This window comes from Labrus bergylta, chromosome 17 (genome assembly GCF_963930695.1).
Source record: "Labrus bergylta chromosome 17, fLabBer1.1, whole genome shotgun sequence".
NCBI classification, from domain to species: domain Eukaryota; kingdom Metazoa; phylum Chordata; class Actinopteri; order Labriformes; family Labridae; genus Labrus; species Labrus bergylta.
This window is the reverse complement of record NC_089211.1, coordinates 13137923-13282101: the sequence shown is the minus strand read 5'-3', so window position 1 is coordinate 13282101 and position 144179 is coordinate 13137923. Positions and strand designations below refer to the sequence as shown.

The 144179-nt window shown below is 39.0% G+C and overlaps 6 protein-coding genes and 1 pseudogene across 8 annotated transcripts; 4 read left to right on the top strand and 3 right to left on the bottom strand.

Moving 5' to 3' along the window:
• The first annotated feature begins 24882 nt into the window (after nt 1–24882).
• On the top strand, nt 24883–25956 carry LOC136183209 (uncharacterized; annotated as a pseudogene).
• Nucleotides 25957–35643: 9687 nt separating this feature from the next.
• Nucleotides 35644–72014, bottom strand: nnt (nicotinamide nucleotide transhydrogenase). The gene is made up of 22 exons (XM_020629790.3): nt 71921–72014; nt 69377–69592; nt 64205–64434; nt 63277–63494; nt 62989–63076; nt 62760–62848; nt 61091–61278; nt 60152–60285; nt 59852–60043; nt 57394–57547; nt 55804–55965; nt 51832–51942; nt 49401–49546; nt 48946–49141; nt 48018–48251; nt 46751–46911; nt 45204–45383; nt 44737–44896; nt 42099–42180; nt 40419–40537; nt 38941–39056; nt 35644–38211 (listed from the first exon to the last, which is right to left on the bottom strand). The coding sequence occupies exons 2-22, from the start codon at nt 69528–69530 to the stop codon at nt 38062–38064; spliced, it is 3264 nt and encodes a 1087-aa protein (XP_020485446.2). The 5' UTR covers nt 69531–69592; nt 71921–72014; the 3' UTR covers nt 35644–38061.
• Nucleotides 72015–76311: 4297 nt separating this feature from the next.
• ccdc80l2 (coiled-coil domain containing 80 like 2) lies at nt 76312–83486 on the top strand. The gene is made up of 12 exons (XM_020629917.3): nt 76312–77008; nt 77092–77180; nt 77274–77447; nt 77550–77701; nt 78909–79223; nt 79360–79600; nt 79729–79885; nt 80483–80619; nt 80731–80879; nt 81629–81732; nt 82510–82590; nt 82766–83486. The coding sequence occupies exons 1-12, from the start codon at nt 76726–76728 to the stop codon at nt 83095–83097; spliced, it is 2214 nt and encodes a 737-aa protein (XP_020485573.2). The 5' UTR covers nt 76312–76725; the 3' UTR covers nt 83098–83486.
• A 1250-nt stretch (nt 83487–84736) lies between these two features.
• fyb1b (FYN binding protein 1 b) lies at nt 84737–99817 on the top strand. Of its 2 annotated transcripts, XM_020629936.3 has the most exons (19): nt 84737–84895; nt 89181–90180; nt 93055–93181; nt 93299–93375; nt 93774–93796; nt 93947–93999; nt 94611–94743; nt 95256–95415; nt 95604–95724; nt 96037–96056; nt 96189–96261; nt 96406–96492; nt 96962–97002; nt 97593–97674; nt 97786–97885; nt 98163–98325; nt 98430–98463; nt 98563–98594; nt 99155–99817. In XM_020629936.3, exons 1-19 carry the CDS (start codon nt 84893–84895, stop codon nt 99175–99177), a joined length of 2352 nt encoding a protein of 783 aa, XP_020485592.2. In that variant the 5' UTR covers nt 84737–84892; the 3' UTR covers nt 99178–99817. The 2 variants fall into 2 exon arrangements, with proteins under 2 accessions (XP_020485592.2, XP_020485593.2); XM_020629937.3 differs by lacking the exon at nt 96406–96492.
• A 4879-nt stretch (nt 99818–104696) lies between these two features.
• pde6b (phosphodiesterase 6B, cGMP-specific, rod, beta) lies at nt 104697–115131 on the bottom strand. Its single transcript, XM_020629848.2, has 23 exons — nt 114676–115131; nt 114284–114595; nt 112679–112831; nt 111326–111415; nt 111109–111249; nt 110936–111010; nt 110758–110822; nt 110609–110675; nt 110459–110506; nt 110189–110338; nt 109644–109787; nt 109356–109421; nt 109058–109207; nt 108869–108976; nt 108641–108750; nt 107025–107112; nt 106809–106909; nt 106584–106691; nt 106450–106513; nt 106286–106360; nt 105600–105683; nt 105180–105324; nt 104697–105053 (listed from the first exon to the last, which is right to left on the bottom strand). The coding sequence occupies exons 1-23, from the start codon at nt 114832–114834 to the stop codon at nt 104995–104997; spliced, it is 2562 nt and encodes an 853-aa protein (XP_020485504.1). The 5' UTR covers nt 114835–115131; the 3' UTR covers nt 104697–104994.
• Nucleotides 115132–124693: 9562 nt separating this feature from the next.
• On the top strand, nt 124694–129548 carry LOC109981222 (purpurin). Its single transcript, XM_020629919.2, has 5 exons — nt 124694–124783; nt 125179–125296; nt 125483–125619; nt 126640–126752; nt 126841–129548. The coding sequence occupies exons 1-5, from the start codon at nt 124704–124706 to the stop codon at nt 127062–127064; spliced, it is 672 nt and encodes a 223-aa protein (XP_020485575.2). The 5' UTR covers nt 124694–124703; the 3' UTR covers nt 127065–129548.
• Nucleotides 129549–134560: 5012 nt separating this feature from the next.
• si:ch211-243g18.2 (uncharacterized protein LOC559906 homolog) lies at nt 134561–143907 on the bottom strand. 2 transcript variants are annotated; one of them, XM_020629911.3, is made up of 10 exons: nt 143828–143907; nt 141903–142177; nt 141653–141778; nt 141176–141258; nt 140276–140432; nt 138834–138998; nt 138161–138286; nt 137036–137253; nt 136097–136125; nt 134561–135234 (listed from the first exon to the last, which is right to left on the bottom strand). In XM_020629911.3, the coding sequence occupies exons 2-10, from the start codon at nt 142164–142166 to the stop codon at nt 135119–135121; spliced, it is 1284 nt and encodes a 427-aa protein (XP_020485567.2). In that variant the 5' UTR covers nt 142167–142177; nt 143828–143907; the 3' UTR covers nt 134561–135118. The 2 variants fall into 2 exon arrangements, with proteins under 2 accessions (XP_020485567.2, XP_065822015.1); XM_065965943.1 differs by lacking the exon at nt 143828–143907 and adding an exon at nt 143327–143447.
• Nucleotides 143908–144179: the final 272 nt, after the last annotated feature.

The window sequence follows — 144179 nt, the reverse complement described above, 5'->3', positions numbered from 1 at the left end:
CACCCCCCCCCCCCCCCCCCTCTGTTTCTTTATTTTATACAGACACAACATGAGAACCACCTCAATAAAAGTGACAGTGTGTAGATTGCATGTACGTGTTCAGGCGTAGACTAGAGTGAGTCAAGGTTGGAATAATTGGAGGTTGTTTGTAAGTCTGAGAGAATGTGTAAATGATGGAGGCAAGAAGAAAATGAAAGAAAGGAAGGGAGCAGGTGGCCTTCATCATCTGGACCCCAGCTGGAAGGAGCATGACTCACACACTCCTACCTTGACCAAAAGATACACACACGTATGCATGTACAGCACAACAAGGCATTCAAAACACACATTTTTGACAGCACACTAAAAACCCTTGAGACATCTTGAATCACATTGAAAGGAACCCTACGTCACCCACTGATGCATGCTTTCATGTTCAACAAAACACTTTTATTCTTATCTGAAAGTTGCTCTTATAGCTCTTATTTTTCTACGTGGGTCATTTTGTCTGATTCACATTTTCAGACAGGCAGCTTTTTTCTCTCCTGGTTCAGCGATAAAGCTGTGGACTACAACTTGGAAAAGTACATAAAGAGGGAGCATCGGGGGGGGGGGCTTGTCCTTCAGGGCGTAGTTAAGATCCTCTGGAGCTCTAAATATTTACCCTCTTGTTTCACCTTGATTCCTGAAACACTTGCAGATGAGAACACACACATACACACACAAGGCTTGTTGTCACACCCTTTTCTGACAACAAGTTGGGCAACAGTGTGTTCAAATTAATTTGCAAGTGATACACGTCACCCTCCATCTCCCTCTGAATCATTGGAAATATTGTTTTGGTGTTCAACAAACTTGAGGCATGATACAATAATATAAAATATTAACTTTTTAATTACATAATGAAAAAAATGCTTCTTTTTTTTTTCAGTCAGTAAACTGATGATTTAGAATTGTTACCCAAGTGTGTTCATTTAAACTGTGAGCATGCAAGCACTAGTCAGGACTAGAGCATCAGTTATTTGGTATCTTGAGGGCTGTTGTGTTTCAGTTCATGTCATTGTACCACCAGATATGCTTATTTTTACACTCATGTGTTACAATTATTTTTGTAGTTTTGAACACGAAAGGCCTGTGTCCATTGACGGCGCTGTTAGTGTTGGCAGCGCCCGCGCACTCAGTTTCAGTTTCAATGGCTCTTATTGTTGCTAGGTTACAACAACAACTACTCAATTTATTTAACCCTGTCCTGGCATTAGCACATTACCTGGAAATGTTACCCTCAAGAACACAAGTCACATCAGTTTCTCCTTTGCCATTGTTGTTGACAAAGCTGATATCAGTAGTCCCACCCCTTCTTGATTTTGATTGGACGGTGAGAGGGAAGGGACATTGACGAGTACAGCGGTGTTCTAAAAGTTGAACTGTTTTGTGCTCTGAGTGCAGTGACAAAAAAACAGCTGAAGCCAAGGGAGTTTTGCATCAAGGAGGCTGAACACTGAAAAGCATTGATTTTTAATAGAAAATAAGTACTGGCAGTGCAAAGAGCACCATCAATGGACTCTGGCCCTTATCAACATGGTCAGCTGTTGCTGGAGCTGTTTAAAAAAGCTCAATAACCCAATAAGGTACTTTAACTCTTAGCTTCTGATTGTTGCAATTTGATTCTAAAATCATCCACTATTTTAAAACTCAATGTTATTTCACTTGATTAAGATTTGCAGGATCCAGGGATATTTCCTGAATATCCATGTATCCTTATCCAGTATAACATGCAATGACAATAAAGATCTATCTATCTATAGTTTCTCTTTCTTCTCCTTTTAGATGTTTTTTTTTTTTTTTTTTTTTTTTTTTTTTTTTTACAGTTTTAGTTTTCTACATTCTTTAAGGCTTTCTGAAATTCCATGTCTTGGATTGTGGTTTCCCTTTGGCATCATGGTTATTTCACTGAACCTTGGCATTGATCATATTCTGAATTCCGAGCATTCCTGTTTTCTGGTTGAAGCACTTGAGAAATATTTATTTATTGTTACAGTGAGCCAATGAAAGCTTGTTTGAACTACAAACTTAAAAAAATTGATTTTTATCTATCCAAGAAATTGAGCTTTTTATATTTTATGTGGTAATAACTTCTGCACCATTAATTATATGATTGATGACTGTTACAATATTGAAGACATAAATATCTGTCTTAAGAGAAAAAGATTGTACAACAAAAGTAAAAAAAATAAAAATAAAAAAATCATCATTCGGCTGCCGCTCTACAGTTCTGATTTTGAAACTCTTGAAACAGCGATGCAGCATCTTGTCGTTGGTTGGAGGATGGATGAAAAGGATGGTATGTTGACTTATTTTTACAGTCTATGTGTTCAACCAAGAACATTTCAAAACAAACAAATGGACGTGAAGAAGCATGACGACACATGTTTAGAATGATATAATAGACTTGGCAGCCAAGCATTTGATCCAGGTCTGGATATAGTCAAGCTATAATTAAGAAACACAAACAGGCCAGCACAGAAACAGCAACATAAGGAATATATGGATGCAGAACAGAGGGCCATGATCCCCCAACATGTAAAGCATAGTAGTTTGGATTAAAGAGGATGCTGCTTTGCATATATGTTTTCATCTTTTAATTGAAAAGACTGACTCTAGATTTTCTGCCTGGTACACCGGATTATAGCTCAGCTTGGCTGCTTGGCCTTGCAGAAGTCTTAAAAACATCTTAAGAGCTACGTCGACAACGTTCAACAGAATCTAGTAAGTTTAAAGCTGCTTGAATCAGCAAACTCCGGGAAATGCTTTTAATGAACAGGTTGAATCACGCTTATGACAAAACCATTCAAAGTAACCCTTACTAGCTAACTGTAAATGGGAAAGTGATCGTGACTCAGCATCTGCTCAGCGAGACATCTTTTTTCAGTTTGGAAAATGGAAGCAGCTTCATCTTAGTCATTAAATGTTTCCATTCTCAAGCTTATTCCACTGAAGAGACAGATACTGCAGCAGAATTAATTTCTGTGTGGACCAATGAGGAGACTTAAGTGCTCCTGAAATGAACATGACACAAGCACACATACACGTATTGCCATGACGCCATCATGTTATCCATATGGTTCCCCATAGTTTAAGGTCCAACACTCTTGGACTCTGAGTGGAGGTTCATCGATACCAACAACTGTTTCTGTACTAAAGCTCCAAAGACTCCTAAAACAAAGGGATGCAGCGTGAATCAATCTGTGAGGAAAGATTAGGAGCAGGTGTTTTCACATATCAAGGAGATTCTAGAAATTATATTTAGTGGTCTGTATCAGTAGTTGATACCTTTAAGGCCACAAATAATTCTAAACAGACTACAAATAATACCGATGGCTCTGTATTTACCTATGAAGGCCAATAAAACCATCAGCTTAAAAGTGACTACTTTTATATCAGGGCTGGGTATTTGCCACAACCTCACAAAATAGTTCTTGCGATACAGAGGCCATGATACACTACATATCTCGATACACATTGATTTTGGATAATGACCATGTTCTACACAAATTCACAACAACAGCTGTTCTTTATTGTTGAGTATAAAGGCAGAGACATAGTCTTATGGATTAGAGTTGCTCAAGAGTGTTTGTGAAAATGGGCCCAGAGGTGGGATGGAAAGTTTTCCCCTTACAGCGTCTTTCTATCTTTTTTTACCTCTTCCATGCCTCTCATCCAAATTAATCTTGATGAGGGAAATTAAGTGGCAAACAATAAAGTTGATTAAGTAAAAAGATCAATCGAAGATCATTTTTATTGGACAAATTAAAGCCTTTTAATCATTACGTATCTTAACACATATTTTTCATATAATGGGCTGACTAAGTCTGACTAAGTAAAGTTGTTTATTTAGTTCATTGATTTACAAAGGGCAGGACTGAGTGTTTTTTTTTTTATTCTTTTGGTTTCCAGCTTTGTTTATCTATCCTTCCTCTGCCTTATCACATCTTTTTCCCAAACCGTTCTGTTATTCCTGACTTTCATCTCAGTAATGTCACTCCTCTCCTCTCCCAGCCACATGTCCCACTCCTCTTTAATTCTCCACTGCTCCCTTCCAATATCACTCCCACCTACTATTTCTCCGGCGCTCCCACAGACCCATCAGTGCTTTTCTGAGTCCAGGCTTGTATAATCCATTAGTCAGTGTTATCTTCATGTCAACAGTTCCTCTTAAATATTTACAAAAGTTCCCGGTGGAGAGACATTCAGCCAGGGGTGGGATGATTCACCCTTTGTTAACACAATCACCCCAAAGTAACTCTGAACCATTCATTGAGTAATGGGCTCATCGTGTCCCACAACATGTTTGGTACACTGAGGAACTTGACCTTTGAGAATATGTTTTAGAAGGTACATCAAAACAGGAGGGACTGAGGGGTTAGGTAGAGAAGTGGAGGTCACCTGTGACCAAATCATGAACCTATTTATTTTCAATTGGCAGAACTAACGAGCTACAGACGAAGACTGGAGGCTTTAATATACTGTACTGTATATATACCTATCCATCATTCATAATAACACTTGCTTATAAATTTGCATTTCTCCCAACTTACTGCCTGTGTCGTCTCTGAGAGGTTTAGACCACAGGGATCTGGACACGCAAAAAATGGTTTTGCTTTTCCTGCTGCCTGATCCAAAAGGAAAACTGGCAGGTTGTCATTTTCCATTACTCATAGAAGAGGAGGGTTTTTTTTTGGTATTACATTTAAATGTCCATGTATAACCTGCCTGAATTTTACAACATCAGTTTTGTTTACCACTTTGTTAAATTGTTTAACTCCTTTGAGCAAAATTGGGTTTTACCCACAATGCATCAGTAACATATTCCATTTAATCCAGAAGTCAGTCAAGCAACAGTAGCTAAGTAAAGACAACAAAACCAAACATACACTCTGAAATATATAGCTGCAGTGGCAGATAGGCCACCCCGGGTTAACCACAGAGATGTTTCGAGTGTTCAAATCACAACATTTGGATTTGGGTCCTCCCTCTGACAACATACACAAAAGGTGCGAAAATAACCCTATGTTGTGAATGTATGCATACAAAACTCCACGTGTCACACAAGCAAACGAGAGCTTGTGCTTAACAAATCTCACTGTAGCAAACACATCTTCGTACGAGCACCCTCAAATATATTCAGAGTGAGTCACCAGTAAACTCAGATGGATAAACACAGTTGTTGGAGGCAGTGAGTTTATTTGACATTTTTCGGTCTCTCCTTCATTTCGTGGTGTCTCTCTTGGCCCATCTTTAACTGTGACCTCCTGCTGTATTTGTTTTGAGTTGAGTCGAGTCGGGACTCTGTAAGGCTGTTCAGGGAATCACGCACACATTCAGTACGCGCACACACAACGACACAGCACTTGCTAAATGGAAGGAGGAAGTGTAGTAACTCGGTCTGACGTTAGTAAAACAGTCAAACGTTTCCTCATGGAGGGATTTTTGCCTTTCGGACTCTCTACAGTCAGATTTCAGATATTAAAACGGGGGTCAGCTGGTGCTTGAACTTGAGGGGATTGTTTTCTCTGAAACAGTATATTCTGTCAGTTCAGATTTTCTGGATTTTGATCTAAGAAAGAATTACCAAGACAAATGTGACCAGAAGTGCGATACTTCTGCTTTCTTTATTTTACAGCTGAAACTATCCTCTAATTGTTTTTTTTTCTTTGGCTTTGGTAATTGGTTAATAGTCAAATATAATACTATGTTGACCAAGACATTTTTAAACATGATGACGAGACAAAAAGGAGTTTCTAGAGTCTCACAGAACCATAAGAGACTCAGAGAAATTAAAAAGGCAAGGCAAGTTTACTTATAGAGCACCATTCATACATTCAAAGTGCTTCAGAGTAAAAATACGACTTTAGAAAATAAAATATGTTTACATATAAGATCCTGAAGAAATAAATAACTATTTAAGAAATTATATACAAACTAAAAGATCCTCAAATTGTGCTTTTAATGATAAGATAGCTAGATGGACACAGGTTGACCTACTGGTCTTACCTTATTAGAATTAAGGTCATTTAATTCCACACAAATCCACCACAGGGACCCTCAAGTTTGTCAAACTTATTTGAAAGGAAGATGAAGGCAGACCTTTGGATTCTGATAAATGATTACAAAATATAGTTTAGACCAGACTTTCCCAACTTTGTAGTCCCATCCTAATGTGGGGTCACATTGAATTAAAAAGGGGGAAAATTTGTATAATAATAATAAAAAAAAATATATATATATATATATATATATATATATATACACACACACACATACATACATACATAACACGCTGCTACGTCTCCAGCAGCTAGAATTGCCAATATGAAACCTTTTGGTATGCAAGTGCTATTAAAGGGGCTGTATGTAACTTTAAAAAATACTGCCTTTGTAGCGACACTGCATGGCTGTTAGGCTTACTGCACCAGTAACCTGTTGCTCGCTCTCCATCGCGTGCTCGTCATACGTGCTCGTACGTACACAAACGAGCATCATCATTGGCCGAACACAGGATATTTATTGGCATAATGTTTACAGAGGAGGTAAGAGGTCATACACATGTGAAAGTCTGTGAAGGAGTCTGTGTGTCTGTATTCATTCTCCATCCTACAAATGACATTCTCGGAGTGTGTGATGAGTTTGTACTGTTGATCTCTGTAAGCGGAGCGGAGTGAGGAGGACGTTGAGAACGCACATAAAATGTCACTTCCTGGAGATTTTGTGGAAAATACGACCCGGGGAAAAATTTTATACAGGCAACACAGATAGACAGTGAACATGTACTTTTTCACATCAGTTAACCGTTCGCTTATTAATGGGCGATAAAAAACTATTTATACATGTAAAAAGTTACATATAGCCCTTTTAAAGTCCCTGTAAAGCAAAAAAAAAAAAAAAAGTATTTTAAGTTTATAATACAACCAAGGAATGTGTTATTAACCCACCACGGCAAATTTGAATTATGAAAAATAATTCTAAATTTATAAAATGAAGCTTCAAAATCATGCTTCTCTACTCTGGAATGTTGTGGGCGTGTCCGTTGGATGCCTAGTATTTCCCTCAGGGATAAATAAAGTATAGAAAATGTAAAAAAAAAAAGAAAAATGTAAAAAAAGAAACATCAAGAGAGCAATGCGAGAAAAAATACATATTTATGACGGCATTGAAAGAAAAAACGTTTTAGAACATCAAATTAAGGACATGGAGGAGATCAGAGATACAGATGAAAATTGAGGAGAGTAAAGAGTCAGTGTTTTATCATCACTTTCGTTTTGATGATGATGATCATGCAGCTATCGTGTAGTCTTTCAGCTCATGTTGCACCGGTAGTTAACCTTATACCTCCATAGTCTACATTGTAATCAAGGAATACACACACATAAGCACGCGCACACACACACACACACACACACACACACACACACACACACACACACCCACCCACCCACCCACCTGGTGATGAGCCATGTGCTTGCTGGGGTAAAAGAGGGGTAACGTTTCCAAAGACGCTGCCAATTCTGCTCAGACACAAAGATGTAGTACACTTATACAGGGCCACACACACACACACACACACACAGGGAAAAAAAAGCCACATTAATATTCCAGGTGTGTGGAAAATTTGGAATAAACATCCTGTACTCATTTGAACAGAGCATGAAAAAACTAATTTGCCAGAGAATTTGAAACATGGGTCTTACCTATTAGTTATAAGACTTTCTGATAGTTCTCAAGAGTAAGAAAATATTTTTATTAATTCTGCAATTCTTCTACAAGTACACAAGTTTGTCAAAGTTAATACATGTAATGCAACATGTGAGCGTATGCACAAAGACATGTCATGTTTTATTCTTAATAAAAAAAAAATAAGTTGTGGTTTCCAGGAGCTTGGACTTTGTATGATCTCAATATTAGTCTTGTCCTCTTCCTTTGATACAGTAAATCAATTACCTACATTGTATACAGTCATACAGATTGAAATCAGTTTCCTGTTTGTCAAACAGGTTCAGGACCTGTCTCTTAAGAATATTCTCAGAAGAATCATGCCTATCATGTTTCTAGCTTTTGGCGAGACTTGCTCGTGTGACATCGACTCAACTGTCCACATCCATAGCAGTAACACAGATTGATTATGTTTGGGGGATTTTCCTGTTTATATACTCCTAACCCTCAGCTTGAGTCATCTCCAGTGTTGTGGCTTTTCGAGTCTGACACTGAGTGAATTTAAATTGCTATACAGTATGTACATACTTGGCCTTAAAATGTCTGTCTGCCTTCACCAGTCCAATTGTGTCTTTATACATTCCCCCTTACTTTTTGTGTCTTTGTTTGACTTCCTATGTGCATTGTGGGTGGTTTTAGTACAGACTGTGTTGAATGTGAGCTTGACCACTTCCTTATCTGGTTTTTAAACATCCAATAGCAATTTCTTTTCGATCTGATTTTCTAAACCTCTAAAAAGTCACATTGAAAAGACGAACTCTGGTTACAAGAATTATCTCAAGACCAACAAGAATTGATTGTGGTCTCTGGGTTCAGTTTATCATCAGAAAAGACACTGCAGAGAATTCCTTGATATACTGCATATTTTATCAGGCGCTGAGACAGACCACAGTCAAAATCCAAGTCAAATGCATAACCATTGTGCTAGAACTGTTCAAACACCAGGAACGACTCCAAAAAGGCTGGAATGTAAGAAAGAGACTCACTGGTGGCTTGGGGAAGGCGCAGATTCAAATGCTTAAGTGTTCGGTTTTCTATCAATACACTATTGCTACAGTTCTTATTGATTAGATTGTTATAGAGTCATGGCACAGACTTCAAAGCTGGACCCCTTGTAGCTCACAGAGCACATGAAAAGGACAGTCCATTACATGTTCTGAACGGACTCTAACCAGCTCAGAGCTGAAATAATCAGTTATTTAACAACTCTTCACATATAGTGAACTGAAACTATTTATTTATTAGCATGACTACAGGGTTTTGACCTGCATGCTAACTTTGACATGCTGAAATGCTCACCGTCACAAGGCTAACACTAAACATGTCCACCATATTAGTTTAGTGTAAGCACGCCAAATGGCACAATTACTTCTGAACAAATAAAATGTCCATCTAAAATATGGGTAAGAAACTCAGCCAAGATTCATACCCAGACGCTGTGTCTGTGATGAACCATAAAGGATGTGAAACCCGGTCATCTGCTTGTTCCACTCTGACTTTTAGAGCAGAGCCAGGAAGTCCTATAAGTGCACTGACCACAGGCCGCCTCCTCCTCCTCCTCCTCCTCCTCCTCGTCCTCCTCCTCGTGTCAGTGTTTACAATGACGGGCTGTGGGCTGAAATGGCTCACTGAAGCACTGGGCAGCACAGATTCGCATTTCCATTACAACTGGTCTAACTGCTGAAGGTGTGTTTAAACTTATTTGTCACTGTCTTAAAACCAAGATGATTAAAAGAAGCAGGCTGTGGCGATGACCGTGGTCTAAAGAGGACCACCTAACTGTTTGACTAACTATCAGTAACTGAGCCAACGTTATTAGAAATTTAACAGAACCCAGTGTTTCCCCTACCATACCAATCAAAAAACTTTTTTTTTTTTTTTTTTGTCTTTATTGTAGGGATAGGATAGTGGATACAGTTGTAAATCAGGGAAAGAAGTCATTCAAGGATACCTTTCCGATAGAAAAGGACATCTGTCATTAAAAGTAACACATGAACACCAAGATTCCTTCAACTGTTTGTGTCGTTGTGTCGGCATGTCGGCTTGGCCCCACCCCCCAACGCTGTAAACCTAGGGGAAACACTGGAACCCATTTCTTTGTATGGGGGGTGGCAGGTGGAGTATGTATAATTGAACACTGCTTTAAAAGGCAGCTCAGAGCTCAGGAATGGTGAACATAGTGTTCTCTGCTAACAATCACACGAAGCAAAACAAGCCTTCTTAACTAAAGCTCTTAAAAATGTCCAGACATACTTGATAATTTTTTCTGGGACCCTGCTGGACTAAATCAAAAGTTAAATTTACTATTAAACAGACCCATGATAGGGAAAAAGGTCTACAAAAAAAGGTTTTCTCCGGTGTTGTTGACACAAGTCAAAGCACAACATTTCACAGATGTGGATATTATTAATACATCCTTATCTCCTCTTTGTACAACAAGTCAACAAGCTGTGCTGAATGACAAAAGCGAGTGTCAGTGCCTCGTAGAGCCCCCTCCTTCCTTGTTAGGCGAGCCTAAAGCTTGAAGCTGGGACCCTTATACCCTTACAGAAAATGTTAAAAGAATTGTATTGTGACTGCAGCTTCGCGAATCAAATTGATGTATGAATGTCTTCATGTATTGTTACTAGGGGTGCACACAAGGACTCGGGTACCCAAGGACTCGTTCATTAAATAATAATCGGTTACAAAAAAAATGTAATCGATAATCGTTTTGTCTACTACATTTTTGTAAATGTTTCTTGTTGCATTGTGTTTTCTAGGATAGGCCTAATTCAAAAAAGAAAAAAAGGATCACACTCAAACAGAAATAAAACTTCAGGTGCACGAGCGCAAAAAAAAAAAATAGATGACAAACAAAGCGCTGATAAAGGCTCTGTGCTGAAACGCGTCCGTTGATGATCCTTACGCTGCTACCCTAACAAAACTACCCCTTTAATTTACCCCTTTATGAATTCACAATGTTCAAAAAGTCCCAAACAATCGAAATATGCAATATGATCTACAAAAGTTCAGTTCAAATTGTCTTTTTAGTCCACAGAAAAAGAAGGACTTTCACTCTGCGATTACCGCTTTACCCCGCTAAACCAATGACGTTTGATCATCCAGGACAGAGCAGCATAACTAGATGTTTTCCTTTATTTTGGAATTTGAGATGATTACCGGTATTCTTTTAATAACTACAAAACAGAACAACCTTCACCCCTAATCGTTACAAGGGGTGTAACGGTACACAAAAAATTTGGTTTGGCACGGTTCTCACTTTTGATGCTTCAGTTCGGTACAGTAAAGGGACCTGATACAACACTTTCTTTTCCTTTATTAGGAACACTTAGAATTTCCCTTTTACACATTGGGCTAAGTGCAGCATCAACAGTTCAGACTTGTACACCTGCTCAGGTTACTTTTTAATAACATTTTAAATTAAACATTGTAAAAATAATGAACTTATGCTGCAACCTTCAACCAAAAGAGTCTCCAATAAATAAAAGATATGAATGAAATATGAAATGAAAGTATTTTCGAATAAAATGAAGTAATTAATATAGCCTATATGAAAAATTATTTCTTTTAAATTACAGTGACACCTTTTAGTTTAGGAAGGCAACACTTTTTTGAATGCCCTTTGAGCACATAATAAACCTAATCACATCTGGGACAGTATAGTTTCATTGCAGAACTATTAATATTTCTCTCTGTCGATATAAGAACTCAGGGTCCGTGCCCTGTACCGAAACGGTCTGGTTCGAGTACCTTTACACCCCTAATCGTTACTTCCCTACTAGTGGAACTGTGTGCTGAAGTGTGTTGCCCGACTGTACAAACACACAAGAGTTTCAGTAAAAACTCTCAAAATCAAAGTTTAATTTCCAAACCAAGCGGTGACTCATCAGACTGCTAATCGGGGTTCCCCTTGTTCTATCCATTTTTCCCCTCTGTCTTTGTTTATTTCTGTATGCTGGTGTGTATCTGTGAGCTGTCCTTTCTCTTAGTCATCATCCTCCTCTTCACCTTCTTGAATTCTTTCAGCACAACACAATGTAACAATTTATTTTTGATTCACAAACAAAGTGAAACTGTCTTCACCAGGAAACAGCAGCATCGGAACTTGTTGAAATGCCCCATCAACTCCAGGCTTGCCGTTTGATGTCATGTGACTTGCTGAGAACAGAGCAACAGAGCTGTCCTCTCAGTAATCAAGTGGAAGTGGCATAAAAATAAACAACGCAAAATATCTTAGGGAAGAGGTCCGAGTTAGAACAATAGAGGCAGGTCTTCGGCCATGATTCAAGCCTGGAAGACATTATGCAGGAAGTCAATAAGGTAACGTATTCCCTGTAACATTACAAGTGTAACAGTCACACCTTGTCTTTAGATTATTTGCATGTGGTGGGCTTAACGTTTTAGCCATGCTAGGGAGGTGTAAATGTCATTGTTGATCCGTTAAAAGTACAATAAAATAAGAGCTGAGTGGATGCTCAGGCAGAGGGCATCAGCAAAAATAATAGGGGCCTATCCCAAGACAGCAATGTCCACTGCTTGTACAAGCACAAGCTCATACTTGAAGTAATATTTTTGTGCCTGCCTGAGCAGATTTTGTTATTGATATAATGGTCTTCTGCTTGTTCCACTCTGACTTTATGAGCAGAGCCGGAAAGGTACTGCACACTGTCAGAGCAAGTGTCAGTGTTTATCATGATGGGCTATATGTGCTCAAAAGGTTTTGCTCGAGGGTTTTAGAGATGTAACAGACATTTCATATACCGTGCTATAAGACTATCCACCTTTGTGGCACCAGTGCTATGGGCAAAAAAAAGTTCACGTACAGCCCTGTATGTGAAGTCCAAGCATCTTCTTTACACATCCTGCTTCTGCAATGATGAGAGCTTTGTTATGGCACTGTTGTGAAATCGCAATCCGAAAAAGGGAAAAAAATAAGGTCACTTCAGGCTCTAGAAAAACTATCCTGGCGGGAGCACAGACGCCTAACTTTAAAGTAAACAAACCAATGGGTGATTTGATGTGCCCAAAGGGCTGCTTGCAGTATTTACACAGTCTATGGTGAGAACTTACAATATACCAGAGCAGAAATGCGACTTGTTCAAGGATTTTTTTTAATTGATCAAACAACAACAATTCATGAAAGAGTCTGGTTTGTATCTGCTACCAGGCCCTCTTGCAAACAATAACTATCAACATTTGCAGGGCACAGCATCTTTCTTGTCTAAAATGATTGATTGGAAATTAGTTGCTCTCTTGGCACCCATGTAACCACTGTTATTCTTCTCTGCCTGTAATCTGTTCATTGTGTCAAAGTCTGTCGTATATTATTCATGTCTGTTCAGTTGGCAGGGCAGTGATGCTCTCTGTCATTACTGTCTGGTGGCAGTCAGTCTTAGCTGTCAGAGGATTTTATTTATACACTGACTAAATCAGCCCTTGTCTGTTTGATAATTAATGTGGGGCAATGTCATGTGAAATGAAGTCTGCCAACCTAATTAAAGCACTGTGCTGTGGTTTAGCTGGTGTTCTGTCTATATGAGTGAAGCTGTCAAAAGTCTTTTAGTCTTTGTTGCTGCTGCAGCCTATACAACCTCACAGCGAGAAATGCAGTTCAAAATGGAGCCATGATGCCAAAATTAAATCTCTTCAATCTGTACGGACTGGAGCTCATAGTGGCATATTTGCTGTCAGCAATTTCTAATACTCCCATTCAATAAATCCCAGATGGTTACGATGTTTTTGCCGATAACGGGTGTGAGACATGGATAAAATGGAAACAAAAGAGACTCAGATAGATTCAAGCACTGACTGTCTTGATATTACCTTGACAATGTGATTATTGTACTTATCACAGTATGTGGAAGATTTTCATCAGTTAGCATAATGGTGGATGTGTTGTGTGATTCCCCAATCCAAGCAAGGACAGGACAACCATCTTCTGTCTCTGTTCTATCCATCACTCTTCTTCTGTAGCAGCAGTGAATATTAGATTTAGACTTTCTTTATTGTCATTCAAACTTGTACTTTACAGTGCAGATAAGAACGAAATTTCGTTGCATTTGGCCCGTTGTAGTGCAGGATAAAAACAGCAGCAAGTATTCACATAGAAAAAATAAAAATAAGGTGCAGATATAAATAGATATAAAAAGAAAAACTATGAGTAAAAATACTATACAGATAAATATATTGCACGTTATATTGTGTTTTACAGTGAGGTAGTCCTGTGTGGGGGTTTGAGGGGGAATGGAGGGATTATTTTTTCCTGTTCAAAAGTCTTATGGCCTGTGGGAAGAAGCTGTTACAGAACCTGGAAGTTCTGCTTCGGAGGCTGTGGAACCTCTTTCCAGAGTCCAGCAGCGAAAACAGTCCTTGGTGGGGGTGGGAGGTGTCTCTGCTGATTTTCTGAGCCCTGGTCAGACAGCGGATCTTTGCGATCTCCTGAATGGGAGGAAGTGGAGTCCCAATGATCTTTTCCGCCGTCCTCACCACTCTCTGCAGGGACTTCCAGTCGGAGGCACTGCAGGCTCTGGACCAGACAGAGATGCTGTTTGTTATGATGCTCTCTATAGTGCCTCTGTAAAAGGTGGTGAGAATAGGAGGGGGGAGGTGTGCTCTCTTCATCCGACGCGGAAAGTGCATGCGCTGCTGCGCTTTTTTTTTTTTACAAGAGCTCCAGTGTGGAGGGACCAGGTCTGAGTGTCTGTTATCTGCACCCCCAGGAACTTTTACTCTCTCCACTGCTGTGCCGTTGATGAGGAGTGGTGTGTGGCGGGGCTGGCGCCTCCTGAAGTCGACGATGATCTCTCTCGACGTTCAGGGCCAGGTTGTTGTTTCTGCACCAGTCAACTAGATATTTCATCTCCTCTCTGTAGTCCATGTCGTTGTTATCACGGATGAGGCCCACTACTGTTGTGTCGTCTGCGAACTTCACGATGTGGTTAGCAGTGGTCCTGGCACAGCAGTCATGGGTCATCAGGGTGAACAGCAGCGGACTCAGGACACCGCCCTGAGGGGGGCCCGTGCTCAGAGAGATGACACTGGAGGTGTTGTTGCCCACCCGCACAGACTGGGGTCTTTTGTTTGTGATGAAGTCAAGCAGCCAGTTACATAGGGGGGGTGCTGAAACCAAGGGGGGCCAGTTTGCTCAGCAGATGCTGCGGGATGATCGTATTGAACCTCGAGCTGAAGTCCAGAAACAACATCCGCACATGTGTGTCCTTCTCTTCCAGATGTTGTAAGCCCAGGTGGAGTGCAGAGGAGATGGCATCCTCTGTGGAGTGGTTAGGGCGGTAAGCAAACTGGTACTGGTTCGAATGTCGAAGAGACAATGTGGTCCTTTACCAGCCTCTCAAAGCACTTCATCATAATGGAGGTTAGTGCTACGGGGCGGTAGTCATTGAGTGAGGAGATTGTGGATTTTTTTAAGCACTGGTATAATTGTGGCAGTCTTTAAACATGATTGTACCACAGAGCCTGGATCAGCGAGGTGTTCTATTTAATATCTATTTACATCCCTCACAGGGACATGAAACAGCCACTAACACAGCCAGTGCTTTTAAAAAAAAACATCTGCATGATACAACAATGATGTGGGTTTCATTAGAGTTCAACAGTTTAACCAATGACCCCATTCAACACATCTGACAGAGAACAAGAAGAAGAGTTAGCATGTCAGAGCATGCATATCTATTTCTGCACCTCATTGAAAAATGTCCTTGGTACCCCGTACACCAAATATTCTATGACATATAACTCATAATGGTCCTTTTTCACAGAAGACAATTGGTCCCGCAGTAGAAAAAGCAACAGAGTTCTTAAAAAATGATTAACAATAAACCTTTATAATATTGTTCCTAAGTAGGGGTGTGGCAAGATCTCCTGTGACAGGAGGTGAAAAGGTGAAAACTGTCTTGCGATGTCAGTGCAAATATGCATAGCAGAAGCCATGTATAAAAGTCTGATGTTGAACTGGAAGATGCCCTTGCCACTATTAAAATGTCTAAGTGGCTACTAGTGGAAAAACAGAGTCTCAGTGAAAATAATACAGCGTTTTAATTATTGTGTGGACGCCATGGATATCCACTTCAAAAGTATGAAAGAGAGAATAAATTGTTGATATTTAAATGTGTATGGTCACTTTGTTCTAACGCTGCTTCGCCTGTTCTCCGTTCAATATTTACCACGTCTGTATCATGCATGGTTCAGCTGCTGGTCGCATATATCATCAATCGGAAACTTAACGTTAGTAACAGTAGTAACAGCCTGTTACATTGGCAAAACAAACTCTGTTCCAGAGCTCTGTGTACGCTCCGAAAACTTATAATTCCGAACAAACGGCAATCATTTGTTTTGATTGACAAACCTTCTGATGTGCAGTTGACATTTCAAAATGGACCTGCATTGTTTTGCATTTTGTGACTTCAATTTTCAAAAGATTGTAAAAGATAAAAGAAAAAAGAAGTTGAAAAAGAAAAAAAAAAACAGGATTTTTTAACCAATGTGCCACAATGTTGAGCACATGTCCTGTTTGACAGTATGAAACACCACACACATACAATACATGCTTAGTGATTCAAACCATACTGATGTAGAATTACTATATCAAAGTATTTGGTTCGACAGAATTAGGAGCTAGTGTTGCATGTGTGTTGAAACAGATCAGATACCCACTCAGACTTTGTGATCAAACACTTTATGGAGAGTCACTGATCGCTGAATGGGCCACCATACAGCTGGGGAGTGTTCAAAGGCTCTCAGGTAGGTAGGCAAGTGAGGTATGCTGGCTCCGGCTGTTTCCCTCTCATCCTTAGAATCTAAACAGACACGCACACACAACCTCACACAAGTGGCACATTCCTTCTGTGACACAGTGCTGCCCAAACTAGGGGCTCAGGTGTTTCTCCCTTTGTAGTTTTACAAACACCCAAAAGTGAGACAGCAAGAAAGAGAGGGGAGAGAATGATGTTTTCTTTTATCTGCCCCAGCTCTGAAACCCCATCCCTCTTTCATTCTCTTTTTCTTTGTGACAGTTGCGCTTTTGTGTGCTGCTGATGAGGCCCCCTTAAGAGGTTATGCAGCTGATACTTGACTCCCATTGAAGGGCCTTTTTTCTCTCAAACACACTCACACACATTAACATGCACACATCCACTATCCTCTTTCTTTTCGTCTTCTTGCACACAAGCCTCTGTCGCCTTCTTCCTTTCGTCTTTGTTCCCTGAGTCATCTCTCTGCCATCCTAACACAGATACACACATCAGTCCACAAAAGATACCTAAGGAGAAGTGTCAGGAAACACTGACATCAGTGTCAACAGGGGGAAAGGGAGGGAAACAAGAGTGGTAGAATGGAGGGACAGATATCCTTCTTGTCTTGTCCCATCCACCTCCATCTGTATGTACCCCCCCTTCCCCAACCCCCACTCATTCCTGCCACTTTTTTTCATCATTTCTCCTGTTCACCCTTTCACTGAAATGCTTTAGCACCCGTAGGCCAGGCAGGCTTAAGCCTCTGCACGTGAGAGACATGGTGTTAGGGGATGTTCCAGGTTGAATTTGTAACCAAGGTTAGTCAAAGAAAAAGCTGACGTTATGAGCACCATGTGTTCAATTTTGCAGAGGAAATAAACCTCTTGTTCTAGGATAGTATCTCTGTACTGGAGTTTATGACGGCTCGTTAAGAGCCAGACTGACCAGCTGAACTTAGAACCGATACCCCTGAGATACCCCCAGATTATCAAATATTGTAGCAACATTGTAGCAAGCTCTGTCACTGTACTCCCAGCGCTCCCAGTAGAGAGACAGCTGATCTTGCTATGAGCAGATAACAGACAAGAAAAAACTTTAAAAGGCGAAACCCCACTGACAAGTGAGTTTGCAGCCCCTAAGGCCGTGTTCACACTTGACTTCTTTTTTCAGAAAAAAGCGCTGCCTTCAGCGCCTTTTGAGAACTTCTGTGCGAGTGTTCTGTAACCTTAACAACGGGATAAAGCCTGCGGCGCAACTGTGCCGGAGCAAGCACAGAAAAGAACCAGCGGGACGGGAAGTCAGACACCGATACTTTAAAACAGGGGTTCTCAAACTTTTTTAGACCTTAGACCCCTTTCAGGTGAGAAATTTTTCCAAGGACCCCCTCATTATCGTAACGTTGATAAGCATATATTATTACTATGTAATAAATGTACTATGCAGTACTTTGCAACGATAGAATTAGGCTACATTCATACTTTCCAAGTAATTCATTTTATAAACTTGGAGAAAATGTTGGCTCCGGGTGTGTTTTCTATCGTTGCGCACTATGAAGTGACAGACATGTCACTTCATATCATAGTTGATCTATTGGCACAAAACTAAAGTGGGCGGGTGTATTGGACAAAATAGCTGATGTTATTGGTGCAAGAGGTCCCAGTTTGTAGATATGCTTTTTCAATGATATAGCACACTTTTACAATTGTTTGTAAATTATTCCGCGGACCCCCAAGCTATGGTTCGCGGACCCCTAGGGGTCCTGGGACCCCACTTTGAGAATCACTGCTTTAAAACATCCGGTTCATTTTCAGAATAAAACATCCCGTTTTGACGGTTCAGAAAAACGACCGTTTGTGTGTTTGTTTGTGTTTAATATGGTTTATATATAGTTTTTTACCACGTACATCAGATTATCTCAAGTTGTCGCTAGTGAATCTGTAAACTGTCAGCTGTCAGAAAGGCTTTTGACGTCACACGCCACTTTTCTGAAAAGTTAAAACAATTCAACTGAAAAAGGCGTCGGGCGCAGCGCTTTTTAAAAAGGCATCCGCTTTTTAAAAAGGCGTCATCCCTTTTCCTTTTCCCATAGGAAGTGTTAACTCGGCCTAATGGAAGCTTTTTCAGTCATAATTATTTAAAAGTCTAATATTGATCTGAGGTGTAGCAGTGAAAATGAAAGTATCAGACTTACTGGCTCAGAAAAGGAAGAGAGAGAATTGCAATTGGACACAAAAAACTTAACTGAGTAGATCAAAGTTCTGGCTACAGTGAGCAACTTTTTTGGCGACCCCTGCAAACGAAACAGTACATCGAATCTTTTTCAAATGACGCTGATCCTTTGCAAGTGATGAAAAGCATAACCAATAATCTCCTGATGGTCTTGATAGCTTTTGTGGGTAACGCAAGGGCATCAGCATTATTTTCTGTTGAATCTCCTTTATGTTTCATAATCTGATTTTCAAGAATTTACAGGGGACCTTGTACTGTGACTCCACTCTCAATTGGCATAGGTTGGGTTTCCCAGTGTAAATACCGTTCGTTTTCTTTTTCAGTTCTTTATGCCTGTATCAGTCTTTACTACCCGCGAGACAATAACAGACTGATGCTAAGTGCAATTAGATGTTTCAATAAACATATTGTGTTTCTGAGCTTTTAATGGCACAAAAGCACAAACACACACAGAAAAATGCCTTCCTTACTTCAGAGAACATCGAACTGTGCTTACTGCTACATTAACCATCCCCTCACCTCTTTCACCCCTACCTTATTCCCTTCCTCTCCCATCCTTCCTTCCTAACCCCCTCAACAGCTGGACAATAAAAGCTGCTTAAAAGGACACATACCCACAATGTTTATGTTACCTAACCTTAAGCAGCAATGAAACTGAACAGTTAAGAGGCTGGTTTTGTGCTTGCTGTCCAGGTTAGTGTGTCCACATTTATCTCCTGGCTGTCACATTCAAAACGACTTTGTGTATGTTTGTGTGTGTCCATGGGACGATGTATCCAAGAAGCCTCTGTCCCAGGGCTTTCAAGACAGCGCTCAATAACACAGTCTCCCCAAACAAGCTGTTAGGACAATCAGATTAGACATTAAAAGAGGGAACATGCTGAAGATCAAGGATAAAAGAGATTCCTCTGCACGAGAGGATTCTTACCCCAGACTGACAAACCATCATTACTCTATGTGTAGCTCTAACAAGATCAGTGCTGAAGTGATCTTCAGCATCACCCACAGGAAATTTGCTGTGGGTGGGTGGGTGGGGGACTACTAAGCATGTGTATTTACATATTGTGTAATTATGTGAAAGCCCACTAAAAAGTTACACACATCACAAGCAGGCTGAATCATGGGCAGTGATCCAAATGCAACATCAAACAGCACCCAGAGTTGCTGTTGGATCTCACGCAAAGAGACAGGAAGTTTTTAAACCATTTGTTTTTGTTTTCTACTATGGTAGTTAAGGCGGAGGGTGTTAGTTGTTAAGCGGCCACTATAGGGCCACCTGAGAGAGTCTCTGCAATCCCATTTATGCCCCTATGCCCTACTAATAAGTTACAAGAGATGGGACCGATCCCGTCCAATATCGGCATCGGCTCCGATATTGACGTATTTTTTTTCCTCGGACAATGGTGTGACAGCACCGATTCCACGTCACCGATGAATTTTCCAGAGTTTCCGCTGGGCCGTGAATTCAATGCACGGTAACATGAGACAGTCTGAGTGAGCTGATGGCACAAGGGTAGATTAGCAGTTAGCTAGGAGCGTTAACAGTTGGCTAACTCAACATGTCTTTAGTTCGGAGATATTTTACTCTCGACACATGAACCAGCAAGACGGCAACTTGCAATGTGTGTAATGCCAGATATGGAGACATGAAGTTTGCAAGGAGTGCCGAATGAAAATAAAGTACTAGGGGAAAACGACAAACTTGCAGTCTCATCTCAATCGCCACCAAAGCCAGTGTTAATAATAGTAATAATCTTTATTTATGGAGCAGTTTTCAAAAACAAGTTACAAAGTGCTTTACAAGGACAGCAAATATAAAAACAGGCAGGTCATAGCATAATAAACAAGGCAAGATTAAGGAATAACAATCACTTTAAGATATAAAATCCCTTTTAAAAGAACTGTAAAATACATACAATAATTTTAAAGGAATTCTAAAAAGTGAAAATAGTAACAATTTAAAATCAACAAAAATCAGGAAAGGCTCGCCAGAAAAAGTGTGTCTTAAAAGAGATGACTGATTCTGCCGATCTGATCTCCTCGGGCAGGTCGTTCAGTCTTGGAGCCCTCACGGAGAATGTTTTTTTGTTTTTAATTTTGCATTTGGAACCACCAGGAGACCTCTGCCCTAGGATCTAAATGTGCGTGTGAGTTTGTAAGGTAGTAAAAGGTCTGATAAATAGCTGGGGGAAAGGCAATGGAGAGCTTCAAAAGTAATCAGTTAAATCTTAAAATCAATTCTAAAACACATGGGAGCCAGTGTAGAGATGCTAAAACAGGAGGGATGTGGTCATGCTTTCTGGTTCTAGTTAAAAGCCTGGCAGCTGAGTTCTGTACCAACTGCAGTGGATCGATAGATTTTTTGTTCAGGCAAGTACAAAGGCTGTTACAATAGTCAAGACGTGATGAGATAAAAGCATGTAAAATCGAGATTTTTTGCAGCAGGTTTGATGTGGTTAACTAGGGTACCAGCATGTGCTGTGGTCCAATTAAAATGATCTCAGTCTTGCTGGAATTTAATTACAAAAAGTTACTTGACATCCTCCTCTTAATCTCAGAAAGGCAGTTTTTCACAGAACTGAGCATACCTTGCTCTAACGATTTAATGGGCAGGTACAACTGCGTATCATCAGCATAAAAATGAAATAACACACCCGTGTTTATTTATGATATGCCCTGAGGGGAACATGTATAGGCAGAATAAAATGGGCCCCAAGACCGACCCCTGCGGCACACCATATTTCACACAAGAGAAGGCTGAGGTAAAGTTATCAACAGACACACAGCACCTTCTATTGGACAGATACAATTTAAACCAGTCTAAGGCTGTACCAGAAACCCCGACCCAGTGCCTTAGTCTGTTTAACAGGATGTTGTGAATAATTGTGTCGAAGGCTGCGCTAAGATCAAGGAGTACCAGGACTGAGCGAATACCTTGATCAGCGGCAATTAAAAGGTAATTTGTTACCTTAAGCAAGGCAGTCTCAGTGCTGTGAAACATTTTAAAACCTGATTGATTTTCAATCAGAAAATATACTATTATTTTCCAGTACAGCCAGAAGTTGTTTTGACACAATCTTTTCTAAAATCTTGGAAATTGGCCTGCAGTTCTGAGGCAGGGAGGGGTCTAGTCCAGGTTTTTTCAGCCGTGGATGTAAACAGGCAGTTTTAAAATAGTCAGGGACACAACCCTTGGACAATGAACTGTTAAAAATTGAAAGCAGCCAGGGCCCGATAGAGTCCATTACTTTGAATAAGAACTTGGTTGGAATCACATTGAGAGGACTAGAAGACATTCTCATATGTGATACTATTTCTAAAAGTTCAGCTAAAGTAACTACATAAAACTGGTTAAATTGATTAAAGTGAATAAAACTGAAACTATCTTGAGGGTGAAGGGAGTCAGAGCAGCTAAAATTTGGGGTAATTGAGGCTCTGATTGACTCCACTTTATCAGTAAAATAAGATAAACTTTTCACAGTCCGAGTTACGGTAAACTGAAGCACTTGGAGGATTTGGATTTACCAGTTGGTTGATTGTCTTGAATAAGATTCTTGGGTTGTGTTGATTGGAAGAGATTAGTTCAGAAAAATATTGTGTTCTTGCACTCTTAACCATTCTGTTGTATTGTGTTAAAAAGTCCTTCATGATATTGTTGTGTATTTGTAGACCACATTTTTTTTCCACTTGCGTTCTGCTTTCCTACAGTCCTTTTTACAGCTGCGAATATTTTCATTAATCCAAGGCTGCTTTACTTTTGACGTTTTTAGACCTCACTTTAGCAGGTGCAATAACATTCAGTGAGGACAGACACACAGAGTAAAAGTGGTCAGTTAGATCATTAGTATTGGAATATTCAGGTAGTTGCTGACTTTGGCATTCAAACACTTGACAGAACTTTGAGGTACTTTGCTCATTAAAGATGTGAGTGCACAGGGGTCTGGGAGGGACAGTATCCATGACTGGTGATTCACAGTCAAAAATTATACATTTGTGATCAGATATAGTAAAATCACATAATTCAACAAAAGATATTTCCACACCAAGGGTAAAAACAAGGTCCAAGGTATGACCACGCTTATGTGTTTGTCCATACACGTACTGTTTAAAATAGAAAGAGGTGGTGATGGTTAAAAAGTCTGCTGCTTGAATACTATTTAGGTCATCATCATGGATATTAAAATCACCGCATAAAACAATTCTGTCGTTGTTTAAAACTAAGGTGGATAGAAATTCAGGGAGTTATGCTAAAACCTGCCTGTTGGTTTTGGAGGACGATAGATAACAAATAGAATTGGGTGAGGACCACACAGTTTAAAAGGTGAGAACTTCAAAAGAAGAGAGTTCAGTACAAGTGATTTGCTGGCATATAAAACTCTTTATATACGCTATACCATCACCACGACCACTGACCCTGGGTTGGTTGAAACAGTCATAGTGTTCGGGGCACAATTCAATAAGCTGGCTGTAGTCATTAGGTTGTAGCCAAGTTTCCGTTAGAAACATGAAATCTAAGTTATCAGAAGAAAAAAAATCATTTAAAATAAATGTTTTGCTAGACAGAGATCTCACGTTGAAAAGTGCTGTGGTGCTTGGACACCATCGAGAAGAGTAGCTGCGGGGACACGAGCTCATCAGAGTTCGGGGAAGATTGTGGTGTGCAGTGGACGGCAAGAGGGGGAAAATCCTCCTCGTCCAGAATGAAAAACTTGTTGGACAGCTGGAGAGCCACAGGTTGGGCAGCCGGGGGCTTCCTACTTTGTTTACCTTTAAGGGCAGTAGTCCATGGCTCCTTCTTGCTTGGCGTGGAGCTGACAGGGGCATTTGGCTAAGCTCCTAGCCTTGACCAGTAGCCCATAGCATGAGCCGCAGTGATGTCCACACACTGAACAGTAGTGTCAAGTTCTCCAGAGGAGGAGGCAATTGGGCCCAATGTAACCAAGGAGTCGATGATCTTTTCTTCATCTTTCAACTGGTACAAAATGGATATTCTTCCTTCCAGCTCTGAGATTTTCTGGCTTAGGCAGAGACAGCTGACACATTCAGAAGGTGAGGTGAGTGGCGGCATGGCCGGTGTCAAATTTATCCAGTCCCAAGCTCTTTTTGTACTTGGATACCACTTCTTCCCTCGTTTGTGTCAGCTTGGTTGTCCTTGGAGTGAAATGTTTGAGTGGAAAAATGTCCAGATAAGGCAGTAATTCTGCCCCCAACTCTATGACCGTGATCATATCGATACCCTCTCAGCGTTGTGTTTACGTGTCCCTACTGCCCTCAGCGTTTTAAACCCACCATCCTCTGATCAGACGCATTATTTTTAGGCTGCACTCTCTGAGGAGACGATCTGGGCTGAGAATAAGAAGTAGAGCTGTCCTGCTCAATGTTGTTGTTTTTTTTACTCTCAGCGCTACTAAATCAGCGCTACTAAAAAACCAGCCGACACCGGACTCACTGAGCCAGACAAAGCTGCCTCCCAATTCAGAGTGTGAAAAGAAAACAACACAATCCATTACATTCTTCATGTGCAAATACTTGAGGCCACACAACATTGTGGAAAATTAGGATTTTAGCTACATGCTAAAAACACTGGAACCAAGGTATGTGACTCCATGGCGACGTCATTTCACGGACACAGCCGTACTGAAGCAATAAAGAGCAGTGAAGCTTAAAGTTGAGGAGAGTTTAAGAACAGCAGAAAGGGTTGCGTTAACTCGTGATATGTGGACTTCGCAGGCAGTGGATTCATATGTGACTATAACGCCTCATTTTCTGACAGATAACAGGAAGCTGCTGTCTCAGGTTCTCCAGACTAGAGCTGTACATGAAAGTCACAAACATTGCACACCTTCTGCAAAATGCAGAACAAGAATGGGGATTGCAGACAAAAATCTGGTGGTCGTTACTGACAACGCTGCTAATATGAATATTGCCATTCAATTAGGTTACATGCATGTCAAGTGTTTTGCGCACACGCTTAATCAGGCAGGTGTTAAATCTGCCTGCAGTAGGCAGGCTCATGGGGAGAGAGCGGCGTAGTACTTGCTTTTTTAACAGAAGCACGGTGGCAAACCACGCTTTGGAGACAAAACAGAAACTGTTACAGCTCCCAACCCACAAACTCAAGACTGATGTCAACACGAGATGGAATAGTGCTTATGACATGGCCAGACAGAGACAGCAGCCATGTACTACGGGTGAGCGTATTGCATCATTTCCCGTTCTGTGTTCCGCTGCACTGTGTTGTTCAGTGCTGATCGTTAAAGCTAAAAGCTTAATTGTTAATTTTGCCTAGTTTCCTACGACTTCTTTTTCTGTCTCTCCCTCTCCTGCTCTCTCTTACTCTACGTGTCAGATGTTAAGTTACTTTTTACGTTTACGTTATTTTTAGCTTTGGAGGCGAGGGTGTCTGAGTTAGAGAGACGGCTCCGCACCACTGAGTCAGAGCCATCGTATGCAGAAGTAGTTAGCCAGCCAACTGTAGCCAGTGCGGGCCGACATAGCTTTGCTTCCCCCCTGGTAGCTCCTGAGCAGCCGGGAGGCGGTGGCTGGGTTACTCTCCAAGGGAAGCATAGTCAAAAATCGAAGCACACGGTTCCCCACCAACCAATTCACATTTCAAACTAATTTTCCCCACTCAGCGACACACCCAAAGAATAAAACTCTGATTATTGGAGACTCCATAGTCAGAAACGTGAAGCTAGCGAAGTCAGCGGGCATAGTCAGGTGTATATCCGGGGCCAGAGTGGGCGACATCACATCTAATTTAAAGTTGCTGACAAAGACTAAAGGTAGATTTGACACAATCGTAATTCATGTCGGCACTAATGACTCCCGACTACGCCAGTCCGAAGTCACGAAGGTTAATGTGGACTCGGTGTGTACTTTTGCTAAGACGATGTCGGACTCCGTAGTGTTCTCTGGACCCCTCCCAAATCAGACCAGTGATGACATGTATAGCCGCATGTCATCACTCAACCGCTGGCCGTCGAGGTGGTGTCCAGCAAACAATGTGGGCTTCATAGATAACTGGCAGTCTCATTGGGGAAAACCTGGTCTGCTAGCTAGAGACGGCATACATCCAACTTTGGACGGTGCAGCTATATTATCTAGAAAACATAGCAGAGGTTATTTGTCAAAAACCTGGACAACAACACAGAGTTCAGACCAGGAGGCAGAGATGCAGTCTTTCACGCTTCTCTGTGCCTCCCTTAGATCTGTCTCCCAGTCACTATAGCTGTAACTCTAAATCTAAATGTAAAATTACACTATAGGTACTGTGTCTGTCCCCCGGCCCAGATCCGTTTTTATAAGTCATCCAAACGTAGAAAAAAAATGGCATAAATCGTCAAAATCTCATTAGAATTAAAACTACGAATACAATTTTGCAAAAAAATCAGAAAATTCATTGCAGACTCTTAAACATTAGGTCCTTAGCATCCAAATCTCTTTTAGTGAATGATCTGATATCAGATCAGCATGTTGATTACTTTGTTTGACTGAAACCTGGCTGTGTCAAGATGACTATGTTAGCTTTTAGAATCCACTCCTCATTTTAATACTCATACCTTGAGACACTGGACGAGGTGGTGGAGTAGCAGCTATTTTTAACTCTAGTCTTCTAGTTAACCCTCGACCAAAGCTGTATTTTTCTTCTTTTGAAAGCCTTAGTCTTTCACATCCAGTCTCAAGAACCTTTCAGCCAGTTCTAGTTGTTGTAGTTTACCGCCCTCCTGGCCCATATTCTAAATTTCTATCTGAATTTGCTGAATTTTTATCAAATGTAGTCCTTAGCAGTGATAGAATAATTGTTGTAGGTGACTTCAATATCCATGTGGATGTTGATAATGATAGCCTTAGCACAGCTTTCATGTCATTATAAGACTCTATTGGTTTCACCCAGGGTGTAAACAAACCTACTCATCATTTTAACCACACCCTGGATCTTGTTTTAGCTTATGGCATCGAAATCCATAACCTTACAGTTTTCCTAAAAAATCCTCTTCTATCAGACCATTTCCTTAGTACTTTTGACTTTGTCTTACCAGAATTATCTCTGCTTAATAAAAATGTGCTCTATAGAAGTTTATCTGATAGTGCTGTAGCTAAATTTAAGGAAGCTATTTCAGCTGCTTTTGATTCAGAACCGTCTATTAATCCAGTTGGAAAGTCTTATAATAGCTTAAATCCCTCTCAGCTGGATCAGTTTATTGATAGTGCAGTGGATTTGCTGAAAGTTGGATCAGTTTGTTGATAGTGCAGTGGATTTGCTGAAAGTTACTCTTGATTCGATTGCTCCCCTAAAACAGAAGGTTATCAAATGGCAGAGACTAGCTCTATAGTTCAAATCAGAAACTCTAAAACAAATGTTGCAAAATTTTGAAAGAATATGGCACTCTACCAAAACAGTAGAATCTCGTTTATTCTGGCAGGATAGTCATAATAAATATGTGAAGGCTCTACGTCACGCTCGAGCTGCCTACTACTCCTCTCTAATCGAGGAAAACAAAAGCAATCCTAGATACCTTTTCAGCACTGTAGCCAGGCTGACAGAGAGTCATAGCTCCATTGAGCCTTGTATTCCTTTAGCCCTCAGCAGTAATGATTTCATGAGCTTTTTTAACAACAAAAATCTAGACATCAGAGACAAAATTGGTAACCTCCTGCCATTACCTGGTGCAGATACCTCTGATATGGCAGAAACAGTTCCAGGACCTGATATTAACCTCGACTGTTTTTCTCCAATCGACCTTTCAGAACTAAATTCAATTATTTCTGCGTTGAAACCGTCAACCTGTCTTTTAGACCCAATCCCAACCAAGCTGTTAAAGGAAGTCTTTCCCTTAGTTAGCAACTCTATATTAGATATGAGCAATATGTCTTTACTGGCAGGCTATGTACCACAGTCATTTAAAGTAGCGGTAATCAAACCTCTATTTAAAAAGCCTACTCTAGATTCAGCAACTTTAGCCAACTATAGGCCTGTATCCAACCTTCCTTATAAAGATCGTGGAGAAAGTGGTAGCTAATCAGCTGTGTGACTTTCTCCATGACAACAGTTTATTTGAGGAGTTTCAGTCAGGATTTAGAGTCCACCATTGCACTGAGACTGCACTAGTTAAAGTTACAAACGACCTACTTCTAGCTTCAGACAGGGAACTTCTCTCTGTGCTCGTCTTGTTGGAGCTTCGTGCTGCTTTTGTCACTATTGATCATCAAATCCTATTACACAGACTAGAACAATTACTTGGAATTACAGGGACTGCTTTAAGTTGGTTTGAATCCTACATATCAGATCGATCTCAGTTTGTACATGTTAATGATAAGTCCTCTATGCACACCAAAGTTAGCCATGGAGTGCCACAAGGTTCAGTGCTTGGACCGATTCTCTTTACATTATATATGCTTCCTCTGGGAAATATTATGAGGAAACACTTCATACGTTTTCATTGTTATGAAGATGATACTCAGCTTTACGTGTCAATGAAGCCCGATGGCACCAGTCAGTTACGTAAGCTAGAAACATGCCTTAAGGACCTGGATGACCAGAAATGTTTTGCTACTTAACTCAAACGACACTGAAGTTATTGTGCTAGGCCCTAAAAACCTCAGATAGACTTTTTCTAATGATATGACTGTCCTTAATGACATCAGCCTGGCATCTAGCACCACTGTTAGGAATCTAGGGGTTCTATTTGATCAAGATTTGTCCTTTACCTCTCACATCCAAGAAAATTTCAAGGACAGCCTATTTTCACCTTTGTAATATATCTAAGATCAGGCATATCCTGTTGCAAAATGATGCAGAAAAACTAGTTCATGCATTTGTTAGCTCCAGGTTGGATTATTGTAATTCTCTTTTGTCAGGGTGCTCTGGCAAGTCTCTAAAGACTCTTCAACTAGTCCAGAACGCTGCAGCTCGTGTACTGACTAGAACTAGGACAAGGGACCACATTGCTCCTGTCTTGGCTTCTCTGCACTGGCTCCCTATACAGTCTAGAATAGAATTCAAGATCCTTCTTCTCACTTACAAAGCTCTAAATGGCCAGGCACCATCTTATCTTAAGGAGCTACTAGTGCCGTACTACGCTTCGAGAACATTACGGTCCCAGAATGCGGGCCTGCTCGTGGTACCTACAGTCTCTAAATGTACTATGGGAGGTAAAGCCTTCAGTTATCAGGCTCCTCTCATCTGGAATCATCTTCCAGCCGGAGTCCGGGAGGCAGACACAGTCCGTCTTTTTAAGAATAGACTTAAAACTTCTCTCTCTCTCTCTCGTTGGTTGACGGCCTGCCAGAACAACGACCCCCCCTCGCCACGGGAACGTTGATGGACGGCCTGCCTGAACAACACCCCCCACCCCCCCCTTGCTCCCTATCCCTCTTCCTGCATTTCATCCCATCTCTCCCCCTATCCCTTTTCAAGTGTCTGGAGATAACACTTGTTATGAGTTGACGCTATACAAATATAAATTGATTGATTGATGACATGCTCTTAAGTTTTCTTCATGCTCCTGAAGTGAGAAAGAACAGCACAGACATCTTCACTCTGAATGAGATGGATATTGAGAACTCCAAAGAAATTGCCCATGTCCTGAGGTGGATGCAGGTGGCAACCACTGTTATGTCCAAAGTGTTGCATGACACACAAGACCACATTGGAGACACAACACAGGTTAAGACACATCAAGCAAAGCATCAATCAGGATCTTAAGAAGAGGTATGGCGCAGCACTAGTAGAGAAGAATACCCTCTACACTGCATCAACCCTGGATCCCAGGTTTAAGATTCTACCATTCCTGTCCCCAGAGGAGACCAGAATCCTACGCCAGAGTGGTTGCTGAGGCCATTACCCTCCAGGAAAACACACAAATCATAATGATTTTTACTTAATGTAAGTTATATTAAACATATCTATTAGAGGTGGGGAAAAATAGTTTATGTAAAAATCGAGATTCTTCTCTTCTCAGTTTTAAAATCGATTCATAACTTCCAAAAGTCGATTATTATTTTTTGGGCTGATCAGTCACTCCCTGTGAAGTGCTAAGGCTAGCTCTTTAACTCAGTAGAATGCCAAATAGAGCAACAAGAAATGCATCCAGTCTCACAGATGACTGGAGAAGACCCTTAAGTACTAATTCATAAATAGACTTTGAATCCATGCGTCAATGAATCCAGAATCTTCTTGAATCGAAAATCGATTCAGCATCGAATCGTGATCCCAAGAATCAAAATCGAATCAAATTGTGAGACACCCAAAGATTCCCAGCCCTAATATTTATTCCCTCTCCCTGTGTGTATTCTACATGGAATAAATCAGGCAGCAGACCATCCCTGAGACAGAAGCCCAGGAACACTTGGACGAAACCAACTGAAAAGGATCGAGGACCCCCTGTCATACCAGCCGAGATGAGGAAGGCATGTGGACTAGCAGACATGCTTGGTCAGACTTATAGTGATGTTGGAGCATTACCAAAATCATTATCTGCCAGGTCACCAGGAGGTAAAAAAAAACCAGGAAGTCACACCACTGGCACTCATAGAAGAGTGCCAGTGGGCTGGTGGAAGTCACACTATCAACTCTACTTGATTGATACTGTTCAGATGTTTGTAACTTACTTGAGGGTTTTTCCCTTTTCTTGAGGGATTCTGGAACATCTGCATTTATGTATTTGCACATAACAATATATTGCCATATCGATATTTTGAGCACAGCCCTAATGTTATAAGTCTGATGTCATGTTGAGCTAACATAAGCTAACATAACATAACATAAGCTAAAGGGGGGGGGGGGGGGGGGCAGCTGGACAGAAGATTATCAGAGATTTTAAACACTCGCTACTTGCCTACTCAAAACTTTATGACATCCAGACTGTAATGGTTGTTGTGGTGGACCCCAGGAAGAATAGCTGCAGCTAATGGGGATCCTAATAAACAAAACAAAACACAACACAGCTGGGTCAGCCCAAGAAACAACTGCAGCAAAAAGTTCCCAATAGATGGAAAAGCATTTAACTGCAATTACTGCTGGATAAGAGACATGCTCCAGGGGCATACCCAGCTGACTATGAGCTGCCAGCCACACTCAACACCCATCAGTGGGGGCTTACTGACAATGTGGTAAACATCCTCGCAGCTTTTGAGGACCTCAAAAAAGAAAATCAGCTCAACAACAGCCGCAAAACTGCACATTGTTGGAGGACGTTCAGAGAAGGTTCAACAACATCGAGAAATAGCTACTGCACACTTTGGCCACTGCTCTTGATCCTGGCCAGAAGAACCTATTGAATAAAAACCCACAGCACGCACCTGCCACAGAAATGCCTCCTGTTAAAAAACATCTATAGCCTTCTGCTTTCTGCACATGAAATAATACTGAAGGAGAAATCTGAGGGGGGGCAACTGCTTACTCTCTGTCCCATGTACAAGTTTTTGACAGTGAGCGCTTGTTCAGCTTGGCTGGAAACGTGGTAGATGAGAGAAGAAACAGACTACATGGTGACAAGGCAGAGATGTTCTTGGGTGTGAAAAGAAAATCTGCCATTAATAGTAGTATGATCGTAATTGGAAGGGAAAAAAAACACCCTAAAGGTGCCTTTTTATATTCTTTTGTATTCTGCTGTGCCTAATTTCCTTAGAAACAGTACAGTAACTGCTCTTTTGTTTTCTCAAGGTTTTTAAAAGACAAAAAAAAAGTTCTCCTGTAAAATGATGCACTTTTTCATTAGAAATGTGTTTAGAAGAGAAATAGGATCCAGTGTCTGTTCTCACATTCTTAGTAAAAACTGGTCGGAAATATACTTGGGTGGGCCATCCAGGTGTCGTCTATGTGTGGGAAACACTGCACAAGCCGGCCGCCGATGATGATTTATTATCACTGTTAAATTGTTCTTTACCTGTATGTTGCTTGTATGTCATTAACAATTTTTAACAAAGTTCATCTGTTTAATTTGCATGACGAGCACAGTGATTGTAACTTCTGATACGTCATCGTGTGTGCTTCAGGTGCACGTAGCTGCTAAAATTGTGATGGTTGAACTCTTATCATTAAGCCCTAGAATCAGTTCACAGACATTCACAGATGGCGGGATTGTGAAGGAAGCAATAACCCCAGTGGCTGATACATGAGACAGTTGGGGCTATCATATTTTTTTTTTTTTTTTTTTTTTAAATTAAGTACAAACGTTACACAATTATTTGATAACTATTGTAATTGATCATTATGAGCCTATGCTGCTGGATTTGGAGCTCCACTTGAGCTATTACCATTAATTATTATTACTGTATGATTGCACTGACACTCTGATTGGACTGTGTGAAGTATTGTAAAGAAGCAGCACAGAAAAAAAAACAATAGGTAAGCTTAACATGAAAAATATATTGATCCACGGGATGGATAAACACATATATCCACAAGCTGATTTCACCAAAAAGCTCAATAAAAAACTAATATTAATCTAAAAACACCATGGAAAATTTGCTTTAATTATGATGCAAATGGAAAGTGGGAGATGTCAATCAACTATGCCATCACTGCCATGATCTCCATAATGCTAAACCAATTAAAAAACCGACCTAAAACAGCAATAATCTCTGTGCTCAAACCAATTCAGCCAAAAATAATTCAAACCTCAAAAGGCAACCAAAGGAAGCGATTACATCACTTAATAACAAACCAATACACCAAATAAGCTCTGCCAGCCAGCAGAGGGACAGTGTACAAAGCAAAAAACATTGTTGTCACATTCTTGCAAGATGCTTTTTATGCTACTTACTTCGCTTGTTGAAGTGAAGCTTGGTCCTCGACGAAGTTTTTCAGGAGGAGCAGATAAATCAAAATCAAACCAGGACGAGGCGCACTTGATGACGGACTTGAAGCGTCATTTGAGCCCCAAACCCAGTAAAGTACACCAGGAAAAGTTAATATTTTTCGTGAACACAAACCTCTTTTATCGTGCAAATACATCTCAACTCCCGGGCTAGCTTCCATATAAATCAGCTGTGGTATTTTCCGAGGTCTGACACTAAATATCTAGCTAACTTTTGATGCTAGCTGCTACCTAACCGCGCAATTCATTACGACCGAGATCATGTGGAAAAGTGGGCGGAGCAATGAAGGCTTAAATTAACACTAGAAGGACGAGATGGTGTGTTCAGGGTGTGTTTGATTTAGTTATCAGTACAGCCAGTGAATTGTAACATTGTAATATGAAAAATATATTGATCCACGGGATGGATAAACACATATATCCACAAGCTGATTTCACCAAAGCTCAATAAAAAACTTAAAAACAAATATTCATCTGAAAACACCATGGAAAATTTGCTTTAATTATGATGTAAATGGAAAGTGGGAGATGTCAATCAACTATGCCATCACTGCCATAATCTCCATTATCAGTACAGCCAGTCCAATTTGTCCTTAGGTCATAGTCGGGTCATATTTATAACAGGTTTTGTTATTTGTTGTTTATTTTGTCTTTCTGTGGTACATTTAACGGACATTATTAGAACCACTGTGTGTTGCATCACATGCCACAACTGGTCCTAAATCAAAACATGTTAGCAGGGTTACTAATGTAATGCTGCTTTGTATATTTCACTGATAGGCTACTTGCATTTGAGTATTTCATTTATTGTAATTCTACTCCATCTCATTCCAGAGAAAAAGTTTTGTTGGATTTTCCAAAGGAAAGCATGCTATCAGTTTATAAACTACAACACATTTTCATAGGTGGAAATACTTACAAATATAAAATCAAATTCATGAAACATGTGAATGCATGAGAAAAACACTTCCTACTGTAACTTGGGGTTACAAACTGGGAGTAGATGGGAACTGGCAAAGGACCCCAGAGCCTCAGGAAATGCTAAAGCATTGTGTGGCAGTTGATTTCTTATAAATATTTAGAGGGAAACTGTCTGGGAATACACAGTAACATAAATAAAAGCATATGTAAAGTTATACATGTGGACCTTAAGGTATTGTAATTTGTCTACCAAGATCTTGGTGTTTTAATGTACATGGTACGTGTCTATAAATACCATAAGGAGATACAAGGTGTAAATAGGAACCCCAATAAGGGCCATTTGTCAAATTAATCCACACATGACTTGAAGTGTGCGTATTTGTATTTCTGAACCTACACTTTCCTTGAAAAATAAGTAACAGTAGTCTGAACACTAGTCAGCAACACGCATATTTTCCTCCCTCACAAGTCCATGCATGCTCACTGACCTTATCAAACAAGGAAACCCCTTATTACATGTCATCATTGGAAGGATCCACCAAGACATACACACCTGTTATAAATAACCAGATACCCTCTACGTCAAATTGCATGCAAGGCCAGGCAAAACAACCCGTCTTTTTTTCAGGAAGGACAGAATATCCATGTAGGGAGGAGGGATGGAGGCTTATTATGGCTGGAACATGCTGGCTATCCTTAAACTGCCTGGGTAAATACTGGCAGTGTGACAATAGGCCAGCTTGAGTTGAGAAGACTGTCACCTCAGCTTTAATCATACCTTGGATCTTCATGCTGTGTCTTCTACTTTTTACTGTTTTGGACATAAACACACACCTTAGACTCTTAGAATCTGCAGATTCTTAATTAATCAGAAATAAAAGCCCCAGGAGGTACATTGGATTAAAATAAATATTTATACTGTCTCTAAAAAAGCTAACATTTAAGACATATTATGCACACAAAACAAGTCATATCTCAACTTATTCCTTAATCACTATCGCTACATCTCTCCTCTGCTGTGGGAGTGACAGTTCCCTTCAGATCTCCTCAAGCTTGGGCGCAGATAACAGCCTGTCTGAGTGCCACTTGTTACAGGATGAAGTCACCCTCATCGTGCACACATGCGATCCCCATCCTCATAAATCTATCTACATTCTAATCTGCTGCATCTCTGTGGGCACCACTCCCCTTTCTAAGTACCTCCAGTTCACTTCTGCACTGATGAATAGCAATCAAGTGGCGCTTGTAGGTGAAAATGTAACACAAACTGATATTTACATTTCGGTTATTATCACAGCCCTCAGCATGGACGCATGCAATCCTGTTGTGTTTGTACAGGGACACTTTGAGGTTAGATAGGTGGCATCTTCTCCCTTTAATCCCTCATCTAGGCAGAACTATTGTGGTCATCTCATAACTTTGTTTTTTTGGGGGAGATACATGTTGCATGACTATTGTTGCTATCGTTTTTAAAAAGATGTGTGTCAACATCTTGACTGTTTTTTAAATAAAAAGGCTCAGTATCTTTTACACAATTTGTAGGTATACCACTATCCTATTTCAACATCAGAGGTCTGATGAAGCCCCCAGTGACCCAAGGAACTTCACTGATTATGCATCCCAGTGAATCCTAGAGATGTAAAAAAAAAATAATAATAATAAATGTATCTTGCAAGCTAATTTCAATCTTATACTATGCATCTGTGTTTCATTTAAAGGATGGCAGTGTGTTCCCCTGAAGAATGTGGAGTATATTAAATTAAATAATACATTTTTTACTTGTTTTTCTTGTCAAGGAACCTTCAGATTACATTATTTTTATGAGCTGAACTGCTTTATCTTGCTTTAAAAATTACCAATGAAAGTTCTGCTTTCCAAATTGTGAACAACATTCAAGTAAATCCGCGCGTATTGTTTACATTAATTTAGTCTATCCAAAAGAAGCATGAATGTAGCATTTTAAATTATACGCGCAAGTGTGGATGCCAGCCCATCATCCAGGTAATTTCTGCAAATATTTGAGTGTTTAACCTCACTGTGCAAACATTGGCAGGTAAGATTACCATCTAGCTGTGGAAGACCTCGGGGGGGGGGGAAACTGTGCAGATCAACTTGTTTATTATTAGTGAAATCAAACACCTTTAAGAGCGTGTCAGGGACAGCTTCAGCCAACATCTAGTGTAAATACAGGTTTTATTAGGGATGAACATGTTCCATGATAAACAAGAGGGAAAACATTCACAGTACATTTCATCTCCCTTACATGGTGCACCGTAACATCGTACAACTTCATAAGCCCATTGTTGCTCTACACAAATAGCTTCCTTACAAAAATACTCAAGAAGGCAAACGATAAGGACATTTGGGGGCATATTGGCCATTTAAAAATTTATGATTTTTCCTCTCCCTTAATTTCATCAAAACCTATACAATAGAAAAAGTGGCAACAAGCTACAAATAGTAAGAAAAATGTCCCATCTAATAGTCATTAAAGACAGCAATTTCTTGTGTAAATTGACGTGCAAAAATATTAACCCTTCATGAGCAGCGATGACATCTGCAGCTCTACACTTGCATAACATACAGTAAAACTAGCCAGCAGGAAAACTGAGGTCTGATGGTTAAAAATGAACACAATGTGAACACAAAACAGAAGGCAATTGGTCAGGTTTAGGATAACAGAGGCATGGCTGATTTAAGGTTGGTGGATGAAATATCACTGGTCCATTAGTTAGTTAAAGGATATTGGTCTGATGAAGGTCATATGGAAAGTTATTGGTCATTTTATGGAGAGGTAGGAGAGTTGACGATGTATCGGGTCCCAGGGTGAAAGTATAATAACCAACCTCCAACAGTACTTCCGTTTACATTTCAATACAACAAAAATTACCAGCCTGTCACTTCAGGAGCTATTGTTCCTTAAACTGCTTACAAGTTCATCTGCGGTTAACTGAATGTCTAACATTGATTGACTTCTGGTGTCTTCTTAATTGTGGTGGTCTAGTTCAATTGGCTCTGCTATGTAAAGTCAGGTGTAGAATGGGAACTACTGTCAATATGTCAGGGATCTTTAATCAAGTGGTTATACAACAACCAATTAATCTATATTTGTGCCGTTAGATCTCAAAAATGGAGGGTGGGGCGGGAGGGGGGTTGGCACAAGTTTAAGTTTATGGCAAAATGATAAGCTTTAACTAAAGAATTGGGAGGGGGGGGGAAATGCACACTTAATAATATCTTCAAACAAATCCTGTATTCTGAAATGTATCAACAAGCTAATTAACGGCTTTGTTGCATCAGACTCTACATATCAGTAATGATACCATCTGGCTGTACTTTACAAACAGTGATCCTTCATTACCCTCTAGAGCAATAATGAGGAAACACATATTGGAGTGTATGAGCCACATTCACTAGAAGAAAAAAAAACAACCTCTTTTACCACAAAGGCCAAAGGCTACCATCACATGTACTGTAATATCAGAACCACACAAGAGGACGAGACACACCTGGTTCAAAAACATCATAAAATCCATTCGGCTATCAGATCTCTGAGAGTGTTTGTTTCATCTTTACAAGAGCTACAGGACAGCTGTGGTCTCATACTTATTAAAGACCAGATCAATTTGGTTTTATTGCATTGAATGCCCGGTAGGTGACGTTTGAATGGATTTTTTTGAACTGTTTTTGGATCCACGTGTGCTTTCTGCACAAAAGGCAAAGGTGGAGGTCACAAGACACAAGAGTCAGGTAAAAAGAGAAAAAGAAAAAAATGGCATGAATAGCTTCCAACAGTTGGCATAGTGACCATGTAGGCATGTTCTTAGTTAATTATTAGTCCAAATACAAAAAATCTCTCAATACAGTACAAATCTGAAACTGAAAGAACTTTACAACAATGTTGAACTATTATGCTTTTTTTCTTTTTCTTGTAAAGAAGAAGAAAGTGTGACATAACGATTACAGGAAACAAATCAATCAAAGGGAACATCGAATTCCTCTAACAAAAGAAATCTCTGGAGAAAAAGAAGGAATAGAACAGTCTTTACAATGAGGGAAAACATCAAGAGCTTAAGCATCTTATCCCTCTTCCTCTGCTGGTTCACCATTCTATATTTTTCCTTTTGTTATTCCAACGCATCTTACATTTTCCCTCAACTATTGACTATATCCTACAAGTCTTAACAGTGAATTAAACATATTTAACATGTTACTGTACCTACAGCTCTGATTGTTTTACATTAATGCAGGTGTCTAAAATTAAAAGGACTTTTATGTCAGCTGCTCTCCAGATTACAGACCACATGCACATGGTTACCCTTCTTTATGATCTAGGAATAAAAGACCTGACAAAGTGTATTTGCATTGTTTGGCTCCTACTGCACACCTTTTTTTTTTTTTTACAACAACATTACTGTTTCTTTTATTCCTAGATGACAGGAAGGGTGTGCCAACAACTGTTTTGTTTTTATTGATCATCACTGCTCAATTTTTGTCATTCAAGTTGAACAGTGAGGATCTTAATGCTGTGATCCGACTCGTCATCCTCCCTAATCCATGTGTGCTGTTATCGGAGAGTCCTTCGGCCCACCTTACTGGCTCTGGGACTCGCGGACCTTAGCTTGCAGGGCATCACAGGTCTTCTTGGCATCGCCTAGCAACATTGCAGTGTTGGGCTTGTAGAAGATGGGGTTATCTACTGCAGCGTAACCCACTCCCAAGGAACGCTTCATCACGACCACCTAGAGGGGGAGGAGAAAAAGTCACATACAAACTCTTGTTATGCTAAGCCTTTAATGAAAAAAAATTACAAACACGAATACTGAAGAAGCTTTAAATTCAATTCTGCCTAGTCTAAAATGTATGTAGGTGTTTCAAATGTAAAATAAATAGGCCTACATAAGAAGCTGAAACTAAAAAATAGCCATAAAGAGTTCTGTGTTTTCAGCTATACACCTGCCTGTGTGTCTCTCTGTGCGTCTGCATGAGTGTGTGTGGTTAAACAGATTGTCCTCTTTGATTTCCCCCCGTAGGGAAAGTGTGTGGAAACTAGCAGGAGCGCTTTATAAATCCCAGATCTCGGAGCAGTGCCAGTGGGATGCTCCGAATCTCGTCATTCCACAGCGACACAGTCACCACTAATGGGATCAGGATGGGACCGCACCTGGAACTGTAACAATCTGTCTCTGTGTTTATGAGAGCCTTAGAACATGTGTGTGTGAGCGTGAGTTTGCATTTTTTATGTCTGCCTGTGTATGTGTGTGTGTGTGTGTGTGTGTGTGTGTGTGTGTGTGTGTGTGTGTGTGTGTGTGTGTGTGTGTCTTCAGATTGAGGCCCCTCTGCTGTTGTGTAGACTCCAACATTCAGTTGTGGCGATAAAAAGCAGTCCAGTAAAATCCTCCATTCCTCTTTATCTTTTTCGGGCTTCAGGACAGCCTCATTATCAAACATACGTTTGCCAGATGTCTCACCTGCTTAGACTTCCAAACCTCCAGCACGGGCATACCAGCAATGATGGAGTTAGGGTCTTCCTGAGCGGCTGAGTTGACAGTGTCATTGGCACCGATCACAAGGGTAAGGTCAGTCTCTGCCAAGACAAACAACAAGTTCACATCAAGCATCTCATTAAGTTGATCCTGATTTAGTAAATTGGACATATGGTTCACGAGTTCATGGCTCACTTATTTGGAGATGGTGCATGACACATTTAGAGAAGATGGGATCAATATTGTGGGAAAAAAGTTCATGCAGTAACTTTTGGTGTGAAACCACAACATTGTGTTATTTCAAGTAGAGAAATGCAACAGATTCAATTTTTACCAAGAAATAAATTAATACAAATATAACTGTATGAAGTATCAAGAATGCAACACATGATTTCTACTTAATAAGCAATAACACATGATTATTACTCCATTTCTATTTGTGAAATCAACTTTTGTTGAGCAAAAAAATGTATACCATGTTTTTTATTTATTTTGGAGCTTTGTTTTAAAGGAAGAATGCACGTCTTTTTGATCCAGTAGATGTCGCCCTTGAGCACAAACATACACTAACAACAAACTGCTGTTTGGCGACACCTGAGCTATTCTGAAGCCTCCGCTCTCCTCCAGTCACACACACGTTTGCACAAAGGACTTATCAATTAGAACGCACCATTAAGCCCAAGCGGCGGACAAAATTGTCCTCAGCTCGAGCTGCAAAAAACCTGTTGGCCTGCATTGTTGTATTAGCAGGCTAATGTTAGCACACTTTAATTAGCTCGTAGCTTCACATTGCACATAAATTGACACTGAATGACCGTGATCTAAACACACTTATGTGACATCCCAATAAGCAGTGAGTACGTTATTCTTCTTTTCTCTAGTCCTTGACTAAAACAGTCTTTGTAAACATCACGTAAACACAGGCCGACACCAGTACAGCTAGCGGGACTCGCGCTTCTCACTCATTGTAGCTAGTCATGAATCAGAGACATTTGCAGATGATATACTTGATTTCTTCTGTAATTATATGTAAAATGTTGCATATTCTTCCAGGAATTATTTACTCTTCGGGAAATACTTCTATTTATTTTCTTGCCAAGAGTAAGATGACACAGTTAGCTTAGCCTGATGGCTCCCTTTTTCCACGGTTTCAAGCTGCGACAACAAGCCAATCAGAATACACTTATAAAGCTAACTGTCTTCTGGCTCTATTCTTGTATAGTGTAGATCAACTTAAAATAGCATTGATCTTCTCCCCCACCACTTGGAAAAGAAAGCAAATAAGTCAGTTTCCCAAATTGTCAAACATCTCCTTTAACACCTTATTTTTTTAACGCATACTCCCCTTGATGGCAACTCTCTGAAAAGGTGCCGCAAAAATGTAACACACAACAATACGCAACTATACTGCATTAAATTTATGGCAAATAAAGTGTGAGGCAGAATGACAGACTGGATCTTACCAGCGAAGTCCTCATTAATCTCCTCCATTTCCAGGACGATATCATACGGGACACCAGCTTCAGCCAACAGCACATTGAGTTGACCAGGCATGCGGCCAGCCACAGGGTGAATTCCAAACCTGTGGGGACAAAAAAAAAAAACGTTAGCAGAGTCCCCAGTCTACAAACCTGTTTACTGATCATCATTTACTGTAACGCGGCTTTCTTAAAACCAGACAAAGGCATGGATCAGGGAGAAGAAGTCAAAGTAAATGGAGCTGGACAGAAATAGAGGCAATAAGATGGAGGCTCGGAGTGGAGAGATGTCGGTGGTTTTGGTGTGGTTACACACATTATCCACTGCACTCCTCCACCTTACATCATCTGTTGTGTATGGGCATGTGTCACTGGGTGTACACATATCTCTCAAACTCAATTAGCCATGTCATGTAATCAAGGTAGGAAATGAACAGAAGCTACTGAAGTCTGGCGGACGCAGCTCTCCAGCCGCCTCGCTGTGTGACCGAGCTCCGTTTGGAGATTTATCTTCTATTTGTTTGGCGAGTTTAGGCAGATACAGAGAGCGGACGGCCTGCCAGTTCTGGGATGTATTAGAGACACCGGCTGCTGATTGAAAGCGTCAGTTTCTGCCTTTAGTTTAATTCCGTACAGTCCACATGCATTAGCGGACAGTGGTACGACGCAGAGGATTTTAACTTGAGGGGGAGGAAAAGTGTGTTTCGCTTTAAAACCTTGATACACTGTGGTATCCAGATAGACATGTGGGACATTAAGAGTGAGAAAGAGGTTTAGAAGAATCCCATAAGACACATTTTAAGAAGTAGAAGACAAGTGATGAATCAGGAGAGTGGATTAGCATAAAGAACATAGAAAAGAGAACAAATAGGAGCAGAAGAGATCAGGGTAAAGGTTTTTTTTTTTCTGACCACCCACTTTCCTCTAATCAGGCACAAATGCTCTAAGTAGCAGCAGCTGCAACAGTCAGGATCAAACAACTGAGGCAGGGCAATTACACAAGCTTCCGCTCCACCTTGTCCTCCGTCTCCTCTCTTCTGGTTTCCTTTTACTCATTCTTTCTTCACACACAGGTCTTCCTATCTGTCCTGTCCCATCTTTTTGTCATCAAGCCCAGAACCCCAACTCTTCTTCTCTGTCCTGTATGTCTTGTTACTGGTACCTTCCTTATTCTACACATACTTTCATCTACTCTCATGTTAATCCCAAAGGATATACTGCCTGTTCTTGAAGATATCTCATACTTTAACTACTTTTTCTTACAAAACTGTTTGCATAAGACACAGAAGTAACCGGGTTTTCTGAACAAAAACAATAAAATGTCTTTATAAAGCACTTTTCAAGTACTCAAAGACAATGTATGCGAGTTAAAAAAAAAAAATTGACAGATCAAAACAACACAGTAGGAACAAACTAACAATCAAAGCAACATTACACACAGGTCTTCTAAACAACAACATACAAACACACACTTAAAGCTTGTTGAATGAGGTGAGTCCTGAGCTGTGATTTGAAAGAAGATGTGTCAGTGCAGTCTTGAATGTGTGTGGGGTGTGAGTTTCGGGGGGAGGGGGAGGGGGGGTGGGGGTACCTATGGTGAAGGTTCTGTCCCTCCTGGTTCATTTACAGTTTAACTAAATCTGTTTTTAAAAATCAGCCATTTACCTGACATCTTTGCCAGCTTCATGAAGCATCTTCACCAGCTCGGCGATGGGGTACTGGGCCTTTGCAGCGCAGAGTCCATAACCTGAAAGAGGTTTGTAAATAACAACAGCTTTAAGTAATGAGCTCATATCAAAGCACAGTGCAGACTTGTGTCTCAACACATAACAATTACTCTAAGGTCAGTACAGATGAACATCCAGACGAATGTGAACATGTAACTTCATGGGGTGTTAAACAGCTGAAATAATGATGCAGGAGACGCAGAGGAACAAGACAATACAGAGACAACTTGATCAGAAGTTTTTTTCTGGAAAAGCTGTAGAGAATTGAAGTTACGTTTAACACAGAAGTGGAATGTACTGTAAACTACAGAGGGATTATTGTATGTGATTGTGACATCTGTATGTAACGCTTTCAAGAAATTAAGTCAGATGATGAAAAGAACTAATGTTAGAGATTTACTTCTTATATAGAGCACATGCACATTATTTCATTGTGATGCATTACGTAAAATCTGAGTAAAAAAAGTGTGTTTATTTGATTTCTGCTTTTATATGTCTGATTACTTTGTTACTCTCTTTTTTGTCCACCATGTTTTAGAAGTTCTGTAGTATCTATCACTAGAAGTGTTATCAGATTTGCTCACAATAAAAACATTTTTTAAAGGATATAAAAGTAACGACTTTTTTTGTCATGTTAACAGATACTCAAGCTAGTCAGTTCAAGATATTTACAACATCAGGGTAAAGCTTCCGTCCACAAGGGCCGAGGAAAATCTAAATATCAAGAGTTCCTCATATCTGCGCTTTTAAACCTCGAGATTATAGATTTTTTTTAAATCCTGTTGATTTGCTTTCAGCACTCAGCTGGCACTTATTTCTGCACAGTACCAGTATATGTTTTCGTTACGCCAAGCCCGGGACCTCCTTCATGTTTTATATTGCTGGTGTGTGGTACTTGATTTTTATCACACAGTCACACACACAAACACATGTCAAACGGTCCAGTGGTGTTTACTATCCTTGTCACAACAACCAGTCAGAAACCGTTTTGTTACGATGACCCAGTCAAAAATTACATGCTTTCAGACCGTGCATACAGAGGAGAAGAAAAATTCTCTTTGAGAAACACGGCTGACTGTCTACAGTTCGGCTCAACAATTTAATAGTTTTCACTTATTTCCCTCTCGATCACCACCAGCTCTGTCATTGCCTGTGCTTTCAATGTTCTCTCTGGAGTTTCTCCTACAAGAAAAACAAGTGGGTCCAGACCATGCGGAGATGGGCCAGACTAAGCCAGGAAAACACTTATGTTTATCAGGCAGAGTCTTTACCATTTCCACAGATGTCAATCAGGCAAAGTGACCGTGACGGCTCCAATTAGGGAGAATGGTAAAAATGGAAACAAGGCACTGAGTGAAAGCCGGCTCTAGGTAACAATACCAGTTTGACAGCTGAACACTTGGGCAGAGCTAAGAGTTATATATTTGAATAGTAAACTTTCTGATCCTGATGTTATTAGCTATTTGCTGTTGAGTTTTGGTGAATTTACCCGTGATGTAATTATCTGTATTTCAGTGGTTTCTATTTCTCAATAATTCCTCACAGAAATGTCTGGCATCTTACTATGCGTCTTGACTCGGTGTGGTATGTTTGCAGAACATTGTGGGGGCAAAAAAAAACAAAAAACAAAAAACAAAAACATTTTAATTACCGCTCTTTCATTTTTCTCAACCTAGTTTTGGTTTCAGTGTTTGTGATAGAAAAGTACGAACGAAAAATAAAGACGTTTTAATCTACGCTGGATGTTGCTCCATTTCTTCTCAACCATGTGAACGCTTTAATTTCGCAATTCTTGTAAATTGCAGAGGTTTCCTCTGAAGAGTTGGTTTTTTTGTATATGGGCTCTCAGCGCTATGACCGTAATCGCCAATTTGCAGGATGGATGCCTTTGGTCTGTGTTTACATGTACCCACGTGAGTAAAACAACTCTTTGGAACTAGTTCCCAACAATCTGGAGAGGGGACTGAGAAGTCAGTGGGCCACACAATGACGAGTTTATGACGGCAGGATCCAGCGTAATTGACCAAGTGGGAGGCTCACACATATATTTATGGTATGATATTGAAAACATGTGAAAAGAAGAAAGGCATGTTGCTTGAACAAAGGCTGGACACAATGTTGTAACACTGAAAAAGGAGCTAGAAGCCAATTTTGGACATAGTATTGGAATTGTCAACAAAAAGCCAGCATACCATCTTTCCATCTAATTTTCCCTTGACCTTGCGTATATATACGCTGCACTGTAGAATGTCTATTTACCAGGGACTGACGACCACACAGAAACCCAAGAGTATATGTGTGATTGTGTGTGTGTGTGTGTGTGTGTGTGTGTGTGTGTGTGTGTGTGTGTGTGTGGCCACTCCAGCAGGACTTGTCAATTAGGCTAGCAAGATGGTGATGTAACATGGGTCAAGAAAAGGTTAAATAAACAGAACTTGGCTAATGCTGAAGAAAAAAAAAAAAAGACACTGGCAGAGTCAAAGTACCATGTTTTTCCACTCATGTACAAGACCTCTGAAGTGTGTGTAGGAGTGTGTGTGTGTGTGTGTGTGTGTGTGCTTGTATTTGTGTCTTACCTGGAGTGATGATTATGCTCTGGGCGTCTTTAATCATGTCGACAGTCTGATCCACGTTGACCTCGGTGTGTGTCCCTGTGATCTCCATGGGCTTTCCTGTGCCGGTGGAGGACGTGCCGTAGCCTCCCAGGATCACATTAGCCAGAGAACGATTCATGGCCTAATAAGAGGGAGAGAGTTCTTGTTTTTTATTTTTTTATTGTAAATGATTATTTAAGTTTTGTTGAAATTGATTTTATCTGTACAGCAAAGTGCAGCATTTAGAGAAAAATTACAAGGATCCTTCCTTAAAAGAAAACTAATTTGTAAACTGAAATTAGATTTAAAACAGTGTCTCTACTCTGGTAAAGTTAGAGTACCCCCTGGTGGATGGGAGAGGAACAACGATAAGGCCATCAAATGCAGTGCTTCTCTGGTAAACACTCCGATATTAAGTTCTTCTTCAGATCGAGACGGTTTCCACTCACCACACACATAATATAAGACAGGATGGCTCCAGACGATCCAATGAGAGCTCCGACGATGGTCAGCAGGTTGTTATTGAGCAGGAAGCCCTCAGCGCATAGGGCCCACCCGGAGTAACTGTTCAATACGGTGATGACCACGGGCATGTCAGCGCCGCCAATAGCTGCTGTCAGAGTTACACCCTAAATGAAAGAGGAGAAGTTTTAACCAGACTGGTCAAAAGATTCAATGAATGCAACAGCAAATGCAAAGTCTGAACAAATTCTCTCAACATAAGAACAGAGAGAGACTTGCTGACTAATATGATATCTTAAAAAAAAAAACATTTATCTTTCATTAGAGGGGAATCTGTCTTTTTAGCTTCACTTACATTTTTCACAATCAGATTTTGTAGTTCTCTGTCCCTCTATCATCTGTATTGTTCTGAACAAGAGCCAACTGTGGTTATCTTAGCAGCAGGAATGTTTGACTTTATTTCAGTTTGCACAGGTGCACATCATCAATTGGTCTGTTGGAGGATATATTATACTGTACTTGAAACGCTGATTACAGATCATCTGTTTGAAACTTATTCATTTATAACTGAAACTGAATTCACTTCCATCCATTAATACAGCTAGTTATCACACACTGATTTCTCCTGAAAAAAAAAGTATGCATGAAAAAGCGAAGACACAAACATTGCAACACATCATTCATATTTGTGATCAATATAATACATGACTCTCTTTTTACAGCAGAGTTACATTAGTGTGCAAAGGGCAGGGATCACCTGATTATCATCTATTTTCTGGTACAACTGAGCAACTGAGTACTTCTAAAGACTGTTTGAACCTATTTCCAGAAAAGGTATCAATATCTGATCTGTTTCATTGGTTGACAAAAGCCTATTTAACTTCGTGTAAATTAAATGCTCTTTCTGCAGAATTTAAGAGCAAGTACCTACAGCAGAAAATTAACGAATCTCAAAACTTAATTCCCCCAATAATATACTAACTGTCTCCAGTTCATCAGTTTCTTTTATACTTTGAGACATTTGCAACTCGTGCAGGAGGTTGATCTGCAACATGCTTATTGAGATATGTCAAGTAAAAAAGATCTATATGGTGTTGTTGACCCTGGACATCTCTGTCTCTGACAATTTCTGTTACTTCTTCAGAAGTTAAGCATGTAAGCATTGAGTCAAAGTATGAGTTTGGCAGTTTTACAATTCAAGTCTGTGTGTAACTAGACTTGAATTGAATTGTTATCAGCTCTCTCCTCAACTCAGATGTTTGGGCAGTTACCATTACCTGTCCAAGAAGCTTCCTTCTTTTTTCACCTTTGCTTTCTTTGACCACAAAAAAATGTTTTTCTTCCTTTATAAAGATGACTGTTATTATAAAGATGACTCAAAAGATTCTTTTTTAAAGACAGTCAGCATAAAAAAAAAAATCCAATCTACAGTATTGAAGTGCATGTTTCACCTTTCTTAGGCCTCCACCTAGGTCATTAAAAAGTCCAAATAATTAAATTAGGATGCAAACATGCACACACAAACATAACATACCATGACAGCAGAGAGAGCAGAGACCGATCCGAGACAGGTGATGCCTGTGATGTAACTCGGGTCCATCATGTAGGGAATCATCCCACCAACACTGCCGGCCATGAGAGAAGCGTTCAGAGCGTGACGACCGGGGAGCATGAGGGGAGAGCTGTTCAGAACACCTGCATGGAGGGAAAAGAAAGGGGGACATGATGACAGATGGAAAAAATACATGAGGATACTCCCTAAAAACTGCAGATAGAGACATTTATATATCAACAGAGTATAAACACAGCCAAGGCTATATAGCTATGCAAATGTAGACATTTTCATTGGATTTATCTTTCAACAGCTGTAACTTGATACTTGTCATTAGCTGAATGCCATGTTCATGCATAATTTGCCCTTTTGAAACTGTTGAAGCCTACATGGCAATTACAGTGTAACTTTCAGGACTAGTGCCAGCACATGAACCCAATGAACTCTCCACTCCCCTCCCACCCCACAGGCTGCAGTTGGTATGAAGCAAGTCTAAAGACCCTTTCTTGTTGACAACTAGAGTACAGCAAAGGTGAAATATCACTGCTCTAGTGTTGATTGACATGATCCTTCTCATTCTCCAGATTATAGGTTGGCTGTTTGTAGTGGACGAAGAATGGTGTAAACAATTGTAAGTTACCCAGCTTATGTTAAAGCTAAAGTGAAAAGACTGTCTTATACTACTGTTATGATGTTATGTTAATTTGTTTTTTTAATGGGGGGGGGGGCAACATTATAAATCTAATTTGAGTGATTTGAAGACTGAACAAAAAATAAAAGCCAAACTAGCTTGTTTTCTCCTTGTGTCAAACTATTCCATTATACATTGAGAGGTTCTGTCCACCATTCACTTTTTTCTGGTGCGAGCAAAATAACATCTATCAAGTGTCAAAAAGCCAATAGGTCACCGTCAAATATAGATGCAGGATGGGTCACCAACCTTTGACATTAAATATGAACTTGTAGGGATCTCATAGCAATCTCACATCCCTTCTGCAATAGACTGGATATTACTGACTCACGTCTCACACACCTGTGCGCGTCATGTGACACCTCCAGCCATAAAAATGGTTTATTGGTTCAACCGTCCGTAAACTGGTGATGCTGTGAGCAAAGATGTCAGATAACTGCAGCTGAAGGTACACCTGACTCACGTCTGACCTATGGTGAGTTTGTACTTTTGTCTTTTTTCCCCCCCCATTCATGTCATGATCAAAATCTTCAGAATGCATGACTGTGCTTCTCTCACCTTGCAGTTTGCCGTATGCAATCAAAGAGCCACTGAAAGTGACACCGCCGATGAAGGTGCCGAGGTAGGCGACTATCTTGGTGAGGTTAGCTGCGGGGTCTGTGGCAAAGTGGGGGTATTCGATCATGTATTCAGCTACACAGGTGAGCACGGCAGCCATCCCCACCAGGCTGTGGAAGGCTGCCACAAGCTGGGGCAAGTCAGTGATCTGGATCCTCTTAGCTATGGCCAGGCCTAAATAGAGAGAGAGAGAGAAAGATAACAAATAAATAAAGTTCAGGTCACCCTGAAAGACACACACACACACACACACACACACAAATAATATGCAAATTACAAGCATGTGCACACACATTGAAGAGGACTGCTGGGAATTGGGTCGGTGTGAGGAACCAGGTGTTGCTTATGAGGCCTATTCTGGGAAATCCCTTGTTTGTGGTCGGGTCTACACTTCCTGTCCGTCAGTGTGTGTGTGTGTGTGTGTGTGTGTGTGTGTGTGTGTGTGTGTGTGTGTGTGTGTGTGTGTGTGTGTGTGTGTGTGTGTGTGTATCAGTGTGTTCGTTCCTACAGGAAACCTGGCTGTATCTGGAAAGGAGCGTTATTGTCTGCCCGGACAGTTTAGTCTAGGATTCAGCTTTGTTACTGGAACAATTAGCATTTAAATGATCAAACTGTCCTGAGTGAGCAACACATGATGCTGACCGTCTCATCAGACCACCTGGGTCTGGCGGCGAGTGAGTCATGTTGTGTTTGATGTAAACATCACAGAGTCACTGAGCTCTGCACACCTGCTGCTTGATCTTGCCGAGCTTGGAAAACATGAGGGCATCCAAATGTCCAAAAACTTGCATCTACTGCATCACAATTCTGCAAGTATTTGAATTTTTCTGCTGTCTTCTACGTAGTACATAAATACACATAGACTCACCAGCAGTACCACCAACAGCCATGGCTGCGCTCATCTGCGCCAGGAGTTCAGGACTTGGCTTGAGGGCCCCCAAAGTGGCAATGACACCCCCAGCAACTCCCATCATACCCAAAGCGTTACCCAGACGAGCAGTCTTCTGGTTGGAAAGACCGGCCAGGGCACCGACACAGCACAGACCGGAGCCCAAGTACATCATCTGATTATAGAAAGAGAAAGAATGGGAAACAAGGGGTTATAGACCTGGATCGAAGAACCACAGAATGAGAAGCATGGCAGATTGATTTTCTTGGGAGGTCTTTTATAACATCTGGGCAAACAAAGAATACATTTGGATGATGATAAGCTGACTATGATAGCAATAGGCTGCGCTAGGGGATTTGGAAAGTTTTGGTCGGCAACCACAATTTGAATCCTGATCTTAGCATGTGGACACGGCTCAAAACAGCCTCCCTCACCTGTTCAATGTTGTACCCAGAATGCAGGGCGGCGGCGTAACCTCCGACAAAGACCCCACCAGGAAGAAGATAAAGGTAGTTGTGCTCTGGGGGATCGGTGGAACGCTTGAACATGTCCAACATCTTCTTTGTCACAAGGAAACCACCTTTGGGGGAGAGAGAAAATGAATACTGGACCTAAAACAAAACTCAGGTTTAAGCTGCTTTAATGCATGAATGTGGTTTTTAATACTGAGGCAGGTTAAAAGGAAGGGAGTTGAGGCGCCACAAGTCCATGTAAAAGGCTTATTTTTAGGCAACAGGTGTTTTTAAGCCAAGTCCAATAACCAACGTTAGGAATTTAATGAGTCTATTTTATCCTAGTGTAAATATTTCAAGAAGAAAACCACAAAAGTGTCGGAGCAGGACCAGACGGTGTCTCACACTTTACAGGAGGAGATAACATTACTGTGTGTGTGTCTTTCCTCCCTCTGGCATGATGTTAGCCACGTGCACATACACACACACACAGGGTGTACATATGAGGGTGAATCAGAGGCTAGCACCTGTTTCGCTTCAGTTCATGTAATGCTAGCTGTGGACTCTCCTACTTAAACATGTAACAATAATAATAATCCGACTTCTATTATTGCAGACCAATCTGCGTCGATAAATCAACATGGAGGAATGTTCACATTTAAACAAAGTTGGTGTCCACGTATTGTTTTAAGCTGTTTTCCTTTTCTTTAGTGTGAATGGTTTCTCATGATACTGTATTTAAAAATCTGGCAGGAATGGAGGCTAATCTGCAACACAAAGCTATAGTAAGACTCTACGGTCATGCTAGCACAATGAGGTCGATGCTTAAATCAAAGGGCTAACACGCTTACATTGTCAGTGTTTGAATACTGATGTTGAGTTTATGTTATTCATCTTCATTCAGTTTTTTGGGGAAATTAGATTAAACACTGTCATCAATGTTTAACCTACAACGTCCTGGTTAGTCCCGCTCAAATCTTAATAACCTGCTCTATTGTGGTCAAAGACGAAGTCACCGGGGTAAGAATGGGGAATGACATGCGGAAAGAAGCCACAGGTCAGACCCGGGTCGAACACTCTCAAGGACTTAAGCCTCTGCTAGTCTACTGGCGGAGCACAAAGATATCGTTACTGATGTTAATTCATATTTCATGACTTAAGCAGTTCAATTTGTAATGGCTCTCTAGTTAAGTGGCTATTTAGCAAGTGAAAGTCAACACTGCACAATGGACGCCTGGTAGGTCGCAGTATCAATGTTTTAAATGACTTGATTGGTTATAGACTTGGAAGTTCTCGGACTATATGGATGGACAACTATAGGCTTTATGTGCAGATAGAGGGCGCAAAGATAAAACCCAAATATGTAAAAACGAATCCCCCATATTAAGAATAGTCACGACATGTGATTTATAAACCAGATGATGTACACTGATGTGGAAAGACAACAGAAACAATCAAACATATGGAGTCTGGTTTAACCTGGTAGCTTGTGAGGTTGTGAGAAACGGAACATTTTGAGCTCAAAATGTTCAGCAGACCCTGGTGTTTTCCATTCGTTCCCACATCTAACGACTGTACGACTTAAAGGGAACAAAAAGCTTCGGCCAGGGACCTGTTCCTCAGCGCAGACACAAAAATGTCAGGGTCTGTTTAATAGGAGCTAAATTTCAATATTGTGATTCTTCCCTTACCATGGAATGTTTTTTTTCCCTGTTCCCAGGGGTTTATGGGTAATGTGGTGAACCACTTAGTGTGGAAACGAAACCAAGACAAACATCAAAAATGATTTTTTTTTTTTTTTTTTAAGGAATTAGGTATGTCAATGAAGGCTGTGGTGTTTCAACATGCTTTTGTTGGGGGTAAAGTTAACGCAGAGCTGAAAAAGACTACCAGGTGGTTTGAGGACTAATGCCACAGAGCCTAGAAAGACCAGGATTAATGTCAAGATTCACAGGCTTTCCTTCAAGTCGAGTCCTTGTGGTATCCTGCATGTCTCTAATTTAAAACTCACAAGAGATGTGGTGCGTTTCTAACAGAGAGGCTGAAATGTTCCAATATGCACGTTAAAACTCAAAATCTCCCCTGGTGTTAAATGTGAGCTAATGGGATAAATTAAAACACATTAATGGCTCAGCCTGGAGGAACACTGTTTTGAAAGTCTATAAGAGAATAATGAGTTTTCTAATGACTCCAGGAACACTCTGTTTGTATAATGGGAATTGTGTGTGTGGTCCAAGCTGGTGGGTAGAAGGGGCAGCTGCAGCACTTGATTTCAAAGGCAAATTTTGGTAAAATCCATTAAAAAAAAAAAAAAAAAAAACATGCAACACTTCAGCCTAATTTGGTATTTTTTTGGCTGAAGGCTGCTGTGACTGGCAGGGATGGTGGTGAGGTGTCTGATCAGGTGACTCACCAGCAATGTTGACCGAGGAGATGAAGGCAGCCAGCAGAGCCAGAGACTCAGCTGTGGTGTTCGGGGTGTAGCCACCACCCATCAGGGACAGACCACCCACAGCTGTCAGTCCTGCGAAACAACAAGTAACAGTAATTATTAACTATCCCAACCAATTATACAGGACGTTCAAACTTTTGGCGATCACATAAACGATAGAAAATCTTTTTTAAAAAGTCATGAAAAAGCTCATTTTGAGCCCCGTTTCAAATGCATAACTACATACGTTTTAAAGTCTCTTCTTAAATTCAGAAAACATTGTTTCCTTCCAAGACTGTAAGTAAGATTTTAGGGATAAAATGGAAGCAGAGTGAAAGAGAGAGATTTGGTGTATCAAAAGAGGATCAGGAAACCTTGATAACATCAGCCATGTAATGTCTTACAGCATCCCAGTCACCTTCATTCACACAGAGCTGTGTTCTTGTACAATAAAGGAGAACTAGCAGGTATACAGTTTGGATGTATGCGTGCACATTTATTCCTGAAGGAAAAAGTGTTTTTTTCAAGGAGGCAAAGAACAACCTCGTAACTTTCCTTTTGTTCCCCCCCCCCATTCCTAGAAAATAGCTTCACACAATATTTACTTCACACTGTGTTTAAAATCAAATCCTAGACCTTTCTACATGCTTTAAAAGTATTTCAAAATGTAAAAAAACATCATGGACAAATCCTTGTTAATCCTTTGCCAGTGTCATAAGCATTAGCTGATGTTTCTTTGCAATGACACTCATGTTGGTTTCTGTTTTAGATCGTTTTTCTGTGGGAATTTTGCCATTGTTTAACAGTGCAAGTTGAAGTGACTCAGAAAACATGTTGGAGAAAGAGATAGAGAGAGAGAGAGAGAGAGAGAGAGAGAGAGAGAGAGAGAGAGAATGATTTACAGACAACCCAAGCTGCAACAATAAGGACAAAGCCTTAATGATACAGATACATCAGGTTAGCCTGTTTGTTAGCAATTCAATCTCTATATTCATGATGAAGCCCTGAACTGTTTCTCTCTGTTGGATTTATACTGTTTATATGTCTGAACTAATTCAAATGACTAACTTTACACAGAACCTGTCGTTGCCTTTGGAAAAACTTTTTAAGGGGCTTGTGGATTAGTGTTGTCATGTTTCTGTGTTAGGAGCTGCCGGAATTTATTGCCTCTCTGGTAGCTGCTTGTGTGCTTGCTTCACCTATACTAGGCAACCCTTCATTTCTTTTCTTTTTCTTCCCAAGATTTTTTTTTTCATGCCTTTATTCAGAGTCAGGAGAGTGGATAGAGTTAGAAATCAAAAGAGAGGGTAAGGAAGGACATGAGGCAAAGGAGCCAAAAGTCAGATTCGAACCCGGGCCGTACGCTTTTAAGGACTTCAGCCTCTGTACATGGCGGCATGCGCACTAACCACTTGGCTACCGGCGCCACCCATGCTTTTATTTAATTCACACCTGAATAAACTGTATATCATCACAATTTCACAAAATGTATTTTGTCCAAACAACAGTTTCAAATGAAAAAAACTCCTCATTTAATGCTTTAAATGTCACAAAAAGCAGACAATGCCTTTATTTATGCCAGAAAAATTAAATAAGCCAACATCTGATGGTTTAAATAGTCAGTTAATAATTTGACTGAATAACTGATCACTGAAGCTCGAGCACAGGTTAAAAAAAACAACAGATAATTCAATACACATGACTCAGGTCTGATCTGCTTCTTTTTTTTTTACTTAAATATAAATAGACACAGACGTTAAGAGGAGACCTGACAAATCTGGCACACTTTCTTTTCATGAACTAAATGAAAAAGTATGCTGATACACCATGAAGTGGAGATCAAAGGACGCTCACTATCACAGCTAATAGATTATCCAGAAAGAAAGCCAACAGGTGTTAGTGGACACAGACAGACACACACACGCACACGCACGCACGCGCACACGCACACACACACACACACACACGACTATTTAGTGGGTGGGCCGGCGTCCTGTAGGTGCGTCTCTGTGACAAACAGTAGTCGCCAGGCTACAGGCAGCGAGCTCTCAGGTAGATTAAAGCATTGCTAATAGACACCAGATATATAAAGACACTTGATATAAGAGCAGCGTCTGAAGAATTGAAAATCTCTCACCAGTCAGAGTCAACGCTCCCTGTAACTTTATAATCTGCTCGTGAAGAATACAACTGACCCTAAATTCCATCATGATTCCCTAATGTCTGTGACTGATTGTGTGTGTGTGTGTGTGTGTCTTTTTACGATACCTGGCGAAACAACAACAGAATTCTGATGCTCTCACTGTTTCCATAGCTGCAGACCGTCATTGACAGATATAAAAAATAAAAAGGTTATAAAGGCTACGCCAGGCATTAAGGGAAAATACCTGGACAGGGAGGAGAGGGACAGACTGAGGAAAGGAGAAACTTTTTCAGGAACAAATTTCTTTTGTGGTTTTTAAATTCTCCAGATATTTACTGATAATCCTGTAAACTTCTGCCTTTTTGGACTGATCCTGAATAAGAAGAGATTTAGGAGGAAATGTTCAAATTACCTGAATTCAATAGAAGTATTTGACTCACTGTAACACTGTTATAGTGATTATTTTAAGAAGACGGGAACAAAGACACTGTGAAGATGGTAACTTAGAAAGTTTTAAAAGGAAGTTCAAACTTTCTATCTTAACTTATTGAATTGCTGAGCTCGGAAGTCGAGCTCTAAAGTCCGTCTGTGTGCAACACCAAAGGATCAGAGGCCTCCCGTGACCCTCAAAGATCACAGAGGGAGTGTTACTTCCTACCACGGTGAGGGTCTCAAGAGTGATCAAAGCCGTGAGAACACACACATGCACTTACCTCTCTAACCCTTTAACCCCTTTGTGTTAAGCAGCAGCAGACAATGAGGACACAATCTGTAAAGTTTTTATTTGGACTGAGTGCAGAAACAGCGTAGCTGCAGGGAGCTAATCGACCGAGAACATGATCGCTTTGATTCTCTAGCTCACCCTTTATGTTAAGCCTTTTTTTTTTCTTGTTTCTTTTCTATTTGCTACTTGTCTACTTGCTACTGCTGGAAGAGAAAGTTGCATTCTCCTTATTACAGCTTTGGTCAGAGGTCTTTCTTTCATACGTACACTTAAGTCTGGAATGAGGTCCCACATTAAATCAGGACAACAACAACCTCAGTTCGGCATTTCAAGCAGGCATATAAACATCTCCTGATGAATGGACAAACTTGCAACCATTGATTGAACTAATATGTGTTGATTTCAGTTATTCCCCCGAACCTCTGACGGTCTGTGTTGCCGTGTAGTCGATTGCTGCTTGTGTCATTTGTCTGATGTGATCTTTGTTTTTATATGTGCTGCAGAACAGGAACCTGCTGTAAACCAGTTTGAACTGAGCCAGGCTCGTTTAACTGTTACTCATGTAATGTTACTTTGAGTCGTTCCAGTATAATAAATGAAATATTTCTCCCTTAAGAATATAAACTGTAGTTAGCTGAATGATGAATCATATTTAGGGAGTAACCAATATTAGAAATCTTATCATCTACATCTACTTTTTTTCACACATGTGATGGTCATGGGTGTCAAAGGTCAGTTCATACTGTATGTCCAGAAATGTAAAAAGATCAGATTATAATGAATCCAGATAAATAAAGTAAGCATTAAAGTAAGTGCTGATGTAATTAAATATATACCAACACATTGAATCTTGTAAAATAATGTCATCCTTTGTCTTGATTCAGATCATAAGTGTTATTTTTGGGCCTGGGACTAACTGCTATGGTATATTTGTTTGCATTTTTATAAAATACTTTTTTTTCCTTTCCTTTTTTTAACCATTTTACTCAAAGGGCAAATGTAACAGCATTCTTATGCACTGGGAAAAAAAGATGACTTCACTAACTGGAAGTCAGTCTCTGTGTAAGACACACTGAACACAACCAACCTGAGATGGCGTTGGTGACGGACATAAGAGGAGAGTGCAGAGCGGGAGTGACTCCCCACACGGTGTGGTATCCCACGATGCCGGCCAGACCGAAGGTTGTGACGATCTGAGTGAAGGCGGCGTTGGGAGCCGACAGACCCAGACTCAGCAGGGTGGCAGCGCCTGGAGCACACAAAGTTAAAAAAAACAAAAAAACAAAAACATTAATATAAAAGAGTGAGGAGAGGGGCTTGGATTACAACTAGAGATGGCTTTAGACCATCAAGGGACATTTCGGATTGAGTCATCACCACAGAATCGAGAAGATATCATTCATAGAATAGAATAGAATTACTTTATTGATCCCAAACTGGGAAATTGTGGCGTTACAGCAGCAGGTTGTCCAAACACACAATGAGTAAAAAAAACACAATGTTAGCAAATCTAAACACAATATAATATTAACTACAAAGTAAATAAGCTCTAAAAATATCAAAACTAAGAATGTGAATATATACAACCAGGATTTCACTAAGCATTACTAGTCTTAAATAGGAAGATTAAATATGAAAGATTAAATGTAAATGTGCAAAAACATAGTAGTAAATGGACAGTATTGACACAAGTTGAAGTGCATGAGTGTAGACATATAATAAGCAGAAACTATACAATATAACGGTGAGTAGACAGCCAAATGAAGTGAACTAAGTGAATTAAGTGTAAATTAAAGTAACAGATTATATTATAAGCGAAATTGCTCTGAGTATTTTAACTTTTTTTTCCCCACATAAGAAAAGAAAAGGAGGCGAGTCGGGCAAAATGTTTGATCCACTTTCCAATCCAGTTATCTAGATAGCAGTTTAAACAGTATACTTAAAGTGTGGATTCATTAAATCCCTCCAAGCTTGTTGCTCTTTTGGTTAGCTGTGAGATGTGGTAGGTCATTGGCCACCCATGTGTCCTAACTTCCTGCTACTTCAACAGACAGGTGAACTGTTCAGTCAGGGAGCTGTTGGTTAACTTTGCAGGTGTGGCAACATTTGCCAAACTCTCTCTCTCTTTCAGATGAGCTCACAAAGCTGTGATAACCTAAGTAAGCATGAAAACGTCTACTTTATGTTCCACACTAATAATCAGCATGTCACCAGCAGAAAGCAGCGTCTCACTCTTTAATGAAAAGAGTGGCTCAAATCAGCAGCTGTGTGGTGGTGTTAAGTAGGAAACTACTCCAGCCCCTAAACAATGTGTGAAACCACATTAACTGCATGAGGTGCACCTACACTGGGTGCTGTGTGACACCATGGGAAACACTCGCTCTAAGCGATACTTCAAACACACTCTCAGCGGGACGCTGTTTTTACAATGCACACTTCCTGACACTAACAGGGTGTCTGTGTGTGTGTCGCTTCACGCCTCCTGTGCACATTCCAGCGGTGACCTTTAAGGCGGATTATTAACCCTCCCTTCACCTCAGGGCAGACCTCGACCAGCCTTCAGACCCCTTATGGGCGATCGAAAAAGAGTAAATGTTGGAAATGATCGCATTTTGAGGTATAGCATCGTTCAGATTTCTCTTCTTAGCTAGAAGATCACAATTTAACATCCACTGACCTCCTGTGTAAATGCCAGCGGTGGTAAGTGTGGCCTTAAAGGGGGAGACTTGTGCAGCCTTCTCCTTCTCCAGCTCCTGGATGCTCTTGGGTTTAGGAGGAGCTACGACTGGCACGTTGTTGGGCTGAGGAGCGGGGAACAGATTCTTTCCATTCTGTAGACGACAGAGAATAATATCGCAGAAAAAGACAATCAGAGAGTTGAATCAATCTTTCCTAACAGCTGTATTCATTACACAACTTGTAGTTATCTACACTTTCCAGGAAAGGAACAACAGCAAAAAACATAGTGGAAATGAGAGTAATTGTGAAATTTAACAATATCAAATGACAGTTGTTAAGAGCTGATTTGATGTCTGCTTTATTCTCTGATCTTATTACCTGCTGCTGCACAATGAACTCTGTTACCTTGCTAAATATGTGAAACATTAGACCCTGATGTCAAGATGAAAGTAAGCAAACTAATGACCAGCAGGTACAGTAAGAAGTATCTGCATTTCAGCATCATTTATAAGTCTAACAAGATAAAAGTAATGGTTTAGGCTTCGTATCGATATCAATCTTATTGGTTCACCTTACTAAGAAACACATGGAGGACGAATGATTAAAGCCAAATCTACAGTGGCTCGCTGCAGTGTGAAACTTTTACAGTCAGTACTTAATATAATGTTTGTTAACATGAATACATGAAAGGAAAACAAATATTTCTATTAGTGTTCCTACAATTTAGTAGTTGTAAAGCCTTTTGCGACGCTGTTTCTAAATTCGAAAGAGCCTTTTCGATGCCAAACATGAGAAACATATGCTAAATATTGGCACAAATGCAGTTGCTTAAGGCAAAGGGAACAGAAAGGAGCTGGACTGGCAGCTGTCTCCTGGTTGCACTGTGTTATTTCTCAGACAACATCAAACTCCTTATTTTAACAATGTTCACCCGTACATGTGTGTGTGTGTGTGAGTGTGTGACCACTAGTAGCCACCTTAGCTGGTCAAAGCTTTGCCTTTTTTAAGGCTCTTCCAGAATTAAAATAATCTCTCTTTTACAAAAGTACAAACCTCAAATGAGTCGAAAACCAACACACGTTCAAAAACATTTCTATTTTTCTGTTCACTTGTTTTACATTTGGATAAACCACTGAAGAAAAGCTTTATTAATCATGAAACTATGCAAGCATTACTAACTGAGAATATTTGATAAATAATTTAAGAAAGAGACAAAAAGTCAGCACACAAATGTCCTTTAGGTTTCTTTTATCCGGGTAAGGCAGCAACAACAACAGCAACGGACGCAAAGGACGGAAGGCCGAGCGCCGAAACGCGTCCGTTGCTGTTGTTGTTGCTGCCTTACCCGGATAAAAGAAACCTAAAGGACATTTGTGTGCTGACTTTTTGTCTCTTTCTAGTCTTGTTGCGGTTGTGCACCTTTTACTGTGTTTAACTGTCGAGAGTGCTCCTCGTTTGTTGTTTTTATAAATCCTTTAAGGGCTACAACTATTAATACCAGAACATCTAAAATCATTATTATAAATATGAAAGTAAATCTTTCAGCTACTCAACTTCAACCTCTATAATAAATACAATCAGTCCTCCACCTTTCATCATCATTACAGTTAGTAATGTTTATATTAGATTGATCAGTCTATTAACACTGTTAGCTGTTACTGCTAATACTACACATACTTTAATCATGATTACTGCCATTGTAGCTATTAATCTACTGTATTCAATGCTGCAGTTGTTGCTCTGTTTGTCTCGATCCGTCTCTCTCTCTCTCTTTCTGCATCTCCCTCTTTCAGATTGACACAACATGAGTCTGTTTTTTTCTGGTTCTGTCTTGGTTTTTTCTTGCCACTTTCTTAGTGCTCATTGTGAATTCATGTTGTGAGTTTGTAAAAAAAAAATATAACAAAGAGTAAGGTCTTTTACCTGCTCTTTTTGGAAAGAGTCTTGAGATAACATTGGGTATAAATTGGCGCTATACAAATAAAGAGCGATTGATTGACCGGTCACGTTGTTTTTTCACTCCTTCATTTGATTTACAGGAACATTTATGTCCCGTTATACAGAAGGAACAAGGAACAAGGAACAGATTCCTTTCTGAACAATTAGTGAGTGGTAGCTTGTAGAGCATAATACACACTATGGAATTTAGTATAAGAATTATTATTATTACTAGAATTGTTACGTTGATGCGTTTTAACACTGTTAATACTTAAACATGGATGATGATGATGTTTTGTGGTTAATGAGAAGATATTCAACACAAACTATAAAGATGTTTTTAAAGGAGGCCAAGAAGAAGAAAAGTGGCATAAGGGTGACATCTAGTGACCATGAATGGACCTGCAGTCATTTTCTAAATGCTCCTAAGGATCCTCAGTTTTTCTGTGTATTAACAGAGATATTTAGTGCATAGACATGCATATTTGCTAGGCTGCTGCCCACATGACACATCATACCTGCATGACAACAGACCCTCTGACCACGTGATCCATGGTGCCGTAGTCAAACACTTCCTTCACGTCGAGGAAAAAGTTATCGTTGTTGGGGCTGAGGGCTCGCATCAACTTAGTGATGTTGTTGGAGTACAGAGTGCTGGACTGAGTCGGCAAACGGCTGGGCAGGTCTGTGTAGCCGATGTGGGTCACTCCCTTTAAGACATATGGACAGAAACACAAGTTTGAAAGGACAGAAGAGATGAAAGACACTCATAAAGACAATCAACATAACAGTTTTGTGTTTGTAATGTTTGCTCTGACCTTGTATACTGACAGCTCTCCAGGTACTGTGGTCTCAATGTTTCCTCCAGCCTCAGCAGCCAAGTCCACCACCACAGACCCATCTTTCATGCTCTCCACCATGGGCGTGGTGATCAGGATGGGCGCCCTCCTACCTGTAATGGTACAACGGAAATGTAAACTTCACAGATGCAATGGGTTCAGGGCCATTAAAAGTAGAGTAAATCTTTCAAAAGCAGGATAATGGACAAACATGTGGGACAAATATTCTTGTAAATCTTCTTGTGGAAAACTTCAATATCCCATTATTTGTCCTTGTTGTTTATACTGTTAGGAAACAGTAAGGTTCTTCTTCTTCTTCCTCATCTGTCTGTTTTGTAAATTACTTTGGACTGGTTTTCATGCGGAGAATAGAGAATGGGTTTAAGCTGTGTTTACTGGATTGTCCGATAGTCTTGAACGCACCATTCCTGAGGTGCGCACAGAGCATAGGCACAGAGCGGTGCCGTGTTGCTTTAAATGACGTAGGACTCAGGTGAATTGGCAGCTGAGGGAGGACCCGTATGGACACCGACTTGGAAGCTGTCGGACTTGACAGCTGACTCACTCCCGTGAACCTGTTATTGAAACCAGCCGTGTCTTCTGTGATCCAACTACAACAAACAAAACTGAACTCATAGTCGAAGCTTGGGCTTGTCGCTCATCACAAAGCCGTCCGGTGCGATCAGGTATGCGTATAGGTGAGCTGACCTAACCTTATGTTTTCCTGTCTTGAGAACCAGTCCTTTCTGTCCCGCCATCTCTTGATTGCTGTGTCACACTTTAGGTTAGTCCTAGTGATTTGTTGTATTTATATGTGTAGCCGGTGCTGGCTCATAGCAATACTACCTGCCCTGAATACTTCCATCTTAAATCTATGTACTGTATACATTGTGCATGAGTCTGTGCTTCTGTGCATACCAGGGATAAGAGCAGTGCTGATAACGATGTCCACTTCCCGACACTGTCTGGCAAACAGCTTCATTTCTTCTTCTATGAATTCCTTTGACATTTCCTTGGCGTAGCCTCCCTGGCCCTCTCCTGACTCCTTCATGTCCACCTCCAGCGGCTCTGCACCCAGAGATTTGAACTGCTCCAAAGCTGCAGCTCTGCAGGAGAGAGAAGAGGTGACTCATGAATCGTAACATGTCCCTGTTAGAACAGGTTGCTACAGGGAACACATGCCGCATGGTATTTATACATTTTACATTCGAGTGTCATTTTTGATTTTCTTTCAAACTGATGCAAAGCATAAAACTGTACCGTACAGTTGCAAATCTTTATTTTTTTTTTATATACTTTATTAATCCCTGAGGGAAATTCTGTTCCTGAGAGACTTGCTTCTCACACACATCGGCCCAAAATACACACACATGCACAAACAAGGACCTGTGGATGTGCACTAATGGAGAGATGTCAGAGTGAGGCTGCTACACAGGGAGCGTGCCAGAGCTGTTGTTCAGTGCCTTGCTCAAGGGTATCTCTGCGGAACTCAGGAAGTGACCTGGCACCTCTACAGCTACCAGACCAACTTCCATATTTTGGTCTGCACCGGGACTTAAACCAGCGACGCTGCAGTTCACAACCCTACAGACTGAGATAATGCTGCCACCAGAAAACATAACTTTCATAACTAAAAGCTAAAAGTAAAAGAACAGTAATAAGACATTAAAGCACTCTAAGTACATTAAATCAGGTTTTTTCTATCTCCTAAAATGCAAGGATGTAATCCAGATCATTTAAATCTTATTCATAACAGCTTCAGGGTTCACTGCTTACTTTACTTTCACCATATTTAGCTCCTGCTGAACTGAAATGTTCTACTGCTGCATTCCATCAAACAGTTGAAAACACGCGACGCCTTTTATTTCAAGAAGTCACAGAGTTGTTGTGTGTTTACACTGTTGTAAATGTTTTATAGCACTTTAATAGAAATATACAAACAAAGAAAAGAAGTCTTAATCCCTTCACATTAAAAGTCTACTGAGTGGCAAGACCACATTTTAACGGTCACTTTATTGAACTGTTTATACTTAGTGCTGCTACTTTATAGTAGCAATCAAAATGATTCAAACTCCATTGCAAACGAGGTTCATGGGCAACATTAATGTTCAGCTGTTTATAATAAACAAATCAAACAAGAACAATTCAAAAAGCTCAACACAACTGAAATTCTGTGGCCATGATTCAGTCTGTAAAGGGCAGTATATGCATATTTCTAACATGTATGTAGGATTTAAATACTTTGTACTTCAATGTTTGGACCGGAATTGATCAACAACACTAGTTAATACCAATATACAGATGTTTTCAGCTGGAAAAATGTCTGGGGGTTTAATTACTATTTAAAAATAGCCTTTTGTGTTGAATTTGGAGAAACCACTAGTAAATATTACATTTTATTCTCAAACTGTTTATAAAAGATTAAAGCCACTGGGGGAAATCAGATTTATCTTATTGTCTAACAACTGTTTTTCTTCATCCTCTTATAAATAAATGCACCTTTATGACAAATTTTATTCAGCACTTTTATTTTAATGCAATCTTTCGGCCTGAATGTATTTCATAGAGTATCATAATAAACACAAACCTGGTATCAAATCCTCTGACAATGGCTCCCATGGCTCTGGCAGAACCAGCTGCTGCCAATCCAGCCACACCTCCTCCAATGATCAGAACCTAATCACATAAACAACAATGAAAAGGAATGTGGAATTACCAAAAGAGATATTTTTCATTGAACAATTTGTGCTGAAGACATCACTTTTGTTGTCACACACACACACACACACACACACACACACACTCATATTACACACCTTTGCAGGTGGTACTTTCCCTGCTGCTGTGATCTGTCCGGTGAAAAAGCGACCAAAGTTGTTAGCCGCCAACACAACAGCCTTGTAGCTGAAATGACAGAGACACATAACAGGAAATTAAAAATCATTGATAAGAATACATTTCAACACACATTATCTTGTTATGATTGAACACAAATGGAAAATTCATTATCGCCTATTTTCTTTTCATGGTTTGAGATCTGAGCTATGTTTCTATCCAACTCTCATAAATGGATCACGTAAGAAGAAACAACGGAGTGTACATACCCAGCAATGTTTGCCATTGAGCTCAGAGCGTCGAAACCCTGGGCGATAGTGACTCGGGGCACCTGGTCCATAGCCACGACGGTGGCCTTCTTCTGGGACAGCAAGTCCATCAGCTCAGGGTTCTGAGCTGGGTAGATGAAGCTGAACAAAGTGGCGGCGTCCTTCATCAACTCCACCTCGTGGACCCCCAGATCAGGGTTGAAAATGGGAGCACGGACCTGAGAGAAGGAAAATTGGGTAAGGAAAAAAATTACAAGGAGCCAGCCAATAAAAGGAAAACTAAATATCATCTTAATGCTGTGGCCTAAAGGTATTCAGCTCTAATAAATCTCTTCAATCTGGGACTAAGAGAGTGAGAAAAAACATTCAGTACTTTTCCTCTATCTGACAATCATTTGTTTTAATTTTGAGTTAAATTCAGACTCTCCATTCCTTCTGCACAAAGCAAGGAGAGGTGGGGATAAAACACTTTTTATTAAGCACACTATCCTTCTACGACGTATGGCAATATTACATCGATATATACAGGCACCAGAAAACGACTGCACTAATAATTCTCATAAAATGATTCTTTTTCATGCTATAATTTAGCATGGTCCATAATAGCATAATTATAATCTTTAGCATAATTTATGGTCTTTTTTAGTCCACTGGGTTTCTGATGTGGAAAAGAGGAAATCATTATTTAGAATTTGATTCAGCAGTGGTCTTGGTGTCTGAGAGGAGTAGTGTGCATACAGGTCTACTTTAGTTGCTAAAACAGTCCATGTGGACAGAAAAACACAGGAAAACACGCAAGGCAATCTTAACATCGTTCAAAATTACGAGATTCATCCAACCCCCTTATTTCCTGCTTCTCAATGGCCTTGATGAACCTCTAGAGAATTATCTTCTGAATTCCCCACAACCTTTACTTTTCCCACTGTACCTTGACCAGCACATCTGATGCCAGGACATCTTTAATGTCCTTGATTGTTGCTCCAGCCTGGGTGTACTGTTCATCAGGGAACTTTGAAGGCTCTCCAGCTCCCGACTCCACCACAACATTGAAGCCCTGCTTGATGAGCGCCTGGACTCCAGCGGGGGAAATCGCAACACGGCGTTCATTCTGGAAAATTTCTTTGGGTACACCGACTGTGAGTTGTTTGTATGGAATACCTGCAGAGAGGAAGAGAAAGAATACACAACAGATTAATTATTGCCCTTCTATTCGTTCATTCATTGAAGTTTCAAAGTTAAATGAATGAAAATGAATTCATGACAGACTCGTGACCAGCTGAGGTTATTTCAGCTCATAAAGAACAATAAGAAAACAAGACACAGATAGCCTGACAGCTGTGTGGTTGATTGAATGGAACATTACAACTATTTTAGCTTTCTTTTTTAAAGCTGGATCACACAGTTAAGGATAGACAACGTCATTTAGGATGGGTTTTTTTATAAGATCAAATCAGCACAGTACAATACTGTTCCATGCAGACACCCTTTCATTTTCAAGGAGATGACCGTGAGCTTTCTTTAAACTGTGTTTACTATAAATATTGTTCTGTACATAGAATGGCCTTTATGCAGACTGAAGAGGTCATGACCCTTTAAGAGCAAAAACAATCTCCAGCCGTGTTAGAGGCTCAGTTGAGACTATAGTTTGGTATAGTTTTATTACTAGTACTCATAGACAAGCTGCTGCGTCGTGAACGTAAATGTTCATATATTTGCCTCTGTAGAACGTGTGTTACAGGAGGATTTCTCTCGAAGAAGCACCACATAAATCCAACGTCAAATCCAGAAGTAGAGATGAGCTGTCGCAAGCTGTTTTAGCGTGTATGTTTGTTGCTATGCGACAGCTATTACATATCATAGTGCGGGTAGTTGCAGACTGGAGCTTTTAACATTTCTTCATAACTTTCCGCCATTGTTGTAGTGACTCACTGGTTTCTCCAATGTTGTAATTTCCGGTCTCATCACCATACAACTCTACACTGCCTCTAGCAGTGATTTTCATATTGCATATTTCCCACCCCCTGCATGGAACTGTAACAGTTCTGGGCAGCTCCTTCAGCGGCAGGCTTCGCCACCAGAAGGAGAAGGAGAGATACCGCAGGTCCTTCTTTCCTGCTGCAGTCAGACTGTTTAACCAAGCCTGCTCCCAGTAGATCACAAAACACACAGAACTGGACAATTCACTCTGACTCTGTGCAATAATAATGTTATATTAATGTTATATTATGTTTACCAATCCACTTTGTGCAATAACATGTTACACTTTATGTGCATGTCTGTGTTACACTGAATATTACAGACTACACGTTTGTCAAATAGCTGATCTATCAATTTTTTAGTATCTATTTTTTTTGTACATTCTTAATTTTTATTTAAATTGTACTGTGTTTACTTTCTGTTTGCAATCTTTGCACTTTGCTGCTGTAACACTGTAAATTTCCCCATTGTGCGATAAATAAAGGATCATCTTATCTTATCTTATCTTGCAGACGCGTGTGTTTATTTCTGAGGATGTGCACAATCAAAGCTCCAAACCACAGCAGGATATGAAAGGCTGATGTCATGCATTCGGGTGAACGTAGTTAAAAGCAAGTATACTTAGGCCTTAAAGTTTCACAGCTAACCTGGCACAAGCATAAACACAGCCTGCAACAAAACATTGTAATGTAGTCTCAAACAAGTCTAAGAAATCAGACGGTAAGATACTAAGTGTTGTTTTCAAAGCAGAAAGTGAGAACAAAGAGGAACGCTTGTAATGTGAGTGTATGTATAGTTGTTGCAGTTGAAAAAGAAAGAAAAACAGACTCAAGCTAATAAAAAAAAATAGTAGGAGTATGACTAAAGCATGGATATATTATTTTTAGCCAGTTTGTTCAGCCTGGTTTTTTAGCACTCTTCTTCAGGTCTGTGTCCGAGCAGCAGGCGGGTCACATGTTGAGTCGGCTCTTATGGAAAATTCCACTGCAGCTCTTTCTCTGACAGGCTGCTTCTCCTCGCACCCTGTGACCCATCTAACAGTTTTATTTCTATGAAGGACTCAATATCATAAAATCAAAGCTCAGAGTCCCAACATTCCACTGTAAGTTAATTATCTCTTAATCATTTGTGCCAACACATTTAGCACTCAGGTCCCAATCAGCTTAATAGATCAGTCAGGCTGCAGTCTGTTCTATGGGTATCATATTACAGAGCAGAGAAAGTATAGCAAGCGCAGACGACCAACCACCTTAATCCTAAAAATACAAATGAAGCAGTGACTGCTAGGCTGATCCTGCTTATCTGAAAATGTCACTGAAGAGATAACAACGGGACAAGCGCATACATCTCAACATCTAGAGTCAAGATGGAGAATGTTAACTTTGGTTTGCAGAAGACAACTTTCAAGGCTTCGTGTGAACCGTTCAGTTTCATTCATTTAATTTGTCATCTAGAGAGATTTAGATCAGCTGCGATTTGCTGCTAGTCCACACCAAACCCTGAGATAAGAATCCATTAATGTTCACCAATGGACTCACACTCCTTTCTACTGTCCAGGCATTCCAAGTCACAATATGAGCACATTTGATCATTTAAATGTGTTTCCATTTGGTTTCCTGGCTAAATGTCAAGTTTCCCTGAAAGGTTGTTTTGGGCGATGAGCTTTGAGGATTGTTCTCTTGTGTAGATGGCTTGTCAGAGGTTTTACACAATCAGCAATCATTTACATAAAAACCCTGCAATATTCAAAGAGCGAGAGTGTGAAAGGCTCCTTATCAATAAACATTTTGTTTTGCTTGTTGACTCTTGAGCATGCCTACAAAGACACCCGTAAATATGGGGGAAAACTGCTGTTTCATATGATACCATGGCTGACGGACACTGCTAGCATGCAAACATGGATGTAAACAACGTTCGATTTAAATTATGTTCACATTTGATGATGCAGGAAATGCATAATTTTACGTCTTCAAAGACATTCAACAAACAAACATACACGCCTTACACCGAAGCTCAAAGCATGAGAATGCCAAACATAGTCAGTTCATGAAGGAGGGAGTCATTCTGTCCATGTTATCGTTCACAGATCCAGTCTCTAAACATCAACCGTCTATACTGTCCCTCTATAGGTCCCAACATAACTCTTCCTCTCCTCGACTTGTCTGTGACCCTGTCAGCTGTTACTTGTGTGTCCAGAATAGACGCTGCCAGCTGTTTCTGGAGCGAACTGAACTGCACCGCACCGTGAACCAGGTCACACAGACCCCTTAAACACCCGCCTACACATACACACAGAGAGGCTGCAGCACAACTCAGAACAGAGCACACCGTGACGTGAGGCACCTGCATCCAGCTGGTACTGGCTTTTACAGTACACTCACACAACAAACACACACACACACACACTTTCTGCCTGCTTAGTGGACACAGAGTTCGAGAACGGAAAACAGAGAACACTTTCTGAGGGCAGCAGCAGACGACCTTGAGACCGAGTGTAGCCGCAGGGAGCAGCACTGACACTCAGTACAAACTTTGAATTACTTCTTTATTTAGCTATATTTTGGCGAAACATAGGATTATCCCTTTTTGTAAGAATAACCTTAAAATGACCTTAAAAAGTGACTAAAGATGCACCAAAATGAATGAATGTATCTGAACCCTCATGACAACATAAACCGTATCCAAAAGACAGATATGTCTCACCAGTTCCCACGGCTAACCCCAAGGACAGCAGTATGAATAAAATACCGGTTTATCCTCTCTAATAGCACTGCTATTCTGAAAACCTCTGCTGGGAGTTTCTAAGTAATGGGTATGTTGCCACCTGTCACAGCGCACCTGATACACATGCACATGAGAAGGCAAACAGAGCCTACAGGTGGTGCTGCTTTCATGTTGCTATCAGTGGTGAAACCTGAACAAAAAAAAAGCACTTTCCAAATCATTTTAACTCGTTTAAAAAATATTTTTTTCATAATTATTTTTATGTTATTTTACAGGGATAGTGCATTTAAATAAACATTTCTGTAAAAATGCAAGAGTTAACCAAAATGCTAGTTTCCATCGGTAGTTCCTAAAGAGAATCGAATGAGTTAAATAATCAGTTTATTATTTTGGCTCTATGTTTGATCTTTCCTGTTCAGGTCACACGTGAATCGGTTGACTAAGGAGCACAATATAAATGACAGCAGCTCGTAAGTGGAACTGACACTTGTCAGTCTGGTTTGATCGAGCTTTCACCACATCGACACAGAGGCTCTTTTTCTCTGAGGTCATGCTGCTCAAGAAGGGAGTTTTCCATCCTGTTACAATAACGTGCTGTTGTATTTCAGGTTTGCCAATTACTAAGAAGAAGTCCGGCATTATTTGATCATATCAACACTTCTTAATGATATGCAACTGAGAAGGAAAATGAAAAGGAGAAAAATAGGTCAAATAACATAATTTAAACATAATTGCTGAGAAATCAACGGCTAAGTCATAACAGCTAACATTAGCGTTTAACCTTTCAACCTAATCCTTGCTAACATACTATAAATGTAAGCTAGGAATGAATACATTTGCTAACATTACCGTTGGCTAGCCAAGATTACCTTTTCGCCAATAATGTAAGCCTATCCTATCGTATCATGTGAAACTATCACGCAGCAATGTTAGCCAGGAAGTATTTTAACACTTATGTCAGCTGTTTTTTTTTTTTTTACATAAGTCAATGAAGTGTCAGATATTTTGTTTTATTTCAAAATATAACCGCACATTACAGCAGAACGCAAAGTGTGATCAGAGAAGAGTAGGCGACTGGTGAAAATGTTAGAACAGTTGAGAAACGTTGAAATGTCCTTGTAACACACTGGTACCATAACAACCTCTGTGCCGTCTATGCTGCACCCATCCCAAGAAAGTCCTTAGAGGTGTTCTGTCACGGTGCAGTTTGAAGATCATGTGACCTCAGTGGAAGTCCTTCATTACATTCAAACCTTTCGGTCATACTATATTGTTACATCATTGTGTTGGTTTTTGCCTCCCTCAGAGGAGAACGACTCAGCAGTCACATAAAGTTTGCACTGTAATGATGTTTATCTGTTGCCCGTGTTCAAACCAGATTTAAATGTCCGTGTCTTACCTGGACTAGCACATCGTCCCAGAGCTTGATGGGTCCTGAAGAAGCGAATGCATGATGTTTTGACTGAACGGCCGCTCTGCAGCTTCACGCAGGAGGCTGCGCTGAACACCGGGGACGAGCAGCTAGCTGCCACAACACGGAGGAGACTCGCCATGGTGCACACACACCCGACACTCTCACGCCAGGAGGAGCTCGACAGGACAGAGAACACCCCTCCTGAGGGAGAGGCGGGAGAGGAGGGAGAGAATACAGAGAGAGAGAAGAGAGAGGGGGGTTATGGGCAAAGAAGAACAGAGCACAAAGTTGTCCAAACCACAGAACAAAAAAAAAAAGATATCTCTGCCTTAAAGAAAAGCATCCAGACATGTACACAACACACGTTGCCAACAACACACAGTATGCTATATCAAGTTTCTTTGACTTGTTATTACAAGAATTCATTTAGATGTTTTCCTCTTCAATGTATCTAATAGGATCCATTCATTATTTTTTGCTCTTTTTTCTTGGTTACCCTTCTCTACTGACTGACTTTAAAGATTTTCATATGTTTTGTAATGTTTGCCCTTAATGTTACTAGTTAACGATTGTGTCACGTAATGTCACCAATAAAGGAAAAAGGAAGAATATCAAGGGATTTAAAAGTATTGAAATATTAAGAGGGAGTTAAGATTGTTAATATATCAAAAAATACTTATCAGCTTTGAATTATACTTGAATAACATGAACGAACCTGTCCTTCACTGTTCCTTTATAGAGCACTCAGCACTCACACACTCACATATGTATGACCTCTGTTTATACAACAGGTCACCTTCTCTGAGAAAAACATCCCGACATTTATTTGTACCAAAATACTACACATGCTTTAGCTGTCAGAGGTCCACTTCATCTATCCTGAAAACATGTTTACTTAAAAGAGATAAAGAAACTGGGACAGGCTGGGGTAGCAAGACTGGTGTGGTAGGGTTTAAACTAGAAATCTCTGGCAGTAAAATACAATCTGATAATCTGTACGCACACAGAGGCAGTTTCATCCCACTAACTAATAATCACTAAACTTCCCTGCAACCCATTTATGATGAAACAAGAAGCTGAAATGATGAGCCAACTAATTTCTGAGCAAATTACTAAAAAAAAAAAATTTGATGATAATTTTGATTATCAATTAATCAGGAAAGTCCTCAGATAGATACAGATACAACATATCTCAGTTTTAATGGGAATCTCAGGACTGATATGTGGGAAACTGGGAATATTTTTGTTTTTTCACTATTCACCCACATTTTAAGACTTAACAAATACATAGAAAATAAAAAATAGTCCAGTTCACTATTAATGTCCATAGTGTTAAGTTGTCATCACTATACATGAACTGTTGCCCCTTCCTGTTACATCTTGTGCAGTTACACCATTTATGTTGAGCTGACCTCTGTGCAGACTTCAACATAGTACAGAAAAAGCATCGACATACAGTATATTGTTGCATCTAAACAACGACAATAATCTGAGTACAAAACATCAGTACACAGAAACAAAGAGAAGGTCAGGTGTGTAAGTATTCAGTAGGTTAACAATGTATTATGTTATGTCAGTAATAGCTTTGATTTGTGAATTCAGCATTTATTAGATTGACAGAAAATTGTTAAATAGGACGTGACCAAGCTGACGTGCATTATAAATTACAATAGTCCAATTATAAGAAACCCTGTTTACATTAGAAGAGCTAAAAACTAAGAATAGCTTCTTTTATTTTTATTCCCATTTTCTAATTATAGTTTTTTTTTCTGTTGACCGACACAAACTAAGAGACAGACTTTTGACACCGTTACAATCTGTGATCTAAACAGTGATTATCTCTGCAGCCTCGCAGTGGTGAGTTCAAGTCTCTTTCAGAAAAACTGAAACTACCACGTCACCAAAAAAAAAAAAAAGAGAGAGAGTGGCGGTCTCAAAAAAAAAAAAAAGAAAAAATGATTCAGTCTACGTTTTGCTAACAACATAATTTTAAAACATGTAAAAACTAACTCTTATAATGCGCGTTTGTTGCTTTGTCCTGGATGTCCCAGACTAAACGGGTCAGGATTTGAAGGTCCCTCATAAACCTCTGACTGGCGGGTTTGTTATGACCCAATAAAACAACAACATATGAATCAATGACTTCCTTAGGGCGGCTTTATTTTCACTTGTGTCATCCAACGAAACCGATGCATAAATCCTTAAGGATTATGCTTGTTTTAATTCAGCTAGTGCTCAGCGTAGCTCCTCTTAAGGTCTGACACCAATGAGACTAATAACAAAGCGGGCAACACTTGTCTTGTTTCTGTCTCTGCTCCCTGCACAAACTAGCGGGGCTGAAGCTACAAAGAGCTAAGCGCTCAGCGTGCTAGCGGGTGAAATATACACATCTGCTTTTGGTGCATGTTTTAGTGCATGCAGGCTTATGATTCAGAAAAGCACGCAGCACAAGCGTTTCACTGCAAAACCAAACAATTGCACATTGAAAAAGTGAGAGTAGAAGGGTAAGCGGCAGGTAACTCGACTGACCTTTGCAAATGGTCCTGGCTCTACAGTGCAGCGCAGGCGAACTGTCGGGTTAACCCGGAAGGTGTCGGGAGAAACCGCCGGCACAGGAATATTTAGATCATATGACACGCAGGCTGTCCGACGTCTTCTGATCAGCTGTCATCAAAAGTGTTTTATATGTTTGTGACAGTTGCCACAACTTTGAATAAACTGACCATGGCATTAATGTCCATATTTTGTTATACTGACATGTTTTGCAAAGTTAAGGCTGAATTTAAGAACATGTAGGCCTGTATAAAGAATACTTTATTTTATTTTATTTGAAGCATTGCTTGCACAAGAACACTTTTCTGTGAATACAAACCAAAACTACAAAACATTAATGTGCAATGAAAATGACAGATTGATAAGTGTACGTTTACGTGTCTACTATAATTTTGGAAATGGCGTCTCAAAACTGAGGATGAACAGAAGATGCAACTCTGTATATTTCCACTGAGGGACGCTGTTAAACCATCTTTATATCAGAGTCAGAATCGGGTGTTATTGCCAAGTACAGTACATTTACACATGCAAGGAATTTGTCTTGGTGTATTGGTTTGAAACAGTTAACAAAGGAAATAAAGCAAAACATAGCAAGAGCTCAAATAATAAAATATTAGAAGCAATTACACATCTCTAAAATATAGCCTAATTTAAAAATGCAAAGTGTAAAAAACACAAAATGATAAAATGTCTGTCTGTCTGTCATTTAAACCAAGGTTTTTTCAGAAAAGACACTTCCCCTCTGCCATGATAATAATAATGTTAAACTTCCTTCCTGAGCACTCGATGTGGAATAGGCTCTTTTTTGTACCGGGCCTGTTGAAGGTCTAGCACTGAAACAATGCCAATAAATGTTTGTTTGCAAGTTAGACAGTGTGCGGGAGTTTACCTTAAAGTTTTTGATGGACACATTGCTCTCCTTACGCACCTGTCTTATGAAATGGATGTTGTATAGTGACAACTGTTACATTTGTAAATATATAATTTAAATTAAATATGTGAAATATTAAATACCTTATTTTGTATTTAATTTTCTTTACCAAAATTGTTCACTAGTAAACACTTTATTGTTTGTGCTAATATTACCTGTAGTTTTTGAATTAGTCTAACGTTTGATTTCTTCTGTTAAAATATATACATATAAAGATTTCCACTTGCAACAGCGTCCCCACCATGGTTCCCCCGTAAAACAGCTGTTACTCATTTTGAGTCCATGACCTGACCTATCATACACCTATACTGTATATAGGATCCAGTGTTTCCAGATATTGAATCATTTGGATGGGGGAGTGAGGTCAGTGGTAGGGGGCTTTGGACCGATGTAAAGGCTAGATGTTTAAACAAAAGCATCATGTTATTACAAACACATGTGGGATACAGGATACTGGAATCGATGATTTCACATGTATTTTAAATAAAAAAACAACAGTACATTAAGAAATGCACAATATGATCTACAGTATCATTGTTTCCCAATCGAGGAAGTATGACACAACCAACATCATTTAACTGCAGGGATGTTACCTTTTGTTGAACTCATGCACCCTCCATGACTTCTTCATGGACAAATCAATTATTTTTCACCTTACATGAACAGCACTGTTAGAACATGTGCTGCATTACTTACACGTGTCTACTAAGAGGTGCTCTTTCATAGAGTTTTGTATCATACGACGACGTTATTTTCATCAATTTGTTGTTTAATTTAAATGACATTTTATCCTGCAAATGAGAAACCGATTTGATAAATGTAGCAGATTATAATCCATGTTTTAGGTTTAGGATTGCACCTGTTTGTGTTTCTGTGTGAATTTGATGTCAGAAATATCTTTACCAGAGACACTTTGAAGATAGTTTTGATTTATTTTACCTTTAATTCTTTGCTAAGTATACATATCAACATTGATTCTGTGCTATTGCAATAACTTATTTTCTTATCTTCACATTCTGAGCCAACACCTCCATTTAATTACAGTATACATTCATAAACTAGCCTATCTATGCTCTCTCAGACACACACTGGTCATCTGGTTCTCTTTATCATTTTCATAGAGAGGAATGCATTGTTGCTACGGCTGGTTCTCATTTCAGCTTTTCTCCCCAAAAACAGCTCTTCTAATTACAATGGCTTTGCCCACATGTCTTTGATTTTCTTTTTCTCCCCTTTATCCACTCATTTCGACTTCTTCTTATATTCAAAACTATACATTTAACAAAGAACACATGTCACATTAGGGTTCAGGAAGGAGGTTGAAGAAGATATTTGACAGAAAAACCTGTTGCTCTACATTGTTTAGTAGACAGAAACCCCTGAGATAAACGGTATTTCATGGGGCTGTCATGAAACGTGGAATCTTTTGTCAAAAGAGTTGTACATTTTTTTTGTCGGTTTATAAGGTCTCAGCAATATCTTACTTTACTTCTAAAAAAAACATCTTCTTTCTCCCTGTGGCCACATGTGCTCATGCATCCTTCATCATTTATTTGATACCTTCTTTAATATCACAGAAACAACTTTTCCACTGACAGCAGTTCAACATTATGTCCAGCAAGGACTGGTGTAGATCCAGAACCATTAGATCTGGACTTTTGACTCATCCTCAGGTAAGAAAAAATATAAAAACATAATATCATGTCTTATTCTCTTGTCTATATGATTTTTCTCCATGACTTAATCGTTTTGGTTTATGTCTGTGGCCAGAGATTCTTCTTTTGGTATAACACATTGAAATGAAGGTTCTGCTTTAATTCAGAGTAATTGTATCCTGATATTTATTTTGAACATTTTAGTGTTTAAGAGATAACCTCTACAACAAGCAACTAAAATTGATTTTTTTCATAATATTCAGTTCCACATTTTTATGATTAAATGCAATTTTAAAAGGATTGTTTTTAAAGTTTGAATTTGATACTGTCGCGTATGTTTACAACAGGCAAGGTTGTCAGAGTTGTGGCGTCAGACTTGCATCAACCGTTAGAAGGACCATTTAAGGGCTCATCATAGGTAGAAATCAAATCAATTTAAACTGTATTTTCGAAAACTAGCATGATTTTGAAAGCAGAATTCCCTCAGAGTGCCCATTCAGCGGTAAGTAAACACTAAACTTTATCATAATACAGTACAGTGACTATTGTACATAATGGCCAACGACAAAGTCGCAGTATAAACTCGTCATCGGTGACGCGCTTTGAGTTTGGGCTCATGCACGCAAGAGGTAGAGAAAGAGCAGGGAGACAGGGAGACGTGATTGGTTCATCAGATTGGTCCCTCGTAGCAGACATTGGTCAAAGCTTTTACAGGCTTACAACTGCTACAGATGATGGACTTCAGAGCACATAAATAATCAATTTCTGTCAGAACCTTTCAAGACAATTTCAACCAAAATCTCAAAAAGTGTATCTGGAGAAAATGACCAATCCTGCCTTTAAGCATTAAATGATAAAAGAGCAGTTTCAGGCTTTGGTTCTGTGTGCTTATGGTTTGTGTTGGCAGAGCATTTCTGAAGTGGTAATAGGTGGGATAAATACCTCTTCTTCAGACGTGAAGTATGCCTGGTTAACTCGCCTGAGGGTCACAACCCTAACCCTCCCAATTACAACTTTGAACTGGTCTGAACTTTAACTGCAGTGTCTGATGGCCTGTCTGAGTAATTTATGGCTGCTGACAATTCCCCTATCTAACAAAGCTTTAACTCCTGTTAAATGATTAGCTTTAAACCAAACTCATTCTTATCGCCCACATTCCAGCAACACTTTTTCAGGAATCATTTTTTCACCCTTCTTTCTGAGAGTTTCTTCCTCAACATGTGTGAGGCAACCTGCGGTTTTTCTTTTCATTATATCAGGTCAGTGCTTGTCTGGTTAAAATAGTAACACATGTTAGAATCAAAACTGTCAAGTGGAATCATATGTCACCAGATTTTATAAAACCGCTACAGTAATCTGACATTTCACTGACGTCTGAAGGAATATTGTCTCTTCACTTGCTCTTTTTTTCAGGGTCAGAGGTCAGGGTCAGCTTCACAGCACCCTTAAAACAGGTGGGGTTTCATTGGGTCGATCAAAGACACAGTAGGGTGGTTGTCCTCAAACTCACCCAAACTGTCTAATTGATATTATGCAACAATGAGTTTTTACGTGTGCGTGCACACAAACGCACATGGGTAAAACGATGTTTCCAAGTGCATTTAATATTCTGCATGTGAGTATGTTGTACTTTCGCAATACAGAAGTCATAGAGGCATGTGTGTGGAGACAGAGAATGAGAGAGAGAGAGAGAGAGAGGGAGGGAGCAAGGGAATGGGGGGTGGATTTTCCAGCAAGAAAGAGCTTTGAAGTTGAAGTGAATTCCAGGAGTTTCCGGTTAACAAGCCCAGGGTATAATGTGAACCAGGACCGTGTGTGTGTTTGCAAAGAGGGAAAAAGCCTCAGCCTCAGACTCTCTCTGCTGGTGAGAGGGGTTAACATCACTGCAGTCTTTTCTGTCTTTTTACCTCAAAGATTCATGATTCCAGATACGGTCCACCTGCATACTTTAGGCCGCAGAATGCTTCATTCTTGAGTTTGGATTTAAAGTATGGAGGTTTCTCCGCTGGACGGTTTGTGACCGACAATCTGGAGCTTCTTTTAAACACCTGGTGAATGCATCCTGTCTGCCGCAGATGCAACCCTGCAGCCATAAGGGTGTCAAACACAACGCTGCACACATGCATTCTTTGTGAGCTGCTGAACAGATCCTGCTGATTGACAAACCTAACAACTGCTCGCTCGTGTCAGTAAGGATGTTTTACTTCTATCACTCGCACTTGCCTCTGTTGTTGTTTGCTACCCTGTGGAGTCTCAGCTACCCGAGTTTGCTCACTGCCTGGCAGGGCATCAGTCGCGGCAAGCCCAAGGATCAGCTGGATCCAAATGTGAGAGAGTGGGGAGACTACTCAGATCTCCCTCCAGGAATAGAGCAGGGGCTGGGATTTGATGAAGACGGAGAACATGGAGACAACAGAGGAGCTCGAGAGCCGTCATCGAGCCTGGGGCCGGAGCTGGATTTTCTTGCAGACTTTGCAGGCAAGGCGCAATAATGGTGAGCTTATTTGTCTTTTTTGTCTGTTCTTCTACTTAAGAGTACCTCTATGCTTCTTCTCATGTAGGTAAAAAACGCTTGTGGCTGATAACAGCCCCGTCTCACAATGACCACTACCTCCGTATGATGGAGAAACAGCTGGAAGACATGGAGCAGGTACTGATCCTATTTAATATCTCACAGGGATATTACAAAACATCATTATTTCGTTCTTAGCTGTAAGTCTTTCTGTGTCTGTGTTTCTCTCAGAAAGAGCTGAACTGTCGTCTAGCAGAAAGAGACACATTCATCATCACCATCATCCAGAACGCCATGATGGAAGGTTGCATCCAGAAAACCACTTTCCAAGGCGATGCCACAGTAGAGAGCCTGGACCCTGACACAGTCACCAAACTGCTTCACTATCTGGATCTTACAAACCAGGTACACCAAGTTAATCTTTCCACAGGATACTGAAGTTTCTTTACTTTCTCATATTAGCTGTAGCTGCCTTAACTGTTTGCCTTGCTACATCAACTGTTTCAGGAGGAAGGGTTCACCATGCTGGTTCTGAAGAAGAACCTTCGGGTCAGTGAGCGCTTCCCTTATGCGGTCCGTGTTGAGGCCATTTTGGAGCTCATCGATCAGTTCCCCGTCAGAAAGCTGGAGAAGATGACAAGAAAAGGATCCAACTTAAGGTCCCATAATGCAACAGTGTCATGTGCTAAATGAAAACAGAGGAAGTCTATTCAGTTGAATATCAATAGCAGTTGCGTGTTTTATATAAGCAAAGTGAGAAAAACTGCAAAACACTAAAGTGGTATCAGTATTGTGCATTGCTATCGTGTTTTTTTTTGTGTTATCATGAACAGTAATTGAAATGTTATTATTCCTTTTTATAAAGTTTATTCAACCAGGAAAAAACATTAAATGAGTTAAACAATCTCATTTACAAGAGGGTCTTGGTCAAGCAGCATATTAAAGAAGTGGATGCAGATTACATTTTGGTGCTTCAATTTTAGCAATTTGACAATCGCCATCTTGGTTTTTCCATCCTGACATGACGATATTATAGGACAACTTTGTAGCTACACCCCTAAGGACACTGTATTATCATCAATTTTAATGTGAAGTCCCCATGAAACGGAACATCGTGAGTATCTAACCCTTGTGTCGTGATGTGTTTCCAACTGAAACAGTATAGAACCAATCACAAGATAGAGGGCGGGAGATGACGCTTGGATAAATTTAATTGGATTGTTAGCTTAGACAAAATTGTTAGCTGAGACAAAACTTTTTTATAAGTCCAAAAATGAGTAAACGCTCCTGAGTGCATAATGAGTCATCAGAAAACTGAAAAGTTTTATAGGAAAAGAAAATAAAGTTGTTATGATGAAAGAACATTCAGATAATGCTTTATTGAAATTTATTTGGCAAATAATGGAAGAAAAACAAATATTTATCTCAGGAACGCTGGATTAAAACTGAGTAAATGCGTTTTCACTTTATGGGGAATTTATTGCGACTGTTATTTGCAAAATGAGCCAGAAAGTCCTTTAAAAATAATAAGTAATACATCAGCTTACGAACTATGTCATTTTTTCATCAGCTTCCTTACAATGGGACTAAGTTTGGTCACAATGTGTTATCCCCTGCTGGACATTGAAAAGATTACAGTTTTAAAAAATCCCTACATTGGCTTAGTTTTGTAAACTAATAGGATATGTCCACTACAGTCTTTGAGTGTAGTTCAAGTGTAAGTTTTGAGTACTATAATTTAGGGCCAATCTATCTTGGATCTATTATTAAAACTTAGGGTATTCATGTACAATTGGGATAAGGTGTTTTTTTTAGGTTGATGTAATGAAAAATATATATACACAACTTGGTTGGACTTTTTTTCAGGTGTAAAACAGCTAAGAAGAAGGTTGTGTCAAGGAAGAAAATGAGGAAGATGGTGCTCAGCCCTCAGAGGAGAGGAAATGTGACCTCTGTTGTCCCTTTACAAAGAAAACCTCCCCTGGACAAAAAAGCTGCTCTGAAAAGTAAGATCCAGGATATACTGAGTGGACGGTCTAGGTTTGTGATCCGCAAAGTGCCTGCTGTGGGTTCCGCGAGGGGAAAGGTCACAAGCAGTGGTGGAGCCACATCTAAAGGACAGGAAAAGGTTCTCAGCCCTCCATCTGTGTCAAAGAGCAGGGAGGAAGTGAAAAAAAACAGGTGCTAGTCAGCTTTCGTTTTTTCTTTTTTTTTTCAAGCACAGCAGACAGTGTGGATGTTTGATTGATTTCACTGAAACCGCTCAGATTTTTTTAGAACTGGAGGAACATCAAAGTCTTTTTCTTCTCTACTTCAGGCCAGACTCCACTGCAGAAGAAGGAAAGAAAAGACAAGGAGGGAAAAACAGTGAAGATATAAAAGAGCTCAATGTAAAGGAAGACACACAGGAAAAACAAGGCTCCAAGAAAAAGGGCAAAGGGAAGAAAGGGAAGAAAGGGAAAGGAAGAGGTAAAAAGTCCAACAGAGAGGCCAGTGAGAAGGATAAAACAGCCCTGAAGGAGTTTATGGACAGCTTTAAGGGGACAAGAAGATTAATGGTGAGTATTTTCACATTTTCTTTTGACCTTTATCCCAAATCTAAATCAATGTATCTGCATCTGACCAGCACCGTCCTATCATGTATTTGGAGTAATTGATCTGTGTGTTTATGTTGTACTGGTGGTAGTTGATCTCTTCACCCAGTAGAGATGCAACATTGTACCTGCAGCAGAAAGAGGAGAACGAGAAGCAACACTGTGGCCTCGCTATCAGGAAGGTCACCGTGGCAACCGTTGTGGGTGAAGGAAAGGAAGCCATGCTTTCACTGCAACACCATCAGCTTGGTAGAAAGTGCTTAATACATCTATGCCTTTGTGTACATTGTTGTTTTTTTTAATATTTGCACCCTATAAAGATTTGGTTAGGTTTTCACCAGAGGGGTTTCGAGTAACTGGGAAAGTTTGCAGGTATTTCTTTTTTTAAAGTACAGGAGTAAAGGAAAACATTGTATATTTCATTAAGGCGTGACCAAATGCAAATATGATGCATTCATAGTTACAGCAGCAGAGGTTCAGCCACTGTGAAGTTCAACAGCCTGAAACTGTGAATTACTCTCTTTGATTCGTTGTAGCAAGGATAATACTTTACTATATGATTTTTTGTTGCTTCTCCAACTCCCTTCAAAATGTTCTTTAGAAATTCTTATGTAACTGTTTTGAGGTGTCTTGAAATGCTTCTAAGGAGCATCTGTATTAATAGAAAACAGCATTTACACCTATAGCGACACTGTGATGTGGCGCTATAGGGAACTAAAACCATGGTGTTGCTTGGCGCTTTAGCAGACAACACATCTTAGTTGTGCGTGATATTTTGCCCGTTACTGTGTCTGCCTGCCGTGCATCTATGCAAAAGTTCATTTATATCTTTGTTATGCGTTTCAGAGTCTGAGCCTCCACTCAGTGACCAATCAGATCACTTCTCAGACCCAGGACTGATCTCTCTGTTGAGAGCAGAGCTTGGCCTGTCCTCATCCGACCTCTTTTCTATGACCATCACAGACTACGAGATAAAGGCTGATGTAAGACTGTCTACTCCTCTTATCCCATGTTTGGAGACTACAAATATCCATCAATAGACTTGTTTGTTAGTGCTTTTTTTTTTTGCCTAATTAGCTTTTATCTTTCCCAAGAGAGTCTTTGAGGCTCCTCCATCAAGTCCTGCTCTCTTTGAGTTCATTGACAACTTTCCCTCGAGGCGTTCAGAAAAAGAGAAGGAGAGGAAGAGTCCTCCAGTCTGTTCAAAAGACAGTCCGCCTGGAGCTGAAAATTTACTGCTCAGGTACAAATGCATTGACACTGTGAATCTGCTCTGCTCCAAAGAGCCAAAATGCAGTAACAAGGGTTAAAAATTAATATGTATGGAAGGCCCACATGAAGAGCTGAAACAATCTGGCAGCACGGAAGAGTTCGACCAGGGTTTATAAGCAGTCACTGATGAGGGTGAAAGCACCAGGAAGCCACAACCAGCTTCTGAAAACACAGGGAAAGCCACAACAACAGCACAGGAAAAAAAAACACAGTGCACCAAAAAAACAAAAGAAACAATTCAGACCCACCACATCATTTTGTGAATTCAAAGGTTTCATTCTCAATAAACTCAGTATTAACTGTGCACCAAGGCAAAACACAGCTAAAGTCAACGAGGTCAACTAGCTACAAAGCTGACGCCACTGACTCAAACCCTGTAAAGCTATAGCTAGTGATAGCCTCATCTTGCCTTGGCTAATACCCTCTAAATGTTACAACTGCTGCTAAAATTTGAGCTAACATTTTGGTAAATAAATCTTAGCAGAAGCTTAATCCTTTCATGATAATAGCTAGCTAGCTTAAAGCTAGTTTAGCAGAGTAATAGTACTCACGTCTCTCATTATTGTAAAATCTATTTGTTGATGTTTACAAATTTTGGTTTTGTCAAGAAGTCCTAAATGAATGTGTCTGAACACATCATGGCTCAAGGACAGGCTACGACTTTGATTGCCTTGACACTAAAACATTCAAACCTGAAACAATGTGTTATCTGCTCTTTAGGTTCATGTCTAAGAGAAGACTGCTGCTCATCTCTGCTCCCTCTGAGGATGATTACTCCTTCCAACAGCAGCTCTCTGCTCTCAGAGGACAGGAGTGTCACCTGGGTCAGTAACAAACAACATTTACATGTCCTGAACATTACACTGTCTGTCTGTCTGCTCTGTACTTCTTGTGAAACATGGAAATGTTATGAGAAAGTTTGGTTCCCCTTCTACGAAGCCCAGCTAGGAGGTGACATGGATTTCTTTTTTTAAACCCATGCTTTCTACTTTTTGCACCCGTTTTCACAAGTTGCACTTGCATTTTTGTAACTTGCACAGGCGTTTTTAATTAAAGAAATTAAAGTGATAAAGATAATATTCCCATGTTGCCCTAATGTCACGCTCAGAGTGGGAAGCCCAAATGTTGTGTCTTGCCTTTTTTTATTCTCCCAAATTGTTTTTATTTACATTAAAGAGGTACTGTATGCCAAACAGTCATAAACAGTTATAATCAATCAATTCAATCAATCAATCAATCAATTTTTTTTTTTTATAGCATCAAATTCACTCTAAATAAGCAAATTGATGCATTTATCATGCATCAGTAAAATGAGTCTGTAAACAGTAACTTATTAGCCTGTGTTATTCGTATGGTGTTAGGTAGCAGCTAGGCTGTAACGTCAACTAATTCAGAACCCCTGTAGCTGCTAGCAGCTAGTGATATACACTTAAAAGTCCTGTGTTGTCCCCATCATATAATACAAAACACAAATGGACCAGGTTGTACTTTGATACATTATTTGTTTCGTATTATTCATACTAGAATATCATGTTTCCCACCTGACACTAAGCTGTTTGTTACCTAAATTAATGTTACAAGCATTTTGTGTCCTTACACAGGTATTCGGCACTTTGCCATGTTGAAGCTAACTGGAGTAGGAGACAAAGCATCAGGAACTGTTGAGCTATTTCCCCTAAATGGTGAGTCACAGTGATATGAGGAAGTCCAGGTGCATTTGGAGGTGACTGAAACGTGAAATCTGTATTTATTTATTGCCAAATTTCTTCACAGAAACATGTCAAACATTAAGGCCGAACTGTGTTTTTAGGAGATTCTCATTGCATTGCATTGTTCCCCCTGTCTTTCATCTTCTAGGCCGCAGTCAGAGTGAAGTTGAGCCGTTAACTCGAGATGCAGTCAACAATGTGAGAGAACAGCTCAAGATCAGTAAAGACTACTTCAGCATGGTCTTTGTGGGAAAAGACAGTGATGTCAAAGCGTGGTTCCCATCACCCATGTGGTCGCTGGACAGTATCTACGACCTGGTGGACTCCATGGAGCTCCGCCTCCAGGAGGAGAAGCTGCAGAAGAGACTGGGGATCCAATGTCCTGATGACAGAGGGAGAGGAGGAGGTGGTGAGGGGCATTATGGAGGTTATGATGAAGGGTCGGACGAGACATACTTGTATCACCGATCAGAGGAATGATATGAATGAAGGAGGAAGAAGATATAATGGAGTAAAGAAGAGTGATCTATATTTTTGTGATGAGACAGCAAATACATGAATATCCACATAAACAAACTTTTAAACAACGGCCTCCAATACTCACCTTCATGACTCAGAGGATTTTTTTTTATAAAGATGATGTTGGACACCAAATAACAAGCCATGGACCTTTTGTGTTTATGCAATAATAATGGCACACAGAACAATAATATAATTGGTAATACTCAAGCAAGTCTTTTTTTTTCAATAAATGATGGTGTTCTTTGAATATGTGGTGATTGTAGCATCCATGAAACAGGAAGAAATTTGCCAAGCAGGTCTTGCTTTTTGGCAACACTTTTGTCCAAACTTTCTCAAACACATTCAGAGTTTAGAGTAAATAAATCCAAAAGTCTTCAGCTGAAAGGTGATGATTAAATTGATACTGTGTTTTTGCAACAAAAAAAAAGTGTTTCTAATGTAGTACAGTCTAAAAGGTTCACAAAGAAGGCATATCAAATGATGAAACTACATAATGTTATGCAATCCAAATCTTTAAAAAAAAGAATAATTACATTTGCATGATGGCATGATGGTCCTCCCACAATGCAAATATATGGCAGCCAGGTGGATCGGGTCTCATATTGTGTCATGTTAAGTAAGGTGGATGGTGGAGGATATCGAGATGAATGCCCTATTCCCAGTGCATCCTGGGAGAGTCTGCACGACACAATCTACTGTACAAAATGAATTGCCAGTACATGTACTGTCTTGTCTTATCACCCCAACATAACACCAAGACAACTAGGACGTCCAGATGAGAAACAACTATTATACACAAAGGCTCCTTCTACTGTCTGATGAAACATTTTTTGGTTATGCTCCTGCCTAATCTGGTCGACAGTCGGAAGTCAAGATGCATGACACACACCAGATTGCCAGAATCCTTCAAGTGCATTTAACTGACTTAAATTCTTACCTCAACATTGTTTTTCTCCATTTAGCCATGATTTAATGTCATAGGCATGGACTACTACTTGTTCTTTAGAAAATTGCCTAAAATGTTATATTGATATTCATGCCCCCAAAAGGATGAATGCTACTTACCCTTATCTACTGCAACACAAGGATGTTCTTAATTGTGCTTTTAAGTAAAACATTTCCACAATTTTTTGGAAGAATTTCCATTAAATCTGTTCCACATAAAAATGGCCCAACAGGTGAAAACCTAAGGACTTTGGCAATGCACTTACTCTTCATCGAGCAAAGCTTTATTTGATGACCAAATACGAGTAAAACCAATGACATTCCCATCAGCTTCAGCCGCCCTTTAATAAGCAAACATAAGCATGCAAACATTTTAGAATGTAGAATGTAAACAGTTCACCTGCTAATGATTAATATTGACAATATAACAATATCATATTTACAATGTCTAAATTAGTTGCTGACGAACAAAACTTAGTTTTATTAGTATTGGAGCACAGAGGGAAACTGCTTGGAGTTAGCCAGGGATAGGCAAATCAATGAGATCTGAACACACAGATAACAGAGGCTGTGACACTCACACAGAACACACACTCTCTACTGAGAGAGGAAGTCGCTCATGAGCTGGTGTATATATCCACCCACAAACACACATACAGACTCACACTCTCTACTTAGTCACTAAGTCATCCACTACCTCGTATTTCTCTCTTTGACAGCAGCAGAAACTCACCCTGATTAACTGAACAAACACACTATACGCCAACCATTCAGACCGAGCAGTCGGGCCAGAGATTAAAGCCTCAACATGGTGAGTACAAATAAACTCTTTCAAAGATCACTTTTAAGATTCAGTATGTTTGATGTTACTCCAGTTATACAGTACATTGATGTCAATTCAAAAGCTGTGAGTTTTTTTTTAATCATAGAATTACTCTGGAGGGCTTTGGTAATTGTTCAATATAGGAAAGACGCCATTGGAATCATTACATTTCTTTTGCATTCATGACTACTTCTTTGTGACAAAGAAGTGCACATATATATTTAACAAATATATATTTATCAAAACGTATTAGATTTCAAATAACTAAAGGGCTTAAAGGACTAAGATATTTAAACAAAGCGTTGACTTAATTTAAAATGTGTAACATGTTGGATATTTAAGGCCTCTTTTGTCAAATTTCTTTAGAAAAAAAGTCAAAACCAGGAAAAGTCACTGTTCGGGTTGTTGTTTTTAGTTTGATCTCAACTACATTGAGCAAGATGACTTAAGCTCCAGTTTGCATCACACTGGAAATAGAAACAATGGTTCCTCTTTACTTTGACCAGAAGACCTTATTCATTTCTAACGCACTTCTAAAAAGGAATACTGGGTATAGTCTATAGTCTCTTTTCTCAATTGATAAACTATAATCCAAACAATGTATCATTTATATTTTATTTTATTTTATTTTGACAAATTGCTTAATCCATCCAAATCCATCCCTGATGAACTTCTTCACAACACCAAATGTGAAGAATTTGCTGTTTTCTTTTATGAAAAAAGTTCCCACCTTAGAAATGATATTTCAAACATACACATAACCGGGCCCCCTCCCACACCTTCACAACAACTAAATGTAGAGGAAATAATTCATCATTTGAAACCTAGCACCTGTTGCCTCGATCCTCTCCCCACCAAACTCTTCAAAACTGTCTCACACTGCCTCATCGATAACATTGTAAACATTATAAATACCTCTCTACGGCATTTTTCCTTTGCCGTTATTACTCCGCTGCTGAAGAAAAATGACTTAGATCCTTCAATACTCAGTAACTACAGACCAATTTCAAACCTCCAATTCATTAGTAAAATACTTGAAAAAGTTGTTAACACTGGACAAACAAATAAACTGGACAAATACCTTTCAGATCACAATATATAGGACAGATACCAGTCTGGTTTCAGAAAACATCACAGTACTGAAAAAGCACTTGTAAAAGTAATAAATGACCTTAGAATCAACAGGGACCATCAGAGAACATCAATTCTACTGCTACTTGATGCCTGGATTTTGATGTTTTGGTTTGTTTTGGTTGACTCTGGGTGTTTCCCCCAGCCAATGACAGCATGCAGGTGAATTTAGGATTGGATACAATTCAGCGATTGGACTCCATTCAAACCAGCTAATATGAGGGATGCAACCTATCGTATTTGTACCATGAATTTGCCCACTATACGATCAATAATTGCAGGAACTGAACGATACTTTTGCAATTCCAATGTCCCCTCAACCAAATATTTTTTTTGTGATTTGAGAGTAACCCATAACATCAGCCTGACTGACATGGCCATCGTCATTCAGCACCTGACCGGCTCGCTCGCTGCTCTGCTGCCAGGCTTTACCTGCCAGATGATCACCTGATGCCCTGTTAACACCTGTGGTTCATTATGCCGGACAGACTGTAGGAAAACGCACATCACAACAACTTGAGCTGCTACTAGCTCAGCTACACAGTGGCTGGAGCAGTTTGCAAACAATCAAGACTTTAATAGTTTGTTGCTTTGCCTGTTCATTTATATTAATTTATGTGGCATGCAGGGCATAGTTCTCCTTCGCCTTATTGAACATATTCTGAGTGTTGCTCTGATGGTAAATTGGTTCTGTTAAGCTGCTTTGCTTCATTATAAAGCGGGGTTTCCTAGGCTTGACAGAAAATTTTAGGTTTTTTACAAAATTGCAACTGCACAAACATTTAGAGAAGCAGTAATTGCAAATGTCTGGTGTTAGGTAATTTTTAGTTTGCCGTGGTTAAAAAACAGAAGTGTGAACCTGCCTCTTTTTCTCCTCTGTTACATGTCAGGCTTAACACGCTTTATTATGCCACTATTGCAAGGATATAACCGACACCATTAAAGGGACACTGCACCCAAATCAGTCAATACACAACCTCCAATAGATTTAAAGTAGAACTGCATAATATGGCTCATAATTACTGTTTTGGATAAATGATTTAATTGGTTTTTGCACTTTTAAGCAATCAATTTTTGCACTTGTTTGGTAAACTCTAAGAACTTGGTCTATATAAAGATGTGAGAAAAAATTTGTTTATGTCTATCTGGCACAACCTTTTGACAAAGCGGTACCACTTTGCTGATTTAAAATCTTAGCTGTGGAAAGCATAAAACATTGAATATTAATTTTTTTAATTAAATGCTCTTTTTTGCAGCGTGCAGTAAATCCCTTTGTCATGACATTTACACTTTGGCAGGAGTTTCAGGTGGTAAATATTAGAAACAGCCGATCCTTTCTTTGATGATCTTGTTTGCATGTATCGGTCATAAAGACACATGAGTATTATTTTCAGTCTGTTTTATAAGCAGTAAAATGCTTTAATTGATTGATTGATTCCATAAACGTTATTTCTGTTAGGCAGCATTGTGAAGATTGCATCTTCATCCCAAAAGCATTTACAAACATTTTTAAGAGAAAAGATTTGAAGATGCCAGGGAGACAAAATTTCCCAGCCAGAGACGATGTGGGATATCAGGCTATATAAAACAGTGAAACTATTCAAGCTTACAGTAAGTAACATATTTTCCTTACTGGCAGCTGCTTCGTTTTCTGTAAGTGTAACTGTTGACCCTTTTATAACTGCGTGCGACTGTGTGAAACAAAGAATCTCCTGTGCACTGTAGTTTTACTTCCCATTTAGCTCCATTTTGTACATTTATACTTTCCTCTATACAGTTTCCCTCGCTATTACTGCTCTGATGTAGGAATAGCTGTGGCGGTGTGTTTATAATCATTATCTCCACTAAATATCTTACTTCCTGGTATGGTGTCTCTGGCTCTGGTCAAACCAGCTTCCAGCTAAAAGGTGCGGCTGTTGCTTTGTTAGTCAACGGGGAAACTTTGAGAACCCGCCACTTGACTGATACCGGACCAAGCATGCTGTTTAGACCCCAGTTTAACCCGAAACATGTTGTCAAACATTCACTAAAGCTCATTCAAATCCAAACCAGGCTTCCTCTTCTTCATCTAACACTCAACAAAAGGTTAACCTAACCTTGAAAATGTGTAAAAGGTATATTATTAATCAATGTTTGAATAACAAACGATAAGCCAGGTAGGCCATACAAACAGTGAGAAGTAATAAAGCCTTTACACATATGTCACCTGCTCAGTAGTCAAATGTTTTCACTCTTGAGTTTTTATTACATTTTAATAAAACAATATTTTAGACATTACATTGTTTCTGCTGAACTAAAGTGGGCAGAGTTTTACTTTCCTGTTAAATAAAAGAAAAAAGAACATGAGGAGCATTAAAGTAAATAACAAAGCAAGCGAAGCACAAACATTCACAAACAGGCGCTTGTCTGGTCACTGTAGGAGTAACGTAGGCTTAAGTGTCTTTTTCTTAAGGAAGATATATGAAACTTTGAGTTTGAGTAGATTTTGTTGGCCCACATAGACAAAATGGTTACTCTTGTCTATATGCTGATCCTGTCCTGTTCCTGTATGTGTCATATTCTAAAAGAAAATGTCCTCATGCCTTCTTTCAGCTGGCTAACATACCTCCGTAACTATACAGTGAAACCTTCATCTGAATCCAACCTGGTTTCATAAGTGATGGACATTAATGTTAGGAAACTAAAACGAATCCACTAGCTGACAAGTCTAGTTTGAGACGAAGGGTCTTAAAGAGTCATCTATATTAAACTGAGTAAAAAAGCTTCTTGGTTTAAGGACAATTTACCACAAAGCCTGTAATAAGCAGACATCCTGAACCTCCTCAGCAGCTTCGTGTGTAGTTGCCTGAAATTAGTTTCATATGGTTGGTGAGTGGCTTCCAGAAAAAAGAAAAGTTACCACAGAGCGTGGGAGTTGCATCGACTTGATTAGAAGTGTAAAAATAAGTAAAGGAAAGGCCTTGCACCTTGTGTCTTTAATTCCTCTTAATCTTTGGCCAGCATTTTCTTATCTGTTGTCGGATGTCTGTCTGCATTAGAATCTTTAATTTCTAGAAGTATGCATAGCACATCTTAAATCTAAATCTGGTTATGTATTCTGGTAATTAACTGTTATTCTGATCTATTCTCTCCATTTACCAAGAGTGATGTAAAGGCCATGATGGCTCGCTTCCAGGCAGGTGAAGCCAGCGCTGACGAAACTTCCTCCACAACGACGGGCCATCCCAAAAAACCCCTGCACCCCACCCTCTCCTTTGGCCCAACCATACCGACAAAGAAACCTCACCTGGAAAGCCTTTCAAGCGGTGCGATAAATGTCCCTCCTAAACCTCCTTCTTATCTGAAAAGTACCGCTTCGTCTAAGAGTGACACAGACGCACATGAACCACACAAACCTAAAGTCCTGGCTAGCCGGTTCGGAAGCAACCAGGACAACACCAACACCAGTAGCAAACCTTTTATTGGTAGTAAACAGCATGTACCCTTTAAAACGCCTATTTCACAGGCCTCTGAAAGTAAAGGCACTCTTCAGAAGCCTCCTTTCAACAAGCCCTCCCTCAGCCACACCATGTCTGACTCCAAACCCACCTTTCCTAAACCCTCCACAGCAGTGGTCTCCAAGCCCAACTGGCTCAAAGAAGACAGCGCAGGAGGTGTAACCAGTTCCGCACCACACAAACTTCCTTTACAGCAAAAACCGAGCAGCAGCTTTGGAAAGTTACGGCAGCACAATGAAGAGACCGTGGGATCCAACGTGGACCCAGCAAATAAGCCTACTTTGCCAAACTCTGATATGAAGCCCCCTTCCAACTTCAGGAATGCTCAGAATATGTTCAACAAGGAGAAGGAGAAGACTGACCCGCCTGATAGCGACGTGAAAATAGATGGAGCCAAGAAGCCACCCCTTGCTGCCACTAACTCCACCCCACCTCCCAAACCTCTAGCTAGTAAAAAACCCAGCATTAAGAAGCCATCTCAGACCTCACTTCAGACCACCAGGGTTAAAGGTGATGCTACTTCAGGCCCAAAGCGTAACCCCCTCCCCAACAGCTTAGCCTTGGGCCATGCTCCTGCAAAGCCTAACCGACCCCCCCAAGTCAACCTGGAGAACTTTAAAAGAGGTGCTGAGGCCCTAAATGATGGTAGGTTGGAGTTTGTGTTACAGCTTTGTTTGTTTAAATGAGATGCCATAACACAGGGAAGGAGTGCTGTTGTACTAAATATACACACAGCTGTGGTTGGTTAATATACTTAAAGGTCTCATATATACTCCTTATCCACAAGTTTAAATAAGTCTTGGATGTCCCTGAAACATATCTGTGAAGTTTCTTGCCAAAAATCACTCCGATCCTGCATTTTAGCATGCCTATAAAATAGTCAAGTTCAGCCCTGCTCAGAACAGGCTGTTTCTGTGTATAAAGCTTTAAATGCAAACGAGCTGTGTTCGATCACGCACCTCTGGAAGGGCTTGGGTGGCGTGGGCTTTCTTTCACTATGCCACGGGGAGAAGGCAGGGGAGGGGTTACTGCCCTTTGGTGATGTCACACAGGGAAAATCTCCAAACGGCCGGTTTTTCTGGAGCAGGTAAAAGATGTAAGGATGGACTTTTCTCATAATTTAGGAGAGAGGCTAGGGATACATATTAGTGTTCGACAAAACATGGTAAAGTGTATTTTGCAGAACATGTGACATTTGAGGTTACAGGCTGATTGACCAAGACAATCTCAAAGTGCTGATATTCAGTTTAACAGAAGAACCTAAAAAATTATCACTTTTACATATTTATACCTTATTTAGCTCCATCCAATCAGATTCATTGTTTGAAGCTAGACATTGTTAAATACTAATGAACAAACATTGTTTTGTGTTATCAGCATCATTTTATCACTGAAAATAGAGTGCAAGTCGCTCTTCCTTCAATTATTCTAAAACACCCCTGAAACAAAAAAAGAAGATTCAAACTTTTAACAGCATGTTGTCACACTTTTAGGGTGACAGAAAACTCACTTCCTGATTTATACTTTGCAGGCAGTAAAAAGCTCCGTTCTAAACCGGCAAAGAAGTGTAGAGTTCAACATTTTTTAAGGATATGTAGGCAAAGTTTGGGTTTTTAAATGAAAAAATATGAACTCATGACCTCAGAGTTTCTGAATGGCTATACGTTATAGGTTACTGATTAATCGAGAGCTTGGATTGTACTATTTGGTTGACACATTTTTCAGGTCTTTGGTGCAAAAATAAATGAATCCTAACCTGTTTGATAAATTATCAAACACAACAGCTTTTTCCAAATAATAAATGGAAGTTAAATGGTGTAGAGAAAAACCCTTAAAAAAAAAAAAAAAGTATATATATAGTATATAGTCGTTCCAACTTGCTGAATAGAACAAGTGACTTTACTTACAAACAGCTGACAAAAAGTGTGTGAGAGAGCAGCTGAGTTTTAGAAGAGAAGGTCTGACACTTTGTTGGGACACACATGGGGCCCTGCAGGCAAGAATACTTTCACTATTTCTGGCTGCATTTACACCATTTGTTTTCCATTTTGTATGATATGTATGAGTGTGTTCCTCTGCTTCTAATCAATGTGCAACAAATACACCAATTCAAATAAGACAACAGTATGATTTTTCCACATGAACAAGCAAAACAAAAAAAAGTTACATAATAAACTTTTAGATGAGCCAGGAGCTGATCAGATGATGCTGTTAAAGAAAAATAGGGTACATGTGCAGGCCTGGTCAAAGTCTGTCAAACAAGTAGGTTTCTCAGGCATACTTTGTGTGAAAGCATGTCGGAGGTGCGAAAAGGGTTGCTTCACAACTAACTGTGGTCACAGTGAGATGAGCAATTTCATTAAATTCGCTTTGGTTCACTCACAAGCAGACAACAACTTCCCGTTGTAAAATAAGTCCTCTTTTTTACACTGCCCTGCCCTGAATTAGCATTTTGTACAAACAAAGTGCAGTTTAAGAAGGAGAGGCTGTACATTTGTTCAGAGCCGCAGATGAAAGATTAAATGAACAAAAACACTTTTGGTTCCGCATTTCCCCTGGACAAGTTCCCTGACCAGTTTCTCTCTCTCTCTCTCCCCCCCCATCACTCTGACAGCTGAGTCTGTTTCATCACATGGGGAAGTAAGTAAACAGGGAGAGTGTCTAGTGAGAGACTCTGTCTATAGGCCCAAAGCTCATCTGATCTTATCGCCATTTAGCTGAAAACATGTGGTGAAATATGAACAGAAAGTAAAGGTTACTTTTTTGAGGTCGATACCTATTTTGGTTATTGGTTAGTGCACTTCAAAAAAAAAAATTCTAACTACATTTTGTGATGAGTTCTGAAGCAATGTGTTTTTTTAGCATTTCAAAATGTTGGTTCCCATACTTTGTGCAATTATCTTTTGTGGATACTATGCTTTACTTAATTTTATTCTCCAAGAAAAAAAGAGTAGTAGTAGTACTTGAGTACAACTTCGAGTTACTTACTGAAATGTATCCATTGAGTTTACTTTATATTTTTACTTCACTGCACATCAGAGGTGCTTATACACTTATACTTTTTACTATGGTTGAAAACGAATGATGTGCTTTCAAGATATAGTTCTATTTAATACAAATTGAACAGTATAAATATAAAAATAAGCTCCCCCTCTGCCATGCTCACGTTATCATGCATCCCTGATAATAATACAACACATTAACAAGATACATCATGAATCATTCTTCTCCACAATGCTCCCTTTTTCATGACTCTAACAGTTCTTCTTAAAAGTTTTTGTACCTAATATTTCAAATGCAGGTCTTTAATTTGCCAGAGAGTATTTTGATGTTGTCTCATTATTTTAGGAGAAAGAAATGCCTCATTGGCAATCGACCCTGTTTCCCTTATTGGGAGTGAGAAAATTGTCAATCAATTTATAAATATATAGACAAATAAATACTTAAATGAGAGAGCTAGTCTGCTTAAAAGGACATTCCACATTATTACTTGAACACCATGTGTTTTTTTTGTCACAGGTCCTGGCACCTTTAAGAAACCCCTCATCCCGACCTCTCACCCCAGTAACAATAGTAACCATGTGACCCCAACTCAACCTCCACAGCCTGCACTTCCTAGTCTGCCTCCACGTCATCCTGGAGCCATGTAAGTCAAATCAGTCATGACAAACACCCTTACAAATCAATCGACGATAAATGCTGTAAGTTTCTTTTTTTGGATAAAGCTGCTCCAATAAACTAACATCCTGACTTTCCCTTTCAGGGCTCAGCAAGATGACTTCTATGATGATGTTGATGAATTCAGCAGCCCTCCCCCTCCTCCTCTACCATCATCTACAGGTTCGTAACAACCACAAGGCTTGTATTTTTAGTATGCATTTTAGCACAGGAAGACACAATACGATTAAGTGATGTTGAAGCTTGTTCCATATCTTCATTTTAGAATACACACAGAACAGGAACTATATCAGTTATCATATCTAAGCAGTACTCATTCCTACTTTTTCCCATTTGTTTCCTTCTTTAAGGTTCATGCTTTTGCCAACACTGTTACTTTTATCAATAGTTTAGCTTAGGAGACATAGCTTTATTCTATGTGTAAGAATGTTGTAGCGATTAAAAAAAGATCATGGTGTAAAAGCGCTTTGAGTAGTCTGAAGACTAGAAAAGCGCTATATAAGCTCAAGTCCATTTACCATCATATGTTCTTGTAATGTGGATTTCTTGTGTCTATTTAGGCCATCCAAGTCAGAAGGCAAAGGTGAGTCATGCTGAAATACTCTCACTCACATGACTACACTGAAGTTGTTTAATCCATTTACAATCAAATCGTTATCGGTTGATTTATACTGTAAACTCAATAAACTGACCGAACTGATCACTGATTTGATTCACGATTTCTCTGGCCCAGGTGGAAAGTGTCAGTGATGATGGAGAGATGTATGAGGATCTTGATGAACGATGGTGAGAGACCGTTCTTCCTCGACTCGTCACAGTTTAAGCCCTGTCTTTAAATGTAGAGGCCTGTTAATGTAGCAGCCCTGTCTTTAATTGTGTGCTTTCACTCCATCCATACATGTGTACTATATTGAGGTCACAGGTCAGCTGCATTAATGTCAGCCTAGACCAACACTACTCTCTGGTGGATGTTTAAGGACACTACAAGAGGTCATTTTTTAGTAGTAGGGTGTACTTATTATAACAGAAATAGAAAGGAAGAGAAACTTTTGCTTTTTGTGATTCAACTAATAATGCACCCTGGCATCACCCAAAATTAAATCTGAAAAGCTTTTCAGTGGAAATCAGGTCCTTGCTGCACTAGTTCCCAATCATAAGGTGTATTTACTTATGTTCAGTTATTATTCGTGTTTTTGATCTAAGAAAACCTGGACTTTGGCTAAAATATTCAGACATAAATCTGAACATAAAATCAGCTAAATAAACTTTTTATGCTGGTGTAAATTCTTTGTTTTACCACTGTTCAGCCCATTCTATAAACCAGTGATACTGGATCTTGCAGTCTGTCTAATCCTACTTGTGGTGCACTCTTTCTCTCTCTATATATAAAAAAACAGGGAAGCAGTTGAACAGAAACTAGAAAAGACGAAAGAGAAAGAGGATAAAGAGGAGAAGAAACGTCTGGAGGCTGAGAGGAAAGAGCAGAAGGAACGTGAGAAGAAGGAACAAGATGCAAGAAAGAAATTCAAAGTAAGTAAATAAAAAGAAACTCTCAGCTAAAGCTGATACAACGTCAGAGGAACATCTTGACATTCTATCTGCTAACTGTGTAGATTGATTTAGCTGAAATACTGTGTCAACTGCTGCTTTTAACGGGAAGTTAATGTGTCAGCAAAAACAGGTCTGTCACATTAAAAACAAGAATTCTTATTTATATGTTCATAAGCTGTTTACACCTATATCAAACATTTGTTCTAAGCTTAGCTAAACAAAGCTAAGCCAAGCTAAGCTTAGCATCCACTTGCTCAGACTTCATATTTATATGACAGACAATAGAAAGGTATTCATTTACTCATATGAGTCTAGGTAATAGACTTTCTCTGTGTACACAACAGCATGTTGCAGTTTCCCCTTCTTTCCAAGGCCTGTAAAATCCATATGTTGTCAGACCTAATGACTTCACTTTGGCTGCTCTTCATGTCATTGGTTGCATAATTGTTTTCTCTGCTTATGTAATGTGTTTTTACATATTTGTGTGTTAGTTGGTTGGTCCCCTGGAGGCGATTCAACAAGGGAAAGCCTGTGTGGATTGTCGAGGCAACAAGACCGACCTAGCTCTGAAGCAAGGAGACAGTCTGGACATCATCCGCGTCCATGGCAACCCAGAAGGGAAATGGCTGGGTCGGACACAGGATGGATCCAGTAAGTTCATGTTTTTGTCCTCATTTTTCCTTTATTCAGGTCCCATCTGTAAATACAAAACAATAATTATTTAATTTGTACATATTTTTATTTTTCATTTATATGTACACAAACTTGCAATAAATGACACCAGAACCCTAATTAGAAAAAGATAAATCAGTGTTTCACTCTTCTCTTATTTCTAACAGTTGGTTATGTAAAAACGACTTCAGTGGAAATTGACTTTAACTCGCTGAAGAATCACAAAGCTCAGCAGGCCTACGACCCTGAGGTATATGATGACATCGACGTGGCCTCTCATGACAACAGGTACCAAGAATGTCAAATAACATATACTAACTAACAGTTTGATGCAGTACTACCGTACACATTACACTTCCTACTGGATGTCACCTGTGTCAAATTTAGAGAATGCAGTTGGAATGGTTTGTCTTTTGGATGGCTCTTACCTAACAAAGAAGTCGATAAATCTATTTCCAAAATGTTTAAAAAAATTATATTCATGTTAACTGAATTTTTGCATTTTATCATTAATCCTTCCAGTTTTATTTTCGTACTTTGTTTACTTCATGTAACTCCTGTTTATCACTTCTTTGTGTTTGTCAAATGTTTTCTCTCTAGCGGGCTCAAAGGACCAGGAGGTATGCTCCACATTTTACAGAATAAGATTGATTTCATTATATACAGTTACAGTATTCAGATAATGTCATAGTTGTTCGACTGAGATATAACATGTCACTTATTACAAAATCTTTTTTTATTTTGTCCTGTAGTTGTCCTACCCCCGCTACCAGAAGATGGAGGAGAAATATATGACGATGTAATTGATCCAAACCTGGAAGTCAGGTGAGAACTGTTTCATTTAATGTGTGTTCAATGAATTCAAGCCTATGAGTTTCATGTGCTTGAGCTTTAAAAACAAACAGTGAATGCAAAAGCTTGATGCAGAAGGCTAGATGGTAAGGTTTTAACCCTCAGTTGGCTCTCTAGTCCCCTGGATCCCAGGTCTTCTCCTACAAAGCCTCGAGGCTTCCTGCGGATGTTCGAGCGGAGTAAACGCCCTGTCAGCACTAAAGTGTAAAATACACTCTGTAGTAAGACTGATCACAGATCTACTGCCACTAATTTAATCCCTAATTACTCTCACATTCATTTGCTTTTTTGAATAAATTTTTTCTCCCATCAGTTTCAACACTTTTCATCTTACTGAAAATCACTGCAGGATGTGAAATTACTAATTAAAATCTAAATGTAGTTCCTGTAATTACATCAATGCAGATGAACTGTGATTTCACTAATATTCATATTAATAAAGTAATTTGCATGTTTGTAATTAATGCATGACTGTCGGCTAATCACAAATCAGGACATCCTGTGCTAACACCGTCAGAAAGCATACTTTAACAACACTGATTATAATATCATGTTACACTTTATCATTGATTTTGGCTGCTTACAATCTTTAATCAGTAACTACCATCTATTGATAACACTGTTGTGATATAAATGATGTCACTTTTTAATCATTTTTCTTCTGTTGTGCCAGAGTGCCTCCACCCAGCCAGTTCACTGCAGAGGGGAACGCAGGTATCACCCACAGTCAAAATACTTACATGGATGGAAAATACATGAAAAAGGACACTAGTTATCAGTTTGAAATGATATATAAATGTGCTGATTTGAATCCTTGCCATTTGAGTTACGTGTTTCACTGTGTATGAATAGGCTATGTGTAATCACATTCTTACTCATTCAATACACACAGCAGTTTTGCTGCTGCAGCTTCACACAGTCTGATAGAAACAGAGATTTATGTCAGCTAATGCAAGCACATTTTAGATTTGTAAGTTTGCAATAACTAGGATCCTCTGGATATCTGTGCATCTTCTCTACTTGTTTTTCTCTTATGGAATAGAATCATTGACCCATTATACCATCTCTGTTTTATACCACTACCACTCAAAAACCCGAAGCATTGTATTTATAACAAGAAATGTTTTTACAGCTCTAAATGAATAAACAAAAGGTTTATTGCCAAAATACAATGTCCCCCAATTAGTCTCTTCATGTCCTTTAAAGCTAATGATCAAGTTGTTTAACCTACTCAGCTTTATTTGCACCCTTATGAAAATATTTTAATGTAAAGAGTCTGAAAGTTCTCCTTTTTGTGATCACAGATCAGCAGGGAGCAGCAATTGACGAGGAGATATACGATGACGTTGACTCGCAAACTTTGCCTCCCCTTCCTCCAGTCAGCAGGTAAAATAGAATCAGCCCTACAATAAAATGATCATGCAATAATTCAGTAATTTTCATATACATGGTTTGACGCGTGTGTTCAAACTGTTTCAAACACGGTTCGCTCTGCAGCCTTCCAACCCTTAAAAGCAAACGACAGACTGAGGAGCTGGACTCAAAGAAGCAGAAAAAGTTTGAAAAAGAGGAGAAGGACTTCAGGAAGAAGTTTAAAGTTTGTTTTTTACATTATGTCTTTTATGCACTTACATTGATCCTCTAACTTACTTTAACCAAGATCACACTAAAACTGGAGATTTTTAATATAATATTTCCAGTGCGAAAAACAATTGATCTATAATTGATTTACTGAATCTATAAAAACCAACAATTAAAACACAATGATTTAATCCAAGACCATTCAAATATTGCCTATATTGTTCTGATTAATGTAATGGGATTAATGATGTAAATTAAAAATGTATTATTCGGCTATGTGATTTCTTTTTCAGTATGATGGGGAGATCCAGGTGTTGTACCAGGTCAACATAATCCCGACGTTAAACAATAAGAAGTGGGGCGGGAAAGACCTTCAAGTCAGAGCAGGAGAGAAACTGGACGTCATGGTTAAAGCTGTGGACGACAAACTGATCTGTCGAAACGAGGACGGCAAGTGTGAGTATCTGCTGCTTGGTGTGAAGGATTCAAATATGAACTCTTTTCGTGTCTTTTTTTATTTTTTGCACCACAAAATTAATTTGTCTGTTTGTATTTTACAGTCGGTTATGTGTTGACCAGCCACATTGTTAATGAGTAAGTAGCAGATACATACACACATTCATACACACAGGGTCTAAGAATTAGAGACTTCTTCAATATTTTGATAACTGATTGTTTCCTTCCCGTTTACAGCGATGGAGATATCTACGATGATATTGGAGATGGTATGTTTTTTGGCAGTTTGCCATACTTTTATATTTCAACTATCAACTCAATGGAACTTTATGATAACTGTAAAACTTCTTTTAATCGCCCAGGGTTTTATTAACTTCAGTCTACAAAATGACCCTGCCTTTATTTGGGGCAGGCATCAGTACGTGACGGGCCTGTAATCATTTTCAAACAAAACTGGTGCACAGAAAAGATGGGAAAGATGTTATTTTGGGATACTGATAAAACAAATTAGATTACAAATCATTAATTTGATCAAGCTTTTTAAAAGAGTATCCTGCTGCACGGTTGGTACGCATTCCAGCATTATTCTGTCTTTCTTGGACAGAGGTTTAAGTTCATCTTTATTTCTTGGGACTTGCTGCATTTGCTCTTTATATTTGACTATTTCAGCACTAAATGCACAGGGATTGCGAGCTGCCTTTATTAGTCAAAACGTGCAGCAACACCAGGCCAGGGCCTGGGCTGTAAATTGGGATGGGCTTTTATTTGAAGTTTTACGGTATGTTTAACAGAAATAACCATTTGAAATAACATTTTGTTTTATTTTCAGATTGCATCTATGACAACGACTAAATAACCATCCTGCACTGGGTTTATTGTTGCACCCTGAAATGTTCACGTTATTTATTTTGTCAGTTGGTGGTTAACATCTGGAGCTAATTATTGATATTCAGATTGTATTGCTATTGTAAATAATTACTTTGTCATTTATTTATCTAAATTTAAATGTCTGGATAAATTGGACTGTTGGGTGTCATTCAGAGGTCTGGGTTGAGCCTAGTTCGATTTTATTTGAACAATGTGATTTTTTCAAATTGCAAAATCAAAAACATAATTTATAATAAGATATTTTACGATTAGTCTTTTTCCTGCAACATCTCAACAAAGTCGTTCTTTTCAACATTCAACAGTATTTGCAAATGTTCCTTGTTTTCACAATTTTTACAAATTCAACAGCTCTGTATGTACATTTATTGTAATTTCATTTATTGTATTCTAAAGTTTGAATATAGCCATATATCTAAATCAAATATGTAAACATTATTTGCATTGGTACTTATTTCTGCTTATTATATTTATATGTCTTTTTTAATTCTATATTCTATAGGCCTATATATATATATTTCTATATTTACGACTTCTATATTGTGTTTGAGAGCTACTGTTACGACCAAATTCCCCGCCTGGGATTAATAAAGTATTTCTGATTCTGGTTTTCCTTGTCTTCAATTTCAACATTTAGACTTAACGTAAATTTCTTTAACCAAGGAGCCACTAACAACCTGTGCAAGTATTACTTAACTTACTATTCTTACTATAAGTGATGTGTTTGCAGTGGTAGGATTTGCATACGGCTAAGTTAGAGCCATTTAAACTGTCCTTTTAAGCAAGTCAAAAACTGTAGCTCCCAAATCATAACTTTAGCTGTTTATGTGCAATATAGCGACTCAGTAACATCTAGTGGCAGTCACCAGGAATTACAAAAACCTAACTTCACAATCAGACCTGAATTTGCAGTATAACCTTCAATTTTGCTGTCACACAGGTTTCAAAGTACAACATTGATATTAAGAGCTTGGTTGACTAACAAATGGTTTGATCAACAGAAAAATCTAAATTTAGTGATGAATTGTTTAAACTGAGCAGGAATTCGTTTGTAAGTAAATTAAATATTTTTAAGTGTTCTACTTTTCCATGACTTTCTTGTGTTTTATGTGATTGTTTACCATCTTCTTTTGTTTTGGTCTAGCCAGCGCCATAGAGAGAGTCTCTCTACGGCGCTGGGAATAGCCCATAGACTGTAAATAGTTGGTATAACCTAAAGAAAATCACAGAAACATAGAAACTATGGATTAAGATAAAAAATGAAAAAAATATCTTAGTTACAGCTAATGCTGTCTTTACAGAACAGAATTAAGTGAGGTGATGTCGCACTTTAATTCAATTCAATTCAATTCAATTCAATTCAATTCAATTCAATTCAAAAAACTTTATTTGTCCCCGGGGGGCAATTCAAAGGCACACAGAGCAGTAAATTAACAACAGTGCAAGTGAACGAAACATTTTAACCTAAATTGCACTTGTAGATGTTTAAATGTGGGTTCATAGAACAAAAAAGTTGTTTTTTTTTCATAGACTATAAGGTTTTTTTATTTCACTGTAATATTTACTGTATTGTAATTTACTGTAATATTTACAGTCTATGGGTTTAGTCCTCCAATTTTAAAAAAAAACAGTAAATAAAACGTCACTTCCGCCGTGGCCGGATATTACGTACTCTCTTCACCATGGTTCCTCCTGTCGCAGTGTCGCCGCTCATCAAGGTAATAACACAAATGAGTTGCCTAAAGATTGTTATTGATGTGATTTTGTATATAAAGCGAGAAGAAATAATGTTTAAACACTAGACTTCTTCTCGAGACATTAACGAACTGACCTTTATTTTTGTTGTTCTTGGAGCGTGTTAGCTAATGTTTGCTAGCAATGTCATTGGGAGACTTGTGTCGTCTCAGGTGAACATTACTCTGCAGTGCAGCTTTTAACTCAGGCTCGTCTTTCACGTTTGTCCTGTGCGAATGAAGTCGTGATAATAATTAGGATTTTTTTAGCCAAATAATCACAGTAATTTGGCATGTTAGTGTAGAAGTTGAGGCAGACTGGACTTCGCCCTTCTCACAGCTAACTGAGCTGTGTGTCAGTAAGGTCACCTGTGATCGCTTCATCGTTACTGCTCACGAGAGAACAGAAGAAGGTGGTTATCTGTCTGGTTGAATTTAATTCAAGTATATTAATTCCCTGCTGACAACAAATTTGTTTCAAAGCTAACCATGCCCACTCTGCTTTCAACTTGGCTTCACCTTTCTTTCAGACGGCCAGATGGTCTGCCCTGCTGCTCGGCGTGTTCTACGGCAAGCAGAGGTTTGGTAAGTTCTGCGCATGCGCCAGAGAGATACCCTATCAATGTACAGTTCAATCAATGAAATACAATATAGCGTACTCTGTGTATCCAAGCCTATAAATTAGACATATAAATATAAATATATATATATATATATATTTAAAATACATTTGAATGACATTATTACTGTCAAGTCAGTGTATAACCTCTGTACAGTTTATTTTAATTTACTTAGCTGTTAATATAACTTATTTATTTTTACTTTTTTGTACTCTTTCTTTTTTTCTTATAATGCTATTCTATTTTATATATAATTTTAACTTTTTTTTGTAAAAGCTGACTCAGGGAGAAATGCACAAAAATTCCAATGTACCTGTACTGTCCTGTACCTGTGCAAATGGCAATAAACATCTATTCTATTCAAAAAATGTATAACTTGTTGTTCTGGCCCCTTTCAATGGATGTAATGGCATCAGCATTTAGTTGCGCAAACTATAGTTGGTTTACTTATTATCATGTCTAACCTCTCTTCTGCTACTTGGCTGCACATTTGGAAATCAAAAACTTAGTTTTCAAACTCCTCAAAGTCATTAAAATGAACCAATGCCATCCTATTTGCCATATGTCAGTTTCTTATCCAAAAATATTAACACTAGTCACATCACAACAATTCGAAATACTTAAAAGCCCCCCAGGAAAAGGGTTACTCTCTAAGTGATAATGGATAATTTTCTTTTTTTATTAGATATTAGATGTACCAGTTTAATGTGTGAACTACTGATTTGGTTGAGTGTCTGAGATATGTCTGCTCTGATCTATAAGACAAATACTGATAAAGTAAAATATTGTAATTCTGCTTGTTTTTAGCCGTACACACTGGACATTTCACCTGGCCCCTCACTTGTCATAAATATTAAGAGTGTTTTTATTATTGTTTAGACTACCTAAAGCCCATTGCTGAGGAGGAGAGAAGGGTTGAGGAAGCAGAAAAGAAGCTCAGAGAGGAGCAAGAGCGCATCTACAAACAGCTTTCTGAAGGTGAACCCTCTCCGTACTTGTCAAACGAACACAGCTTCATTTGTTGTTCATTCTAAAAAGGCAACACACATTCTGTCACCATCTCCACAAAATGTTGTATTTACCTTTTGTTCTTTCTCTTCTCTTTGCAGCAAATTCTGAAACCATCCTGAAATGAACAATCACTGGACCGCTCTCAATATGTTCCAAACGTAATAAAAACAAAATTATTTTTCATGTAAAAATCTGAGTTCTTTTGTCTTTTTTTTCTTGTTAGGTTTCAACTTTGTACTAAAATACAAAATAACATGGAACCAGACCAGTACATATGATCTTAATCATCAGATCTCCTTCACTTTTTGAAGCTAGGTGTAGTTTGTGATATCAATTCAATGCAACAACAGTACAAACTACAACACGTGCCGTAGTGTGTGTGTGTTGTGTACCTGTCCTTCAGTAAGAGATGAGCCTGAGGGAAGAGCATGGTTTAATCCTGGCCTAGTTTAGCAGCAATCCCAGGATTAGGGTCAGGTACCAGTAGTAGAAAGTGCAGTGTGGACAGAAGTGTTCCCTGCTAGTCTTGTGTGTTGTTATATTAGATCAGTCATTGTGAACTCAAGATTGCCATAATGATGTACAGTACAATACATAGCTGTTATTGTGAGGGTTAAATGACTACATGTTGGGTCAAAAAGTGTCAAGTTGCAACATGTGAACTACGATGAAAAATCTTTGTTTTTAAATTACATTAAGTGTGTGATATGTCTGTTAAAAGATTCTGAATAGTGAGTTACTAAACAATAGGAATCATAGACATTCATGAGCATGTTTAAGTACCACATGGAAAAATAAAGCACTCGGTTACCTCCCCCCAAAATATTTTTGCTTTATTGTATCATCATTGCACAAATGAAGGGGTCAAGCTTTAAAATGTCATCATTTAAGTCTATTTAAAACTGGAATGGATTAATACACAGCAAGTTACAATACCATTACCAATTAAGGTACTTTTCTAATATTACATGACCATCTCTGATAAACTCCCTCCTCCTCCTCCTTCCCATATGTGGCATACTTTGACATCTGTAAATGTATGCAAGCATGATCAAAAATACACATCAGGCATTAAAGGGTATAGGTGTTTTCATATACAACTTTTACTATTTAAAATAAGCATCTCTATTTTAACTAGAAAAATATTTCTTTATATTTACAGGGTGGAAGGTTTTATGTGAAATTCACTTCAAGAAGCTGTCTCAAACATCTCTTTGCCCGTGACTCTGTCTGCTGAGATCGTTTTGCGGATGACAGAAGGGTCTTGTGGTTAACACTGCTGCCTCAACATTTCCTGCTTTCAGGTCTTTGACCTCACCCAACCCTTTTTTGTTGACTTCGTTCTCCACACACACACACACACACTCCACATTTTTGTGTTTTTTTTTTGTAACAAACACATTGTTAACAATTATTGATATTCCTGCCATTGCCCTTGAACAAAACACTGGCCTCTGAACTTGATGTAGACCTCTGGTCTTGCTATAGTACTGATCCTGCTGCTGTTTACTGTGGGATTGGTCCATTGGAGATCATGAATTTCCAATCTGGACGTGTAACTATAGTAATAAAACTAACCTTATTTGGAACCAACCTATGTTCAGAATAGCAACTTGTGTTCCCATATTTTCTTATTTAATAAGACATTTGTACTTCAAACTGTGTAATATATATAAACGATCTCAGCTACGCTCCCAGATGTATTTACAGTGTGAAGGCATCGTGAGGAAGCAACTACAGGCTAATTTGTGCCCACTAGAAATACATTTCTGTGCCATCACCTCTCTACTTTACCTTTACAAATATACATCTTAAACTGCTTAAGCTTTTCATCTACCTTTGGCTCTCTGCAAACAACGTAAACAGACTCTCATTTGTCAACGGAAAGTGACTGGAAGTAGTTAAAATGATCAAGTCAGTATCAAATGAAATACCGAGTAAACATATATACAGAGTTGAATAAAGGTTCTATCTTAAATATATTAATATACAATATACAAAATGTGTAGAACAGAGGCTCAACATGATTCTATCAACAGTGACTTTGTATTCTCTGTAAGTGCGTACACTTAAATATTCCTGACTTCACACGGGCCTCACCTGTTATACAGATGAATGTAGAAGTTTAAACTCTATTTTTTCTTTGATTACTACACCAGAAACACAGTGAAAATAAATAATGTACTTATTATGGTCTAGACATTGCTTTTTTTGTTTTGGTTCTATCCTTTTTTTAGTTATTTGACATGTATTAAAAAGCTGTGCTCTCACTTATGTCTTCCTTTTTTTTTTCATTTGGACATTTTTTCCTTGGAGTGGAGACAGTCAGAGTGGCTGGCTTTGATTCTCAGGTGATCCTGAAGTTGTCGTTCATTGACGGACCATGTTCATTCACATCTTGTGCACAGCTTTGTGGTGTTTTAGCAAACCGAGCAGGTCTTGGAACCTGAGCCTCCACCACCGTGGTTGTTGGAAGGACCTGGTGGAAAAATACACAACAAACAAGATATTAGAGCTGTATGTTAATGTGAATGTGAGATAAAGTAACTGTCCCTGTAGCAGCTTTAATATCATTCATAAATGTGAAATGTGTTTTTCATTGCACCTTTGGCTGCATCTTTTGCAGCCTTCTCTTCTTCCAAGGCTTTGAGCGTAGCTTCATACTCTTCTTTTTTATTGTTCCACTCCTTCCTGTTGTTTAGGATGCCGTCCAGCATGGGCTGGATTTGTGGGTGGAAGCGAGAAAACTCCTGAAAAGATAGAGCAAGCATAGGTAAGACTAAAATTTGTTTTAACAACAAAACTTTTGAAAAGATAAAAACAAGCATTTTAAAGTAGGGGATGGAAGCATTCATAAATCGTTAACACCGATCTGCCCAGGTAGAAATTCAACTGTTATTGCTGTCAATAAATGACACTAATGAATCATCTGCTAATCATAAAACTGTATAACTGGTGAGACACATGTAAAAACACACATTTAAAAAATCTAGTTCATAAGCTAAAACTAAATATTAAGTGTTACCTTGTAGACAAACGTGCAGACAAAGTCAATGAAACCACACTGTAGCTTTGGAAGCTCTGCTGCTTTGTTCCTGTCCATCATGGGCTGAGCAGAGAGACAGAGAGGGTTAAACATACTCCATATGAACATCAGGGAAATAAATAGAGTAGGCACAAAGTCTTACTGTTCTGGTTCAGAGTAGTAAGACTTTGTGCTTCTGGCCTTTTAAAGGTTTTGTACATCTGAACTGTTTGCAATACAGCTTTCAGCTGCACATTGCTAATGACAGAACTCCAACAGGAAGAAGATTTCTGATCTCTGAAGTGTGTTTAAGCCTATTTCCTGCTTTTATCAGTTTCATACTGTTGGTTCTTGAATATTTCGGGGCTTTGGCTGTTGGTTCAACACATGTGATGGGAATCTTTAACTTTCATATAAATGGATATCAGACCGCTAATAGCCTAGCCAGTTGTTAACTCTTCACAACTTATGCCTTTATTTTAAAGATAGGACAATGGATAGAGTCAAAAATCGGAGATAGAATGAGTGGGGGATGACATGTGGGAAACAAGCCACAGGTAGGACTAGAACCCGGACTGCCCCCTTGGTGGACTGTAGCCTCAGCACATGGGGCATGCATACTAAACATTATGCTTCCTGCACTGCCAGATAAGCAAACTTTTATTATAACAATTATATAAACTCACAATAGGTTGCTGTTCTAATACCGTCCTCTCCAGGTCACCTTGCTCCCAAAACTCTGCTGCCACAGACAAGGCGACCTGAAAGATACACATAGACACACAGATGACATCATCAACCCCTGGAGACACCTAGTAAGTAACCCCTTTACCACATTTGTGCATCTCACCTTACTCTGAACCTCCCAAGGCTTGGTGATAGCTGACAGGTCACATGCTGTCATCATCATAGCCCTGAAACAAAAAACGATGATAAGAAAGACTTAAAAAGAGAAATAAATGTTTTCAAGCTTGTTGTACTCACATGACGATTTCCTTCCTGGTGGTTTCTAGAGTCATGAAGTCGACCCACTTCTTCTCATCCTCATACGTGTGTGAAAGGTCCACGATCTTCTGGAACATGGTTCTCTTTCTAGTAAGGTATGTTGAGGGGAACTATTTTACTCTTTAACATTCTATATTTCATAGTATTGACCAAAATGAAGCAATAGACAAAAAGTAGAGCGAGTAATTGAGAGGCTTAGCTGACTTGAAATAAAGAGCCAGGTCAGTGGCGATGATGGCGATGTCGGTGAGATGAATCACATGCTCAACCTGTCGCCTGTGAAGGTTCTGGTAGATGTTCAGTGACTGCAGGTGAGGCGAGAGCAGAGAGCTATGTTAGTAAATGAAGGCTGATGAAAACATTTACAGTAAAGAAAAAGTAAGGGTTTGTTATTCTCCAGTGCACGTCTTCTTCTCTCACCTCGTCAGCCAAGAGGAACTTTCCAAACTCTAGATGGTGTCGCTCCATGATGGACGAGCCATGAAGCTTGGCCAGAGGGTTGCCAGATCTGTTGGTTAAATAATTTCGGTCGAAAAAAAGGGGAAAAAAAACAACCTTTCAAAGTAAAACAACTGGTTGCTTAAATCCTGAAAAAATGTTCAAACAAGAAAAACAATAAGGACAGCACTCCAAAATTGTATTTTAAGTGCCACATGAACGTTTTGAGCAGACGCTCTTCTTCAGCGTGTTACAATTACTGTTAGTAAGTAGTACTGTTACAATTTTCGAGAATTTTCAAATTTGCCTGTCACACGTTGAAGAAGAGCGTCTGCTCAAAACGTCCGTGTGGCAATTAAAATACAATTTTGGAGTGCTGCCCTTATTGTTTTTCATGGTTAAATAATTTCCTTATGAACGATCATTTAAACAGCCACAGCATGTACATACTGTACACTTTCAATAAATGTTTTTAAGATGAGTAGTCCCGTTTCGCTCTGGGAAGCCTCAGATTAAACAGAACTTTAATGACTTTAAAAGCCTAAAAGCACTTTTTATTATAAACAAGCTGCGTTACCATGGCAGCAATGGCTTAAGATTCATTTAAATCTTTAAATAAATCTATTGAAATTAAATTGAATAACATGTAAGACTGAGGAATAAACACATTGATCTGAGGTGGAATTGAGTACATGGATGCATTGTTGATATACTGTAGACTATTTCAAATAGTGTTAAGGTTGTTAAAACAATAATGCACAGTAATACTGTGATATGTTTGTGATACTCTTTAGATTCTTGACAAATACTGAATTTATTTTTAATTAATGGCTGGAGTACAATGATTGGTTTCTCTTCCAGCTACAATGTGACCATGTAAGCTGAGACATGAAGACAGAAACGCACATAACCCGAGCATGAAAACATAAAACACACAGGCCAGATACTGCAAGTGTAATTAACAGCACAAAGAACCACCTTAATAACATTATTGCAATGTATTAATTCCTAACAAATGTTTTGTGATGCTAATCATTACACCAGCATCTTTAATGTTTAATGACACGTTTAATGTGTTTCTTCTTTAAGTGCATTATCACACAAGAAATGTACCTTTGACCAGAATAAAACTGGACATGATGATGATGATCAGATATCTCATAACAATCCAGTTTTAAGTCTTTGCATGACAACGGTCATGTTGCAGTAAAATGAATTGAAGCTTACAACACCTTTAATTGGTTGATAAGTCACAGATTGAAAAACAGTCCCTCCTGATTTGTTCTAAAAACACAGTTACAGTTTGAAACCTCATTCAATTACTGATTCCTACTATAGCTTGTATATTACAGTGATACTTAAGTATTCCACTTTGGTCTCATCAGGGAAATTATTAATTCTACTTGAATTGAAATGGTTTTACTCCCATACGTTTGTGTGTGTAGCAAGATGGAGCCTTTAAAAAACAATTCATTGTGCAGTCTTATCATGTGCTGAACCGTGAACCTTTTACATTCACTAAAGTGTTTGCACTGATCTTGCAAAGTGTTGGATTTCTTTCTTTAATAAGAAACTATAAAGTATCAAAGACCACTGACTTGACTTGGTATAAGTTGTTTGTCCCCCTGTGGTCGATATCATGGAGGAAGCCTGCAGTTATCATGGCCATCACTTCTAAATCAGTGTAGTATCGCTTCAGCGCTCCAGTCTAAGGGAAGTAAAAAAAAAAAGGAAAGGCACAAACTTCAGATCATTTTCTTTTTTGAGGCTCTCAGACATTCACCAATTCACAGATATCCAATAGAGTAAAAAGAAATATACTGTACTGTTAAGAGTGTAAACATGGTCTGTCCCACGTTGAAGCCATGGCGCCAGTTGTGGTAGGTGATTCTTCTGTAGCCTTTACTGACCGAGTACATGAACCGAACCAGCACCTGACAACAGAGAACTCTTCAAATATGTGTACCTGGTGTTTAATATTGTATGTTTGTTGCGTATTTATGTTTCTAGATCACCTCCTGGGGGACCTGGAACTTCTTGACCACCCCGACCTCATAGTACATCTGGATCCCACACTTCACCAGCTCCATCTCTGTGCAATTAGAGTCTGCAAAGTGAAACTCGTAGATCTCAAACTTCTTAATCAGCGGAGGTAGGTCTTTTTTCTAAAATGGAAATGAAGGGAACAAAGCACAGTAAGAAAATACCAGGTAAGCATCAATCTCTGTCCCTGAGAAGCGACAAATCTATGAAAAAAGAAGTATAAAGACAATAAATGTGTGGACAAAAAAATGAGAAAAGTTTACGTTTTACCAGAATGTCTAAGAGCTCTTCCTCTTCACACTCTCTGGGTTCATTGCCATAAACCTCTCTGGTGTTCTGGGAGGGATGAGATGAGTTGTATTTATGAATGAATGTGCTAAATTGCCTCAACAAGCACAGACACAGTATATACTGAAGGTACTTTAAACCTCTCACAAAGTAAAACAGTCACACTAACAGAGAGGTTTGACTCTTTCTGTTTTCTTGTGTTTGGCACACTTGATTTTTTTTCTAATCCTAAATGTTTTCCTACATTATGATCTAAACTCGAGCACTGACCAGGATGTTCTGAATCTCGTCATCTCGACATTTGACGTGGTAGAGCACCATGTCTTGCGCGATCTCTTTGCGGTTCTCGATCTTGTTCATCTTGTCGTAAGTGTCCGTGTTCAAAACAGACCAGCCCAGGAACTGAGTCAAAGCCTGAGAAAACACAACGTCGGCACGATATGTTCAATATGTGTCTGGCTAAGATGATTCAGAGACAAAGTCCAGACTACATTGCCTCATACACATTTCATTTATTTTACTATTTCATGTTTATTTGTATAGGGACAAATATGGAGCGAGTAAATCGTTGCCACCCACTACAGCATTTATAGCCTAAGCTAATTAGCAATGCCTGTCCCTAAATGGGCCTTTAAAATACATTAGACTCAACGATAAATACAAATGAAACAGTACCAAACAAACACAACAATAAACAGACAGAAAGTCAGACAAAAAGTGAGTCATCTTGAACATTTTTTAAAACTACATCTTGATGATGGATGATCTAGTTTTGAAAACTCCTAGTGTCTCTTAATGCGCACTTAATGACAAACCTCCATGAGCTGCTCATCCTGATCATCAAAAGGCTTTCCATCTTTTCTGTTGTAAAAAGTGGCTATGCCGACAATCTCTTCTTTTTTGTTGACGATCGGGAGCGAGAGGACGTTTTTGATGGTCCAACCACTGCTGTCAAGTGGCTCAGTCTGCAACAAGAACAACATTTGATAGATTATTAACATATCTGAATATCTCAGGACTGGTTTCCTGAAGTTAAAGTCGTCATATTTCTTACACTTCAGTTTTGCTTTCTTTGAATTTATTACCTGAAACTGGAACATTTCATCTGCAGGCGCATTCATGATGTTGCAAATCTACCGAGCAGAAAAAAACAGGTTATTCACAGTGGGAAGATGTATTTATGTAGTTTCTAACTGATTCAATAGTTTGTACAAATGCAATGAGACTAAACGTACAAAACCACTCTCAGCAACATAAGTAGGCAGGCCGCTACTCAAGGCCCAATGATCTGCAGGCGGATTGCTGTGTGAGAGAAAGTGGACAAACTAACTGAGATGTAACCAGATTTGGTCCAAACACGGGCTTCAGAAAGATCTGTACTTACGGTATTACTTTGATGTCTTCCTTTCCATGTAATATATAATCAATCACTTTGTAGAAAATTACTTCCTGGGGGGGGGTAATAAAAAACAGATATTGAAGTTATAGAAAAATAGAAAAAAGAGCGACATCGACTAGATAGACATCTTATTGTGAGATAAATGAAAGGAGAAAATGTATACCCTTCCATCAGGAGTGACAGGGCCGGAGTAAGGTGCCTGCTCGCCCATCAACACTGGCCAGATGTCAAAAAACTCCTGAAAGAAGATTGAAATGTTTAGTACTTAATCCTGATTGATGAATGAGCAGAAATCATCGTATATTACAGGTAAAAAAAAAGAGGGAGACACATCACCTTTTCCTTTGTCATGTCTAGTAAACCCACAGAGTAGCGGTCACAGTTGAGGTAGGCTCGCACCGTGTACAAGGCTTTGTGAAACTGTCGCTCGATGTCCGTCAGCTCTTCAAAGACCTTGTTGGCAGACCACAGCAGCAGCTAGGGAACATATCAAACATACAGTCATGTCAAGCATCCATTGTATGAAGAGTAAAATGTATGAGGAGCAGCTTACCTGTCCTTTACGTGTCTCACAGCTGTGGAGGTAGCTCAGGTGGTAGATCTTCAAGTTCAAAGTGGCAATTTTTAAATACTTTAGAAAGAGCTTAAGGGAAACCAGGAAAGGGAAAGCTATTAAAATCATGATAGGACAGAGATTTAGAACATTGACAAACAATATAAGATGCTGTGCTGAGTAAGAATATGGGATAAACATAAATTCATACACTGCAGAACGACACATAAGAAGATACTAGTTGTGAAACAAAAAGTTCAGTAATCCCCTAAATGTCAATTTCTTGGTACTTTTAATTTCATGGGTGAATTTTGGCCTTTGTAGGGGTTACTTTAAATCTCCGTTCAGGTTAATATATACATATGGGAGGGGGGATAGTGGGTGCTGTCAGATGTAACAAATGTATCATGTCATGTGTGTTTTTGTAAGCTGCTACTGGAAGCTTTGAATTTTCCCTCTGGATCAATAAAGTATCAATCTATCTATCTGTTAAGGTTTTGATCAATCAAGCTTTTTTGCTCACAGAAAAAAATCTCTGAAACACGGAGGCATATCTCAATAAACATGATCACTGATCTGATTACATCGAGTAACTTCAGACAAAAACTTATAATCCAAAACAATGGTTAAACATTAGACACCATGAGACTCTCTTTGATTTTATCTTACATACTATTTAATGTAAGACTCTTCTATTGGATGAGAGTATAGTAAGATACATAACACAATATTCATTCGAATATTATCACTCGGGATCTTAGATTAGAACAACTACATCAACACAACACTTTATTTCATGCCTACTAAGAGGCCATTATTCCAGCCGTGTTTGATGTATTTACTGGTTTATTTTCATATATCCTGATTATTTTTCAGTCATAAAAAAACCCTGGTGAACAGTTTTTATGGGGCACATAGAGTATCTGTTCTAATGACTAGATTGATTACTGCTCCTGTCAGTGAGATGATATTCAGTGCAGAGTTTTTCTTAATTGTAGCTCATGATGTCATACCTGATAGTGACATAATGTAAATAAAGTCAATTATATGATAGTGCTTCAAATCTATAACAGATATGATTACCTCAAGCTTATTTGGATTTTGAAGCATCCTTTCATGCTTTTATATGATAGATTACAAACCTGACGTATATTCAATACACACTGGTCCCAATTGCAATCTACCAGTAAGCTCAGGACTCCCCTCCAATCTGAAGTGATACACTGACAGTACTTTAGCTCTGTTTTCTTTAGATATGATCACAGAAAAGGTCAAAGAAGGGTCACTGTCATTAAGGTGGGTCAAAAGAAGTATGTGTTTTGAACTTGTGGTGGTGCAGTATATGGGACTCACATCTTCGTCCTCAGCAGTGAAATGTGGACCCGTGGTCTTGTTTAGTGCCATGATCACAGCCACCATGTCTTTGCCGTTCAGGATGGGCGTTGCCAGGACGTTACGGGTTTTGTAATCTGTGAGTTCATCCACGAATGAGCTGAAGTGCTGGCTCTAAAAGTCAAGAAAATAAATTTTAGTAGTGAAATGACCAATGTGTTTGTCACATTGTTTAGTACAGCGAAACGTTTTATAATCAGTAAAATGAGCTAATTATGTATTTATCTGAGGATTACTTGAACACACAAATGAAGGCGTTCTTTAGAATACACTGTCTCGATACAGTGACTCGTTTTGATCTGTGTTAGATTCCTGCTGACTAAATGCCAGAGGCATCTAATCCACAGTTAGAGCAAGGCCTGATGGGATCTGGAAATAAATGGATTATGTCTGAAGTGGGATTAATATCTTCTGTGTTTCCAATTTCACCTGTCTGCTGCAACCATTGAATGGTTTAATCAATGTGATTCATGAATTCATTAAGATATTGTAGGTAGATATCCTGAATACTGTCAATACTGAATACAGTGTTCACTTATTACAGTCATAGCTGTAGCTGTACAGTGCTTTTACATCATTGTGTTATTGAAATCCACCTGACAAATAAAAGATGAATGAAGGCATTAAATACTATATCGATTGATTCAATTGTATTCTTACGGCGAAAAACTAATTCTTTAAATTGGGGTAAGAGGTATATTTTGACAGGTGACCGTTCTGTAAAGTTTCCAAAATTGCCAAAAATGGTCGCGTTAAAGACAATCATACATCAGTATGAAGACGCAGTGAGATTTAATTTAGATTCTCAGCAGGACCTTGTCTCAAAGTGCCGTTTAAGTGAGTCATTTGTTTTTAATGAGCAAAGTGAAAATCATCCTGATTACATCACTTCATAATGAGGGGTGGAAATCACAGGGTCTCTCTCAATACGATACGATGATATCATAATTGAGATATTACAAGACAATCATTTATTGGACACATCACGATATTTGATTAACTGAATGCATTTGTTTAAGCTATTTTAAATGGTAAAGCTAAATCCTTTCCCTTCTTTTGGCTGCTGTCTGATATTATCCTGCTATCTATTTCTTCTTTTATATCTCTGTATTTCATTTATATTATCTTGCTGTATACTTCTTCTTTGGCCAATCAACGTCCATTCAGCACGTCCTCACTCATAAACATCACCGTGAGTGGTGTTATGAAGTGGTGAAGCGGTGAGTCAAATTTGCAGGGAAATCTGTTTAGAACGCTTCTGTATATTTAGGAAGGATTTATCTATATCTATCTATATTATCTATATAATTGCATAACACATGTCACGATGATGTTATATCACTGTATCCGTAGTTTTTTCCAGCCCTAAACATAGCTGTTTAAGCTGTTTTGTGTTCGATCTGAAGGTGAAAGCTGTGGTGTCATCTGATGGAGGTATAATGAACGACTCTGTTGCATGCAACCCTTCAGAGCTGTTAAAAATCTGCCTCCCAACCAGATAGAGCAGAATCAGTTTGAGTTTTAAATTAGTGGTCATTGGTGCATTTTCTCCCAACCCATCCTTACCTCTGTGACATCTTTCACATTAACAGTTTTCTTGGTCAGGGCCACATGGCCGACTATTCCCATGTCCAGCGGATAGACGATCTCAGAGTCTGGTGGCACCACGCAGTCATCCAGCTGTGCCTCATTGTTGACGTTAAAGAGCCTTGTGGCGAGCTCCCCGATGCCGTTCCGCTGTCGGTACATGAACAAGCTGCATCGGTCTGCGTGGATGAGTGTGCTGATCCTCTTCAGGATTTTGAAAACCACTTTTTCCATGTTGATGTTCTCCTGCATGTCTTTGATCAGGTCGTACATGATTTGGCTTTCCTCACACTTGAACAAGAGGAGAAAATAGTCACATTTTAAGAAGAAAATCTGGACATGTTTTTAGCATTAAAAACGTAATGAATTACCTGTCCGAGCTCCTGGAACTGGCTGAAGTCGACCTGTTTCTCAGAGACTGTGGACACCTTCGATATGGAGGAAGGAGTCATCTTCTTGGAAAAGTACTGTTTAGCAAATGCAGGGTTGTCATTGAGGAACTTTTCCACATCTTCCTTCTGCACACCCATCGCTCCTTCTTCCTCTTATTCTTCTTCCAAATCTTACTGTCTACTCCTTCTTCAGCTCAGCGATGCAGCTCCCACCTGGTCCACTTCTGCTCTAAATGAGCTACCTCCAACTTCTCAGAGCAGAAATAAGAGAAAAAGTTCAAGTAAGACGACGCACACTGATGTCAGTATTCCAGTTTATCCACAAAAAAATAAAAAAATTAATTGTTCCAAGAATTACAGACAAAAGGGAAACAAGAAGGGGGGCACATTCAGAGCAGGTAAAACATTATCCCCCTGCTCCTGGGATGAGCGGACAGAGTGTGGGCGAGCCCTGAGGAGGAGGCAGAGGGCTGAATCCAAACAATCCTTCTGTCATCAGCAGATAGAGCTGAAGGTTAGCAGGGATCTGCCTATGCTCAACTTGTCACCTGATCATCTGGTAAAGGATATGTTGGCCAAACGATCCAGTCTCCTGTGTGCTTCAGTACATGTAGTATAGTTGGGACTGTGCAGGTACAACAAAACTTAATAGATGAAGTGATTCAAATGGAAAAATATATATATATCAAATATAAATCATAGTAAAGCTGGGTTGCAACTTTCTGCATCCCAATGAATCTTTTAAGTTTTGATAGGGAAGAGAGAATTTCGATACATTTTAAGAATTCTTAAAAAAACAAACCTCTTTTTTTCCATGTCATTAAGTCTTTTAAGTATGGAAAAACTAATAGAAAAATTGAGATAGACTTGTATGTCCATGTGCATTTTAAGTCTTATGTTTATCATCTTATTCTTAGGTTTCTTTTGTGTTGTGTACACTACAATACTCTCTCTCTATCTCTGTCTCTCTCTCTCTCTCTATCTCTGTGTGTCTCTCTCTCTCTTTCTCACACACACACGCAGGTCTAATTGTACAAGCTCTTTAAGTCCTTATTAAACATGGCCTCCTCTGACATAAGCCCTATTTAGTTAGGACACTAGCTGATTATCTCAGCACCCCAACTCTCTGTCTTTCTCTTTAATGCAGTCTACATCGCATTGCATTCCTGAGTTTCCACACCAGTGACTGGTATAATTATTCTGACATTGTAAATGTTAAAAGATGTCGCCAATAGACTGATGTGGTAAAGAGACAGCTAGACGCTATGACAGTCATTCAAGATGTATGACAAAGTGTTGTGAGGGACAAACACAGGCGGACCCAGTAAGTATAAAAAGAGAAAGTTAATCCTTTCATTTAGAGACAGGAGGTCTTGTCTATTATAAGGTTCCATAAACACCTTAAACAAAAGGTCAAATGGATAATCTGCTTCCACTATAATAGACTACAGAGTGTGTGTACTTGTTGTGACTCCAGTGTAAAGCCACAAAAACCGAGCACGAGATGGAAGCAGAGAAGTTTTTTTCTTTCCTGACTTCAAAAGTAAGGCGTAAAGAGAAGGTCCAAATCTTAAATAATTTAGATAGCTAATAACAGTCAACAACAAAGCTTAGCTGTCTGTGAGGATTTATACGCTCACAATGACAATGATAGTACACTAAAGGTTATGTTCACCAGGTCTGTTATCTTAGTGAATTGTGTTGGCATGCTAAATGTGCTAATAGGAAAAAAACAAAGCTGGGGCTAATGACGCTGACATTTGTTTTGTAGATGTGTGTTCCAAAACCGATATAGACCTTGACGAATGATGTTATCTAGTACCTACTAAATCACATTTTTTTTAATCTCTTCTGAAACCTTATTTTGCCTTGGCTGATTTTTTTTATGGTGCCTCAATTTACTTGAATTATAATTAAACTAAGCCAAAGAACCAATTACAGTGACCAGTAACAGTTTCGGTATACATAGGCTACTACAGTGTATTGTTTAAGGATAACTGCTAGAAGAGAAATGTTGTAAACATATTCTTTCATTTTCACTGACAATAACATATTTTTCTCTCATCCAATTTAGAATAAGTGATTGAGTCACTTTTATTTTTTAATTCTTAGAAGCTGCAATGCCGTCATTGACCTCAAGGGAGCAGCAGAGCCATAGCAGCGGTACTCGTGAGCTGCTGGACAACTCGTGTTCAGACTTTAGAGCTCTTCTCAGGACTATGTGGGCATGGACCATAATACCTCTGCCAGACATCTCTACCTCCTCCTCCACCACCAACAGTTGATTCTGGCACATAGGAACAACTATAAGAGGTATTTATCAACTCATTCAAATATTCACAATAAATATATTCATCATTTATCAATATGTTTCTCAGATGATGTCATTAGTCAGGACAACGTTTCCTTTTTTTAGCACTATGAACTTGTACTTGTGATTTAGTTTTTCACATTTGACGGTACTTTATATTTCTACTCCACTTAAACTCAGAGGTCAGTATGTGACTTTTTACTCCAACTGAAGATGGCAGACAGCTGTAGACTTATTGTTCAATTTTAACTTTGACAAAACATACTCGTCTGCCTTCATCAGCTGAATCTTCTGAATAACACCTGTACCGTTGCCTCTACCTGCAGACTGCATACAGACACTTACAGTCCTAATCTCCACCTCAACAATCCTCTGAAACACACAGGCATCTGCTGCATCCACCGCTTGTCCTCTACTACACTAACAATAGTTGCCTACCAACAGACTGCAGCTTGGCCTCCATCTGCAGGTTCAGGCGGAGAACTGCATGAACCTCCTGTTCTAGAAAACTCTGACCTTAAACCTACAGAAGCAAGAACCTGCACTTAAAGCTTCTGCATATTCTTTTATGAAACCGCTGGCAAAGCCTCCAACATCAGCCTCTGCCAGATATCAGCAGCTGCCGCCTCCACCTGCAGATTCTGTCAGACAGCTGAAGCCCCATTCTCCAACTACTTATTCTAAACTACTGCCACCTACACCTTAAGCTTCTGCCAGCACACTTGCTGTCACCACCAGATTGTGGATCACACACTTAAAGCTCCAACCATGCAGCAACTTGCATATCTGCCTCCACCTTCCTCCATCTCCAGCATTGAGAAAAACCTGTAAGCTTCTTCCTCCTTCTACTTCACAAACAGTAGCAGTGCCATGCCTTCTATCCAAAGTCCACATCCAGTTGCAACGATGTGCAAGCCCGGGTCAAACCTCCACCAAAAGCCCCTGCCTGCTTTCTGCCAACTTCCTGTGCCTCCTGCCAGCTACCTCCACTTCTACTCCTGCTGATGATTCTTCCTAACAGCCTCCACCTTCATCCAGCAACCTTCACTTCTGTCTCCACCTGCAGTCTGCTCCTTCCACTCGACTTTAAAGTACTCAGTGTGATGCACAGCTCTATGAGATATTTGTGAGCGTCTCAGTGTTTAAATGAGTTGTCAGATTATGTTTTGAAGAAATGATCAAACCTGAAGAAGTCAAGAAGTAACAACAGGAATGATAAATGTCTCTGTCATACAACTTCAACTCTTATCCCGAACAATCTCAAATGTTTGCAGGTCTGATTTCCTCCTGAATGTTAATAACCCCACAGTTGACTCTGGTATGATTTCTTAGTGGACTTTGTTGATGTACGGTGCTTTATATCAAAGATTTTCTTTGTGCTTTTCTTCAGGTCCTGCTGTAATTCAGGGACATCCAGATCTGCAGGAGCTGATGAAGGCCCATTCAGACAGTTCCTTCTGCTACAAGATCTGTGCACCAGAGATGTCTTTATCTCCTCCTCGTCCTCCATGATCACCAGCGACTCCTGCTCCTCTCCTGAACTGAAAGCTCCTCGTCACATGGGCCCTTCAACTCCACAGGGCTTCCTCTGATCCCCTCCACAAGTCACCTCCATAATAGAGAAAACATTGGACAATTGGTACTTTAAAAACAGCTCAAATATCTGCAAAGATAACTCAATATGTAACTTATGTAGATGTTTTTTAAAGGTACAAATATTTAGTGTCAGAAAAATTACAAATATCTTAAAAATATTACAACTAGACAAACAAAAACTTTTATCTTATAAATGAAAGAAAGTAATTTTTTTTCTCTCAAAATGTAGGAAATGTTTTTCAATTTAACATCTAATTAAAATAAGGCTCTATAAATCAAATGTAACTGAGTTTAAATAGAATATTGTGCTCAAATATTTCAATTTGTTAGCAACATGCTAAATACGGGTCAGGAGACATACTTCCGGTCCGAGCTTTGTTTGATAAGCTAGCATCTGTCCGTATAAATTATTTAAACAATATGCAAAGATTGATCACTAAAACAACTACGTATTCTTTTTAATATTATTTGTCAAGGTGTAAAATGTATTTCAGCACAGAACTTTTTATTTCAAGCTGCTAGTTGACTGGCTGGCGAGCTCTGAATTTAACAAAGTACCTGCATCAAACAGATTTATAATTGTAGTTATTTGAATTTTCAGGGAAAGTGAAAAAAAACAACATCTAAGTAACAGGTTAGTTTTAATTTACTGAGACAAATAGGAACAATAAAGTGAAAAAGAATAATCGTAAAAATCCCCCAAAATAAATAACAAATATAAAAAAACTTACATTATTTCACCTTAATCAGATTTGACCTTTTTTGCATTAAAGCTTCTGTAAAAATATCAGCTTATTTATTTAACGTAAATAACGATTACAAATTGTTAAAAGTTTAAAAAATAAATGGACTTGTTCACAAAATGTCAAACTTGTAAAATGTTATTATTGTTGAAGCTTGTTAATTTAAAAGAAAACTTCACAAAATGAATATTTAAATAAAAATATCCTGTTATCTGTGTTTTGACTCATTTTTTAAACTAAGTTTTATAAAGCATAATTTTACTTAAGTTATTAAAAGTTGTACACAAGAGATTTATGTACTCATTAACATGTTCAATAAATATACTCATAAAATAATTAAATGTCTCCGATGATTTGATTGGTTCAGACAATGTTAGTTTATTTTTTGTATTTAAGTTGTGGTTGTGGTTTTTCACATTTGATTGTACATTTTACTCCACTTAAACTCAGAGGTGTGACTCTTCACTCCTCTGCATTTGTCTGACATCTTTAGTAGTTCAAACGATAAACAGCCTTAAACAGAAACAGCATTAATAATCATCCAAGCATCAGAAATAATAGTAAAATTAAAAAGACATGAAGCATTTCACTGCAAAACTTTAACTTTAAGTACTTTAAATTCATTCTGATAATACTAAAGTTTGGTTTTAAAAACAGGACTTTAACTGGTTTCGGATATTTGGTATGAACAATCCTTCTATTACATTATATGAAATATCTGTTGATACAGTATATAAATGCTGTACATGGAGTTGTGGTTCATGGGACAATGATTGTCACAAGGATCAAAGGGCTTATTGTTTGTCAGAACATCTGTAAACCACAGAGTTTATGCTTAATGTTAAAGTTAGATTTGATGAAAACACCACCTGACTTCAACTTCCAACTTTATTGTCCCAAAGGAGAAATGAGTCTTCAGCCAGGTCCCACCATAAAGAGTATAGAAAACACAGGCACAGAGACTCGGGTACAAAAAAAAAGATGAAAAAACCCAGACACAAGAATACATCAAGTCACCACATGACCCAGAGTATGTAATGTCATTAAAACCACCTGAGCTCCTGGTCAACAGCAGCAGATCAGATTCTCCCTGAAGAGGATGTCGAGGACACTGGAGTTGGTGCATTCTAAAAAATAGGTGTAATACAGATCAGATTATTTAGTAATGATATATGAGATGTGATGGCCTGAATTTCTGCGCTGGATTGAGGGAATCGTGCATAAAATATGAAGGTTGCGGTTGTTTTGACAGCCTGCCCCGGGCCTATGTGCTTATCAACCAATCAAAATCGTCTACCTTTGGGTTCAGGTGTGTCAAGAATTCTTTTATAAAATGGTCAACATATTTGACAGTAAACAACCTAAAAGAAGATGGGAGAGAAAAAAAAATCAGCCTGTTACTGAGAGAAACAGGCCGAGACAGAGATATAGAAAATATACAACTAAACCCAAACATATATTGTTGCTCCCCCGACCTGGCCTAGGGGTGCCAGGGAGGAGTGTTTCTAAACCCTGAATAGTTCTGTATGTAAATACAAAGAGACAACAAAATTAGGCTTGCGTTCAGCTCGCCTGCAGGATTTATTCTGCTCATAACATATTCATTTAACAATGACTTCTTGAGATATTGAAATACACAAGTTGAATCCAGTAACTTCTAGTTTTCACATAACAATATCTTCACCTAATACAATGTAAATGTTTCCCTGAAGTAGAGTAAATAACCATAAAAGTCTGTTAATGTATACTCTTCAGTTTCCTTTACATATTAAACATACATCTTTAATATAAAACACACATTTTAAACATACATCTTTAATATAAAACACACATATTAAACATACATCTTTAATATAAAACACACATATTAAACATACATCTTTTCCCTGAGACAATGTTGCCCCGAGTAGCTGTTGTCTTTTCTTACCTGAATTACTCAGTCTCAAGTATCACACATTCACACATAACTAATGTCTCTTCTTAAGTCTATAAGAAACATCCACACATTAAACAGAACATGAAATGTTTACATTAGTTATCTTTATGACTTCTGAATCATTAGAAAAACAAAACAAAACCCTTCAGTGTGTCTCAGCATGTCCACGTGCTCCGTAATGTTACTAGTTACAAGCAACAGGTGCGCTATTCTAGCATGCTAGTGTACGGCTTAACATCTCTATTTTTCAGACATAAATGTAAAAATACTTGACTTCGAACATTATACTTTACTGACAAAATTCACAACACTCTTAATCATTATACTGGTGTCAGTGCATGTTAGAGGACAATAAACCCACCTGTATGCATGTAAATACAAAGAGGCAACAAAGTTAGACTTAGGTTCAGCTCGGCTGCAGGATTATTCTGCTATGTACCCTCTTGTGACCTTATTGAGTATCACGATAATATTGTAGAGCACTGAAATGTGGCTTTAGACAGAAACATATACAAAATATATTGGGCTCTCCTTTTAACTCAATTAACTTGTTCTTTTAGCAATGAACTGTATTTCCATCATTAGATGAACTTTTCCATTGTCCAGGTGACTTTTAACATATAAAATAAATCAAAAGACAGTTGCACACTGAAAATAACTTTACGCACGAACCCGAGGACGCTACAGGCGAAGCACATTGTTCGCTCAGAATGAAAAGTAAAGTTATTTTCAGTGTGCCACGGACATTTGATTCATTTTTCGTGGTATGATCCTGCAACCGAGTGCACCTGAGAACGTGTTTAGGCTGTGCACGGGGTACCCTATTCGCTATTTAGACTTTTAACATGTATTTATGCAATTTTTCAAACCTTGTAATCCACTGTTAACTTTTTGATAGCCTTTTTTATTTTAGCTTAAGACAATACGCATTTATATGAATTATGAAGGCCTAGGCTACACACTTTTTAATCCTTTACAGCATCTTCTTAAACAGAGCAAACTTACAAATTTCCATTTGTCTTTATAAGTTAAAGTTTATGAGTGATTGTAAGGCTGCAATCACTTGCACAACTTAGTTTACACATTTCCTTCTATCTTCTTAATCTAAATCATGTTGATGTACTTGAGCTGGTGTTTTATTTTTCACACTTGCCTTGGCAATTTTAATGTAAGTTTCCAAAGCCAATAAAGCCCCTTACATTTAATTTATGAGAGAGACAGAGAGAGAGAGATCCCTCCACTAATTCCATCTGTAAATAATAAACGTACACACACCACAGAGCTGTACACCTTTTCTCTTTAAATATTTATAATTTTATTTTATATTTCTGTAAGTAATCTGTAGTCATCTGTAAATATTTTAAAAAGCTAAATGAAAATATTATTTATTTATTTTCCTTCTTATATTTAAAAAAAACAAAAAAAACAACATAAACCTGCACAGCTCTGTTAATTAAATATTTAATCTTTGGTATTCTTTAATTGTACGTAATTTTGTGTTCTATTTTGACTTAAGGTTTAGCAATGTTAATGTTAAGTTAATGTAAGTGTTAATGTTTTCCATGCTAATAAAGACATTTGAATTGATATGTATAAATTGAATTGAGAGAGAGAGAGAGAGAGTGTGTGTGTGTGTGTGTGTGAGAGAGAGAGAGAGAGACAGAGAGAGAGAGATGGACAAAAACCCACAATTACTAACAGACAATAAAGCACAAAAACTTCCTGAAAGACACATAGTAAGTGACACATATTAAGCAGACATGATTGAATACAGATGGAGACAGAGGAGGAGCAGAGGACTGAAGTTTAGGTGTATAGTCTCCAAGCAGTGTGAGCCTATAGCAGGATAACCACGTGCCTGTTCAACTCAAGCATGAGGCAGCCATGACCATGAGTTTTATTATAAAGGAAATGTCCCACTGTTAAAAGTAGATACAGTTGTTGTTTCCCCGAACCAAACTGGTAGATGATTCCAAAGTACTAGCTGGGTACTATTCTTGTAACCTTTAGGTACCTGCAGTGTGCAACACAATGTTCCAAAGGGTTAAACGTGCACTTTGAGCCCATTAAGATGTGATGCTGCCTGAACATTTAGAGCTTTGTTGGTGAGAAGAAGGATTTTAAATTCTATTCTAGATCCTTAATTGGCTTGTCTGTCTTTATCTTCACTGACGAGACGTGTTTACTAACAGCAGTTGGATAAGTCAGCAATTATATACTTTTATGTGTGCTTGAAAGCAACAGCAACAGTTTCAATGACTGAAACTAAAGGAAAAAAAAAACATTTAAAAGGGTATATTATGCAAGCAGTAGACTCATGTGACTGGGGTTAATCCAGGTAATGAGAGGTCACAAGTTCGCAGCAGAGAGAGGTGTTTGTGTGTTTCTGCTGTACGTGAATATCTGCATTCATAGATGTAAAGTTAAAGGGAATCACACTTTAAGGCCAGCTTGCTAGTTTGATAACATCACAATCTCACCATTTTTGTGATAAACTCATTTATAAACATACTATCATAATATACAGTATATGATTTAACAATATAATGAGGTTTTAATTTACAGATTACATTTAGATATTGTACTGTCGCCCTTGATGCTTGTTGAACCTGCACAGGCTAAAGGTTTAATCAGGCAGACTGATTTTTGATATTTGCCTACCTGTCTTCAATATGAAACTCTCTTTTGGTACAACCTTCTCTCAATTTTTGCTATGAATCCCAAAATGACAACACTATAATCTGCAAAAACAGACAAAGAATTTCTCTCTCCTGGCCTTTTCAAAACTGTGACACTTGGTGAAGTGAATATCATAAAGTTTACTAATACAACACTGCCTCCTTTATGTTGACATTTGCAATTTAGATACTTTCCCATACCAAATATTTCCCTGTTTATCCTATTATCTGAGTATTTGCTCAGATGGTTTACTCAACATAGCCAGACATCAGGGAGCAGAGGTAAACAGTGGCTGTAGCTACCTGATATGTTATAAAGAGGACATGAAGACAGTGCATCCCAGTTGTTGTTTTTTTTGTCTCATGTAATGTCATGCTAAAAGAATAGAAATACCAGATTTTCAATGTGCCCCCTCAAGATCTGTCTTGCTGTTTCCTACAAGTTAAAAACTGAAAATTTAAATCATATACCCCATTTATTGTTTGCATAAGCTTTCCATGCTTTGAAATTCAGTTAAATCACTACCATCTAAACATGTGTTTCATTGTGTTCCCAGTCAGTTACACAAAGGTCTAATTGTTTTGATTGTAACTCTTGGGTAGGTTTGAACGCAGAAGCCAGATTACAGTAAGGATTTCAACCCAACAGGATTACCTCTAGATTTAAGCACCTTATTTAGTTCCAAACAATGAAAATTAGTGGTAAGCTTGTCTGAGGAGAGTGTATATAAAGGCTGTCACGGATGCAGAACCCATTCTGGTGGATCACCAAGACAAGCAGTTGTCGAGTAACAACCACAGTCACATTTCTGATCTTAAACAGGTAAGACACTAATGCTTCTTTTATACAAGTGGTGACATATTTGAAGATTCCTTTAAAGAAGTAAGCAGCAGAATATACGAGTTTATGTTCAGGGAGAGACAGAAACTTTCTGTTCAGTCAGCTCTGTCATTTTCTGCAAGACATTTTAACATAGAACTGCATTTTTAGGCTTTACTCTGTTTGTCCAGCATATGATTGGCTGTTACACTGTGCACCTTGTTTATTTTACAAAAAATCAAACATTATAATATGTTGTTCATACATTTCTATAGGATAAGGGATTGTTGGGAGTATTGTAATGCTACGTTAGTCCCATACTTTTTTTAAATACTAAAAAAGAAATAACACAAAGTCTGCGTCTTGGTCTAATACATTTTTTTTCATGTTGATGGTAGAATGGGATCCTCTAAGCTGGCCCTGCTGCTGGTCATTCTGTCCTGTGTGGAGCGCAGTTTTTCTGCCTCCTGTGTTGTTGACAGCTTCACAGTCAAGAAGGACTTCGAACCCAGTAGGGTGAGTTAAAAAAAGAACTCCATAAATGCATCGCAAAAGAAATCTATTACAATAATTGTTATTAATTATTATTATTATTATTATAATTATTATTATTATTATTAATAATAATAATAATAATAATAATTGTAATAATTGTAATTGTAATTATCAATTACAATAAGAATTTCTTTCTTTTTGTGGCAGTATACAGGAAAGTGGTACGGACTGCAGAAGAAAGATCCAGAAGGCCTCTTCCTGCAGGACAACATCTCATCCGAGTACACCATCGATGACGACGGCTCCATGGTCGCCTTGACCAAAGGACGTGTCAATCTGTTTGGGTGAGTAAATATATCAAAAGCAAAACCAGGATGTTATCGTCATCTTAAATGCCGCCCTTATTAGGTCAAAGGGTCAGTTTATCACAGAGACCTTCTTGACACTGAGACCTGGAGGGATTAGCAGCAGTCAGCATTTAGGGAAGATGACATGCAGGATCCTGGTCAAGAATCACAACCAAGACCCTTGAAGAGTTTAACTGGAAACAGATATAATTTTCTAGAAGCACATTCTTAACAGCATTTGCTACAAATTGAGTTTTCCCTGTATTATGGAGGATTAGGAAGAAATGCAGGTTGGAGTAGTGGGTTTTCACACAGGAATGTGGGTTTAGGTGTTTCACAAACACATTTAAGAACTTCATCTGATTTAAGTGCTCATGACACGGCCTTAAAGTTACTTAGGCCTCATTTTCATAACGGTGTATATCATCTGCATGCAGATTAAGTTGTAAATGAAAATATTTGAGGTTTGCGAGTTAGAAGTTACATAATAAAGACGGTTGTTTTTCAGTGTCTTTTATATGGATTCCGTGGGAACAGGAAGATGGTTGTAATCGATAATGTCCAATTTCTCAATAATTCTGGTTTTATTTTCTTTTTCTTCACTTGTAATATGTTATTTTCTCTCAAGACAGTGTTGTAAATTTAAAAAAGAGAAACAGAAACAGTGCACTATAGCCTCAGCTTCCTTTAGTGTTACTCAGTGTCTAAAGTTTCATGAGGAAACCCTGGAATGAGCTTTGTTTCATGCAGTTGTTTGACATGCAGCTTTGATCCAGAATTCATTTGCATTATCTGTAAACAGACCACTGTATAGGCCACAAGAATAACAACATGGGGAGAAATTCATATCCTTGGACACAAAGTCTGGTCTGCCAGAAATAACTACTCAGCTTTGTTTTTCAACTTTTGTGTCCACTTCGCAGTGAATTGAGATAATCTGAAACAGCCACAAAAATTGAACTGAAGAATTTTTGTTTTGTTTTAATGCTAACGTGTATTTGGGTTGTCATGCTGCAGCTTCTGGGTTGTGTGTGCTGACATGGCTGCCCAGTACACTGTCCCCGACCCTGCCACCCCTGGCAAGATGTACATGAAATACCAGGGACTGGCAAGCTACCTGTCCAGTGGAGGTCAGATGTGCACCAATTCACTTGCAATCCTCTTAAATCTTCTCAATCCTCTCCACAGTAACTAACTGTTCACTTTCTGCCTAACCAGATGACAACTACTGGGTGATCGACACCGACTACGACAACTATGCCATCACCTATGCCTGCCGCACTCTGAAGGAAGACGGAAGCTGCAAGGACGGCTACGCCGTCATCTTCTCCAGGAACCCCCGTGGTCTGCCTCCTGCCATGCAGCGCATCGTCCGTCAGAAACAAGAGGAAATCTGCCTGGCCGGAGAGTTTCAGCCTGTCCTGCAGTCTGATGCCTGCTAAAGAGAGAGAGGAGAAGAGAGTGAGGAGAGTGTGAAGCGGAGAAAGCCAGCTGGCTGCAGTAAAGGAGGCTTGAAGGAGAGAGAACGAGAATACATGTGACAGAAGGCCTGCATGTATGAGCGATGGTTTGCATTGAATGGACAGACACAATTAAATAATAAGGAGAGGAGGATAAACACTGCATATGTCTAACCAGGATTTCTACAATTTGCATTTGTTTTTATTCATTTCTTCCATGTTCTTCCATGTACATCCACTGTTTGTCAAAGAATTTTTCACGACTGCTGTGGTGTTTTAAGAAAATTAGAAAATTCTTACCACTCTTATTTCTTACCAAATATCTTGGAATCTTTTGTGTCTCAAAATGTTAGGTTATTCAAGTCCTATTTGAAAACACCATTTTTTGAATTATACAGTAAAACCAGTATAAAAAACAGCGACTCGAAGCAAAAACACTTTATGTTTATATGTGTCAAAAGTTGCAGGCTTGAAAACACGTTGCACTATGGCTGTGTGAGTAGCTGTGATCCCTCCTGAGCTCAGGAGAATGCAACCAAACCCGACACAATACCCACTGAGCAGCTTACAGGTGGCCTGATGTTCACAGACCTCAGTGCTATTACACTAAATCAACTGTTAGGCCACTTAGCTAGACCTGGGGGGGGGGGGGGGTCAAGGGTCATATCAGGAAGTTTCTGAATCCACATCTCTCTTGGACAGCAAAGATTTATTTAATGTGACATCACTAAAAAAAGTTAAATGTTGTCAACTGAGGAAAAAGGATAAGTGTAGCAAGCTGGCCAACAGAGAGGGAGAAGAAGAAAGACTGCAGACAGTGTCAGTTTGTTTGTTTCTGTAGCTGCTCTGTAATCCTGTTGATGTTACGCAACATACTGTAGGCAATGTGCGAAAGCCAATTACATTCCTTACTGCGAATCAACACAATGCACCTGATGTCCTGGCTAACCTCATGGAAGACAACCAGTCAAAACAGAAAAAAAAAAGGTGAGGAAAAAGAAGTAGACTGGGGTTAGTTAACATAAAATCCAAATGTCATTAAACTTAGAGACTTAATCGTTGTAATACTGCTTTTATATATAAGCTTTGTTTTTTTTACAGTCACTAATATATGATATCATATTCAATTACACAAGACAGCTCTAAACCAGTAGTTCTCAACTGGCGGGTCGGGACCCAAAAGTAAGTCTTGGAGCTGTTTTCAGTGGGTCCCAGAGGTGTATGGAGATAGAATTGTCTCAAAAAGATTTATACCTATCGAAATGATAGGTATAAATATGCATACATTTATAAATATACAAATACAAACATACAAATATAAAAATGTGACATTTTCTATCTCGCTTTGTACCGTCTGAGGTCCAAACTGCACAATTTTTCACTAAATAAATCTAATTGATGGAAAAATATAAAAGATTTGGGTCATGAAGGAGTCGGTGGTGGGTACTGAGGCCTGACCAGTTGAGAACCACAGCTCTAAACACTCCAAAAAGAAATTGTACTGAAACATGTTGAATTTAATTTTAAGAAGAATCTCGCACAAATGAAGTGGGATTGTCAGCAGGGGATCGTGGGTAATCTTTGTGACTGGTTGGCGGGACAGTGCGTATCCGAAGGCCAGCAAGTTAAAGCTCCAGTGAGTCTGCCTGTAAACTAGCTTACCTCTGATGGGATCAGCTGTTTGGCCTTACTGGAAATGAGACAATCTGTTATCTAAAAAGTAAAACACTCTCACCCACAGTCAAATCTATGGGTGCTCAATCCTCAACCGAAAGTATCAAGTGTTCCAGGACACCACCAATATTGTACTTCTCCTAATAATTATTGCAAACTCTTTTTCAGTGGCTTCAGGCAAATTGGAGACTGTTGTCTGTCCCGAATGATTTGATTGGAGTTGAAATGTCCGTCATAGTTTTTCTTGTTCCCCGCCTTTTTAGGGTTTTTAGATTCAAAGGAATTATAGAAGTTCGCTGTGTGCAAATTAATTTGGATTAAATAACAAAACAAAACAAAAGCCCACCAGAACACAAACATTAAGAAGTAACAGACATTATATTAGAAAGTCTGACTGCTTTCACATAAACAGGCTCCAAGCCTGAGATAAGATTGTCAGTGGATTTATCTGCTTGCGTGTGTGAAGCTCAAGTGGATGCCAGAGTAAAGAGGTTATGGTCTTAAAAAAAAAAAGGCTAACAAACTAAAGGCTGAAGAAACAGAAAACTCAACCCCAGTGATTCATTAAATGTGGAAAGTACACCAAACTACCTGTTAGTGTCACACAGGTTTTAAAAGCGTCACCTCAAGAGCTCTGCTGAGAGGCATAGCAATTGTACTCCAAAAGTCCATGAACAAGGGCCGTACATTGCCGTACATGTATTCAATTTGTTTTGCCCTTTTTGTCACGTTTGGTGGACATGTGAAACTTAACATTTTAACAATAAACAAAATAGACATGTGCCTCTAGAATTTGTTTTGTTTGATTTCTGCACTTCGAAATGGAAATTTGGCCTGGTGCATAGTAGTACATGGTCTGAAAAGATTACAAAATGATCTGCTCTATAGTCACTACCCACATTTGGAAAAATATTATAACCTCAAGACATTTTATTTTTGTCTTTTTTTTTTTTGCTGTCACATTGAAGACATTTGTGTCAAGAATTTATTTGTCTTTTATCTGAAGCAGACTTTATTATTTATATATAAACCAGTAAAAGTTGGCCTTGCATTAAGTGTTTTCACATATTTTTACACTGTGAAGGTCTTTAATTTCTCATCTACCTTTGCTTAATAGATCATTTGGGAACGCTGTAATAAGATTTGTCCACTAGGGCGCAGTCAAACCACATCAAACATTAAAAAAGCATGAGCGACATGTTTTACTTGCAATGGTTTTAAATCTCATAGTTTAGGGCATTTTACTGTATAACTATTTATTTTCATTATTGAACATTCAGTGTTACTTATTTAATCCATTTACTCTAGTTCACTTGAGCAGATTTTCAATCAATTAATGTCAACTTATCACCATATAGTGACAATAAGTTATGAGACCTTCTAATTGACTTATTCGTACATGCAGTCTTATAGTTATAATGATAAATGTCCTACATTCTATCTAATATTTGTTATTGGTCTCTCCCCAGTGTTTTGATTCTTTTGTCTCATAAATGTATTTTTGGAGCTTCCCACAAGGGTATTGAGAATTAAGCTAAATCCTCACAGGATCTAGAGCAAAAGATTTGGGAAAACAAATTAAAAGGGATGTGAGCATACGTTTGATGGAATGCTTCATGTTGGTAACTCTGTGTCATTAACAGAATAAACAAGTGAAGACATTGAGTGTGTAGGGCGCTGAGAGATAATTGGTTCTATTGTGCTTCCGTCTGTGGTCTAAGGGCGGGGTTGAGATTTGATCTGACTGGGGGGATTTCTGTTGTACTCTTAAAATGTCATACTGTCACACAGACAACACATGAAAGAAGAAAGGGAAATATGACAGAGCTGTTTTTAGATGTAAGCCTCTAAATGCTGCAGCGTCTGAACGTGGAGAATACATAAAGGTGTGCTTGTTTTTGAAACATTGCCAGACCGTTTAATCCACTAATCTGTGTGTCTCCTGCGCATCTGTTTCGTCTTCCTTCTTCTCTCTTTTTCTAGCTTCTGTTTGTGTCAAAGAAGATCAGAAAGAAGACGACCGCCTGTGTACTCTAGCTGCCATCATTGAATTGAACCAAGACACTCCAAGATTCCACAAATCTGCTCGACTGGGAAAGCAAAGCGAGACAAAGCGAGACAAAGCTGAACACAACATTTTTTCATACTGTGTTTCAGATACCCAATGGAAAGCAAAGTGAGACAAAGCGAGACAAAGCTGAACACAACATTTTTTCATACTGTGTTTTCAGATACCCAATGGAAAGCAAAGCGAGACAAAGCAAGACAAAGCTGAACGCAACATTTTTTCATACTGTGTTTCAGATACCCAATGGCCGCTAAATAACTGACAAGCATTATGGGAACTAAACTAGCTCAGAAAATTGTGAAACAAACAGTAAAAATGAAAAGTTTATCAAGAAAGTCACTTAGCTAGTTTATTGTCAAAATTAACTTGACATGCAACAGAAGAATTTCTGAAAAAGGAATATATAAGTATATCTTTTTTTTTTTTTTACAAAGTCATTAAATGTTTCAATTAATTTCATGCCAAACCAAGACAGATGTATTCTTTCTTGTGTTGTTGAAAATGACACAATGGGGTTTCTCAGGTTACTAAATGGAATGCAGCGTTTTCTCCTAAAAGTCATGCAGCTCTTTTAGGGATAATCTTCCTAAACCTGTCGCTCAGTGAACAAAATAACTGCAAGAAACTGATCACATACAGTGGGCCCGCTCTCTGAGCTACACAAGCTTCATTAAACTCCATGTAAGTGAGATGATTCAACCAGTTATCGGTGCTTTAGGGATGAGTGTCTGTATCTTGTACTGTAATTTAGAGCAGATTGATTATCAACTTTCAACAAAAATATGTCATCTGAAATTGTAAAATCAATCTTAGACCCCCCCCCACACACACACACACACACACACAAACGTACAAGCACACAAGCACGCACACACTAGATCTTGTTTCCAGACATTTGACAGGCTTGACGTGAGCTTTAAACGGAAAGTTCTGTTTATAAAAAAAATCAGGTTAGGGTAAGAATAAGTGTACTATGTGTCTGACCTACGACCCTACAAATCACAAAACATCCATGTCAAGGTGAAGGGGTGAAAATGTTCTAAATTATAGTGTGAACCCAAACTGAAATGTTTTATAGTATTTAAGGACTTCTTTAGTTGGTGTGTGTGTGTGTGAATGTCTTGTAACATCATCTGCAGTGCGAGTATTCAAGGCTGCTTCTCTAAACAGCACCATGCAACGCCATGCCACGCTATACTTTACGTACTGTCCCTTTAACAGCACTAAATGTATGAGCTTTTTTGGAAGGTTAATAGCTCATTAATTTTTATAGCAGAAATATTTTCCGCTTGAGGGAAACAGTTCCTTCACAGAAGGTACAGAGGGCGTGCTTACAGTATTTCACTAAATAGACACCTTTACATTATGTCATGGGCACCTGGATTGTAAATGTAGCAGGCAATAAAATAATAAATGCTGCTGAGGTTTAATGACTGTTATTATGATCACAGGGCACCAGAGTGAGACATCTCTGCCAGCCTTCTGTCTGTCCAAATATTTACTTGCCTATACAGTGTTGACTACCTGTCTCTCTGCTCCTCCTGACTCATTTGACTGTCTGTCTCGGTTTTTATGACTCTTTCAAGTCGCCGAAGTGCGAATCTGTCAGGGGTCTTGACAAATCTAGCTAACAGCTCTGTAAACAAACTCTGCCTGGGGGAGGGGCAGCTCAGGAGGATAACCTGAGGCTCGAGTCAGCAGTTTTTTTTCACTGCTCACATTCAGCTTCTCTGCACTGAACAAGGACATGAACATTTACTTTGTTTGTTTTTTCATTAGTTTTAATGTAAAGAATTGTAAAATTCCAATTTGACTTTGGTTTTTTAAAGAGCCCATATTATGCCCTTTTTGGGGTTCGTATATTTAATCTATGTACCTACTTTTGTACGTTCACAATAGCTAAAGTCCAAAAAAAGTGTCTGTTTTCATGTACTGCTCCTCCTTGCTCCCTCTCCGCTCTGAGTCCGTCAGCTACGCTCTGCTGAGCCCACACTGTTAGACCCCACGTGGGCCAAGTCTGCTCTGATTGGTCTGCCGATCCGCTCTGTCGTTATTGGTCAGTTGCTCAGCACGCTTTTCGGAAATTTCAACATGAGCTGCAGGGCTTGCCACAACGAGCCAATGGACTTAGATCAGTGATATCACACTGACAAGACGTCACACTGACAAATTTGTATCGAGGGGGGCTAGAACCGAGCGTTACATGCGGCTAATGCTACAGCTAACAGGAGGAGGTAGGAGAAGGACTTTGAATTTTTGCACATAGATGTGCCTAAACATGCACAGGACACTTGGATAACACACTAAAGAGCATATAAAACCAGAAAAAGCATAATATGGGACCTTTAAAACCACTGCTTCAAAGAGGCCCCTCTCTCACTCAGGTCATCTCTTGATGTATTATTTTTGTGTTCTGATGGACCACTGTTTTCATCACGTTTGCTCAGTAAACAACGACAAGAAACAACAAATAAAAATTGCAAGAACCTGCTTGGCAGCAGAGTTTTGACCCCGATGACCCAGAATTTGCAAATGCAAGTTGTTTTGCTACAATTTCAATTCAATGTGGATGAAAAGATTTTAGTAGAAGAGGAAATTTGTGACACTTCAAAGCCATCAAATGTCTCTTCAATATTGTGTTTTTCTTTCTCACATCAGTACTGATAACATCTAATCATTTCACGCACCTCCTTATTCTTGCCCCATTTTGTTTTCTTTATCTTTTGGATTTTGTAATCATGATCTTTGGAGCGTGTTGACCCCCTTCAGCAGCTCTTGACCTTAAATAACAGGGTTTGCTTGAAGTCACAGTGGGCCTGTTATGTCAAGACAAAGTGTTTAGTTTCAGAGAGTAGGTGCTTATTAAGGGATCAATGGATAAAGAGTCACATTTTTACTCTCAAGTGGAGCAGGGGAAAGAAAAACCTTTAATGTGTCTTTATATGAGTGACTGCACCCTTCTACCTTATGTAACCACCTCAGAGATAAACCTGAGCGTGTAAAAAACTTCACAATCACTCATTCAGGATTATCTGTCTTACATTTAAAAACAAAGACATTAATCCACATCCCATCAGGCAAAACCAACACATTTATTTCCTGTCACTGAATGCTTTATTTTACAACTTTGTCTCATGACAGTGATTTCCCTTTAAAGCTTTATAATAAAAACCTGCAGAATATTTCAGTCTGATAGAGACATGACTTCACTCCTAGCCTTTATAACAGAAGATGTGTCCACCAAGCCATTAGACGGCTTCAAATACTACACACAAAAATATAAAGCAATGGTTTCTAACCATTAATATGATAATTCTATTTAAGGAAATCATTTTGATGTTGCTTAAATTAGCAGTCTTTGATAATTCTGATAATACCTGCTCTCCCTTGGTTCTTGTCGATAACATATACTGTAGTAATTCACCAAATTAACTTGACACTTGCTGTAATGTTACCTCACACATTAAATAACACTTGCAAAGATACAGAGCCAACAATCAAATGCACAAGCAAAGATCAACCATCAGCATTCCTTACGTCACTCTATAAGCTTAAAAAAAACCAACAACAAGAGAAAAGTAAAACTATGTTTAAATCATTTTTCTTGTATATTGCATTTTTATTATGAGCATCTTTCATACTGATGTCATGTCAAACTGATGACACCATGTCTATTGGCATTCTGTTCACTTCAGTGGGCTAAAAACCTGTAAAAATGACAGGTAAAGTCGTGACATGGATTTAAGAAACTTTATTCAGATTAAAAACACAAAAACAGCAAATACAATTATATTCTTGTAAAATGACATAAAGGATGTATCACTAAAGTAAATGAATGTAAACTTACAGTAAGAAATAAATATCCTTTAACGACAGTATTTTTTTAGTTAAGTAGTTGGAAGATGGCTAGTTAGTTGCTTATACACAAACCCACACATACACAAACACACACAACTCTATTGTAAGCATGCTAAGCTATAGTACAGTAGTGGTGGGCAGAAAGTCTGGATGTAACATTTCTCTAATATATCAAATTGTAACTTGTAAGTCAACTGCGGGAAAACATTTTTTCTAAAAACAGAACAGAAAGAACTCATAGCCAAACAATGCCCCCCATTAATCCCCTGTTCAAAATAACAATACAAGAATAAATGACGCTCCAAATAAGCCTCCACAGTTATGTGTAATATTCTGACACTAGTCTTTTTTCAACCCCCCCAACCTGCTGATCCATGTATCATCTGAAGCTACTTTCTGTTTTTTTTTTTCAGCATTCACTTCCTTCTTTGTGTATTTACTTCTTGGTCTCCTCGATCTGCTCCACCTCGCTGGATTCATCCACCACTTTGCCGTTGACCATTGTCTGAGTCACTACCTTCACAATCTTCCTGGTGCGAACATCTGGCTCCTCTGCGCGGAAACAAAGAACGAGATTAGAGGTGTGATTTAATGAGCGATTTTAAAAGATGAATTACTGAGGGAGATGAGAAGGGTTTAATAACAAAAGATGAAATGGGGAGGAAATACACATAGATCAAACAACTTAAAGAAACCAATATTGAAAAAATCCTTTGAGAACAAGTTTATTAGAAAATACATAAAATGAGACGATTATAGGAGAAGGAAAACAAACAAAGCAAAAAGATGGAAGGAAATGAAATATAGTTTAAAGTTTACCATAATTAACTTATTCTAACTAAATTCATGTTCTCAACATTGTCTGGATGAAGGACTTTGTGCACTTCACACTGATAACATCAGGTATGTACAAACTACTTTGACTGATCAACTTCCCTGTGTCACCGAGGACTTCACATTCTGATTCTGTGTTGGGTTTGCTCTTCCAATGTTGCAAGATGAAGTTGATCATCTTCACAACACCTTGCAGTTTGTTAATCCCTCAGCATGAGTCAGTGAGAGTACAGCCGGTTACAACATAAGCATACATGCTTTGACACCCACTTTTGTTACTGTAGGATGTTTGGAATTAGCAGCGTTTGCATTGTTTTTTTAAGGTCGATAACACAGCCATTATGCCCACACCTCATGGGTATGTGTGAAAGGAAAGCCAACATGTTTGCTTCTGTCTGCAACCTCACTATTCACTTCTAGATCCACAAGGTTTGGTTATTCATTATTCCATCTTTTAGTCACCCTTTTCCTGCCTTGGTTTCATCCGCAGGCTGTGTTTAAATACGTTAAAAATGAATTATTAACCTTTTTTTGCTTTATCTATTAAATATAAAAAGAATATAAAAAGTAAAATACTCACTTTTTGGTGGGGGAGCAACTTCCTTGACTCTGAAGGGCAAAAGGAAACCAATGTTAGAATGTTGTTTGACAACAAGATAGATGTATATTTAGCAACTTTTCTTTGCCCAGATTTAGGCGAGAAGATCAACACCATTCTCTACACTCTACAGTTTATATGAGTCTGGAGCCAGTAGCCAGTTAGCCTACTTTAGCTTCAAGACTTGAGAAGGAGGAAAACAGCTTGCCTAACTCGGCAGACACAACAGTGAAACCATAACTCTCCTGGTAACTTCTTTTTTTTTAGCTCCAAACAATGTTTCAGGGATCAATTTTTTTCTTTGAGTAGAGTTTGTGTATTTAGTTCAGAAAATATAGCATAGAATTGTTTCACTTCAACTTTCAAATTTCACTACCAAATCTACATAGTCCACCTTTAATGTCAGAAGCAGTAGGTTTCAAAATTTCAACATATCAATCTGTGTTTTTGAACATAAAAATCATGTGTCTTGTGAGGTAAATGTCTTTTTCAGGATTTCAATATAGGCTAAGGCCATTTTGTTATTGTACAGACCTGCAACTTTAGAACAATAAGTGCCGGTAAGTGTTTTGTTTTTTTGTACATCTTTAGGTTCGGGCAGTGATTAATGAACATTGATTGCACCCACAAAGATCAGTTTACACAAGTAAACCTTCCAGTTGGTCTGTTGGGTTTAATTTAGTTAATAATTCAACTTTGTAGTTTAACTGATGATCACTTGGCTAATTGTTTTTCTTTTTCCAACAGACTTCCGTTTAGGAATGCAAGTCATTCCAACACTTCACAGCAAATACCTCAGTGGATACAGTTTAAAAAGGAAGTAAACAAGTATGGAAATAAACATCATTTTGTGCTTCACCAGACTTGTCGTGTAAACTTTGAATGATTCCGCCATCCCTTTCAGAACTGGTAATAACTCACATTTCCTCTCCCTCCAGCAGACGCCTGTAGGTGGCGATCTCCATCTCCAGGTTCTGCTTGATGCGGAGGAGTTGCTCATAGTCGGTCTTGGTGCGTTGCATGTCCAGCCTGAGCTGGGAGAGGTCATCCTCCATCTGGCTCAAGGTGGTCTGCAGCCGATCCATCTCACCGGAGTATTTCTGACCCGCTTCACCCAGGTTCCCTTCCAGCGCTGCTATCTAAGGAGGGGTAACAAGAAAAGAATATAGAGATCCGACCTTCTTATTCACACAGCTACAGGTTTGATATCGTCATAGTGTGCTTGACCTTGGGTGCAGGAATAACTCTTTTCAAGAAATGTCCCAAAATTAACCATTATTCTGTGATTGCCAGCATTTACCCATCATCACAGTATCTACTGACTGTTGTGTATCCAGTGTAAAGTGAAGGGATGATTCAAGCTTCCTGGTATGAAAAAGTCTGGCTTTTCAACCTCATTGTCTCCTGTGTCTGAAATGTCCCCTAAAACCATTATCAACAAATACCTGTGGACTGATACGGCCTTGCCATCCAAAACAAACAGTCGCTGCTCAGACAGGATTACCCATCTCACCACTGAAACTAACCCCTATACGACTTAGCAACTGAATCCAGGACGTTGTTGAATGGCTGGAGCAGTGTGGAGGAACATGTTTAGTGTCAACACGGGATTAGAAGCAAGAAAAAACAAAACAGTTCTTCCCAGACACTGATGCACAAATTTTCTACTGCACAAATAGAAAATGGGTGTAAGAGTGAATATGAACATCTGTCTGGATTTTCTGTATTGTCATCACTGAAATCCCTTATAAAAGCAGAGCCATGTTCTCTCATGTTACAGGGCCTTGTGAAAAGTTAATAACCATATCTTAAAATCTGTTTTTTAATGTTTGCACAGCCTTCTGTGTCTTAGATTTGTTTGCACAGCTCCAGATGCAGAAATATCACCCGGATAATTATTTATAATCCAAAACACAACCATGTCATGCTCCAACAGCTCTCATTAAATCCACCACATGCATTGCGTTGGACTTTCTATTGTGAACATGTAGCAGCGTGTTTATGGGATCTTTTTTGCTTCACTTGTCAGGTGTAGCAGCAGCTCACCTGTTTGTGCAGACTCTCCAGCTCCACCTCCAGGTTCTGCAGGAAGCGCTGCCTCTCTACCAGATCGCTCTGAGCTCCTCTCAGAGCCTCGTTGTTCTCCTTCACCTCGTTCTGCACCGTCTCCAGCTGCACAGTAACGCAAATATGACATCAAATACACATACTGTACAATATATATATATATATATATATATATTTTGTTTTAATGTCACAAACTCTACTTACTCTCAGAATATCGTATTTTTCTAACTTAAGGTCATTTGACATAAACTCTGATACAACAAGATAAGGATCCCGACAATCTAATTCAATTTACAGGAGATATCATTTGTAAAGGCTTACTCAAACAACAAAAATAAATCTGCAAACATTGTGAAAATGGATGAATTATTTCTGCAATTTTCGATGAAAAAATTGTCTATCATTCCGTAGTTTGAGCTACTTGAATGAAAGGTTTTAGGTTTCTGTCCTTTGAAGTAAAGCCATCTCATCCTCATCCTTTTCAACGAGTAATGGGCTTATGATACACAAACTAAAAATACATGTACTGTAGTTCCAAAAAAATAAATCGCTTATCAACACAATCTTAAATTTGTTTCCTGTTTCGGTGAATTAGAAGGTTTGGAGAAAATAATCGCAGTCATAAAAAGGAAGATGTGGTGTTTTCTCACACCTTCTTGAGGTACCACTGCTCTGCTTGATCCTTGTTCTTCTTGACAATCCCCTCATACTGGGAGCGCAGATCAGACAGGATGGTTCCCAGTTCAGGCCCGCTGGCAGAGTCCACCTCCACATTCACCTCATCCCGAGCAATACGGGACCTCATCTGCTCCAATTCCTGCCAGAGTGGAGAAACAGTAATGTGACATTATTGCTTTTTTACTTTCATTGTTTATAAGCAGACTGCATCATGGGTACATTATAAACCTGACTCTAAACCTTACAGTACCAGGTGTAAATAATTGGTCTATGAGCTTGACACCTGTTTATTAGTTTAGTGAATCCTACACCACAGGCTGGCAGAGAGGATGTGAGGGCACCTTCATAATTTAGCTGTTTTCCATCAATAGTTAATGGAGCAGAGATCAGCTTACCCACACAGGTTACTCTCTATCCATGCCACCTGTGGGTCTCTTCTACTCTCTCTTGTCTGTGACATTGCACCACATGTCATAATTCAATCATTAAATGTGATGCTGTATTATTTGAATGCTCCTAAAACACAGTATTACAGACATGGTTTGATAATAAATTCATTATTTACTCTGTTTTGTGCACGTTGTATCCTTGCTTGGGAAGGGAAGGCTGTGAGAAAGAACTGTGACCTAGTTTCAAAGCTCACCCCCAGAGATGTTACTTTTCTATGTCGGTGTGTGAGAAGTCTATTTTCCTAACAAAAAAGGACTGACATATATAGATAAAGGGGCATTCACAGTCCACAGTGAACTAGTTAAGAAGAAAAACAATCACAACACACACCTTAAAGAATCAATACTTGCAGCCCTATTCAAAAGCCTTCTCTTGGAGGGTCAAATTGTGGCTCTGACCAAAACCAAATCTGGCTTAAACTGTTTTTGCAGCACCGTTCTTTCATAGTGATATATTATCTTAATAAATGTGATGCCATTCACACCTTGTTTTAGTAAGTAGGGAAACAATCCTTTCTTTGGAGAGAGGGGGTAAGTTTATCTTAGTTCCTCATCCTCTTAGAGCAAAGCAGTCCGGGCGCCACTGATCAGCTGATTGGACAAAAAGAGCTGGTTTGGGAAACCAGATCTACCTGCTCCTTTTGTCTGTAGTAACCATAAGACCACCTCTCTCTCTCTTTCACCCGCTCCTTACATGTTCTTTGCTCACCCCTCAAGCTGTTAAAAGCTCCTCTTAAGTCTAGCAAATGAGGTCAGTCTGATATGAAACAGTTTGTTGTTTGTGAGGGCAAGTTGGAGAATAAGAAAGAGGGGCCAAAACGAAAACGAGATGAGAAAAATGTTGAGTAATGGAGAAGCCAAATAACACAGAGTGTTAAAGGACCCCTGCATGCTTTTCTAATATAGAGGGGAAAAAACAAAAGGAAGGGATAAAAAGAGGACAGGTGGTTCAAGTTCACTGACAAACCTCCTCGTGGTTTTTCTTGAGGAAGTAAAGTTCTTCTTTCAAGCTGTCCAGGTCTCCTCTCAGAGAGGCGATGATCTGCTCGTGGTCGGTCTTTGCCTTCTTTAGAGCGACACAGTCTCTCTCCACAGACTGACACATCACCATCTCAGTCTCCCACCTAGAAAAGTCCACGTCAAAGAAACACAGCAGAAAAACAAGAACATCGTTGTGTAGTCACCTCCTTTTTTCAAATCAATAAAAAGTGACCTATAATGTTACACATACAGTACATATTCATTTGAGGTCTGTCTGGAGATTGAAAGTGAACATGTGAATATAAATGCAGAAAAACAACTGCATTGATCTCTCAGTGTAATAAACATAGTGTTCTTAAAAATCTCTATGCACTTTCAAAAACAACAGCAACAAGTAGGAAATCAACTATTGCAGCTGTGAAAATTCTACATCAGTATTATGTTTTATTCTTTTATTTAACAGGGACACATGCAATGAAAATTGCTTCATATTTAAAATACAAAGAAGATGCGAGGCACACAGGTTTCTAACCATGTCTAATTTGCGACCCCTGTCCCTAGCTCAGATTTTAGGATTAAAACAGAATAATTTGACTTAAAGAAATACACAAGAAGTGATACAATACAAATATAGACATTATAAACTCAATATATCTATATAGAATCACCATTAAATATACAAATGGCAAAAGTTAGAGTCAATCCAATAAAACTTATGACATGAAATGTGACAGTGATTAAACATATTATTTGAATGCTACCAAGCTGTGGAGGCAAATTGTCACCACCAACACATGAATCTAACTTCAGAGGACCTAATGAAAATGCATTGATGAAACTTGATGGTTCTTGTTGTCTATATAAGGAATGTGAATAAATCACTCACTTGATTCTGAAGTCATCAGCGGCCAGTTTAGCGTTATCGATCTCCAACATGAGACGAGCACTTTCCAAGGTCTTCTTCCTCACCTGACAAATATTAACAGGGGGTGGAAAGTGTTAAAACAGAAATGAATGTATCTCACTAAAGTGTATCTTTACTCCTAAATCTATACTTCATAAACACATGTATGTATTGCAGTAACAGTGAAGGGTATTTTTACAGTAGTTGATTAACTAATGATTACAACAGAAATAGACCGAGAAGTCCATAGATGTTATTAAACTGTAACTGTTTAAAAAAACAGCAATCATTAACTCCACCCAGGCTCGGTTTGGCACAAGTTGACTCGGAGATTAGTTGCAGGCGCCTCTATAATCCAAACATTTGCATGAATGTCTTGTCTATGTAAAATAACTTAAGTCATCATCACCTTGACCTTTGCCCATGAACACACATAGAGCTGTCTATTGAACTGTCTACCTCTTGCTCAACAGCATGAGCTTGGGCCATCATGGAGTCAAGGTCGTGACCTTTAGGAATGCGGTCGATCATCAGCTGCTTGATCTTCATCTCCAGGTCTGCATTGGAGCGCTCCAGTGAACGCACCTGAAAGGAAGTGAAAAAAAAAGAAAAATTAAACGATGAAAGTGTAGCTTGCTTATCATCCTATCATCTCCTTTTCTTTTCCAATCAGGCTGCTGGCCGATGACCAATAGCTTGACAGTCACACCTTGTCCAGGTAGTTCGCCAGGCGGCTGTTGAGGCTCTGCATGGCTTCCTTCTCATTAGCGCTGTTGCCGTGGAGACCGTTGAGCTGCAGGCTGGTCGGTCCGTTGAGGTCCTGGCTGATGGAGGCTGAGCGACTAAGCGGGCTGGCTGCGGCGAAAGAGACAGAGGCTCTGGAGCGAGCACGGCCGGTGTCCATGAGAGAACGACTGGAGAAGGAAGGTTGACGGCTCATGGAGAAACTCCTCACTGACATGCTGGAGGCCATGATGGACGACTCTAAAGAGAAACAAAGAGCAACACGCAGAAATTAGACCATGTTTGTTGATGAACTTGTACAGACAGAAAGGAAGCACAAAAATCCCATATGTCACACCTATAACAGCTCCTGAGGTGTTATTTCATATTTCATAGAGGAGAGTAAACAGATGTTGAAGTTATAAATAATACAAGAATATTCATAAGGAAAATCTCTAACTTCTTAAAGCCAGACTATTGCAGTCACTTAAAGCTACTGTAACATGAGCTAAAGCTGGAGAAAAGCTCTTGTGTAGCACTCAAGCAAATGTCTTTTATTCTAAGTATTTTGCCAGACTTAAAAGAAAGTATAGGGCCTTATATTCAAGACCACTGACAGCTGCTGAAAATGATAAGAGAAGCCCTTTAAATAGAGGACTTTTTTTTTTGAGAGGTTGGAGCCACTTCAGTCTGTCCATCTCAGCTCAGTTCAAAATTCATCTTCAGCTATAGTCAGTGTAGATTCAAAATGTAAATAAGTTCAGCTCACAGAAGGGATGAACAAGAGGCACTTAAAAGCACCAAGAACACTCTCATGCAGTCTCATACTATGATAATGAGACCCATTTAAATTCAAGGAAAGACTAATGGGGAATTCATAAAGATTGAGAAAAAAGAAAGACATGATCGTGACTCAAAAATGAAAGCCTTCCCCAACCAGAGATCATTTTGAAAGTTTGTAGTTTTTACAGTTTCTATTGCTTGTTGTTTTTCCATTTTTTGTTTTATGAATGCATCAAATGCTACATATTCAGTATCAGATTGAGGATGGAGTTGTGTTTTACAATTAAAAAACAGCTTGTTATCATCAATTTAATGGTGTTTTGGATTTGGAGTTGAGTCTTTGGGTTTAGTCAATTTCATGTGTACTGCTTCATCATTGTTAAATTCCTTCAGAGGTTTAGATGGTTAAATATTATTAAAGTTGTTTCTAGTTCTAATTGAAAATAATAATTTAAAGATGTTTTAATAGTCCCATTAGCCTCATTTGATATTTCACTGCATCTTTGTCCTTGCATGTGTGCTTGCGTGTGTGTGTGTGTGTGTGTGTGTGTGTGTGTGTGTGTGTGTGTGTGTGTGTGTGTGTGTGTGTGTGTGCGTGCGTGTGTGTTGTTTTTTGCGCATGCCTGCCTTTGTGTGTTACCAGTCAAGAGAACCTCTCTGTCTCTGTCACCTGATCCTCGCAACACCGTTCCCACAACACTACAAAGGAGTAAGCAGGAGACAGACAGCTCCTTGTTCAGATGAAAGATACAGCTTTGGGAAAATGATCGGGAAAATATTCTGAGTGAATTCCAGGGACACAAGGAGACACTTTGTTCAGAAGGAAATGGACTGTCATTGCATTTCTTTTTTTCTAAAACCATCTTGTCATTAGCTCACAGATAGCTGTGATGACAACTCGGAACGAAAAAAAAAAAATCTTCTTGGAAACAGTGGTTAAAGAGTTTTCTCAAATTGTACTTTTTATTTTCATTAGTGCTTAAGTTTTTCACAATCTCATCTATCAAAAGATATTAAAGAAAAAGTGATTTTTTTGAAAGACATTTTAAATCTTCAGTAATTATAAATGAATTTTCTTAAAAAATAATAATTCTAAACAATTAAAAAAAAAAAAAACATTGTACTCACCAGGTTTATCTTCAGGTGGAGGATCAGTGATGTACAGAGGAATACAGGAGGCTTTGTGCTGCTGATGCTACAGGTGAGCATATATACAGGTATGCAGGAAGTGGGAGGAGCTAGCTCTGAACAAGAGGTGTGTTCACTACACCTGAAGGTCTTTACAAAGATAGGTGTCCAGTTCTGTAATCAAACTGAAAAAAGACTTTTCAATCCACTTGCTAGCCTTTTATTAATTCATTTTTTTGCTGAGGTACTACATGATTACTTGCCATCTAAATGCACACAAAAGGTCTTTTCAGTTTCATTAACTACGTATGGTTGGCTTGAATTTGAACTGATCATTATTTCTTTTTCAAAA

Bases quoted from the DNA above. Each gene is read 5' to 3' on its own strand.
- nnt (XM_020629790.3), bottom strand. From the start codon at position 69,530: ATGGCGAGTCTCCTCCGTGTTGTGGCAGCTAGCTGCTCGTCCCCGGTG. The intron at 49,142-49,400 runs GTGAGGGAGGCT...TTCTATAATCAG, and splicing joins CTGGGTACAACATTGAACAG to ATGATGTACTTGGGCTCCGG. The intron at 42,181-44,736 runs GTAAGACACAAA...AACCTCTTTCAG, and splicing joins GAGCATAATCATCACTCCAG to GTTATGGACTCTGCGCTGCA.
- ccdc80l2 (XM_020629917.3), top strand. From the start codon at position 76,726: ATGTTTTACTTCTATCACTCGCACTTGCCTCTGTTGTTGTTTGCTACC. The intron at 77,448-77,549 runs GTACACCAAGTT...CAACTGTTTCAG, and splicing joins ATCTGGATCTTACAAACCAG to GAGGAAGGGTTCACCATGCT. The intron at 79,886-80,482 runs GTAGAAAGTGCT...TATGCGTTTCAG, and splicing joins ACTGCAACACCATCAGCTTG to AGTCTGAGCCTCCACTCAGT.
- si:ch211-243g18.2 (XM_020629911.3), bottom strand. From the start codon at position 142,166: ATGGCCTCCAGCATGTCAGTGAGGAGTTTCTCCATGAGCCGTCAACCT. The intron at 137,254-138,160 runs GTGAGCTGCTGC...ACCCCTCCTTAG, and splicing joins TGGAGAGTCTGCACAAACAG to ATAGCAGCGCTGGAAGGGAA. The intron at 135,235-136,096 runs GTGAGTATTTTA...GTTTCCGCGCAG, and splicing joins AGTTGCTCCCCCACCAAAAA to AGGAGCCAGATGTTCGCACC.
- fyb1b (XM_020629936.3), top strand. The intron at 95,725-96,036 runs GTACCAAGAATG...TTTTCTCTCTAG, and splicing joins GTGGCCTCTCATGACAACAG to CGGGCTCAAAGGACCAGGAG. The intron at 98,464-98,562 runs GTAAGTAGCAGA...TCCCGTTTACAG, and splicing joins ACCAGCCACATTGTTAATGA to CGATGGAGATATCTACGATG.
- LOC109981222 (XM_020629919.2), top strand. From the start codon at position 124,704: ATGCAGAACCCATTCTGGTGGATCACCAAGACAAGCAGTTGTCGAGTA. The intron at 124,784-125,178 runs GTAAGACACTAA...TGTTGATGGTAG, and splicing joins ACATTTCTGATCTTAAACAG to AATGGGATCCTCTAAGCTGG. The intron at 126,753-126,840 runs GTCAGATGTGCA...CTGCCTAACCAG, and splicing joins AAGCTACCTGTCCAGTGGAG to ATGACAACTACTGGGTGATC.
- pde6b (XM_020629848.2), bottom strand. From the start codon at position 114,834: ATGGGTGTGCAGAAGGAAGATGTGGAAAAGTTCCTCAATGACAACCCT. The intron at 111,011-111,108 runs GTGATGTGTCTC...ATCTTCTTTCAG, and splicing joins TAGACATGACAAAGGAAAAG to GAGTTTTTTGACATCTGGCC. The intron at 105,054-105,179 runs GTGCAATGAAAA...TTTTTCCACCAG, and splicing joins TGCAAAAGATGCAGCCAAAG to GTCCTTCCAACAACCACGGT.